The sequence below is a fragment of the Apostichopus japonicus genome, chromosome 19 (assembly GCF_037975245.1).
Source record: "Apostichopus japonicus isolate 1M-3 chromosome 19, ASM3797524v1, whole genome shotgun sequence".
In the NCBI taxonomy this organism is placed as follows: Eukaryota; Metazoa; Echinodermata; class Holothuroidea; order Aspidochirotida; family Stichopodidae; genus Apostichopus; species Apostichopus japonicus.
The window spans coordinates 11,090,400-11,201,677 of NC_092579.1; the positions used below are offsets into that span (position 1 = coordinate 11,090,400).

At 37.5% G+C, this 111,278-nt stretch overlaps 2 protein-coding genes and 1 long non-coding RNA gene across 5 annotated transcripts; 2 read left to right on the top strand and 1 right to left on the bottom strand.

Moving 5' to 3' along the window:
- Positions 1 to 6,941: 6,941 nt before the first annotated feature.
- On the bottom strand, positions 6,942 to 11,051 carry LOC139959676 (uncharacterized). The gene is made up of 2 exons (XR_011790206.1): positions 10,763 to 11,051; positions 6,942 to 10,042 (listed from the first exon to the last, which is right to left on the bottom strand). It is a non-coding gene; the product is annotated as an uncharacterized lncRNA (long non-coding RNA).
- A 1,470-nt stretch (positions 11,052 to 12,521) lies between these two features.
- LOC139959657 (cell adhesion molecule 1-like) lies at positions 12,522 to 41,716 on the top strand. 3 transcript variants are annotated; one of them, XM_071957454.1, is made up of 7 exons: positions 12,597 to 12,639; positions 24,618 to 24,780; positions 29,623 to 29,744; positions 31,281 to 31,586; positions 32,440 to 32,772; positions 35,521 to 35,650; positions 41,373 to 41,716. In XM_071957454.1, the coding sequence occupies exons 3-7, from the start codon at positions 29,687 to 29,689 to the stop codon at positions 41,485 to 41,487; spliced, it is 942 nt and encodes a 313-aa protein (XP_071813555.1). In that variant the 5' UTR covers positions 12,597 to 12,639; positions 24,618 to 24,780; positions 29,623 to 29,686; the 3' UTR covers positions 41,488 to 41,716. The 3 variants fall into 3 exon arrangements, with proteins under 3 accessions (XP_071813553.1, XP_071813555.1, XP_071813554.1); XM_071957452.1 differs by lacking the exon at positions 24,618 to 24,780 and having other exon boundaries at positions 12,522 to 12,639; XM_071957453.1 differs by lacking the exons at positions 12,597 to 12,639; positions 24,618 to 24,780 and adding an exon at positions 19,892 to 20,522.
- A 6,098-nt stretch (positions 41,717 to 47,814) lies between these two features.
- Positions 47,815 to 65,355, top strand: LOC139959664 (thymidine kinase, cytosolic-like). Its single transcript, XM_071957463.1, has 7 exons — positions 47,815 to 48,012; positions 57,378 to 57,409; positions 58,513 to 58,626; positions 59,208 to 59,301; positions 60,002 to 60,091; positions 62,772 to 62,891; positions 63,836 to 65,355. The coding sequence occupies exons 1-7, from the start codon at positions 47,941 to 47,943 to the stop codon at positions 64,037 to 64,039; spliced, it is 726 nt and encodes a 241-aa protein (XP_071813564.1). The 5' UTR covers positions 47,815 to 47,940; the 3' UTR covers positions 64,040 to 65,355.
- Positions 65,356 to 111,278: the final 45,923 nt, after the last annotated feature.

The window sequence follows — 111,278 nt, forward strand, 5'->3', positions numbered from 1 at the left end:
CCCTCATCATGAGTTTCGTTTTCAGATAATTAGGTACAAGTGCGATACAAGCTGTAACATTAACATTAAGTGTTAGGCCTTTGCCTATTTAATTATTAGCCTAGGGCCCAGCCTACTCCAGTCTCACGTCTCTCTCAGTCTCCGTGAGTCAGTGTGTAACTTGAAGTCATATGGACGAATTGTCAAGTAACGCAATAACGTTATTCTGTGAAACTCCGACCACTTTTACTTGGAATTCCTCAGCACAGTCACCGGGCACACTTGCATTGCGTTCATATCAAAAATGGGTACTGAAGGCTTCACTTTGGTTGTTCAGCGTAATAAAGTGACTGTAAGTATAGGCCTTGGTTTTTACATACGTAAGTCCGTGTACACCACTGAGACCGGGGTCGGCATAAGTTTACACAAGGGCGCAGACCTGTTGTCTATCCAGGAAATGCCTGCGATTGGCTGAACCCCTAAATCTTTTCTGAGATCTATTTTGATTTGTGCTAACATTCTGTGACAACTTCGTAGTGTGTATCACTACATCATCATTTTGGTTTGAAATAAAAAGAATAAAATAGAAAAGTCTGAGTCATTGTGATTCAGTTGCTGTAGTTCTCTGGGGCATTATATCCAGAAAGAGGCCTCTTTTGATTCCTTGCCAAAGACTGAAGAAATCAATGCGATGGTGATTGTGTGGGTTAGTGCGTGTGTGTGTGTGCGTGCGTGTGTGTGTGTGTGTATATGAGACACTTTCTTGTAAACACGATATCTCAACAATTGAAGCTTGTATGTAACTCATACTCTTCATATGGGTAACCCATATTAGGAAAAAGACTACTATTGTTTTTGGTGGAGGTCAAAGGTCATTTTAGGTCACCAGAGGTCAAACTAAAAAACCTCTTAAACTGCTTGTAAACACATTATCTTGTAGGAAGGGGTAACTTGGAAGGATTTCATACTTAGTATGTAGATGGCCCATATTGTGTAGGAGATCCCTATTACATTGGACGCGGGTCAACAGTCATGTGAGGTCAGCAGATCTGAGGTGAAAGTCTGAAAATCTTGTAAGAAATTACTCTAAAGGTGAAATTGCGTTAATGTACAAACAAAGCACGTAGATTGCCTTTGGTGAGAACAAAATCGCTGTGGAATTTCATGCGTGTCAAATTTCCTTTGAGGTCAAGAGAAGTAGTTTTCAGAAAACCCAATCTACGGTACCCAACATCGACCATACTGTCATCACATACATGTTTCTGCATTACGATCATGATGCACAAGCCTATATCATTTCGTCGTCCGGATCAGGCATCCGTACAAAACTGTCGCAACGAAACCGGTGTACGAGCTGCATTTCGCGTAAGTTGCTGAGTTCCTGTAGGTTCTCTCTGGCCAGTATCTTTGTAGTAAGCAATAAGATTTTGATATGTACTTGGTATGTCGATGATCCATATCAATTAAATAACCCTATTGTTTTGGTGAAGGTCAATACAGCCCAAACTGTGAATAACCTGCAAACATGGTATATCCAAATCTCTAGTTGAAATCAAAGCCCTAACAAAATTTCTCCTATGGGCCCGGCAAGGAATCACTAAATCTTTGACTTTCTGGTTTCTTATTTGTTCATTACTAGGCTGCTCATTGCCCTTTTGTAAATGATGTTCTTATCCTTTAAGAAAAGTGAATAATAAAGAAAAATACCCCAGCAGCACGGCTAATAAATGAGCAGTGATGTAAGATGTTTGAATAGCTAACCACCGGACCAAAGTTCAGCAGGCTGATTCGAAATATACCAATAACAGATGAGAACAATTTGCGGAAGGAAGGAGTGCTTCTAAATAAACCTTCACATGATCAGCTATACACAATAATGCACATGTTTTGTAGCATATATAGTCCAATACACCTGTTTTCTCAAAGGTATTCCGTAAGAGTTGGGGGGGGGGTCTTTAAAGGGGGTGGGAGTCCGATCTTCTAATTTTATGGCTTAGTGGGTCACTAGTTCCCAAACATATTCGAGACGGATGCTCATACCATTTCTGGTTTAGAAGGTTAAAGGTTAAAGTGCTAAACTGGCCATATTTTCAAACTGAGGCTAAAATTCGAAAGAAACTTGCAGAACTAATAGTTTCTATGGAAAACTTCCCCACCTTCCAAACGAGTGTGATAACGTCACAGAATCACAGGAGAATGGCATGTCCAAAATATTAAAGTCTTAAGAAAGTCAAAATCTTGGTTGGAACTAAAATTTATATGTGCGGCATTCAGTAGAAAGGATTTCGACTTCGAAAAGAATTTTCGAAACAATTATGGCGTTAACCCACACCCTATAGGTTTACCATTAGGATTAGCCTGATTAATTATGGTGTCTAAATGAAGAGGTCTATAGGAAGCTGAACCTCCGAATGCATATTATGGCAGACCGATGCTTTCACGTGATATCCATGTATAAGCTCATTGGAAGTTGCTCTCCATTGGAAAGATCTGTGAACTTGAAACCTATAATTACCTTGAAAGCTAATTGGAAAGGTACGTTTTGTAAATTAAATGCCGATTTTCCCGTCTTTTAACTCCAAGCGGATGTGACGTATTCGTGTACGTCAATAAGTCGGAAATGCAACATGCAATGGCATAATAATTTGTGGCGTATATACAGCATGACATTTTCTCTTACTTCTTAAGTTTCACATCTTTTCTTATACTTGAATAAAAGGCGGCATGTTAAAAAAGACATACAAAAATTTAAAAAATATAATAAAAAAATTACCATAGGTCGGAGGCAATCGATATGACATTGCAAAACTGAGCTTTGTCTTTATTATTTAAATATAGAATTTCAAGCCAGTCGGGCAAAGTTTACATTGGCGCAAAATATATACCGCTCCACAATATAACGTCATAAAAATCGATAAAAATACTGTTTGTGATAGAATTGGACTCGCTGGGTCCATTGATGCAATGATCAGGACGATCAAATGCATTATTGTAGGGATTGAGAGGAGAATGAAAGGGTAGATAATTATGATATCATTCCGAGTCTATACAGCTAGGGGAGGCCAGTGGCGTAGCCAGAGGGAGTCAGTCTTTTTTTCTTCTTCAAATTTGCTTTGTGCTACAGTCTTGCCCCCCCCCCCCCCTCCAAATGAGATCCAGTGATGTATTCAAAATTATACTTCTTTTAACATTTTTCGAGTTCTGATCACAAGTATTCATACCTCAGGGCACATGTTCATACTTCATGTAAGGTCAGAACTTGCTAATCAGACCGAGATATTATACATTTTGGGCCTTCATCGTACCCACATACGGAGACCGTTGATCAATATCGTCCTACAGAATAAGCGCCAATAATTTGGCCAGTTGTATAACCGTTACAAACTAACGCTAGCAACCCATGTTTATTTTCAGCGACCAATGATGCCACTTGTGGAGAATTTTCACTGCACGTATAGGTCCTATAGGCCTAGTGAAACATGTTTCTGTGGGAATCTGGGCATGTTGTGCATTAGAGTAGCTAATTTATTCACTGTATCCTTTTCATATTGTGCGGAATTATGCAGAAACCACGACGACTGTCTCCGCAATAGAGGTAAATTAAGTGAAAGTGTGTCATGTTCCACTGAACCATTAGATGTGTATTTGTGCAGACGAGTTGCCCGTTAATACATATATTTCTTGATAATTCCTACCATCAACCCCTCTTAAGAAAAATCTTGCCCCCCTAACAATTGAATGTTGGCTACGCCACAGTGGGAGGCCACGTTGACTTAGAACTTATGTTGTTGGTACAAGATCACAGATGGGACTCACTATTGTTTATAGTCTTGCCCGATTTAAAATGTCCCGTGATTAAAACGGCATGCAAATGTGGCCAAGGAACAAATAAATATTAGTAGAGGGCGCTCTTGTTAGCCTACATTTAGAGCTAATTTATGTTCTACTTACATTCAGAGCCATGCAGGTGCGTATCCAGGGGGGGCGTTGGGGGCGCGCGCCCCCCGGGTAAGAAAAAGAGGAGAGAAAAAAAAAGAGAAGAAAAAAGGAAAAACGAGGGGAAAAAGAGGAGGAGGAGAGGAAGGAAGGGAAAAGAAAAAGAAGAAAGAGAGAAGAAGGAGAAAAGGAGGGAGTAAAAGAAAAACGCGAAGACACCGGGAAGAGAAAGAGGAACAGTGACATCATTACAGCGCTGAAGGGTAGCCAGTGACGGATCAATGATTTCGTAAAAGTGTGCCTCACCCTACCCCTTACACCGACAACTCCATTTTTTTGACGTTTCCATTTTCCTCTCTCACTAATGATCTATATATATACTATATATGGTCTATCATAACGCGTCTGTAGAATTGTGCTATGAAACTAACTGTGGCTGGTCTTGAACTCGACCGTGTCGTCAGGGTACATGACGCATTTTGGGATGGGGGCGGCCGCCCCCCCCCCCATTCAGCATTTTTTTAAATGATATCGCTAAGTAATTTCAAAATAGAAAGTGCTTAGATGCAACTTACAAGGCCTGGGAAGTGTCATTTCCAGCGATCTGGGAGACATTTTCGGCCAAAATTTGCTTGTACGCTTCGCGCTAACAAATGGTCCTGGGTAGTGCCATTTCCAGCGATCTGGGAGGCATTTTCGGCCAAAATTTTCTTGTACGCTTCGCGCCAACCTATGGTGGCGCTACGCTTAGATAATTTGCCTACAGGCTTCGCTCCTCCCTTGGCAAATTCCTCGCTACGCGCCTGTTCGAATTTGTAACGCAAACAGCAGATATCACATCATATCAGTGAGCATGAAAATGGCGTTCCAGGATGAAAATCCTCAAAACTGTCCGACTTGCCTGAAAAAATAAACAAAAATTTTCGCGCGCAAAGCGCAAGTTCAACGTGTCAATGTCAATATCATATAAGCAAGCATCGGTTATTACATCGCATGCCATCATGTACCGTACGGTCCGTTAAAATTGTGCAGTATACCGCGGGATGCTAATGTAAACAACGACATGTCTCATGTAGATGTATAAAAAGCATGGAGGTCCAATTATGTCAAAAGTTTCTTTTACATTAGTAATGGCGAATTAGGGGCTGCACCCCCGCCGCGCAGTGGGGGAGCGTCCATACGGTCAGGGGGCGGATGCTACCCCTGACGGACTCAAATGGACTGCTGGCGCCTTTTTCAGCTCTTTACCACTTTTTACTTATTCTACATTATTGACTTTTTTATTGCGCTCTCATCTACTTATTGACATTTGTCACATTTTCTTGGTGTCATTTGGCAATGACACCCTATTCTTCGTTTATCTGCAAATTAGCAAGGCCCTGAAAGGGTCATTTCCGGCGATCTAGGGAGTATCTTTGCTCAAAATTTGTCTGTGCGCTACGCGCCAACCAGTGGTGGCGCTCCGCTTAGATAGTGTCGAAAGCGCCCCTACAGACCATTCTTGCTCCCCTGACCAAAACCCCTAGCTCCGCCACTGCCCTTACTACACTCAAAAACGTCTTTGCGAGTACACTACGAGTAATAGCTACTCTCTTAAAACACCATCGAATATACAAATTACAATGTTTTTACAGACTTTTACGTGCAATCTGAGAAATTGCAGGCTTGAGACCCATATTTTAGGGCTAGGTTTTCGCAGCATAAAACACTCGGGAAGTGCCGTTTCCGGCCATCTGGGGGTTTGAAAAAACCCAAAATTTTCTTGTACGCTCCGCGCCAACCGATGGTGGCGCTCCGCTTAGATAGTCTCCACACATTAGCCCCCCCAATATTTTTTTCGTTCCGCCGCGCCTGATTATGGGTATGTTTTGAAGTGAGTTTATTCACGAGAAATGTGAATTTTCAAATTCTGAACAAATTTGGGGCTTAAAACTTTGAAAAGTGGGGCTGACGGGTATTGTGGGCCGCGACGTAGAATCACCTACAAAAGCAAAGACCCACAGGACATGCGATCAGGTCGAAAATGACGTGTGCCGGGTTGACAATCTTCAAAAAGGTTATGGATGGAAAAAAAAAACTACTAGGATATACTTGGTTCTCAGGCCAAAAGTGTACATCTGGTTGGTCATTTGAAGCCCGAGAAGTGCCGTTTCCGGTGATCTGGGGGGTATCAAAACCAGAAATTTTCTTGTACGCTGCGCGCCAACCGATGGTGGCGCTCCGCTTAGATAGTAATTCGCGCCCCCCGGGTTAGAAAATCCTGGAAACGCGCCTGCCATGTATACCTTTTTGTTTATATTGATGTAAGATACATAACCTGTCATATTTCAAAGCTAGAAGCCTTAAAGTGTTGAGATTTTTCATCCTATCAGACCAACCTATGAGAGGTTATTGATCCCCCCCCCCCCTTACTCCCCTTGGCAGTAGTATACTGCATGATGTTGGTGCGAAGAAGAGTTTTGCCTGACCATTGCCTTTTCCAAACTTAAATGGTCGGGCTGTTGTTAGCATTATAAGAATGCTGTTGTAGGTGCAACTTTCCGAGTTTTCCCTGCGAAAACACTTGGGTATGGGGCAAAGTGGAAATGTTATAAATAAATCAGCCTCCCTAGAGAGATAGTCATGTTTTTTGTGGTAACATTAAACATGGACCCTCACACTTGCAAAGTCATTCACATCCAGTGTGGGCCATGACACACAGATAGGTGGGGGGGCCCAGGGGAGACACACCCAAAATGTTCTGCTCAGTATCCCCGGGGGAGATACACCCAAAATGTTCTGCTCAGTATGTGCTGTAGACATGCTGACGGAGTTAGTGTGAAGGCTGGTTGCATGTGAGATAGTTGTCACAACATCAAATGATGTAGCATCACAGGCAATTGGGTTCATCTAATAATTTTCAATTATTTTATGCTAGAGAGCACCTTGACAAGATTTCAGTCCCTTCCGTAATAATAAAAATGTCAAGAATGTGGATTTTTATCCATCTGTCAATAATAGTTAATGAAATAAACAACCAAATACCATTATCAATTGAGACTTGAGTTTATTGAAATCACCAAGTACAGTCCTCTTGTTGCAATGTCACCAGATTAAAGTATTGCCTTTATTCACCACAAATATGCTTTGATATCACTTGAATAACAAAACAAATCACTGCTTTTTTCCAGCAACTAGATCGTAAGTAGAAATAAGCAAGCACAAAGCACACATACTAATTTACATATGAAACACAACCAGCTATGGTATTTCCAAGATACATTTGGCATAGCAAGGTACTGTCAACCAGAATGAAAACATTTCATGGTTCCTGCTGCTGCTCATTGATTAACAGGGAACACTCCAAGTATGTAATGATGAAGCAAGATCAATAATTGCCTTACAAAGCCACACCTCCTCATAAATACACACGTTATCAAATGTAACACACATCACCATGTGTAAGCTACCTATCAATAACACACTCACTTTTGATGGGACTGTGACTTATGGTTGTCTACTGTAGGTTTAACCCTGTGACCTCATTAAATTCATGATATGAGCACCAAAATCAATATTTTTATCAACAAATTATGGACCACCCACCCACCCACCAAATATAGCATTGATCAATCATAGCCCTTGTTGAGTTATCGTGCATAAAAACTTAAGTGTCACACACATCACATATACACACACCCACACCGACCTGATTACAAAGGCTCCTTTGCTTTCAGCAAGGAACCAAAACTACAAAATGCCGTACACAAAATGCACATAAATTTAAGTTAACTGTTGTTTTTGATCCAGGCACAATGCAACATGATATTTCTTGTTAATTAAACAAAGAGGTAATTGCATACTACCTTGACAGCAAGGAAATGTTAATTGACTGAAAAGACTGACTGAAACCACAGAATGCTTAACATACAATGGGTGGGTTCATTTACTGCAATGTTCAGAAAATAACATAATATGAACCCTGCTGAAGGATAACTATTTCATGCCACAAAAAATACCTTTTCACAGTGAAAAGAACCTTTTTAGACTAAATAGATCTGTCAATAAAGGAACAGAACATATATCACCTGTGATTTGCAAAGGGCATATTTCTATAGCGTTTTAATGTTGAGAATTGTTATTTATTTTAACATTGCTTACTAATTATTAGTCACTAGTATAAAATTCTTCTTGATAAACTGTATGATTAGGTGGCAGAAATATGATAATTATGATAGTAACTTGAGCAAATATACCTACAAACCTTTTCTGCCACACCCCCTTTTTTTATCATCACTGAACAACCATTCTAACTGTTATTCTGCTTGCATACAGTGCTTTCTCAATTGACTTGAATTGTGATCAATCATAGTTATTTGGATCATTTGCTTGATCCTATGAAGTTTTACAGTACCTAAATGAGTAAACATCTAAGAATGTCTGCAAAGGTAAAATACTAACTGTATCCAGGGACAGTATTTAACTTATCACAATATGAGGTTCAACTGCATTATACCATACTGCAGCTTTAAACAACTACATACACATAAACCTGCAAATCCAAGAAATATGCCTCCTCCCAACCCATTGCCTTTTCAGGTATGCCTTCATTATTAGCAATCATGGCTGGTGAAAGACATAAAAATTGATAAAACTAGTAGAACATATAATTTTCAGTTATGTCCAGCCAAATCTGTCTCTATGTGATTACTGTCATGTCTTTCTGCTACTTCTGCACTCATGAACCTTCCTCTATGAGGCTTCTTATGCCCTTCAGCACGTCTCTTGACATAAATAGAATGACAAGATCAAAGTTTCAACACATTATGCATGAAAATATGAGTGTGATGTCTGGTGTTTTGTGTAGAGTATTTGCCAGTTTTGCCCACTTTTGGCAAAAGTTTTGCAAACTGCCATAGGTGAAATTATTGAATTTCTTCTCATTCAATGTCTGAAAATTTTGCCAACAGATGATTGAACGAACACCTGCTCAGTGACTAAACTGAGAGGATGAACATTTCTAGTTGCCAGAGGAATGCTTGTGGTTGCAATTTTTGTGACATTGCAGAGGAAATTGCATCCAACTTTCACAAAAATCCATCACAAAATGAGTTTCCAGAGCACTTAAACAACCATAGATAAATGTAATACCACACTCAAGTTGTGAAATTTTAACCCTAAATTTATATAGCTTTCTTAATACTACTGATAAGTTACCAAGTGCTGTAAACTGGTCATATATACCAAAGATTGAGTGATTTGCAAACCCTGAAACTGGCATGTTGTATGATATGCTGCAGATTTCCTGTAAACAAGGCTCTACTTGATTCATAAATAAGTACTCGACCACATCATGTGTCAACCTGAAAGAAATAGACATAATTTTTATAGAATTCCTAAATACAAACTGTAAATGATGACATCCTAGGCTGCTAGCACAGATACATGTATGGTGAACAAAATTACCACCTTAATGGTTATCTATTACATGTTAATACAACTAGGAAGCTAATTGTATTTTGCCAATTTTGAGCTGTCTACATAAACTTAATAGTTCAATCTTTTGTCAAGCAATCCCACTTGCCTCAAACACAAGACTGCACGGTTTAAAGTTGGTAAAGGATGGCTAAGCCAAAGACTGTCATACAGTCCCAGTGCTATGAGGGGCTTTCACACCACCCATTCAGTAGTTACTTCAAAAAGGTACTATAGAAAGATGAATAACAGATGGATAACAGCTAGATAGATTGACAGAGTGAAGATTCTGAGTCACAATAGTTCAAGTGGCATAGCTTGTTCGAGCTAAAAGTAACATTCCAATATGGGGGAGTCTTTCGAATATCCAGTTGCTCAGACTTACACCAGTATTTTACATACACTGTGCTTGATCTCCATTAACCAGGTGCCACTCCATTAAATATGGAATAACAACATTTTGCTCCAGAGTCTCCATTCATACAATACCATGATGGCAACTTCCATAGACCAGTCATGGAACCATGCAAAATATTTTGTGTGTCTTTGAGTGCAGCTTAACTTTCCTTTCCAATGTTTCTGGTTGTGCTTCTATACTGCTAGTACTATCTTTTTTATCAGCATGTTAACGATCATTGACATCTTCTGCCAGGGTGTGTTGTCAGGAAACCATCTTTGGAAAGATTAAGGCCAGACTGTATAGTCATGCTTTTGAATGACATATCAAGTTCTCATGGATCTCATGCTGATCACCTGTCACAATTTTATTAAAATAGCTCAACACCTTGTCCAAACAAGGATCTCAATCACTGCAGTTTACAAAGTCATTACAAACTGAGGGCTTCCAATTTCATCCACGAAATACGTACAGTATAGTCTAGTGCTGAAGAACATGTGGAGTGAGTACTTGGTAATAATATTATATTTTTCAAAATTGCAGGCAATACGCTGCACATTGTTATACAGTGTACAAAGGACAAACAATGGGGCATTAGACATATTGTGATCGCCTTTGGGAAAGCACAACACCCCTCCCCTTGGATCCACCAGGACCAAGCTAAGTATTGATTAAGTATTAAAATACCAGAGTGAATTGTCGTGCATCACACTGGCAGTACAGTTTGCAGGCCTAAGTAAGGCTAACACAGTTACATTCCTAAAATACAGTTACGCCTAGTATAACAACGTGAAAACAGTTTGCAGGAAAGAAAGTTTGGCCGTGTATCGCACTATAACAAAATTCTCCCACCTTATGAAGTATATTTTCAAATGATTTATACCAGAAGATTTAGTTTTGGGATGTTTTAAGTCTTAAGTGTCCGAACTTCGAAGTCACCATGCTAGTAGTAGTACTACCTGTAGTAGTAACTACAGTAGTTAATACTATGCCTACCACTAGTTAGAGGTAGGCTATATCGAAATTCGGACTTCTCCATCACTTCCAAAGCGCCCGAACCGACCGCTCGCCATTTCTCTATTTCTATGCTCTTTCACCTTGACTATACACGCTTGAAGTCGGGCTGGAAGTCGCCATTCTTCTCGTATACGCTTTGCACTTTGTTTACATCTATGGGCGCAGACATCTTGATTTGGGGTGCTTGGCAGCGATTGGCTGAAACCCCAAACCTTCTTTAAGATCTATTTTGATTGGTGCTAACATACTGTGACACCGTCACCCTCGTGTAAATGACATTGAGAGGTAGCCATATTGTAACTCTGTTTGTTGATGATGGCGCTATTTCACAAGTACCATTACAACAGGGCTCTCCATACAAATACTTGTATCTTGGAATTTCAGTAGAAAACTACCAATGATAGATCAAATGTTGCTGTTAATGTCGATCGTTGAGCGTTAGTTGTGTGTATTGTTTAGTTTACATAATCAGTAAAAGTAACTGGACTACCCCAGTTACCTTTGACCTGTACTACGTACACCGCAGTAACTCTGAACTGGCTTCTTAAGTGTGTTTGGTATGGACGCTACCCCTCCCCATTATGTGTTCAGTATAGCCTATGCATAAATATACACTGAAATTTCATACACATATGCTAGCATTTTTGCCAAATGAGCAGCTTTAGTCTTCTCGATAATTAAAACAAAACAGGTTAAATTTTAACTCATGTCAACGGTCGATGTGTACTAAGTGTTTCCTTTTTGTAATAAGGTAGGAAATATTGTCGGTCATTTACCTTTGTTTACACTTTAAGTAAAGGGATTGAGTTGGGTTCGCCAAAATTTCGTGGATTGCAACGGTCTTCGAAAAACCTCCGTCGTCGATCACTTTAGATGCTTCATATCACAGTATCTTGTGCACATAGGTTTTGAAGATTGAAGTTGTGTCACAATCTTCAATTAAGGTTAGTACTGTAGCATAGCTGAGTGAGAACAACTTACTTCTTTTTTTTAAGGAAAAGTCGCCCAGGAAAGACCCTGGGCGAGAAAACCAAACTACCAAACGACTGATCCCGCTTACAAAACTTACTTGATGTAGTCTCTGGTAGTCAATGCAGCTGCTGTAACACATCAGTGTTGTACAAGGAACTTGCACATAGAGTTCCAGGGCTTCTTATTGAGCTTGCTAGCTGAAGCATGCAGTCACTTGAGACTGAGTGAGAGTGCATTCAATGCTGCTTGAGTTAGGGTTATTGAATGTCATGTGAATTTCAATGTCACTACATATAGGTATACCGAAGACTCGCTGAAATTTTCATTTGCATAAATTTCATAATTCCCGCGATATCACCATTCGTTGCTATGTGGCTATAAATATGCAGCAGCCGCGCATGTGCGTGTTTGTGTATAAACTAAATGTAAACAGCTCGTGCGTATGGAAAGCCATTTTAAAATTTAATCGGGATCTTCAGATATCTTAAATTGTTTCCTATTTTAGATATCTAAAATTCTATTTCAGATATCTAAAATTAAATTCGAGATATCTTAAGTTTATTTCGAGATATCTTAAATTTTATTTCAGATATCTGAAATTGAATTCGAGATATATGAAATTGATTTTAAGATATCTGCAATTATTTGTAGATATCTTAAATAAATTTGAGATATCTGTAATTTAATTTGAGATTTCTGAAATTATTTAGAGATATCTGAAATTCCTTATTAAATGTTAAAACGGCTTTCCATACGTGTGGATCACGAGTCACGAACATATACCAGGGAGCTGCTACTCTCCCTGCATATACACAAACAAACGAAAGTGAAAGTGCGATTTGAGATTTGCATACGTCATCGAGCGCTAGTCTGCTTGACTTCAGGTACCTTCTACTTATATAGTATTACTATTAGCCTGCTAGGCTATAGGCTAGTACTTCGATTGTCGACTATAGAATTTGGACTTTGCCCTGTGGTTATCGACAAGTTAGTGTCTAAACTAGTGTTCAGATGGTTATGATTTAACAGAAAATACCGAATATTTTTTTTAATAATCGTGCCGATTCCAATTATTTGAAAAAGAGAAGATATCCCGTTTAAACCAAATTGGCAATAAAGTATGTGATACTGATACAGTAGAAGTAATTATTGTTGAAATGGGCTAAGAATAGTTACTCCAAGTATCCATCTCAAAAAGTACCTCAGACAAACCATCCATCTTCAATCTTTACCAAAGTGTAAATTTTAATTACATATTACTTGCATTCCGAAATTATTTTCAGTATTATTCCGTTTATGAACAAATAGAATTGTTACGAACTTGAAGTTAATTCCACACTCGTTACCATTTAACTCTATACAAGTTCAATTAGAAAACGTAAGCTTAGGCCAATCAAACTGAAGGGCAGGTCCAAGCTATTTGCACTGTGACGTACAGGACATTTCAGAGACTTAAATTTGTCTAAAAGTTATATAAAATCTATTTTCCAGAAACTTTTTCAGGTTTTCATATTTGTTATTGCTGCTACTTTATTACAAACTCATGAAGATTTCCTACACTTTCTTTAATTAGGTCCCATCTTAATTAATGTACAGTGTGACGTACGGGACCAGAGAATTTTGTGTTTTTTTTTACTAAAGAGCAAAGCTGAAACCGCTCTGAAATTAGGAGGGCAGTGATCAAGCTGTTATAACTAGTGAATAGCCTAACCTTTCAAGGGCTAAGCTGTAACATTAGAAAAAAATATGAAGCCATTCCAGTACAGTGGTTACACAAATGAAAATTGTCCTGTGACGTACGGGACATGTGACGTACGTGACAATTTGTCCATACAAATTGACTATGTAAACTGATATTCTTATTCCTGAATATACCATAACAAGCTGATTTCTACATAAAAACATTACTTTGGATATACTGTATGCCAGAACAATGTCATTTGTATATTTGTATATTTATTTGTTTCATCACAATTTACAGTGTGACGGGAAGTCTCCTACAAAGCCTGTAAGGCTTAACAAAGTAGGAGACTCCCCAAAAAGAATTGGTAATTTCATGCCATATTTCCATCTTCTGGGATACGGAAAAGAGCAGTGACTGTACTTGTGAGATCATTCCACATAAAACATGGAATGCATAAAGTATTAATCTACTCTACACATACATCAAGTACTCATAACATCAATTCTAGCTTTTTTAGACCATAAATGATTCAAGATGCAAAGTTTTGGTGCAAAACTGTTTTGGTATGTATACTGTACAACACTGTATCATACTCCCCACTATTGACCCTGAAGTTGAAATATGATCCATCCCATTCAAATATACCAAACTGTCCACAGTAATGCCACGTAATGTCCATCTATGAAACTAGTACAACAAAGAAAACTAATGAACTAATACTGGTCACCAGACCAAATAGTCAGAACATCAATTCTTGCTTTGTTAGACCACAAATGATTCAAGATGCAAAGTTTTGGTGCAAAACTGTTTTGGTATGTATACCGTACAACACTGTACAGTATCATACTCCCCACTATTGACCCTGAAGTTGAAATATGATCCATGCCATTCAAATATACCAAACTGTCCACAGTAATGCCACGTAATGTCCATCTATGAATCTAGAGTACAACAAAGAAAACTCTATAGACCTACTGTAATACTGGTTACCAGACCAAATAGTCAGAACATCAATTATTGCTTTGTTAGACCACAAATGATTCAAGATGCAAAGTTTTGGTGCAAAACTAGTTAAAAATTTGTATATACTGTACAAGTATCATACTCCCCACTAATGACCCTGAAGTTGAAATATGATCCATCCCATTCAAAAATCAAAATACCTGTGTACCAAAATGTCCACAGTAATGCCACGTAATGTCCATCTATGAATCTAGTACAACAAAGAAAACTCTACAGAGCTACAGGTAATACTGGTTATTGAACAAACTCATGAGTGATTGTCCTATGCAAAAATTGGGCGAGCAAAACTACATTTGTAACTAAAAATCTCAATGTCTACCATCTAAGTTCAGGAAACAAGAACATAGTTGCACATTATCATAGTCACACTTCTCAATAGGCCTACGAAATTTTGAAATGCAAACTCAACATTCTTGAAGTCGTCCTCATTCAATGTCAATGTTGAATAGCATTGTAGATGATTCTGTATCCCCCACATTGACTTCCCAATAGTCAAACAACACCGGGCTGTTGGTGGTCATCAGTCAATAGTTTATTTGGTGCCATGATGTGCTCTTCAGGCATGCAGGGATTATAAGTTGCAACTACCAGCTTTCAACAAAATAAACTTGTAAGCATTGGAAGGTTTCCAGTAGAGGTCCCCATTGGAGCCCATGCATGTTTATTTTTCTGTATATATGTATAAATACAGGGTTTCCACCACACTATGTCCCGTACGTCACATTTTGTCCCGTATGTCACATTTTTAAATTTGATAATTAGATTTGCAGTGAATATTATTTCAATTTTTTGGGGATGGATATTGTTGAGCAATGTTCTTAATTAGAACTTTATAGAATATCACCAAAAAAAATTGTTCCTCCATATCAAAACTTGAAAAAAGTGCTGAAAATTGTGACGTACGGGACATCAGTATTTGGACACTAGCTAATTAGCATATTTAATTGATGAACCCCCAAACATAATACTGTATGTCATAATTATTGGAAGGAAGGGTGTATCATGTCCCACATAACTTATATTCAATAAGTTCATATTGCTGGCAGGGAAATAGGATTCCAAATGTCCCGTACGTCACACTGCAATTTGAATTTATGCAAATTAGCTGGCTGTAATTGTTTGAATAGGCAAAAAAAATTATGAAAATCTGAAACTTCAATAATTCAGCTTTTACATGACACCACATTTAGGGTGTTTCAGTAAAGTTTGAAATTTGGCTCCTAGGGATACAATAGCTTGGACCTGCCCTGAACAGCAAACGGTACCATCGTAACTTGTTAATAAATACTGTAGAATTTTACCAGATTGATGTAAATAAATCATAACAACTAGAAAATACTCCAATATTGCAAAAAAAAATTGCATTCACTTGTGCATACTTGATTTGAGCAAAATTTTAGACTGTATTTCTAGACCTTTTTACAATGTAACAATTAGTGTTTGCACGGGTTATCCGGGTACCCGGGTACCCGCCCGACGCAATACTACCCGGTTCCTAATTTATTACCCGAATCCTACGCAAAGTGTGATTTAAAAAAAAAAAAAAAAAAAAAAAAATTGCAAACCTACGGTTAGGCAGATTTCCCATTGACTTAGTGTGGTGTTAGGCTAACATATGTGGTCGAAGATAACAGCAATAACGAAACTATTCCATGGATATCTTATAACTGCGTCACAATTTCAGCTAATAAACAAATGGCTATGCTAGATTACCCCATTGACTTAGTGTGGTGTTAGGCAACCACGTGGTCGAACGTAACCGCAATAATGAATGTGTTCCATGGATATCTTATAACTGCGTCACAATTTCAGCGAATAAACAGATGGTTAGGCTTAGCTAGATTTCTCATGCATTGACTTAGTGTGGTGTTAGGCTACCATGTGGAAGAAATGATTATTTATTCATTCGTTTATTTCATAGAAGGAAAGGCTGACAAGGAATTTTACGACTTGTTTATGGATTATAGACGGGATAACTAAAAAATAATAATCGCAAGTGGCTTTTTACAAATCGTGTATTCCAAATGCGATCAAATTGCGCGAATCGCGTAATCTCGCGGCTAATGCGAACCCTGGGCCTGCATAATAGATAGTAGTAGCCTAGTAAAAACTGTTTAGGAGCTAACTTGGATATTTTTATGGTGTGATCCAATAGACGTGGAGAGCCAGCATTAGCAGCGGCGGCAGTGCGATGTTAACAACATTACTTCTAATTAGTAGTAATGTTAATAATATTAAGTAATTAACAAGTTTATGACAGAAAAAAAGCAAATAGAAATTATTGAGGAAGGTTTTATACCTTACCTTACACATACGTTTTTGAACATGAAAACATTGTCAGTAGAGAATATTCTTCATTTATAATAGCATCCAATATGTAATTTATTGAAAATCGTGAAACACGAGTGTAAACAATTTTTCCCAGGTACCCGGATACCCGACGGGTAACGGCTCTCGGGTACCCGGTTCCCGATTTTTGGACCCGTGTAAACACTAGTAACAATCTAGTGTTAGGCTTAAACTTTAAAGACCAACTATGGAGACTTCGATGAACATAAAATTCCACCACTTTGCATGTATGTAATCCTTAACTCACGCCAATTCATTGCTGTAATTAACTTTACCAATTTCGGGCGTTAGATACGTGAAAAATGGGAAGAAAAGTCAGCTTTTTATGAAACCTATTTCAGAAATTCCAGAAACATTCCGAAGACATCAGGTGACCATGTGACGTCACTGTTTGTATACCTCACTCACAACGGAAGCAGGACACTTCGCCCAACAACCATTTCGCCCAACTGCCATTTCGCCCAACCTTACCATTTCGCCCAACCAGCCTGGTCATTTCGCCCAACCAGCCTGGTCATTTCGCCTAACCAGCCTGGTCATTTCGCCCAACCAGCCTGGTCATTTCGCCCAACCAGTCTGGTCATTTCGCCCAACCTTGATTAAATATGATATTTCAAAAGGAAACGTTCGGGAATTGTTAACGTTACAGGATACGAACAGAATATTAAGGAAACTTGAGGATTGATCAGTGTGTTAGGGGTTAGGTTTGATAGTAAACGTTCGAATATTAAGGAATATTAAGGAAACTTGAAGTCCTTTACTTTGTATAACTTTAGTAAGGAAACGTTCGGGAATTTTTAACGTTACAGGATACAAACCGATTATTAAGGAATCTTGAGGATGGATCAGTGTTTTAGGGGTTAGGTTTGATATAGTAAACGTTCGGGAATTGTTAACGTTACGGGATATGAACCGAGTATTAAGGAAACTTGAAGTCGTGGTTAAATTGATTACATATGTGATTACATATGTGGTTACATTGATAAAGGAAACGTTCGGGAATTGTTAGTCAGTAGGATGGATCAGTGTTTTAGGGGTTAGGTTTGATAGGTTTTTATGAAGACCGATTCCCCTGTGTTTGTATAATAATATAACTTCCATTGTATGCGTAAACGCCTAAAGTAGTGTAATCCTCCCATTATACCCGAAATAACTGCTCAGACTCCGATCGATATCGAGCGGACCTCACTTGTTTATTTACCTATTACGAAGTAACCTAACCCAAAATAAATCAAATTGAACTAGTGGAATAGAAAAAGTAATGTTATTCTGACTGAATATTAGTAAAAATAAGGTTGGGCGAAATGACCAACACGGTTGGGCGATATGACCATGCTGGTTGGGCGAAATGACTATGATGGTTGGGCGAAATGACCATGCTGGTTGGGCGAAATGACCAGGCTGGTTGGGCGAAATGACCAGGCTGGTTGGGCGAAATGGCAGTTGGGCGAAATGGTTGTTGGGCGAAGTGACTAGAAAGCACTCACAACAATACTTTTAGTTTGTAAAGTTGTATACTGGAGCTGCCAAAAACATCAACGTTATTACTCCTTTCCCCCCAAAATGCCACAATTCTGTGTTGTTGGAGGTTGCAGTCAGTGGCGTAGCCAGGAATTTTTCAGTGGGGGGCGCTGGGGGGGCTTGAACATTTCCTGGGGGGGCTTGACCATGTTCTTGTTACTATCTAAGTGAAGCGCCACCGTGGGTTGGGGCGCAGCGTACCGAAAATTTTTAGCTAAAAAGGCCTAGATCGTTGGAAATGACACTTCCGAGGCCTTCTAAGCTGCTCTTAAGTTTTTTCAACATCCTTTATTTTGAGATCCCATGTTTTGAAATGGTCATCAAATAGTTTAGTGAAATAGAAAAGAATTAACCAATCTGGTAAGTTACTTTGAAATATCATGACATATCTTTTGTGAGTTTGACACAGGCATTGACATTTTTCGACAAATCTGCAAATTGCGCGGAAAAGAAAGATTGACTGGGCTTTCAGCCAAGGAACATACTGAAATGACCGAACTATATATATGTCAAACTGACATCAAAGATTGCGTCTGAAATATTATTAGGGTGAAAGACTGATTGGCAGGCAGTGGTTGAGCTAGGGGTATTGGTCAGGGGGGGGCGAGAATGGCCTGTAGGGGTGGTTTTACACTATCTAAGCGGCGCGCCACCACAGGTTGGCGCGGAGCGTACAGAATTTTTTTGAGTCTAGATATTCCCTAGATCGCAGGAAATGACCCTTTCCGGGCCTTGCTAATTTGCAGATAAACGAAGAATTTGTCATTGCCATTTGTGACAAGTCTGAAGTTTATATGGGTGTTGAAAGTACATGCGCTTCATCACAATCCCTGTGGTATCTTTGTGAGTGCTCGTGTTTCCAAAAAATAGATCGAAAACCCCGTAAAGTTCTTGGAAAAAGTTTCGTACAACAGAATTAAGTGCCGATAATTTAAATACCGCCGTATGTTAGAGCATTTTGTTAGTAAGTTACACCAACAAAATGTGACAAATGTCAATAGGTAGATGAGAGTGCAATAAAAAAGTCAATAATCGCGAATAAGTAAAAAGTGCTAAAAAGCTGAAAAGGGTGCCAGCAGTCCATTTGAGTCCGTCGGGAAGGGGGGGGGGCATCCGCCCCCTGACTGTTTGGACTCTCTGCCACTGTTGGCCGGTAGTTCTCAGCCTAGCGATAGTGTTGTCTCCTTACTTGAGAATTTGATTTTTAGCGGTTTTAAGAGCATCAGGGTACGTCCCAGAAGTGAAAACCCGATTGAAAATGTTACAGGGTATCGAGGCAATGACGCAAGCAATGATATGAGAAATGTGTATGATATCAGCATTTTTAACCTTTTAACATCTTTGGCATTCAAGGACCTGGAAACCACCTTTCTATAAGAGTATAGTATTGCTCACTATCTTGTTTGATCAGTTAACCCCTATTTCGTGAGTGGGTCGATATCGACCCAAATAATCATTGAGTTTAAAAAAAAATAGTACTCAGCCACCTTACATCCTACAACATTCATTAAGGTATTGAAATGTAGCTAAGACCATACGTTTGTGTATAAAACAAATAAAAAGGGGGTAACAGTGATTTTTTTTTTAGTGGGTGGGGCTCAAAGGTCAATCTGAAAATGACGTAATTTGGCTAAAAATCGATGTTTGCTTCATAAAAATTGTGACAGAAAATAAGAGTTGAACAAACCCCCATTATATTTGGTATAAACCCTAACATGTTTTGAACATATTCTGAGCATTTCAGGAATATATCTATAGCGAGTTCTGAGAAAAATGCAAATGTCCTTGAAATTTCCTGTAATTTGACACCAAAATCGTCCAAATCCGTTCATTTTTGAGAAAATTCTCATTCCTGAACGCTTCAACCTGCGTACGTGTTTTTTTTTTCTTATTTTAGATATTTAGGCCACTGCAACATTTGTAATTGATAGTTATGGCATAGCGCCCTCGCATTCCTCTGTAAGTCGATAGCAACCGCCGTTCTTGCGCAATACTGTTTCATTGAATGTTTAGTGTACAGTCTCAATGGACTGTTACGTACGGGTACACTTTCAAATAGGCCGTGGCCAAAATTTACGGCCCAATAGGCCCTAAAGATGTGGGACGATTGGTCAGATACCATGATGAGGTCCAGGACCTTCTGGTCGAACCAGTTTATCAAGGTTCGGTCCTTTTGAGGATCCAGAAATCGTAAGTCAATAGCGTTGTTTACAAAAAAAGGCTAGGCTAGGCCTAACGTTATGCCAACGTTAGGCTGTAATTTTCGAAAGTAAACAAAGTAAACAACTTTTGTACTAAATGAAATCAGTCATAACTCTGTCAATCCTCAACAGATTTCAGAAAATAAGGTATCATCTGAAAGAGCAACTCCAGAAGAACCTTTATCATACAATTTGAAGTCAATTTTGAAGTAATTAGTTATTTTATTGTATTTTGGTGTTTTCCAATTAAAACAAAAGTACATCCTAATTTGCATATTATAATTTGCATATAATTTGCAATTTTTATAAAATCATCAATTCCAAATTTTGTTCTCTATTGATCTAAATCAACTTCCTAATAGAGAAGTTGTCCCTAACCTTTATAAGCCAGCCCTAACAAGATAAGTTCCCCAAATCCTAATTGTGTGCCCAACCCCCCATGCGCACTGGTTACAAGATACTGATTGGCAAGTTTGTATTAGTGTATATTTTTATGTAGAAGGATAATAGATATTTTAAAAAAGAGTGACAAAGGCAAAGTTTGCCCGAACAGTCGAACCCACAGATTCAGTAGTAAACATGATGTGTGTTGTAGTCTTGTAGAGCAGGAATGATATTATTCGATGGTCGTTAACATGCGTTTTCTGTACAGTGCAATTACTGTAGACTTGTCGGCCTATATGCGCTATGTCAAGTCAGGTTTTTCAGCAACTATAGCCTACTGCCGGTCCGGGGTCAAAGGGTCATTCATGAGTGGTCATCGTGGAGATTCGAGACCATTCAGACCAATGATATATTTTTTCGACACCCAAAATCCCAGTGGGGGGAAGCTTTCATGGGGGGCGGTTGCCCCCCACACCCCCGTAGCTACACCACTGGTTTCAGTTATACCTCACCCAACAAAAGCATCAGCTTTTTTAGATTTTTAGAATGTTCTGAATCTGAGAGGTGAAGGCCCAGTTCCTCAGAATCGGAAGATTCGAGAAAAAACTTTCAGTTGATGAGGAGAGTGTGTTGTAGTTACCTGTACATAGTAAATTGTATGACGCCGTAACAGTAAAAATCGGGGAGTAGGCTTTGGCTGAAACTGTCCCTTTACTGACGTCATATGAACTGCGGTGGGAAGCTCTGAGTTTTCTCACAAGAGTCTGCTTGGGAGGTCTCTAGGGAATACTTTGACAGCGAATTTCTGGCTTTTGCAGCTGCATTTACGTGAAGTAGTGAATGGGGTGGTGTTGTAGTATTGTAGATAAACCATTTTACGACATGAAAACCCACCATTTCATCCCCTCTTTATTGCAATGGCTATGGGTTAGAGACATCAGCATTTCTGCTGAAATTAAATTACTTTTGAGGGCATTGCGTCAAACATCGAAAGGTTAAAAACAAAAGGGAGATAAGAGGGCCATTGATAAAAGGGAGGTGATGGGCAGGGAAGCATGACCCGTTGCAAATTTTGAGAAAAAGAAACATCGAATTGCATCAAATACCGCACTATGGAGCATTTCATGCCTAAACATAGCCTATACTCAGCTAGTCAACATAGGCCTTATATATCCAGCACATTCATTAATTCGCAAAATTGGTGTTGTTACCATGCTTACTCTGCCGACAATCATTGAAGTCACTAACCATGCACAAGGGAAGCAAAATTGGCCACCCTGGCAGCCTAATTTGATGGAATTACAATGTGAAAGACGTATAGAGGGCGTCTTCATTTTAATGTTTCGTAGTAAATGAACAAACCTAATACATTGATCAGTTGATATTATCACCTTCCATATGATTTTGAATAATGATATTTTCACCTTCCATTGAATAATCGGTATGACATTACTGGTATTCCACATAATTTTTACCAATTCCGATTATGTTCTGAAATCTTATGCAAAACCGGGCCCATTCCAATTCAGTTAATCGTTTGAACCCTAGTCTAAACCAGAAAATTTGATATACAATTAAACCATGATTAATGAGCGTTAAGAATGTGACAAAATTGGGTAATATCTTGTGATAATTTCTGGGGTCTTATGATAAGCATAGACCCAGTCCCATGTCTAGTGTAGATGTGTTTATAGTATATATATTAGAAGCCAAAAATGGCTGCAGAAATGATTTTGAAAATTTGGGGTCATGTCCCTGTTTTCACGGAATCGCCCACGTGCAAAATTGAAAATTGTATGTACAGTATGATTTAATATCTGTCATGATTTGTAATGGGTTGTGGCTGTTTCTTATTGTTGAGAAAATGTGATCATACATTTATAGTAAATGAAAAATTTTTCAGTCAAGGTTTACCAGTACACAGTACTGTTGTTTTTATACACATATGTTACAAACTTCAAGTGTTGTTTCACCATATTAAACATTATGTGTGAATATTTCTAGATTGATATAAACACATCATTTCTTTGATTATTTATATCACTCATTTATGGAATGTAATTTTCATAAATTGCATGTTCCTAAAGAATAGATTTAATTGACTTTTTGACATTTTTTTTCTTAAGGTCTCTAGTTTTCTACAAATTTAACACTCATTCCCATTATATTACTTCCAAGAGTCTGCAAATCAAAACCAAATTGTTTTATGTAGCCTGTTAAAGGTACAGTATGCTGTATTGGCCAACAATTTTCCAGATACATATGCAAATATGGTCATTGGCTACCTAGATGCACAGGCCTAAAATAACAGTTAGTTTTCTGCAGCTTAGTATAGGCTAGGTTTATACTCCTCATGTTCACTAGGACTGCAACTCAGGACTGGGTACTGGTATAAGATATACATTTGACATTTAACCATGTGACTGTTGACCTCAGTTCCCATGGCAACCACATATTTCAATAGTGCAGTACTTCACTTTGCCATGATACCTGTGAAGGTTCCATGTCAATTCAATGTTTCCCCTTGGAGTTATGTACATAGCAAAAACTCAATTCGCATTCGGGGGCCTGCGAGTCACAAGGGTTTACTTCCACGAGGGTTACCTTCCTACCAAGTTTGAAGAAAATCGTTCCCGTTGTTTAAGAAAAGATTGTCACACCAACTTGGGCTAAAAATCTACATTTGACCTAAGTTACCCATGGCAATCACCTATTTTGATACTACTGGGCATTTCCATTATACCTGTGAAGGTACTTCCATGTCAATTCCATGTTCCAAAGCATTGAAATTCTAACAAATTCAGCTGCAGGGCATTTTATGATCAAAACTTAGCAGTCATTTGTAAGACTCAGTTGTACAGTACTAATTTTCAGTGCTAAAACTAGGCCATGCTTCCCAGTACAGACCTGTACATCATCCCATATCAATTTTCTCAATAACAGAGACAATTCAGCTTTCATATTCAATGGGCATACCTGCATGCAAAGAGACCTGCTTTTTGCCTACCATGAATTTAATTTGATTCTTTTCATATTTAGTGCTGAATAATGCATAAAACAAACAGTACTTACTGTAGCTCTTTAATCAACAGATTTCTTAACCATTGTAAAAATAGAATACCAAGAAAGCGCATGCAGAAACACTCGGAAGTGCTAGGATCACTACAGTAGCACTTCCTGTTCCTGTTACGTTCATGTTATTGTGACAAATTTAGTATTCCTCTACGTTGCGTCCTTTGGGAAGCGGAAGAAACTATACTTCTCATCACTCGTATTTCATGAAATTAGAATAAATAGTTGCTCTGTTCACAGATATTTACTTACAAATATTAGCATTGTTAACGTGAATATGTGATGCTATCCCAGTGTCGTTGCACTTTGCAAAAAACATTTTTATCAGAAATGAATTTTCCTGAGAGAGTTTGATGGAGAGAGCCTAGAAGTGTGATTTCTTTTCTTTCATATCAGCCTCAAAAAATCTCATGTGTTTGATAGGTTTGAGTTGAGGTAAAGCTAATGAATACAAAGCAAAGCAATCCATCTTGAAAAAATGCTATGAAAGTGTTTATTGTCACTTGTCGCAATTCTTCCTGTGTTTTTCATAAGGTTTACATATATGGGCCTTTACACAGTAAACCAACATGAAAATCAACACATGGAGTTTTCAGTATTGAAATTGGTATTTTCTTTGTTCTATAAGCGAGTTCAGAGTTACGAGTGCGCATGCCCGATTCTCAATTGGGGTCAGGTCAACGGAGAATGGAATCCTTGGAAAACGTAAACAATGACAGCTTTTCATAACGATAATCGCACGAAGAATGGGTTACTGCGACATTCAAAATTTATTTCAAGTGCATATTTCGGTGAGTTTACGATTTAAAAACGTGTAGAAATTGACTGGAACTACTTCATAATAATATTGAATATAAGGGAACACAGATCTGTATCGCACGTGAAATAGTTAGTATAGTCTGATATACGAACGGAAAAAAAGAGAACTGTGTGACTGTATCCTTCGTGTGGGTTACGCGACCTTTCGTGGTTTCGGGTGTCTTAATGCTTCGCGTAAGTTCTAACTGATAATTGTCGGAAATGAATATGAAATGAATTAAAAATATAGCATGATGTATCTAAATAGGCCTACATAACCTATCCTCATGTATACTCGTTGCTTTTATGTCCATCAACGAACACTGCATAGTAGAGGCATTGATATCTCGTAGTTGGCTTTTCATGTTAAGAAATATAAGTTCTCTTCATTTTTATGCGTGATTTAAAATAAGCTTAGTCTTATTCTTGGCATATTCCTACTATATAGGGTGGGTTCAATTTGTTCAAACAGAAAAAAAAGAAGATATTTTTTTATATTTGGGGAAGAACATTATAAAAAAATAATAGTGGATGGGGGAATTTCCAGGGGTTATTCCAAGGAAATTATTAATACGCTGCGATGGTGTACAGGTACACTCTGCCTTTAGAAAGCACAACCTTGACTTGGCAGAAATGGCATTTAGAAAAATTTCCCTGAGCCACCCAGACTCTAAATAGCTGAAGGCTTTACCATCTTTATAGTCCATCATCAGTCTTTGCTTCAGTTCAATGTTATCAATACTGGTAAAATATGCGCAATATCAATGTACAAGCAAGGCAGCCATTTTTTTCATTGCAAGTTCGCCTTCCCATGTAAGTTGTCATTTTTCCAAAGTTTAAACTCTTCCAAACTTGAGGAATATTCATCCCAAAGCGAAAAAACAGAGTAAATTTAGACGTAAATTATGCGATTTCTAATGTTTACTGTCGGTGCTTATTAAGTTAGCATGGTTACACGAACAGACAACTCTCGTCTCAACGAGAGTATTCTTATTTGACCTCTTGACCTCCATTGCGCAATGCAAATAAATTGTTCTCTGAACTCGCTTATTAGGATGATCGATGTGTTAATTATTTGAAGCAAAGAGATAGAATAGAAAGTTTCAACATTCTAAGTCTTGAATTTTGAAATTTTGGTCCATTGGAATCTTATGGGAATAAATAACGGGTGCACATTGACATACAGTACACCAGAAATATAAAACGGTTGTACTGTAACACATTGACATACATCACATGGCAGACAATTTTTCATAAAGTTTAAAACATTAATAGTCTTGGACATTTTCCTATGATGGCATATAGTCATACCTGCCACACAACCAAACGAGAGAGAATGGGTGATGCATATCAGGCTTAGTAGCGCATCATGCACATGAAATAGGTAACAGTTGAACAGTGTGTCAAAAATGTTCGACCGTTATAAATATACCACAAAAAATTGCAAAACTCAAAAAGTATACATAGCATGTACAGTAGTCCCTTTTGTGTATACAGATTCCTACCATGAAATAGTTTATAAAAACCATGGAAACTTCATTTTGATGATGCACATGGGGTGGTATAGTGGTACGTTTGAAAAAGATTGACATACACATGAATCACATTTTTGTATGTCAAACTTCTTAAAATTTGCCACCTGTGCCCCATGTGCACCAATAAAATGATGTTTTCAGTGTTTATATAAACCACTACAGGCTATTAGTGCAGTAACATGGATCATATACATTTTAAATCTTTTGAGTTATGCCATATTTGAACGTAAATTTATAACGGTCGAACATTTTTAGCTCATACCAGCATGCTGGTGTGAGCTAGTCTTACTGTACAGTGCGGCGTCTATCACTCTATCCGTCAACAATTGGTAAAACCGCTCCCACTCACACAGTGTTTAATGGAAGTTCATGAAACTTGGGCACAAGGACCATTGGGTATAGGGCCATCAGAGATGGTCCGAAATTTGGGGTCAAAGGTCACCTGTGGGCCGTAATGGGCCATTTTGTGGAAATACGCAAAATGCTTCTTCTCCTACAGATTCCATGGTACAATGTTGAGGGTTTGTCACGATTGTACTATGGAAGTTTTAGCTTCAGGATGTTCATGAATTTGAGATCAAAGATCAACTAGGGGTCTTTTGTGGCCCGGGCGGCGGCCCTATATTTTCAAATTGCTTCCGTTCGTACAGTGTATGGCCAGTTATAATGAAACTTGGTCACAAAACCTCAGGATGAGGGTTACAAGGGGTATTCAGAAAATTGAGGTCATATGTCATTTAGGGGGTCATTGGGGGTCATTCCTTGTAATATTTTCAAATATCTCAATCTCCTCAAGATTTTGATGGATCACATTCAAAGTTAAACTGATGATTGTTGGATTGTGTATGAATAAGGTGATGCCTAATAATTTTTGGTCAAAAGTTAATTAATTACAATTAATCCCCATTGTTTATAAAAATCTGAGCCTTCACCTTCTTGCCAAAGCTCCTTTAATTTGTCTCCCAGTCTGCAGTGTTTGTTTGCATTTGTGGTTAAGCTCTGCAGAGGCTTTTAGTGGAATTAAAGCAGAACTGGGAGTTGTTATTAACTGTTGAACTGTAAGCATGAGAGCCCTATAGCCAATCAGCACTTGCCGATTCTTAGAAGTCTTTGAGCCTGAGGTATTTAGGCAGCCAGCCAAAATTTTGGCAAGGAGTGCTTCAGGTCTGCTTAGGTAGAGGGGAGAAAGTTTAATAGGGTAGGTCAGTGGTATTGTTTGAGAGAGTGGGTAAAATAGGATTTAAAGGAGGAAAATAGGAATAATAGCAAGTGGTGTGGCCAGGATTCTGCTAACAGAGAGGGGGGGGGGGGGGGCTATCGCCGTTTGAGCTAGGGGTGTAAATTTGTCTTTGAACCTAAAATGTTTGGCCTCACGGGCCCAAAATTGGTGGAATCTGAAAAATGGCCTGAAATTTGGTGGGCCGTAAAGTTTTGTGGGCCCTACATTTTTGAGCTCGAAAAGGTATGAGCTCTGCACCGTTGGTGCTCTAGTTGACATGTTCGCCTGATATCTTTTTCATGCATATACTGTATACTGTACATACATCATATATTATTCTAATTTGGTGGTGAGTTAGACATGACTGTATGCCATCATAGGAAAAGCTCAAAGACTAAGTGTAAGAGTTGCGGGATACAGGGTTCTTGACAGCAGTTAGCTGTCCAATAGGATTATTGGGAATCCCCTAGTGGTCACGATGTGTGGGGACAACTGACCACTGTATAACAAATACAACAGGCTAAAAACAAGAATAAGACTGGCTGTTAGGTATAGAAAATAGTTATATTGCTCGGTCACACATGAAAGTGTGCAGCATAAAGAATCTTGGTGAAGTACTCTTTACTGTTACACAATTACACTTGTATCAACAATGAAAACTAGAGATATTGAATATAAACAACTATGGGTGTCAAGTGGCCACAAGACTAATACATGTATGTGCACATTAATAAAAAAAAAGAGATAGAGCTTATCTGGCGGGCGGGTCTGTATATAGTCCAACAGCACGGCACAGCAATGTAGTTGACTGGTAGGCACGGTGAAGACAGGTTTAATGATAAATGTCCGATAACAGGAAGTTACGAAATAGAAGGTGAGTAGTAAGAGTTCCGTGAATATTCTTGGACAGTGAAAATAGATATGAGTGAGAGTTCCAGGAATACTCCAATAAATAATATATATGTTCAAAGAAATGTCCTTCCCAAGGAGAGTAGGTATAAAGTCCAGGTACAAGATACAGTAGGTAGAAGACTAGGTGACGTCCCAGTAAAAGATATGTAAATACAAAATGGCAACTAGCAGGACACAGCTCTCAGTTCCATATAATCCATTAAAATGATGAAATAACGTTCACAAATGTATAACAAATCAATTATACACAATTAATTCCTTGGACAGCAAAAGTCATATGAATGTAGATAAAATTCTTTTAGCACAAGATCCTGTAGACAACTTATTAATAATATATATACTGTAGTGTACAGACTACATTATGTGAAGAGAGGCTAATATATACACATGCCCTGTTGACTGGCTGACAACCAAACTGCCTCTCTCTCCTAAGACACCTTGGAGGAAGCTCCTAAACCACAGGGTAACAACATGTGACCCTCTTAACACCTCTGATTGGCTATACACACCCTAGATACCAAGAGTAACACTCAGAACCAATCAGAGCTAATTACACAGGCTAATCTGCATACAAATGTATCTATCCTATAACAGAAACAACTAAGACAAGGCATCCCTTATCTAAGAAAAGAAAGTAAGAAGAGAAGATGTTTACTGCAACCAGCAACTTTGGCAGAACAAAGAAAGTACTGTTGCCACTGGCTCACTACTAATTATACAGGGGAAAAAGAGCACAGGTTGTGGAAGAGTATAGGCACCTATTACATAACCACTAGGAAGGGGAGAACAAGAAACAGAAATAGAGCTATTTACATAAGTATGTTTAAAACTTTATGAAAAATTGCCAGCTATGTGATGTATATACTGTATGTCAATGTTTTGCAACCGTTGTATTTTCTTGCCGGATGTCGATGTTCAATGTTATTTTCCTATAGGATTCTAATGGGCCATTTTTTCAAAATTCAAGTAGGAAGTTGAAACTTTTTACTCTAGAGCTCTTTGCTTCAAATGAGTAATATTGAACATTACAGAACCTTGGAAATATCAATTTTAGGGGTGAAAAACCTCTATGTGATCATTTCGTGTTGGTTTACTGTGTATTTGCCCATATATGGATCTAATAATATATATGTGTAAGGTGTAAACCTTTGCTATTTTTTCTCTCTTAGGTACCAATGTAAAGAAATTACACCGACAGAATAACACAATGCATCAATTTCGGCATCAACTGAAATGAAACTGATGGATATTATTCTGTGCATTCTTTGTATGTTGTCTAGCTTGCTTCCAGGTGAGTCAGGCTCTTTAACTATATAATGTGTGACTGCATACTCACAAATAAACATAATTATTGGTGGAAATTGTCCTTGTGGGTGGGTTTGTGTGTACACTTATTTTGTATTTTGACTGAGGACTTGAACAGAGGAATTCCAAGTCCCCAGACATCATTTCAAAAGAATCCCCACCCCGTCAGACGAATTTTGTTGTTCATATACGTGTATTGTTAAAGTACATGGATTGGAACAATTGGAAACACAATGGGGTCCTCAATCGGGTCAGTCTAAATGTAAAACACACCTGTGTGCGTGTATGTGTGTGTGTGTATGAGACACTTGCTGTTTACAAACATGGTAACTCAAAAAGTTCAAGATGAATTAACTTCATACACGGTATATGTGGATCGATCTTATTGTGTACAAGAACTATATTTTCTTCTGTGATGGTCAAAGGTCATTTGAGATCAAGTCTGAAAACTTGTAAACATGATAACTCACAAAGTACATCTTTGTTAAACTTCATACTTACTGTAGTATGTACATGATCCAACTTGGTGAATGCATGAACCCTATTGAATTGGTATAGGTCAAAGGTCACTTCATGTCAACAGATTTCAAAGTCTGCAAACCTTGTAAAACATAACTCCAAAATTAAAGCTACAATTAGTCTGCAAGTTCTCTGATGTTATGATTTTCGATGGTCAATTTCAGTTCAGTTCAGTTTTTTGAAAAGGCTCTATAGGTACTGTACTCAACATAATAGTCATCCAAGAAATGAAATCTGCTTCAAAGAGTTGGTTTTCGTGCTGTTTGCTTGTTTTAAACACACTCAAGTGCCCCTCATCAGTTTTCACCCTCATGAGCTTCAAGGGTTCAACACTACTGTATCTCAAATGGTGTAAACATTGGGTAAATCTCCAACATTTGGCATCAAAATTTACCATATTCTCTGTGATTTAGACTACAGTAATTGATGTTGGCATAAGTAAAATGTGAAAATATTTCACAGTGACAGTGTATAAACAATATCATGTAACTCTTATTCAATAATAACAAATTTAAAGAGGTGGTGACAGCTGATTTTCTAGCTCAAATTTGGTAAAATGAAAATGTCCATTTGCTCATGCATCTGTTTGTCTATATTTCACATTGAAAGCTGTTCTTTCTGGATGAAACATTTTGAATGAAACTTCTATTCTTTTAAATCCTTACCAGTTAATTAATTGGTTGATACCGACCCAGAAGTGCTACAAATAAGAGCTGAGCATCTCTGATCTTTTCTGGCTCTGACTTAATTCTTGGACAACTTAAACTCACTTTGCGCTACATTTAGTCAGACAGTTATTGGAATTTCAGCAAACTGTATGGCAAGGAATCACAAAGAGTTGGCTCTCAGACTCTGGTTACAAGTTATGTACGTTTTCTGCAATCCCAGCGCTTAGCAGTTTGACCATTTGATACACACATATAAAGTAAATGAATAGTAACTACTGTAAGTTATATATATTTGTATGACATTTTTTTCAATTTCCCTTCTCATGTCCTGCTAGTTGTGGAAGCAGAACCTTTGAAACCTTCAGTACTAGCACTGGAAGGAGATGCAGCGGAAATAGTTTGCCCGACAATAGAGAGTTATGACTCATATTTCTGGAGAAAAGGAGACTCTATTTACGACAGCACAGCAGTTGCTTCTTTTGTTGATGGTGTACCTAGAGCAGACGCTAAGAACTATGTGGTTACAGCAAATGGAACATTTTTCATTAAAAATGTTACTATAAGAGACGAAGGAAAGTATTTCTGTCGAGGAGTGTCAGTTTTATCTTCATCCACGGTAGAAATAATAATACATTTACAAGGTTAGTTACAGTAATAGCTCATGCTTCAATAAAATTTATGAAGGTTTTACCAATATACCTATACAAACAGAGATTTTGATTAATGCTTGCAATAATATGACTTTTTAAGACACCAAATAGACTGTAACTTCTGTTCATATTTCCCGATATTGAAATCCCAATACTGCAAAGTATTTCAGGGTATCTATACTTTCAAGTTACTTCTTCATCATTTTCTGCCCGCCTTGAAAATACAGTTTTTTGCTGGAAATGTAAAATCCTGATAGTTTTATTGACAGACAGTAAGACTAACAATTAGGGATGCACCAGATATCCGTTCCGGCCAGACTATCCGGCCGGATAGTGAGCAATTATCCGGTTCCGGCCGGATATTTGTCAAAGTCCGGCCGGATCTTTTTCAAAATCTGGCCTGAATTATTCCTTAAAAAGGTGTTGGTATTAACTTAACACAATGTAAACTATTTCCAAAAATTAATAAAAACATTCAAAGTAAGGAAAAATTAGGTTTAACATGTTTAATTTGACCTTCTTTATAATATGCGTATACCTCACCTAAGATTTGCTCCTTGTTTCATACTTCTACTAATTGTTAATGATTTTCTTTTGTGTAATGAAAAAATCTGGTTCCGACCGGATTTTATATGGCCGGATTTCATGTATATACTATCCGGCAAAATCCGTTTTCTGCCGGATCCAAAAATTTGAATCCGGTGCATCCCTACTAACAATGACTATGATTACTATGCATGTTTATTAAAGAAGAACTATTTTACTTTTTATGATAACTCTTGTTGTGAGTTGACAAATGTCAGACACATTCACAAAAGGAAATAATTAATTTTGGTTTTCTCAGCTTCTCTTCAGAATTTTGATTTGAGCATTGATCTCTGCAGTACTGAAAGCAGTTGCTTGAGATACATCAATCTTTCTGAACCAATCGAGTTGATATGCAGAGCGAAAAATGCATCTCCATCAGTGACGTTAAAATGGTTTAATGGATCCAGAGAGATAGAAAGCAATATAACTGTAGTTAAATACAATCAGAAGGATGTGCCATCATCTTCAATGATCATAAGTACGTTAAAAGCTGTTTACAGAACCCCAGTAACACTGACTTGTCAAGCAGTAGATACAAAGTGCAGAACAGATGGTGGTAAATTTGTGAACATTCGACTTGAGCAGCAAGGTGAGGAGAAACTAAACTGTTCTATTGAAGAATAGTAGTCATTTGAAGTTTATTCTCCCAATTAAGCCAGTGATATTTATATTTCTTTTCCAAGGCAAACGTAGTATTTATGATAGAGTGCGTGGGTGTGTGTGTTAAGCTTTCAACCACGATATATCAGGAACCATACTGTACATTCAACATTCGATTCATGTCATACATGGTAGCCCTACACTAATAGCCCATGAGCTGTACAATGATTTTAGATGTAACGTCTTTAATATTAATGAGTTGTTCGAACATAATGTAGAAATATTGAAATGATTATATGTTGAAACTAATTAGACTGTTTCCTTTGATATTGGGCGTGTTGATGTTGTTAGCAAGTGTGTTAATGTTCTTGTTATTAACAGTTGAAGTTAATTAACAGGTGAACAGGACTTGCATGTCAAATGGGGTACCCATATAGCCTGCCGGACGTATATGTGGCACTCTATTGTTTATGGAAATGAAGTCATTCACCTTAAAGGGGAAGTTCACGATAAGACCAGACGTATATGATAGGCACGGCCTATTCCAAGCTAATATACCTGTATTGTATTTTACCAAAAGAGTCCAACATATTTCAAGTGAATTAAACACTCGTCACCACCAATTTGAAGAGCGGCCATTTTCTCATATTTTCTATGACATGTAATCCCCAGAAACAGCTGTTTGGCGTGAGGTGGAACATGATACCATCCTATAAACCTTGCAATTAACATTAAACACGTGTAAGCTCAACTACAAGTTCCTCTGCAATCAGACTAATTTCCTTATGCTTTCTCCCAAATAAATATATGTACTGTTTACTCGACACCTCGGAGTCTTCATATTTTCTGTTGTGCCACATCATCATACTTTATCACAGAGAAATTGTTCTAACTACTGTACGTAACTGAGCATAGATATTGATTTCCCCATATTCTTTGAATAGGAAACAACTTTGGTTTCTTCCTTTGAAGTCTTCCTGAAATATCAGATTTTCTCATTTTCTGAGTGTTTCAAACCTAATTGAACAATCAGAACATCTGACAGCGCATATAGGATTCTAGTGTGTAAAATCTCTCACATGCCTAAATAATAACCAATGGCATCTCTGTATTGAAATCTTGTGTATTGTTTGATACAATCTAATATGAACTTTTTTTGCACAACAATTAGTAGCACTGTAATACAAATCAAGTCGTTTCCAATATCAGGCCCCGCAATTGTTTATACCAATGCGATCAGTGTTCTTGTACAACTATTGTGGAGACTGCAGTACAAAGTAACTTTAAAATGCATAGCTGGAGGCGGGGGGAAAATCTTTTTTTTTGGGGGCTCATACTGAAGTATTTTAGCACACAACCAATACCGTGGTTCCTGCTTAATTGAAAGAGACAGTAATATAGAAAATTTGATGTCAAAGTTTAGCAGATTCTCACTGACCAGAAACATTTATGCGTAAAAGCTCATGAACGCACAGGTCACTGTGTGACGTCATTCTGCGGAGTGTACCGCAAATGCGAAGAGCTAATGAGTTTAGACATACATCAAAATTAGGGAGACTTTTCTTTTAGAGGGCCTCTGCATAGGCAATACTGCCTATCGTGTTTGTGTCGAAGTGCACTGAACATACTGTATATTTGCCTGCAGACGGTGGGAAACCCTGGGAGTGAGAAAGTCTTTGCAGTAGCTGTACTTACAATAAAAAATTAATCCAAAGCCTGAGAAGTTTTTTGTCAGTTTGATGACTGGGAAACGAAAAGAAACTTAAATTTCGGTTTTCAGAAGAGTTTTTGAAACCTTCTACTACACAATCCGTTGGCATTTTGATTTCAACAGTATGACAGAGTGTCGTATCGGCGTAGTGTTAGTGATGCAGTGAATAGCTTGATCGAAAATTTTCCTCATCCGACCTGCAGTCACACGAGCGCTTAGGAATTTTTTGCGAAGAGAGTAAATTCCATGTCCAAAAGTGCTAGGTTTGATCAAGTTTTACCGAGTCCCAAAAGAAATTATTACAATGTGCCATACAGCAATGTAAAGGTACAAGTGTAAATATTCAATATAACATAAATGTGAACAGTTTAGAGGATGTCGAAATACCACCAGCTATGCCTTTTAATATACTTTTGAGGTCAAGTGGATATTTTGAAAAATTCAGACGACAAAATCAAAAGGGCGTTACGGCATATTTGGCTGCCAGTCTGTCGGATGGATATATATTGTGGGCATCTCAGCAAAATGCTATCCTTATACTTACAGGGCTAACGAATACAGTAAGTGACAGCTGATTGCATGCATACTGTACATGTATTGTTTCAGTTAACTGCAACGGTATAGTGACTATAGTATGACATATGTGCCACCTCACACCAAACAGTTGTTTCGGGATGATACTGTACATCATACAATAAGACACTAAGATGCGAGGTTTGCTGGTTTACAGGATTGCATGAGAAAACATGATAAAAACACAATATGTCAGGAGTTGTACATTAGATACCTTGTAGAAGTACTACAAAAGCAATGTGCTTCTATAGTGCCCTGTTAATTGCTTAAGAAGTATTGTTCTGCAGTATTAATGAGTTAACGAAATTGTTGAAACTAACTACGGTACTATTAAAGCAATTTGACTTCGTCGCTTTTTCAACTCAATTTTCGATTATCTCAATCTTAATTCGTACCTTGAGCAAGCATAGGAACCTTATAAGTCTTTTGGTTTTCTGACTTTTCTGTTCACAGTTCCCATCACTAATGAAAAGCCACCAGCCCCAGATCCAGACCTTGTCAGAGTATGGATGATTATAGCACTATCCTCCATGGGCATGCTCATGCTCATGTTCATGCTCATGCTCATGCTCATGCATAGAAGGTATGGATAAATCACTCCATTCAAAGTATTTTGGGGTCATGGTTACATTAGCCCATGAACATGCTTACAGAAGATTTTCTTGTTAATTTCACCTGTTTTTTTTTATAATGTTTATGGTAATTACGGTCTGAAATTAAGCTGTATTTTGCCTTGGGTTGCAATTTTTTGTCACTTTCAACAAACATGTAATATTTACACCTCAATACAGAGATTGTCAATTGGTCACTCTCAGGATTGACCGATTTCAATCACGCCAATTTAATCACAGAGTGAGAATTTAATCAAACACGTCACAATGCGCTTTACAATGAAAGTAAGACAGAGAGAAACAAACCCATATAAACATTAATACATACAATTATAAAGCAAAAGCAACTCTGAAAAGATGTCTTTGCAATAGATTTTTGAAATGAGTAACAGATGCGTCGATGGGCAAAGCATTCCAAAACGTTGGGGCCATTATGGTGAAGGTTCTTTGACCACTGGTTTTTGGTCCATGAAACGGGAACTTCGAGAAGATTTTGGAACTGGATCTCAAAGACTTGGTTGGAGCTTATTTTTGGATTTCAGTAGTTCAGATAAATATGTTGGAGCCAGGTAAGGAGTTCAGCTCTTTGAATCCAATACGTTGAATGATTGGCAGCCAGTGAAGATTATGAAGTACCGGGTGATGTGGTCACATTTCTTTGAAAGGCTGACCAGACGGGCGGTGTAATTCTGAATACATTGAAGCATAAGAAGATCTTTACATGAAGACAGCTGAGGATGCTGTAGCAATTGTTCCATTGAGAAGTAACAAAGCGTGGACGAGTTTCTAAGGGGTTTGCTTGTTTTGAAATCTGCGTATGCTCCTGATTTTCATAATAGCAAACGAAGCACTGCGGCATATATTTAGACTTCATTGACATGTGTGAATCTAGAACAACTCCAAGATCAAGGGCAGTAGAAACAACATTTACCTGAGCATCCCCTGCAGTAATGTAAGAGATACGGTTTCCTTTTTCAAAACGGGATCTACAGTGCAAAACTTCAGTTTTGTTATAATGAAGCATTAGGTAGTTCTTAGTCATTAACCTTTTAACATCCTGGATGCAATGTTCAATCTTGTCAATGTGTAATTGACCTCTCTCCTGGTTTGTTTGTGATAAACCGCTGGGTGTCTTCGACATATTTGATACTAGATAGATCATGAACACAAAAAATATCTTCTCGGGGAGCTGTATAGCTGACGAACAAAATGGGGACGCAATGGATCCTTGTTGGATTCCCCAGTCCATGACAAGTGGGTTGGAGGTGGCAGAGGTGTTAGCAATAGACTGTTCTCTCCCATGCAGGGGTGCAAACCATTCAAGTTCTTTCCCACCAATATCAAACTGACTATATTGAGGCGTTCTAATTAGCAGCGAGTGGTCAATTGTGTCAAAGGCCGCTGTTCAATCCAGCAGCACTAGGGTTGTCTAGCGATCTGAGAATGTCATTACATACTCGCAACAATGCTGTTTCTGGTGATGGTATTGATGGTAGGCAGATTGTGAAATTGCAAAGAGGTTGTTAACAGCAGCGTGTTCAGTCAGTTTGCCCGATTAAGCCATATTGAAGATTGGATGAAAGTTCTTTAGTACCTCAGGGTCAATGCTAGGTTTTTGAAGCAATGGCATTACCCTGGCATCTTCAGTTAGCTTTAATGTAGGCCTACAGGAAAGCTTTTATATTTTGAGAAAGAATTTAGCCTGCATACTTGTCCAAGCAGTATACATATGTTGGACTGAAAGAAAACTGTTTTAAAACAAGCTGTTTTAGAAATGATAATCACAGGAATGCTTCAACTCTTAGCCAATATATTTGAACAATTAGTTGATAGTAATGTACCATACTCTCTGATATGGAGAATCCTTAAAAACATCAAACCCCATACTCTACATCAAGTAAAAGGTGCAGTTGTTGTCTTACCACAAAACACTTAATTATCCACAATCCTCAAATATCTACCTTGAATAATAGAAATAAACTTGCCAGTGGTTGTACTCACAAGAAAACACTTATTAAGTAACTGAGATAAACTCAACTCATTAATATTTTATAAACTGTATACATTGCGTTTTGAATTAGTAGTTTTAGCTTCCATGTGCAGTTTGTGAATCTTGTAACCTTGCATAATTGCTTATTCAAATGTTTGAATTGCGTTTTAGCCAACAGGTAGCAACAGCAGCCTTTTCAGGTGACAACGTGTGAATTTTGTGTTATGTTATGATATTCTCATCATTGTATATTTTGAGACTGAGAATTGTGGGTGTGTATATCTATATATATATATCTATATATATATATATATATAGACATATATATATATATATATATATATATATACATAATTGAAATCGTAGTGATCGAGTTGGAAAATCCAGAACAGTGAAAAAACTTCCAGCCTCCACCGGGATTGGAACCCGAGCCTCCCGCTTTATATGCGGACACCTTATAACCACTAGGCTATGGACGCTGCATGTATAATTGAAATCATAGTGAGTTGGAAAGTCCAGAACAGTGAAAAAACTTCTAGCCTCCACCGGGATTCGAACCCGGCCTCCCGCTTTATATGCAGACAACCACTAGGATATTTTAAGTTGATTGTATGTCCAGAAACCGGCTAGGAAGGTCGTAATTCCACTTTAGGCATATAAATATATATATGTGGAGGCTGGAAGTTTATTCACTGTTCTGGATTTCCAACTAATTACAATGTTTAGATTTCAGATGTCATGTTGTGCGCAGTGACCTGGGGAAGGGGAAAGAAGGATGTTCAATTAAATGGAGCTACATATTATGGAAACAGTGAATGAATTTTAGAAACTGCAACCATACATGATTATTATAGAATATGGTGGCAGGGATGTTATTACTCGGGATATGCTACAGTCAACAATACGTATCTATCAACAATACCATCAGCAAGACAGTGAACAATATAGTGTCCCATAATACCTAAATAATAATAATAATAATAATACCAAATAGTACCTAAATACCATTAGTAGTTACACAAAAACCTACACACACTGGGTCAGAAACTGTCTTAAAATTATCTGACATATGCTCAATAATTTTACTTGCTGGTCAACACAGAAAGCATAACAGTATCAGACGTACAAATGATCGCCTATGATAAGCTCAGATGCAATTAAGCATTACTGTATACAATAGAAAATAGTCTGTTACGTTTACTAGCAATCGATGGCGCAGCCATCTTGAATACAGCCATTTTGGATACAACCATTATGGAATGAGGTAACTATTCATTATTAAACATGTATCACCCAGACACTACAGCTCTCATTGTTATTAGGTATGCATACATATAGAATACTCAATATTATACTATCCAATGCATTCCTAACGTAACACATATTCACATGCAACTGAAAGTGGGGTGGACATTCATTTATTGGGGGACGTAAATGACTGAACATGGATAAAACTGAAGAAGTGTGTGTGTATACCACACACTGCAAGCACCTTGACACAAAGACTTTATTGGGCAGGGTCCAAGGGCCTGCCCTAGGGCTCTATCCAGGGACGAAGTTTTAGTTTGATGTCTGTACGCTTTTGTATGCAAAAATAATTTGAATAAATTGTTAAATTTGATAAAAAATGGCTGTTAATATCAAGCCTATTTTAGAAATTGTAACTAGATAACTTTTAAACTTTCTGCAGGCTTGATTAGTTAAATACTTGTATTTGACAAATATATGAACAAACTTTAAGTTTGCCCTGCATCCCACTTCAGTGTCCACCAACAGTAATTAACGCTTCCTCAAAATGTCATGCTGTTACCCACAAAATATATTTAAATTTTTTGAGAAATATACAAATACTGTAGGACTGAATTCATACTTGTAATGCAAATCATACTCCCTCAACCCTTTAACATACATACACCAATGGAAAGAAAAATTGTATTTAAGTAATTATACCAATTAAAATTTTCATGTGACAAAACACAAATATTTTAAATATTTGAGAAATAAGAAATAGGAATGAATTAATACTTGTTATGCAAATTATATTCCCACAGGCCTATAACTTCCTTGCACAAATTTATATTTATGAATTATTTACCAATTAAAATTGAGTCTTGCTGTTTTTTCTGTGACAGCATGACCTGCATTGAACAATACCCGTGCCCGTGGCACCTCTTTTTATTTTGCTTACCTTCTGCAAGAACGTCATAAATAGTGCATGTTAGTAGCGCATTGTCTAACCCCTCATTCAAAGAACCATATATAGTTAGGAAATGCCATCCCTAGCTATGCACTGTATTGGAGAACTACTTACCACTTGACAACTCCAATTCCAGAAACCAAACTACCTGTAACTACAGTACCATACACTGTACCTGTAGTAATATGTGCAGTGTAAATTATAATGTATTACTACAGTAGTTTGCTGCATGGCTAGATCATAAAGGTAATTTTGTTGGTTTGTTGTATGTTTATACACAGTGGCGGAGCGTCAATACAGTCTGGGGCGGTTGCCCCCCCCCCCCCCGACGGACTCAAATGGACTACTGGCGCCCTTTTCAGCTTTTAATCACTTTTTCTTATTTGCGATAATTGACTTTTTATTGCGCTCTCATCTACCTATTAACATTTGTCACATTTTGTTGGCGGTAACACCTATTTATTCTTCGTTTATCTGCAAATTAGCAAGGCCAGGAAAGGGTCATTTCCGGCGATCTAGGGAGTATCTTTACTCAAAAATTTTGTGTACGCTTCGTGCCAACCTGTGGCGGCGCTCCGCTTAGATAGTGTCGATTGCGCCCCTACAGACCATTCTCTCCCCCCTTGACCAATACCCCTAGCTCCACCACTGTTTATACACTTCTGATTTCTTGAAGTCTGTATCACTTTTGTTGTTTGTTACCCACAGTGATCAATGATGTAACATTTGTTTCTCTGTATAGATATTGTACATGAGCTTCTTAACTTTACATACCCATTTCATGTAATAAACTTTTGGGCATGGTGTTACCATCAAGCTGTTACCACGCATTTACTTGTTTATGATACATTTATCATTAATCATGATTTTTCATTCCTTGTCTGAGGCAAAAGGAATCTATGTGATGGCATGTATGTGTATGTATGCGACACCAGCTTGTAAACTTGGTAACTCAAAAATTTCAATGCGGATTAACTTTGTACGTGGATTCGTCTTAATGAGTTTTGGAACCCTAACCTATTGCAGTGAAGGTCAAAGGTCATTTGAGATCAACTGAAGGCAAAGTCTGTAAACTAACCAATTGTAACCTTATTTCTTGTTTTCGAACACTCCCCCATAGGGACCAGGCCCTATGATAAAAACACTTGCTTAAAGACAAGCCCATTTTCTCAATAGCATAAGACACGTCACGAACCATTCCATTTCATGCAGGGGTCACATTGGTGTGTGAGGCTATAGTTTGTGTTAAGTCAACACATTCATGCATTTGTGATACGTGCATGCACTTGTAAACAAATCCTGCATGAAGTGTACATGGAACATGCGAAATGATTATTTCATTGGAACTGCAATATTAATATCATTTGGTTTTACATTTTTGTTTTGATTAAAATAGGCCTATTATTGTCTTTTCTGGTGCAAATTTTCAGAATGACTTAAGAATTTAACAATGTACACCAAGGAAAATATTTCTTTTCTTTTTTTTCACTATAACTTGGCAATGCAGGGAAAGATATTTGCAAAATGGACGACCATCAGTTCGAAAAAACGGTTCGGTTCCAACCACTTCGGTTCCTATCAGTTCCAACCTACGACTTTCCATGATGTCCGAAGGGGAATAGGTTTGGTTTGCTTATATATATCATAAACTACAGGTGTTACTATCAGGTTCCAAATGTCAGATCTATACTTTGTTGTGAAGTTTGTCAAGGCTGATGGATGTCATTCTTTACTCTTACAGTACATTAAATTAGATGATGTGAATGACACTTGCAAAACTAGTTGAAGTAAGTCACGGTCCATTAAACCGAGGCTTGTTGATTTCTTTTCAAAACAGACATTTCTTATAAACCACCATTTTAGTTTAGGTATTTTGCAGGAAGAAATCCAACTCACATATTTGTAGAAGATCAATCTTGGACATAATAATAATATAATAATCAGCACTTATTTTTACGACGCTTAAGTGACCACAAATGTGGGAGAAACCTGCAAGGGCTTATGGATTACAACTTACGCGTCGGGCGGCTTCCAATTCAACATTTTACTCAAATTTGGAATCTTGAATTATCTTTGCTGTTTTTTCTTCGATTATTTGCATCCATCAGTGGAACCTATGCAGTATGTCAGTCAAGTTGGCATATGCATGTATGTACATATGTTAGCTTGTAAACATGGTATCTTGTTTGTTTGTTTTACGGTTTAATATGTATTTTAGACATAAATATTTGCATCATGAAGTTTTAGCCTTACTAATCTTCCTACACCTCTTGCGATGCTGGTACAAACTTTTGTTATATTGTCATTCCATGAAAGTTTGCTATCAATATTAATCCCTAGAAATTTAGTAGAACTTTGATACTTGCTTAATTATTTTACAATCCATTAATATCATGATACCAATTAAGTGCCATTAAATTCTATATGGTTTTGTCTGCATTAAATGATGACTTATTAGCCACAAACCAGTCAGAAAATTTATTCAAGTCAGTAGAACAGTATTATGTATTATATGTGCGTTGTCAAACTCGAAGACAATATAGGTAGCATCGGCAAACAAAATAGTAGTACAAATTTTTGGCAACTTAGCAAATATCATTGATATATATAATTAATAGCAGTGGTCCTAATATTGAGCCCTGTGAAACACCACAACGGTTTCAGCGTGTTCAGATTTGGAGTTTTTATATGATGTTTATTGATATCTATTGGATATATAGCTGCTTAACCAGCCAAGGGTTGTTACCCTTACACCATAAAAAGAATATTTACTTTGCAAATGGTATGGTCAATAGTATCAAATGCTTTAGAGAGATCAAGGAACACTCCAATACATATTATGTTATAATCATGTCTAGTAAATAGTTTTTCAACAGCATTTGCCAAAGCCAGCTGTCCAGAATACGGTTCGAAAATTAAAAATGCAATTGTAGATAAATCTTTCAATAATCTTTGAAAAAACATGATACAAAGAAATAAGACGGTAATTTTCATATACAAATTGCCAGGAGAGGGCCGAAGGAGAGAGAGAGGGGGGAGAGGGAGAGAGAGAAAGAGTAACCCTAACGGTCCCGGCGACGTCCGGATTTTAGGCTCAAGGCCAATAAAAAGCCCATTAGAAATCCCAAACGGAACGGACTGAATGTCCGGGAGAGTGGTACCCGGCGTGGAACGCACACAGAAATGGGCTCTGCAATAACCAAACATTGGCTGTTTTACTTCCAATCACTTACTTAATTTAATTATTGTATCTCACTCGAGGTCCAGCCTTTCTCTAAATGCAGCATAGTTGTTTAACAGTTCTTCCGTTATTCCTTTATATATATTTATATATATTATATTTACATATATAGTTGTATATTTATCTACATTAAATTATATTTAAAGGAATTCATTCTTATGATGGGTTCATAGTTTACCATCCATCAGGGCTTTGTGTGTTTACATTTCTTTCTTATGTTTTCTATTTACTGTTGTTTTATTCTTCCACTTCTCTCACTCTCTGTATTTATGACTGCTCTGACTGACGTAACTCTAATAGCAGGTATTGAAATTGTATAAATTTGTATAAAGTTTAGTTAACAGAACAAATTCTCCTTTCTCGTCTCTTATTTTATGTTCGTGCCTGTTGGTTAGTCTTGAGTGGTTGAATCCCTCTTGAGCAATTGTTTTGTATTTTCTTATGATAACGCTAGTAATTTCAAAATAGAAAATGCTTAGATGCTACTTACAAGGCCTGCATGGGAAGGGCCATTTCCAGCGATTTGGGAGGCATTTTCGGCCAAACATGGTGGCGCTACGCTTAGATAGTTCACAGACGATAGAGGACAGAATAAGATTAAAGAAGAAACCCAAATAATTTCAAGACTGCAAGCGTAAACAATAAATTATATATATATATATTTATATATATATATGAAAATCGTAATGAGTTGGAAAATCAAGAACAGTGAAAAAAACTTCCAGCCTCCACCGGGATTCGTACCTGGGCCTCCCGCTTTGTACACGGACACCCTAACCAACTAGGCCATCGAGGCTGATTGTATGTCCAGAGGTTCTAAACCGGTTAGGAAGGACGTAATTCCACTGTAGGGGTTTGTAACCGGTATCGACATGGGCGGAGAAACATGGGGGGTTTTAACCCCCCACTTTTTGAAGAGGGGGGTTGGCCCACACAATCAACCCCCCCCCCCTAGTTTTTGCCAGTAATGTTCTGTTATAGCCTATGTTATGCGCTCCAAATGGCATAATAAATCAAATTTGAAATTGTTAAAGTCATTTCAACCTTTTACCTGGTAGGCTACATCAACAATTAACGACCGAAAACCGAGTTAGAATTGACCCACACATTATTTCTAGCCCCTTTCCCCCACCTTGCGCATTGGAACTTGTAGCTCATAGCGCTAACTTCACCCCACAACAGACATACACAAAATAACGTTTAATTGCTGTTGAATAGCTTTGGAACTGTATACACTTGCCAACTTCAACGAGGTGAAGGAAGGAAAAGAAAAAGAAGAAAGAGACGAGAAAAGGATGGAGTAGAAAATACGGGAAGAGAAAGAGGAACAGTGACAAAATTATTCGAATTTGTAAAGCAAACGGCAGATATCACATCATATCAGTGAGCATGAAAATGGCGTTCCACGATTAACAGCCTCCAAACCATGGGCGCAGATCCTGGTGAGGACCAACTTTTTCAGTAGTGGGGACATGATATACCGTGTCCCCACCAATTAGTCTTGACCAATAGCTGCATTTCAAGTTCCCCTGTATTGAACTTTGGCGCAGTTTGATCCGGCATTGTGCAAATGACATGCAGCATTTCTCATTTTATTGTATTTTATCCACAGTTGTTAAATATAGGACGGAAATCGCATTTGCGGCAGTCTATATTTGTTTTCTGGGAGAGGACCCCAGACCCATCGTATATACAAAAGTCTACTTGGATTATTTGTCCCCTGATTTTCTTTCTGCAGACGCCCATGTATTTCTCCAAACTAAATTTCTAAGCCATGAGATCTAAAACTTAAGGAGGTTTAGGAGCATCATAGGTCTGGGAAGTGTTATTTCCGGCGATCTGGGAGGTATATTTGCCCAAAAAAATCGTACGCTACGCGCGAACCCATCGTCGCGCTCCGCTTAGAGAGTGTCATAGAACAGACACGCGTCTCCACCATTATCCAAGACTGATCTGCGCCCATGCTCAAAACTGTCGATGTGTGTATAGTGTTCGGTTTCGGAAATATCTGGTATATTTTTATTTCCTTCAACGAAAGTTTTTAGTAGCCGTCTGAATTTTCGAAAATTCCCTAACCAACATTCTTCATCATACTTCATCATACTCGTGCAATTTTGACCCGTCTGTTAGGGTTTGAAGGAGGCTTTTCTATATCGGTTGTCCATAGATGATATTTTGTGCAACATTATGGGTATGTTTTGAAGTTAATTTATTCACGAGAATTGTGAATTTTCAAATTCTGAACAGTGGGGCTGACGGATATTGTGGGTCGCGATGAAGAATCACCTACAAAAGCAATGATCTACATGATATGTGATGAAGTCGAACATGATGTGTGACTGGTGACAATCTTCAAAAAGCCTGGTTATAGATGAGAAAAAAAGTATTTGGAAAAAACTTGGTTCTCAGGCAAAAGTGTACATATGGTTGGTCAGTTTCAAGCCCGAGAAGTGCCATTTCCGGCGATCTGGGGGTACCAAAACCAGAAATTTGCTTGTACGCTGCGCGCCAACCAATGGTGGCGCTCCGCTTAGATAGTAATGCGCGCCCCCGGGTTAGAAAATCCTGCATACGCCCCTGGTTAAATGCAGCTTTCCAAGGCCTGGGCAGTGCCATTTACTGCAATCTGGGAGGCAATATTTGCCAAAAAATTCTTGAGCACTTCGCGCCAACTTATGGTGACGCTCCACTTAGATAGTGAGCCAGCAGTAATGACTTTTTATTTCATCAATGGCCTGCAACCCCCCCCCCCCCCCACTTCTGACAAGAAATCTCCGCCACTGGGTATCGAACAATACTAGTTATGTTTTTGGTGACACATTTTGCCTTACTCTAGAGTTCATGAACATATGATGCTAACCAACTCGAAAATCATTTGTGATTCCTAAAGCCGGATCTCGAAAGAGATACTTTGAACAGACTTTATGTTAATAAAATATATGATAATGATATATATATATATATATATATAACACTCTTAGAATGAATGACACAACATAAATCGGCGATCAAAACTAAGAAGATCAACCAACCTGTTGCAAATCACTTCAATCTCCAAAATCATTAAATTGAGAATTTGCAAGTTATTGCCATTGACCAAAACGATTCTTGGACAGATAAATCTAGGAAAAGAAATATATATATATATATATATATATATATATATATATAGGAATAACGGAAAAACTGTTAAACAACTATGCTGCATTTAGAGAAAGGCTGGATCTCGAGTGAGATACAATAATTGAATTAGGTAAGTGATTGGAAGTAAAACAGCCAATGTTTGGTTTTTGCAGAGCTTTCGAGCAAAACTAGCTCTTCTTCAGTGCATGATCACCGAAAGTGACAAGGAGTAGCAGGAATTGAAACTCTTTTATAGAGGAGATGTCGGCATGGTTGTAAGGGCAAAGCGACTTACTGATTTCTGCTGAATTGAGCAGAAGTTTTGGAAATTCGGATTATTTTAATCCGCGTCGGATTATTTTAATCCGATTCCGTCGTAATTGTAAAGGAATTGTTTTGGTTTATCTGGGACGGCAAATCGTTTCTGATGTTTAAACCGAATGGTGCCGTGGTCTTTAGGTTTAGTTCCCAGAAATTTTCTTTCGCTTTCCTAGATTTATCTGTCCAAGAATCGTTCTGGTCAATGGCAATAACACGCAAATTCTCAATTGAATGATTTTGGAGATTGAAGTGATTTGCAACAGTTTGGTAGATCTTTTTTGTTTTGATCGCCGATCTATGTTGTGTCATTCTCATTCTAAGAGTGTTTTTTGACTCTCCAATGTATTGTAAGTTACAAATATTGCAGTAGATGAGGTAAATGACATTTTTGGATAGGCAGTTAATTTTGTGCCGAATTTGGAATGTGCGTTTGGTTTGGTTGCTCTGAAAGGCCCCGGTCGAATCGACAAGTAAGCACGTTTTGCAATTTTGTGTACAGGGCGATGATCCTGTAGTTTCTGTTATGCTTTCCCCTAATGGGGTGTCATCCCGAAAGGATGCCCGAACTAAGATATCCCGTGGGTTGCTGGGTCTTTTAAAAGCGATGACAGGTAATTCTGGGAATACTGATTTCAGGCGTTCGGTGCCTTGAAGTAGGTGAAAATTCTTCTGAATGATATTAGCCAGTGGTGGGAGACCAGGGTGGAATTCAGTAACCAATGGTACCCTTTTGGAACTGGTTTGACGAGTTTTGTACGTCAATGTTTCAGTACGGGGTTTGCTTTTAGCCTTTTTGATGGCATTATATTATATATATATATATATATATATATATATATATATATATATATATATATATATTAATATATATATATATACTGTATATATATATATATATATATATACTGTGTATATATATATACATATATATATATATACTGTATATATATACTGTATATATATATATACTGTATATATATACAAAATATCAAGAAGCGCGCGAACAATTTTGGGGATGAAAGTTGATATGCGCCTGCACCCAAGCAAATGTCCCCCCAATATTTGGAACAAATCGCCGCCCCTGTTTCCTACTGGAGCGAAACTTTATATTAATTATATTATTATACTGCTGATACAAATATACGGCTGATTAGGTGAGGGTAGCATCGTCAACTGATGTTCAGAGCCGTATATTTAAATATACGGCTCTGCTGATGTTATTTTGGCGTTCAATGGTGCGCATGCGTTAATAGCATTCGGTAGAGATCGCGGGAGTTTAGAAATGCCACGAAATACAACTATGCTAGTAGTAGTATATTGAATTAAGTGCATTTAGAAAGCACTGTGAATCCACCATATTTTTTTCAAGATAAAAATAAGAAACGTTATCATGGCCGCAAACTTCTCTGGCATGGCTGGGTTTTCTCCGAGTCCAAGAAAACGAACAAGGGGACAAGTACAGGTACTCTATCATCGGGAATCTAAGCCTAGGGAATAGGGGCCTAGCAAACAAAACATAACATCTGTAGTGCAAACTTAATTCTTGCCTTCTATTAAGTATTATTAAGTTCCAGTCCTTAGTCTTAGTTACTCTAGTCTAGGCTAGTCTAAGTTCTAACTCTTAGTCTACTCAGTCCAAATTGCATGACCTATTTAGGCCTATGTCCATGACTCACCAATTTTGGCTAGGCCTAGGCTGGTTACTGTAGTGTTAGCTTCTATAGAAAAACGGTAGATTCCACCATAGTATAATGTGTGACACAATGTATAAACTACCATTTTGTTGGATAGGCTTAGGCCTGTGTAATATGTTTTGTGTTATGCTTAGGCCTATACAGCATAAGCCTACAACAAGCCTAGTATGTGATGTAATAAGCATACACTCAGAAGTCAGAACGGAATTTAAAGGCACTGAAGACTTGCCCAAAACCGTGTGGGGCCATTTGAAAAAGTTAACTTTCTGTTGCTAACAAGTGACGTTTTGTTGGTGTCGCTACAAAATGCAGACAGTAATGAAACGTGATACCTTGTTTAGTTTAGTTGAAAAAAGGGATCAGGGGGGACACTCAAGTCCCCATCAAGGACCCTACAGGAGAGAGAAAAAAAAAACTGTAATACACAAACACTCCGAGTCAGACCCATTACAATGCTTAAAGTGCTTGTCCAAAGCATTCTTAAGCCCATTGACACTACTTGCAAGTACAACTTTCTCAGGCAAACCGTTCCACTCATTCACAACCCTATTAGAAAAAAGTTATGCCGAACGGCGAATATTCCTACTACTGTAGGCCTATGTGACTTTTGGAGTTTAAGACAATGACCTCTGGTACAACGGGTACCGTTATTTTCCGCACACGTTACTTTCCGCTGAAAAGAAACGGTGTTTTCCGCAAACAAATTTGTCAGCGGAAAACAATGTTTTTTTCAGTGGAAAGTACCGTTTTTTTTGGGAGGAACAGAATAACTTACTGTAATGATTAGGCACATGGAAGGATTTAGGAAGATGGAGAAGATAGGATTTGACTGTAACAGGATAATGTAGCTTCAAGACTAGATTATTAATATCATTAGGATAGCTAAGGTTGTAGCTTAGGCATGATTATAGATGTAACTCGTAAGAAAGGTGTTGAAAAACGCGTGTTCGGGTATTAAAACAGCCCTTACTTAATATACAGCCATTTCCAACGAAAATTAAAAAATACCGCCTTTTACAACTTTTTTTTTAAACCATCATTACGCGGACCGTAGTTTTAATACTTTATTAGTTACTCACTCCTTCATAACGCGGGCGTCCCTTTGCCCTTTTATCCGCCGACCGCCTCATACCTCTTTAATAATCCCTAGGCCTAATTACAAACACCCCAAGCCTCCTCTAAATTATAAGCAGCTTAACTTTTCTGACATGAACTCAGTCTAACCATCCTTTATCGACGTTCTTTGATACTTTCTCATGTTATTTCAATCATCCTGCCTGAATTTGGAATCCTAAAATTGTGGAAAAATATAGTGTACAGGTAAGTGAAAAAAAAGGTGTTTTCCGCAGAAGAATTTTTTCAGCGGAAAGTAACGTATGCGGAAAACAACTGAAACCTGGTACAACTACTATTAGCAAACATGAAAAAGTTTGTAATGGGATAAATTGTCAAAACCATTCATGAATCAAGTCCCCACGTACAGTAACCTCCTAAGCTCCAGTGTGGTGAGATTCAACAGTTGTAACCGCCTATGACAAGGAACACTCTTAAAGGAACTACTGTAATCATCCTCCTAGTAGCCCTCCTCTGGACCTTTTCAAGTACTTCCTTATCCTTAGCAAAATATGGGTTCCAAGCCTGCACATCATACTCCAGATGAGGCCTCACCAACTGCTTATAAAGCCTACTGTAACTACTATGTCCTCTTTCAGAAAACTGAAGTTCCTCTAAATCATACCTAAAACCCTATTACCTCTTTTAGCAGCTTCAAGACAATGTTTAGAAGATCGCAGAGATGAGTCAATGTAGATACCTAGGTCTCTTTCAACAAAGACCTCCTGTAACTCCACACCATTAAGATTGTAGGTATACTTTTGGACTACTTCCAATATGCATTACGTTGCATTTATCAATATTAAAAAGCATTTGCCATCCCTGAGACCAGGTAAAAACCTTATCCAAATCCGTTTCAAACTTCTCAGAATCGCTTTTGGAAGATACGTACCTCAGAATACAATTTGGTGTCATCAGCAAACTTCTTAGAGTGCACAAAATATCTCCGTCGATGTCATTCAGGCAACAAACAACAAGGGACCCAAAACAGACCCTTGTGGAACCCCACTAGTAACGTCCTGCCAAGAAGCACAGCCTTTACTTACCACCCTCTGTTTCCTATTACTAAGCCAATTCTCAATACAAGACAGTAAATTCCCATTGACACCCATACTCTTCAGCCTAAGTAAAAGACGCTGGTGCGGAACTTTATCAAAGGCCTTCTGGAAATCCAGGAACACAACATCTACAGACTTCTGCCTATTTAGTTAGCTTGTTACATCTTCCATAAACTCAAGGATATTAGTAAAACAAGACCTTGAAATGTTATCTTTAGCTGGACCTGAGATGTCCATCGCTGTATCGTTTCTACACTGTGCTGTTGGTATTGACCGCAGCTGTATGTACTGACTGTACACTAGTGTCTAATTACCGACGGTAACAAGCTGTGTGTGTATTTTCTGGAATTGATGGTGGTGTCTACCACTTCTGTTACACCTCATTTAAAACTAGGTCAGATTACCCGCATTAGACCTTTCTTTTTGCACGAGTCTTCACACCCTTTGTGGTTGACCCTGGTGGAAATTCCAGTTGAACTTTTGAACTGGGTTCAACTGGAATTTTCTATACGGAAATTGGCTCAAATTTGAACTAGGTTGAAATGGGTGAACAGGGGTTCCCAACTGGTTCAACTATGTTTTACTGGGTCCAACTGGTTCAACTATGTTTTACTGGGTCCAACTGGTTCAACTAAGTTTACTGGGTCCAACTGATTCAACTATGTTTTACTGGGTCCAACTATATATGTTTTACTGGGTCCAACTGGTTCAACTATGTTTTACTGGGTCCAACTGGTTCAACTATGTTTAACTGGGTCAACTATGTTTTACTGGGTTCAACTGGTTCAACTATGTTTTACTGGGTCAACTATGTTTTACTGGGTTCAACTGGTTCAACTATGTTTTACTGGGTCAACTATGTTTTACTGGGTTCAACTGGGTCAACTATGTTTTGCTGGGTTAAACTGGATGAACTATGTTTTACTGCTTATATAATTAGTTTGAACTGGGATTCTCAACTGGTGTTATCTACACAATATAACACCACACTATAAGAAGTTTTCATTTTTTTACAGTTCTTAGATCTATACTGTATGGAAGGGTGTTAGCCACTGAAAATAAATGTTTGTTCTTGATCAGATAACTCTGGGTTTGGTGTGATGACCAAACACAGAGCAAGCAAGACACATAAAAAAAAATGGAGAACTCAACTGGATTGGATCAAAAGAAATTATAATTGTGAATAACAAACAATGTACAGCTGATCTGGGCCCAGTCAAAGAATTAAATGAAACAACTTACAGTCGTGAGGTGCGCACCCAAAATATAAAAAAATACACGTAATTTAAAAGTCCGTTCTGGTGAGTTGGCCTGCTGGTGACATCAAGTATTCTACGACCTCAGATCTTCCATGACATCAGATATTCTACGACATCAGTATAGTTGAACCCAATAAATGGTATTATGAATGTCTGATCCCAACAAAATAATATCCTTTAATTTATATGAAATAGTGTTCCAGGGTATCCTTTCAGTAAAATAATGTCAATATCCTTTGTAGTAAAATAATGTCCTTCATAAGTGATGGTGTCCTGGAATATCCATATTGTAAAATAATATCCTTTATAGTAAATAGTATCCTTTATAATAAATAGTGTCCCAGACTGTCAGTTGAATATCACAACTTCTATAAAATAATAAGGTCTACAGTAACTTGAACTATGTAAATTCTGGATCAGTTCAAACCTAGTTCAAACTCAGTTGGGCCTGAACAAACCCAGTTGAACATTGTGTAAACCCAGTTGAACCTAGCACATGTACAGCATAGCCCAGTTGGAACCCAGAAAGACCCAGTTAAACACAGTTAAAAACCAGTTAAACATAGTATGCCCTAGTAGAACCTAGTTGATTTTTTAACTAGGTTCTACTGGAATTTCTACCAGGGGATCGAGGAAGGAAGGCTCACATTTTTTTGTTTTTTCTTAATAATAGTGATAGTCAGTCCTACATAAGTTAATCCTAAACGTTGTTTATGCATGAATATAATAATGGTATACTAAAGCCGGTTACTAAATAATAGCCTATTATTATGAACCAACAACGGGTGTAAGCCTGTAGACTTATCATTCAAGCAAATATTTCTTGCTTTCAGTAATACACACCCAGAATTTAGCAGTCAGGCCTAGGCCCTACAGTAGCTTTCATTAGTCCAGTGACTTGCTATTAATATACAACAATTAGGATGAACTTTGATACACCCTCATCAAAGATCTGATAAAACTTTCCAACTTACTGGGACAATTCGGTTGACATTGCATTTCCATGAAAGTTCAAGATATCAGAGTTAGTGTGAAAATTATTTCCCAAAAAGGTAAAACTAAAAAATTTACTTTCCGCCATAAAAAATATGTTTCCCTCTTCACCAAAGGCATGATTTTTGTGGTGGGCACTACAGTAAATCCCCCACGCTAGGCAAATGCCTAATATATCCAGAATTAACACTCATATAGGCCAAGCTATCCTAGGTCATGGAAGCTTGTGTGGGCTGTAGGCCTGTGTAGCCCCAACATACAGTACCTGTATGAGTGGTTGTTTCCTCACTTTTGGGAAGGCCCGTTGTACATAGTACAGCATATTTATCTACACTGATATATGTACTACTTTGGAAATTGAAAGCCAATTTGTCATCACTTCTTTGAATGCAATTTCCATGTACACAAACACAATAAAATGACACCAAGTGATTTCTTCAATCAAGGTATCTCATTTTGATTTGGTCCATATGGCATGTTCATGTACAGTTGTACATAATTACACTACAGGGTGATGTATAGTCATATACAAGTGGAAGTAACCAAATGTGTTTGTCCTTGGATGATCAGCGACATCAGCATGTTTTGTAATTGAAATGGATTGGTTAGGCCACATGCAAAGCTTTCTTATTGTACAGTTTATTGAGGACACTAGAGTACTCGGGTAGGCTGTGTAGACTTTAAACAAAGTAGTATTTGTGTACCTGAATATCAAGTAACTTAGTTTGCCTTCAGGAGACAAGTACTTCAACTAAGAAAAGTCACTGATTAAGAATCTGGGCTAGAAAACCAGATGTGAAAGCATGTTGCTAACTGATCATGAACGGTAGTCCCTGTAACTATACACACAAGCTGTGGGGTTACTGTTAGTTGTGTGCTCCCAAGCCACATGTTTTTGTCACACTAGTAAAGTTAACGTACGGGTCAATCCATGCCAAATCAACAGTGGCCTCCACGTCGACCCTCTCAGAATCGCCTGAAATTGATATGGTGTCTTGCCACATGTCTCAAAGGATGAAATTGGGCAAAAAAAATTTTTTTAAATTTTCGTTGCTAGGATACGGCCCCGCCTAGCAACCAAATCCAGATTGCATTTTAAGAGCCCTTAATTTGTGTCAAGTTTGGAGGCATTTTTGGCATAAATGTTAAGTATTTTATGTCTGATATTGCAGATATTGTGGAAGACATGTGGCCAGTCTTCGAGTTTAGCTAATTTTGAGGAAAATTTACGGTCTCAATTTTTCGTAACAAGTAATTAAAATGGCAGAAAATGAGATAGAGGTCTTTTCTGGCCCTACTTTGAGTGTGCTCTATATTCACAAGCAGAGGCATGTTTGAGTTTTAATTTCCATAGGATCCTTGTCCAGTGGTAGTTGTATGGGAAAAGTGCAAAAAAAAAGTCAAGCGGGTCGTTTAATTTCCATAGGATCCTTGTCCAGTGGTAGTTGTATGGGAAAAGTGCAAAAAAAAAGTCAAGCGGGTCGTACGTTTCACGAACAGCGCCCTCAAACTTAAGAAATCTCACTTCTGGCCCTAATTGGGGGTCCATTTTGGGCCTGTGGGTATTTTTTTTTTTTTTTAAATAGCATTTATCAGGAGCGTATTGACCCTATTTTTAAAAACTCAAGTCAAAAAGTTGTGTATTTTGTGTTATCTTCTCAAATTTACGACTCGAAAATTGCGAAAATCACTTCATATGTATGAAAATGCTTGCACAAGCGGAATTGAGTAATTCAAATGACAACAACTTCTTAGCATTAGCATACAGGTGCTTAACAATTAGGAGGGTGGTCCACTAGCATAAGGACTACAAATAAACTGCATTTTCAGGGTCATATGCCCAACGATGTCTGTGAACAGCGCCCTCAAACATCACATTTTACCAATATTTTGGGCTATTTTGGGCATTTCAAGGTCAAATTTGGTCACAATTAAAAGTTTTATTTTCGGTTTTTAATACAAAATTAGTAAGATATGTATAGTTACGATGCACAGAATGAGCTAAAACATCTTTTATATTAGTTATTAATGCTCTGTTGAGTAGCTTAAAGTGGCGTATATGAGAGTTACATCAGCTCTACAGAAACATGCTTGCGAGGGCAAACAGTGGTAACATTGTATCTTCATTCAAAGAGATGTTAAACAATATTAGTAATTATTGAAATGTATTTATTAAAAGTGTTCTGTCTAATACTCTTTGACTCCCTCTCACCCCCACCCCCACCCCCACCCCCCCAGCACCCTCCCCATAGTGCACTATGCAGATTTGTATATACATACAGTATGTGACTGACTTTTACTGCATAGAGACTGCATAAACATGCATATACTGAATGTTTTGGTATAGTAATCTTCTGCTTAAAATTGTCTGTATGCATGTTACCCACCCCTTCCACCCACATCCTCTACCCAACCCTATATCAGAATAGAAAATGAATGTGAACCAGTGCGTACAGTGTGCACTATATATGTGTGTACATGTTCTGTTCAGTGTTATTTTACACCAAGTACTACAGTATTTAAATACACACTGTCCAAAATCATGTACAGTATGCACACTGTACATGTATGTACTGGTTAAAAATTCCTTTTAAAATATTAAAAGTCTTTTAATTTAGTGAATTAGCAAATGCATACACTTCATTGCAAATATTTAAAAAGACATTGAAATATGCACTATGCAGTGTGCACTATATATGTGTGTACATGTTCAGTACAGTGTTATTTTTCACCAAGCACTTTTAAATAAACACTGTCCAAAATCATGTACAGTATACACACTGCACATTTATGTACTGGTTAAACATTCCTTATAAATTATTGAAAGTCTTTTAATTTATTGAATTAGCAAAAGCATGTATGATATACACTACATTTCCCAAATATTTAAAATGACATTGATATATGCACAGTATTGAATGGAATGACCAGTGCACAGTGCACAGTGTGAACTGTACATGATTGTGGACAGTGTGTATTTATTTGCTTGGTGTAAAATAACACTGTACTGAACATGTACACATATATATGGTGCACACTGTACACACTGGTTCACATTCATTTTCTATTCTGATATAGGGTTGGGTTGAGGATGTGGGTGGGAGGGGGTGGGGGTGGGTTACATGCATACAGACAATTTGAAGCAGAAGCTTACCATACCAAATAATTCAGTCACATACTGTGTGTATACAAATCTGCATAGTGCACTATTGGGAGGGTGTTGGGGGGAGGTGGGTGAGAGGGAGTCAAAGAGTATTAGACAGAACACTTTTAATAAATACATTTCCATAATTTCTAATGTTGTTTTACTTGTTTAACATCTCCTTGAATGAAGATACAATGTTACCACTGTTTGCCCTCGCAAGCATGTTTCTGTAGAGCTGATGTAACTCTCATATACGCCACTTTAAGCTGCTCATCAGAGCATTAATAACTAATATAAAAGATGTTTTAGCTCATTCTTTGCATCATAACTATACATATCTTACTAGTTTTGTATTAAAAACCGAAAATAAAACTTTTAATTGTGACCAAATTTGACCTTGAAATGCCCAAAATAGCCCAAAATATTGGTAAAATGTGATGTTTGAGGGCGCTGTTCACAGGCATCGTTGGGCATATGACCCTGAAAATGCAGTTTATTTGTAGTCCTTGTGCTAGTGGACCACCCTCCTAATTGTTTAGCACCTGTATGCTAATGCTAAGAAGTTGTTGTCATTTGAATTACTCAATTCGGCCTGTGCAAGCATTTTCATACATATGAACGAAGTGATTTTCGCAATTTGAGTCGTAAATTTGAGTAGATAACACAAAATACACAACTTTTTGACTTGAGTTTTTAAAAATAGGGTCAATACGCTCCTGAAAAATGCTATTTAAAAAAAAAAAAAATACCCACAGGCCCAAAATGGACCCCCAATTACGGCCAGAAGTGAGATTTCTTAAGTTTGAGGGCGCTGTTCATAAAACGTACGACCCGCTTGACTTTTTTTTTGCACTTTTCCCGTACAACTACCACTGGACAAGGATCCTATGGAAATTAAAACTCAAACATGCCTCTGCTTGTGAATATAGAGCACACTCAAAGTACAGTAGGGCCAGAAAAGACCCCTATCTCATTTTCTGCCATTCTAATTACTTGTTACAAAAAATTGAGACCGTAAATTTTCCTCAAAATTAGCTAAATTCGAAGACTGACCACATGTCTTCCACAATATCTGCAATATCAGACATAAAATACTTAACATTTATGCCAAAAATGCCTCCAAACTTGACACAAATTAAGTGCTCTTAAAATGCAATCTGGATTTGGTTGCTAGGCGGGGCCGTATCCTAGCAATTTCATCCCTTTGAGACATGTGGCAAGACACCATATCAATTTCAGGCGATTCTGAGAGGGTCGACGTGGAATCGACCCAAAAATCTGTTGATTTGGCATGGACTGACCCGTATACACAACTTCCGTAGTTGATTTCCTCGGAGAAAAGGAAGTTAAGTCTTTTCTGTGTCACTTCTAAATCTACTAAAATCGCCACACTTTTGATGTAATGATGGCAGATCCAACAGTTATAAACTTGAATATCATTATGTACAATATGTTTGTACAGTATGTACCATTTTGTGACTTCAGATATTATGATCCAGATTGCAATAAATGTTGCCCTGCAGACTTACCAGTTTCATCTTTGACCTCTATTTTCCTATTCACAGGTTATATTTGGACCTATGTTCTCTGGTAAAACGTGAGTATAATTCTTCCAGTTTGATCATTTTACAAATTACCTTGCGCATGAAGCAGTAGTATAGTAGCAGTAGTATTAGTATAGTATAGAAGCAGTAGTAGCATGGACACTTCGAAGTTAGGACACCTAAGCCTTAAAACACCCTAAAACTATATCTTCTGGTATAAATCACCTGAAAATATACTTGATATGGTTGGAGAAGTGTGTTATATTACGATACACGGCCAATCTTTCCTTCTGCAAACTGTTTTCACGTTGTATTCCAAGAAGATTCTTCGTGATTGTGGAACTGGTATTTCTTTGCTAGAGTATTGCGAAGTTAGGACACACGGTCCCACAGTGTGGCGCTGGTGATAAAATTGGTGGCGCAGTTGCTCTTTCAGTAATTATAACAGACTTCATAGATCTCCGTCATTTTATTGACAAATATGTCAGTATTTACTTGCACACGGGTCATTTTGGAGAGAAAATTACTGTAGCTTCGTACTTTTTGGTGAAATTTGGCTCTTCCTGTAGGTTGTCATGGTGAAATTGTGTATTTCTTAGGGGTGTTCGAACTTCACAGTGTTCCGAACTTCGCAATACTGACTATATAACTAGTATAGTACTCTAAATGGCTTTACATGAAAGGAGATACAATTTGTGGCAATCACAAGTCATTTTCTTCTTCTTTTACCTCAGATATGCTCTCTGTCTATTAGTTTATTTAAAACTTACAAGAATTTAATGTCTGCTATCTACTATACTGTAAAAAGTAGTTACAATCACAATGCTTTAAATACAGTATGTGTGATTAATTGGGCTGCCTCTACTGTAGACATATCTCCTTAGTTCCCAGTTGACATATAGGTGGGGGAGGTGGGGGGTCAGAGATTTTGAGCAAAAAGACACTCATTTGAGGACATATCACATTTTATGTTTGAAAAATTGATGGTCAGAGCCTGGGCATGAAAGCCAAACTGATTCACTGTACTAATACCCTGTAAGCCGGGTTCGGTACCCTGGCATTGGGATGTATCCATTGCAATACTGTACAGCATCACTCTTTCATGGAGAATATAATCATAATCTGTAGAGAGGCTTACAACTTTGCAACTTTTCAGAACTGAATTAGTAAGAAGGATAAAGAGGTATCAAATAGCAAATTACAGATGTCTCCTCATCAAGTATGCAAATGATGTCAGGTACGACCAAGCAGCCGTGGCGACTCATGACAGGTGAGTTATATTTATAGAATTTGGTAAATGGAGGCTTCAGTGCAAATGTTGAGTTTTAAGAGCCTACTTGGCTAAGATGGTTAGTACCCAAGTAATCTCAGAATTTGTTGACGTTCACTGCATCTCTAGTGCGAAGCCCGTCATTTCATTGACCAGATCCAATTTGCGACATTGTTGGTGTCACTGTTACGCACCGAATCAGCTACAATGTTTGACGCAAATGCCTTTAAAAGAGTAGACATTTCAAAATGGCATCTGTTCCAAGATGTGTGAGAAGTGCTGAAACCCATTTGCTATATATTATATTCCTTTCTTATAAGGTACCACATGTAAAAATATATTACACAGTCGGAACCCATTACATATGATGTACTGTAAGCCCAGGACACAGTACCTTCCCTGTCATTCTGCATTTTGTGCTTGTGAGCAAAGAAGTGCCATAACTTCCTTATAGTGTGAGGTAAGTTTTAAAGAGAGTGTGGTTGGCTAATACCATTGTCACACTTCATTCATTTCTTTGAAATACATTCTTTGAAGCGAATTATTTGCTATCACTTTTATTGATGCATCTCTTTGCTCAGACAAACATGCAACGCTGCTTCAGCAATGAGGTTACACGACTTAGCAGAGAGAGCGATGGGCAACGAAGTAATTGGCATCGATGAGGGACAATTTGTAAGTGGGAGGGACTTACATATTAAACACTTGTAACCTAGCAACCAGAAGTTAAGTCTTCTACTTCAGCAGGGGTGTCATCAGAAACCCATGATAATTTATGACAAAACTGAAACGTTAATAATTGCTAACAAGATTTTACTAAATTGGTGCTTGGGTACATCAGAGTTTCTTTACTCAATCGCGCAAAAGTATTGTCAAAGTAATCCTCGTTTCAACATTAAAGATAACTTTTGTTTTTAAAATGAGATTGGAACAAATGATAATTTCTGAGAAAACTGCAATTTTTCCCTTCTCAACATGTGTCAGCATCCTGGTTACCTTTCCCTTATACCTGTTAATTTATAATCATCACATCTCTTCTTTTAATCATATTCTAAAGGACTACTGGTTCAATCCACAGAGAAAGGGGTGTCATCTTTGGTCATAGGCATGGTGCAACAGCTACTTGTTCTGATTAGCACTTCCAGCAAATGAATCATAAAAGAAGGATTGATTCCATACGTATGTCTGGAAATCTCAGATGGTTAAAAGAAAATGACTTTAATAACTATTTGGGTCATTTGTCCAAATCCTATAAATTTCTTTTTCAGCTGTTGTTTACAATCCCCTACTCAGTTTTCCAGTGCATATTTATCCGAGATAGCAAGAGTGTAATTAGTAAATAATTTTTTGTGCATTTCTTGCATCTGATATCCAGTTTCCTGATTGTGTTGACTTTGCGGAGGAGTTAGCCGACCAAGGCAAGATTGTGATTGTAGCTGCACTGGACGGTACATTCCAAAGAGTTGTGAGTCGTTTTTAAAGTTTTCAGTTTTTAAAGTTTTTAGTTTTTAAAGTTTTAGTTTTTTAAAAAACGAAGGATTTCAAAAGATTTTTAAGGTTCACCATAGTATATAGCAGAAATACACTCAACAACTTTATGCCCAAAGCATTACTCTCACCTGATAAATAGGTTGGGAAAAAAGTGACATTTGTAAATTAACCCCCTCCCAAAAGACAGTATGAACATGTTTGTGATGTCAAAGATTACCTTATTTACATGATGTCGTACCAAATAAATAACTAGAATTGTAACTTATAAATAGAGCATTAGAGATTGATTAATGAAGAATTTTATGAAGAGAATTATTGCAAGTGAATAACCTTTACTATGATTGAGAAACTTAATCAGATTACTGGTCTGATCTGAAGAAGAACAAAAACACTTTCTGCATAAACAATGGACCGAAACAATCAGCCTAAGAAGTTAGAATATGAAAAGTAGTTTTGGAGGCTTTTGAAGGTTTATATTATCGCCTGCAAGTTAACCACATAGACATCTGGTTGTAGAGTGTTCTAGAGGGTATATGTCAACACTTAGTTTTGATACATGGAGGTGAATCTGTGACATCTCAACCATGGTTGTACTGTGTAAAAGTTTGGAAGTTGGAGTAATTTTCAGTTTTATGTCCCGCTTACCCCTTTAAAAACAATGTGCTGACATATAATAGATAATTAAGCAGGACATTTATTAAGTGTTGGCTAAGTGTTTCAAAAGTGTTTTAACACTCAAAACAGGTTTTATATACCTAGAGCTAGTAGCTATCCAATTTATTAGTCATTGCAATTGCATACCTAGCCTAGCTATTATGCACTAGTTAGATCACTTTGTATTCAGTTGTGTTCGAATACTAAGGGGGGTGAAAATAAGTGCTTGGTCTTTTTTTGTAAGATAACCTAGTGACCAATGGTTGCTTGAGCACACTTGGTTTAGTGGTCACTTTCAACGGTCAGTTTCAGCGTTCAATCATATCTGCTAAAACATATCTGCATCATATCATTATGATGCTATGAAGCAGATGTTATGTTTCTTTGCTCTTTCGATCGCTTCTAAATTCCCAGTCAGTTTTCCGATGTTTGGTTTTTCATTTTTAATGATAATGAAGCCAATGCCATCGTTAGGTCATGTAAATGAGCTTCAATGTCATAACGCATCATAACATCATATCTGCACTTTTCTGCAGTAAGATGCTCTCTTTGCAGTCATATCTTTGATCAATGACAGTTCTGACTGTTAAGGTAGCAAACGCCCACTAAAAGCCCCAATGACTTACACACTAAATCACGAAAGTAATGTGGTCTCTAAGTCTAGATAGAAGTGCTCACTAGCTAAACGCTACCCATCACCGGATAGCTGACAAATTGGCCTTTCATGGCACTATCAATTTTCCGTATCATGACCATGTAGATTATTTGCTGTCCGAGCCGGAAGTTTTCGTCACTTGTAAACAAACCTCTTCACTCAGTGGTAAACAAATTTCATACGCTGCTCCTGGGAGACCTAAAGGGGTCTAAAATTGCCTCAATTGACCCAATTTTCTCACCACATGTACTTCCATTCCTGCTTTTCAACATGCAAGTCACAAAAACTAGATTATGATTGATAACAGGTCAAAAAAGATGTTCTCCTGCTGCTTTTTGGTTCTTTTCCTGAAGGAGAACAATCAAGCGGATGGATATAAACTCTAATAGGAGTATGCCACCATAAGAGTGGTCAATCCAGGATCCTCAGGCCATACTCTGTCTGCCGCTACACCCTTTGTGGTGTAAAAGGCTTTTAATTTAAAAAAATATATATAATATATTACTTTTTGATTCTCCTGAAGCTTTAACTTTATGAATTGGTTAAAATTGGTAATATTTCCACTTTTTGAGAACCAAATGAGTGATTAATGTCTATGCAAAGTGATCATACTGCTAAACAACTTACACAAAGTTACATAACTGTTTCAGAGTATTTTAGAATTATAAATTTTCAGCATTTTTTTACCAATGATGTAGATAGATGAACCTCAATGTAAGTCTAGAATGTCAAGAGATTCACACTAACTTATTCCCTGGAATTTGGGACATGTTTGGGCTCGTCTCACTCTATGTGTACCATGTTTACCATTTTCATGTTTGAAGGACCCCAAACAAGCCAACACTGCTGACTTATTTGCTTGTTGATTGGTTGATTACTTGCATGGTCCAATATTAAACATTTTTCATTTGAAACATACGACTTTACCAATCCTGCCATTTCTATTTGATATTTTTACAACACCATTTTCATGTTTGAAGGACCCCAAACAAGCCAACACTGCTGACTTATTTGCTTGTTGATTGGTTGATTACTTGCATGGTCCAATATTAAACATTTTTCATTTGAAACATACGACTTTACCAATCCTGCCATTTCTATTTTTTACAAATAGCATTCTGACTAATTTGTTCCTTATTTGTTTAGACTGTTTTGTTTTTTCTCTAACCAACCTTCCTTATGAAAAGTTTCTTAAACGTAAGAGTATAAGTTTCATATTTTTGAAACTTAACGTAATACTGGTTATATTTGGAACTTTCCATCCCATGACATACAATTACATGAAAAATTTGATATTTAATTTAATAATGTCTTACTTTTGCCTTGGTTTCATTCTGTTTTACAGGGATTTGGTAACATTCTCAACCTGGTGCCACTGGCAGAGAGTGTGGTGAAGCTGAATGCTGTGTGTATGACTTGCTATGGTGAGGCATCCTACACGAAGAGACTTGGTTATGAAAAAGAGGTGAGTGAAACTGTCACAATATAAAAATCATTGACCAGCCATTCAGGCTATTTTAATAAGTTACTTCAAGAAAAGGACAAATGTTAAGAAGAACCCAGAGTTTTGAAAGTGATCTCTTTCCCTTAGTCTGGATGGCAAAGTATTATGAAAATATTAAAGATCAAAGATCAGAAAAATGAAAGATTATGATTTTGCCTTCTGGCAACAACGACTTTTATTGTGACTGTAAGAGCACTTGCATAGTAACCACTAAAAGGTTTTTGTAACCACCACAATAATTTTATTAAACATTTTCATTTAATTTTTTTGAAAAGTTAAGTAATGTACACACACTGAAAATTTGGTGTTCACTTAAGTCATCTCTGAAGGATGAAATTAAAAATTATCCACCATTTTTTTTAAAGTATGAGAAATGTTAATATGCTTTTTACTTAAATAAACAAGGTTGATGGACCACATCCTGTGGTTCAAGTTCAAATCCATTTGCACAGTTTTATATTTCTAGTTGTAAGTGAAATTTGTATTAAGACCTTTGATTATCTACAAATGGCTGAAAGGCTGGTCTCAGACAGCCGCTTAAGTTATTTATAAACTATGGAATGGGTTGGTATATATATCTTCTTTTTTTTTTGGGGGGGGTAGGGGGTAAATGTAGTATGGCTTTTTTCCTAAATGAACTTTCTATTTTACAATTGAAAGGTTATTTTCAATTAAATTAGAGCATTATTATCCCAATCTGATATTGATGAAAATATATATTTCATTCAAAGCTTTAAAGCGATAGTTATTTCCAAAATTCACTTGTGACAAGATTTCAATGTTTTTGTCCCTCTTTGAGTTTTCCATCCAACACTTTACTTCACAATACACAAAAAGGTTATGAAATTTACAACAACAACAAAAAAATAATTTTTTGTGTTTTTATCATTTATTAATTTGTTTAGCTGGAAGTGATTGGTGGAGCAGACAAATACATGGCAGCTTGCAGGAAGTGTTACAAACTCAGCCCATCGAAGATCATGGCAGTATTAGAGACACCAATAACCGAGGAAACCCAGATCAAAGCTAAGGGTGTAGGGAGGAAGCTATTTACAAATAGTCAAAGTAGCTGCGGAGAGGATGAAATGATGTCTGAACAATCTCAGTGAGGTAGTCCATGTTATACTTATCCGAGCCCCCCACCCCCTTACTGCCACCCCCCCTCTGTACCTCATGTTTTGCCACATAAAGGTAGAATCAAAAATGCCAAAAACAAGACCATGTTTTAGTAAGGATTTACATGATGGAAAGGTATTCTCTGTACTTAGATAACGTGCATGGCTCCATGAAGGTAGTACAGTACCAAGAGTTCTGACCATTGTACATTTAAAGCTCTATCTATATTGCTCAGAATCAGAACACTTTGCTATGCTTCACACTGATGTCCAGATGAGATCTATGCCAGTGGAAAGATGGGACTCATTCAGTCATAATTTGAGACTCGCTCATTTTCATATCATTTTACCAATCAGTCTAGAAATGAGATTATTCAGTTTCAATTTGAAACTCACTCATTGTCATTGTGAGACTCATTTCAGTCTGTGACGATTATGCCACTTTGCAATGAGACTCATTAAGTCTTGAAATGAGATCAGCCAGTCTAATATGTGAGACTTGTTCATTCTCGTTGATAGTCATTGTGAGATTTTTTCATTTCTCTGGGGTTCATTCCATGTTGCCATGAGACTTTCAGACTTAAGACTCAAGATTCATTCACTATCAGTTTGAGACCCAGTCATTCTGAACAAGCGACTCGTTCAATTTCTGATACTCATCAGTCATACAGTCTCAGCAAGAGACCCACTAGTTTCATTGTGAGACTCATTTAGTCTCTGAGGTTTGCTCCATATTACTATGAGACTCAAGTCTTAAACTGAGACCTAACATGAGATTTGATTCAGTCTCAATGTGAGAGTTGCTCATTGCTTATCACTGTGAGACTGGTTCATTCTCTGGGTTTCATTCCATTTTACCGTGTGACTAATTTTGACTTAAAATAAGTCTTCATTTGAAATCCACTAATTGCAGTTATTCCCTGAGGTTCATTCCACTTAGTTGTGAGACTCTGTCAGTCTCAACCTGAGACTCGGTCAGTCTAAAACTGAGACTCGGTCAGTCTCAACAATGACTCGGTCTGTCTCAAACTGAGACTCGGTCAGTCTCAAACTGAGACTCAGTCAGTCTATAACTGAGACTAGATCAGTCTATAACTGAGACTCGATCAGTCTTTAACTGAGACTCGATCAGTCAATAACTGAGACTCGATCAGTCTATAACTGAGACTCGGTCAGTCTATAACTGAGACTCTGTCAGTCTCAAACTAAAACTCGGTCAATCTCAAACCTAACCTCGGTCAGTGTCAAACTGAGGCTCGGTCAGTTTCAACCTGAGACACGGTCAGTCTAAAACTGAGACTCGGTCAGTCTAAGTCTCAGTTTTAGACTGACCGTGTCTCAGGTTGAAACTGACCGAGCCTCAGTTTGACACTGAGCAAAGTTAGGTTTGAGACTGACCGAATTTTAGTTTATAGACTGCAATCTATAAATGAGATTGGTCAGTCTATAACTGAGGCTCGGTCAGTCTCAGACTTAAACTCGGTCAGTCTAAAAATGAGACTCGGTCAGTCAATGACTGAGAATAGATCAGTCTATAACTGAGACTTGGTCAGTCTATAACTGAGACTCTGTCAGTCTCAAACTAAAACTTGGTCAGTCTCAAACCTTACCTCGGTCAGTGTCAAACTGAGGCTCGGTCAGTTTCAACCTGAGACACGGTCAGTCTAAAACTGAGACTCGGTCAGTCTCAAACTGAGACTCCGTCAGTCTCAAACTGACACTTAGTCGTGACTAAGTCTCAGTTTTAGACTGACCGTGTCTCAGGTTGAAACTGACCGAGCCTCAGTTTGACACTGACCGAAGTTAGGTTTGAGACTGACCGAGTTTTAGTTTATAGACTGCAGTCTATAAATGAGATCGGTCAGTCTATAACTGAGGCTCGGTCAGTCTCAGACTTAAACTCGGTCAGTCTAAAAATGAGACTCGGTCAGTCAATGACTGAGACTAGATCAGTCTATAACTGAGACTCGATCAGTCTATAACTGAGACTCGGTCAGTCTATAACTGAGACTCTGTCAGTCTCAAACTAAAACTCGGTCAATATCAAACCTAACCTCGGTCAGTGTCAAACTGAGGCTCGGTCAGTCTCAAACTGAGACTCGGATTATATAGCAAGAATAATACAGGGTATCCCTCTCTCTCATACTTTTTCTTCTAGAACAATGGTATGTGATATTTTAACTACATTAAAGATTGTATAGCAGTTAAAAATTTCTCATTTTGCGTTAATGAAGTGAATTTCAATTTACAACATAGTGTGTTCTTTGTCTGCATTCTGTCATATGTACGGAATATATTATTTGTATTTTTGTCAGAGATTCAAAGTTTTGACTTCTTCATATACTTTGTATTAGTCCACAAACATAGCTGATGTCAGCAGTGCAACATACATCAATATTGTATCAACCATTCCTCCTAGGGATTTGTTATCTAGATATTGCAAAATTTGTTTTGGTGCTTACCGCTAACCAATTTTTTATTGAAATTTTTATATATGACATATATAAAAATTTATTTGATTAATGACAATCTGAATAATCTGGTTAACCAATTTTCTTTTTGTTATTTTTTTTATGTCCAGTGTGACATGTAAGCTCCATGTACAAGCCATGCGGTCCGATACTGGGTTGCTTGTTGCTGTTTTAAACAAATCTGAATATGACATCATAATTACTTTATGCATTTAATATTGGATTTCTGTGAAGTGACCATAACTCATGTGTAGAATTAGTCTGAACAGGGGTACTTTGGCAAGGTATCCAAATATCCTGGTTCTGGTAGACCCGATGCCGTGTGGCAATGTTCACCTGATGCAACAGGCCGCATCATTTACCTGATGCACTAGGCACTGAACACCTGCTGCTCCAGGCATTGTGGTTATGATGATACTGATACTACTGTCTAAGATACTGCACTTCTGATGCGTTAGGTGATAAGCACATCACGCCTCACCTCTGGGCCCATAATCTACCCGGATGCCCTGGTACTGTACACACCTCATGTCCCAAGTACTTACATCAATTTACTTTGATCCTCACTTACCTGTCTCCTCACAACCTTAGCACCTGTTCTACTGTGCCTATAATGTCCTTGACTCCTTGGTAACCCTTTATCACTGTGCCCCCTTCATGACCGGCTCTCCAGAAATTGCCCTTCTCATTCTACCATTCTAAGTGCCTGCATGCATTTTTTTGATCGGATTAATTCCTTCGGCTTTCGTCCTTACGGTAGCGGAAGTTTCAAGATTTCTTTCTTCCATCCGATTATTTATATCTTAGACGTCCTTTCCAGCCTGATATGTCTTAGATACTGTGCACCTGATATCTCAGTACTGCACACCTAATGCCCCAAGTACTACTGGACACTTCATTTGCTTGGTACTATGGTACACCGCATGTCCCAGTTACTGGACACCACTAGTCCCATAATGAGTGACTTGACTCCCTGATGACATATTGTTACTTTTCATATTAATTTTCTATATATGTCCTTCATTTTGTGGGTATCGCTAGCCATTAATCGTCAGTGAATTTGTATTATAAAAAAGTCACTTCTTTTGCTAATGGTTGTTTTATTTTTTCTTATTTTCAATTTAGAACAGGAACCAAATAATTATTTGCCTTTCAAGGCTTGCTTTGTCCAACCAAATTATGTGTTGTTTTTTTGAGAAGCATATATATGGAATATTGAAAACTTATATTGGCATTAAATCCCTTGCTAAGGAAAATATTACTTTTTACAATATTTTTACAATATATTACAATTTGTTTGGTTATTGTGGTGCATAGTTAACTTTATAATGCACAAAATCTTCAAAAAGGAAGTTTCCGCCTAGGCCTATTCCTTTTTTCTTGCTTTTCATGTCATAAACATTATGTATTTAGTCTAACCAATGTTATGAATTCTAATTTCTACTTGTTAAGATTTCACTATTGACTTATAGTTAGTTTTTTTCTCATAGGCGAAGCTAGTCATAGCAAAGTTATTGTGGAGGGTCGTTTATCCTCAGAACATTTCTGTTAATAATTTTAGCAAATATTTACAGCTTCCATATTCATGGTCTGCATATTCAAGTTACATGATGGTGTTCATCCATGTTTGCTAACTAGCAAAAAAATAGTATTTTAAATGAGCTACCAAACTGCACTCTGGGAAAAAATTCTCAATTAATGTCAGCATTATTTTGTCACTTTTGAAGAGTTGTTATTTGGTCTTGAAGTCAGGAATGTGAATAACCTGAAATATGAAATAATTTGAAGGATTTTAATGAACCTTTTACAGTATTCTTAAGATTTTGAAAATGTTAAGAATGATAGAAAGTTCTCAAATATTTGAATAAACATAATTGTGGATATTTTATATAATAAAAAAGTTGACTTCCATATACTACCTATTCTATTGAACTGGCATCAATGTTGTATTTCCAAAAGAAATTAAAATTATCACGTATATGAAGTATGAGTGTATGACAACATTCCATATTGACTAACACTTTAAATCTTAAAATGACTGTTATACTCAGGAATGTGTTACCTACTTTTTATCAATTTTTTTCTTTTTCAATTCTCGTGTCTTTAACTATAAACATTTTTTTTTTTATCCTTATAACATTGACACATTTTTTAGTACAAATTATTCAATAGATTTGTTCTTTATAGAAAATTTCTTGCTGTTTTGTTTCCTCTTTCTCTATCTTTATTATCCTCTTTCTCTCCGTTGTGACAGACAAGATAAAAATCATCAATTCATTCATATTTCTCAGGATAACTCGTTACTCACCTTGTGGTTAAAATTCGTTGATTTTGGTTCATAACAAATTACAAATTAATTTGATCAGGTTATCCAAAATACTACAGCAATATCTGTTCAAAGTCTGTGACACAACCTTTATTGGAGCTGGCTTCAACAACACCAGGGCCAAGCACCCTTCTTTAAAATTTCTGTATCCACCTCTACCCTTCCATGGGTTAACCCTGCAAACTGTATGATTGTATTTTCCGTCCATTTAATTAACTGCTAGGAAGCAGTACATTTTAAGAAAAGTCACAAAAGAGTCTGCCAAGAAAACAACCAAATAACTTAGCTGATCTACTCTCAGCACCAGTCCCCGTACATCAAGACTGACCGTCTGATCCAGTGGTGTAGGAAGGTATTTTTGAGTGGATGGGGGGGGGGGGGCTGGAGACTGATGGCCGGTCTGGGGGAGGGGTCTAAGGGGAGGGAGTCCCCCTCCCCTTTGGAAATTGTTTGCATTTTCACCTGGCCTTAGACGCAATTTGGTGCTCCAAATGAGATTTTTTTTCTCATTTGGAAAAAGAAAAAGGGGTTTTCTGACATGCTAAGCTGGGGTGCGGAATGATACTTCCGCCCCCATATTTTCACTGGGGGCTGGCGCCCCCAGCCCCCTGGTTCCTACTCCCTTGGTCTGATCATGAAGATGTTACGCCAAATGTTAGATCAGCCTTGTCATAATCTGGCAAACACACGCTTAAAAATTCAATGGGTTGTTTTGTTGGATTTGGTTAATTGTGCGTCAGCGCCATCACTTTTAAATGCGAATCGGTCTTGTGCTTTTTCGGTGGAAGAAGTGGTACATGTGACTTGAAATGTAAAATTTTTTCTACAATACTTCGTCCACATTTGGCGAAGTCGCCCAAATACCCTGCATATATTAAATAGATGGAATGGGCTGGGAAGGAGGTGGAACCAAGGGCAACAGGCAGCATGAGTATTTCAAAGAAACTTTGTCGTAAAATGACACTTATAACTATACCCTTAGGGCAAGGGCGGCGGAACCGGGGGGGGGGGGGCACAGGGGGCACGTGCCCCCCCACTTTTCCTCAGGTTAAAAATGTGCCCTTTTTACTACATGAATATTGTACTCTTGATCACCTTATTAGTCAGCGATATTTCAGTAATCCTAATTTAGAAGTATTAATAAATTTCTGTTGGTGATACCCAAATGTTTACTACCACAAGGTTTCTAACATTCTGGTGAGTGCCATTCATAGGCGTAGGAGCCCAGTTTGATTTGGGGGGGCTTGCCGGGAAAATATAACCAAAATTTTTCGCGCGCTTCGCGCGCGTTCAACAAGTTAATGTGAATATCATATAGGCATGCATCGGTTATTACATCGCATGCCAATAACATACAATCGTTTGACGTGTTATTACCCTTCCATATTGGTTAGAATTTTGGGGGAAGTCTTTACAATAATAATGATAATAATAATATCAGGTTAACCATTGAAAAACACATTGCAAATTATTTTTCTTTCAGTAGCTGCCCGAAAAATTCTCAGCATATATTGCCCGAATTTTCACAAACATTTTTGGTTGGGTGCTGCAGCCCCCAGCACCCCCCCCCCTCCGCCTCCAACGCCTATGGTACCATTATGCATATTCATTTGCCAATTTGCCAAAAAAATCCTAATGCATTTCAAAAAATGCATTGCTATATTACATTGTGACTTTGTAATAAGCAGAAGCCATTTATAGCCTACTATGAATAATGAGTGTAGTTTTAATATCCCATAACCTACCCCATCCTTTCGTATTTTGACATAGTTCATGCATGTATCGATCGCGTGTGCAGGGACTTGGACTTTATAATGATTTCACCTCATTTTGTCTCGAAAGAAAACTTGTTCCTTCTTTCCCAATTTGCACATATTGCAGTGCTAGTATGCATTTTTTCCTTGAAGGGGGGGGGCGATGATGGAATGATGTGTATACGCAAATAAGATAATACAATAAGAGTTATAAATGATACTAAACATCAGGCTGCAATCAGTCCAATCGAATTTCTGCAAAGTGCCCTTCGACGTCGGTGCCCCCCAGATTAAAAGTTCTTCCGCCGCCCTTGCCTTAGGGACCCCAGAGAAGTGGAAGCCGACCGCTCATAAGGGGTCTGGGCTCTTCCAGCAACAACAACAGCAAAACTTCAGACGCCGAATGGTGTTTTCCGAGGCATATTTAGAAAACAAATGGGGTTAATGCTTATTCTAAATGCAAGGTTTTGCTAATAACTATATTTTCAAGAGTTCTGGAGTAATGCGACTCTGGATAGAGTACCGGTATAGCGCCATCCCTATATGTGCCCATATAGTCCCAAGTGCTTTACTGTTGTTATATACTAACACATATTGACTATGAGTTGGCATTCACAATGCGTCGTTATAACGCCGAGAGTAAAATGGACTTTGAAGAAAACTGAAATAGTCGGCCATTCAAAACAACTGATATAGAATTCGATGACGTTAATATAGTAACTACTAAAAGACATGTTTTCTTAAAAGAAATCATTTGATCTCCTTTTTATTGTTTCGTATAATGTACACGTTTATTAATTAATAAGTAATTATGCGGTCCATATTTCAATCATAATTATTGACAACTGAATGATATTTCAAAATCAGCCCTGAAAACAACAAACAAGTATCACATTAGTCAGATATGTTACCCAATAAAAATGAACCTTTCGGAGAAATCCGCCGTATATGTATATACTGAAAAACAGGAGCACTCACATGTGACAGGTCTATACCAGAGCCATGAAAGGTCGAAACGTTAACAAATCTATAAAAGAAAAAACATCGAGCCAGAGAATCTTACGTACACAAACTGTTGATATTGAAGAAACGTCCCAACTAATGAGGAAATGTCTTTAACTATTGATACGCAGTTCTTATAGATCATTAAACGTCTTGTTTTAACCTATACACTACCATGTCCCTTGATGTTCATAGAGTAATTTGTAATAAAGGTAATTCTCTCTAACTCTCTCTCTCTCTATCTATATATAAAGGTAGCCTGAATCGTTTATAAACCAATTTGGCAACTTTTTACAGAAAATTACCTCCCTGCTGATTTTTCTGTCATGAAGTTGAATCCAGATTTAATTTATGTTTAGAAAATTCTTTTCACTAATATCCAAGACACATCAGATGGATTACTACTTTGTAATGGGTAATAAAATACAATACAGCCATAGGCCAACTTAAAACTGACATAAACAAGTATACACACCACAGACTTACAGCGAAATGCCCAAACAGCAATCAAGGCAATATGTTTTACAAGTCATTGACATTTTAAATCTAACTCAGTTTTGCTTTTAGGTTATCTAACTTACTTCACAATGGCATTAACGAAGACGAGTACAGCGTCTCTACGTATAGATAAGTTTTTTTTTCAAGAACTCGCCATGATATGTACACATATTAAAGACTGTTGTACAGATATATCACAGATAGACTCTGAAGCGTCATAAACAGGACTCGCTATTTCATGGGCGCAGCTCAGTCTTGGATAATGGTGGGGACGCGTGTCTGTTCTCTGATACTATATCTAGGCGGAGCGCGACGATGGGTTCGCCGTATCGTAGAAGATTTTTTTGGCAAATATACCTCCCAGATCGCAGAAAATAAGACTTCGCAGACCCAATGATGCTCCCAAACCTCCTTAAGTTTCATATCTCATGGCTTAGAAAGTTAGTTTGGGGAAATACATGTGCGTCTGCAGAAAAAATCAGGGGACAAATAATCCAATTAGACTTTTGTATACGATGGGTCTGTGGTCCTTCCCCCAAAAAACAATTATAGACTGCCGCAAATGCGATTTCCGTCCTGAGGATAAATATAATAAAATGAGAACTGCTGCATGTCATTTGCACAATGCTGGATCAAAATGCGCCAAAGTTCAATACAGGCGAATTTGAAATGCAGCGTTTGGTCAAGAAAATTTAGTGGCGACACGGTATATCATGTCCCCACCAATAAAAATGTGGTGGGACGCGTCCCGCTGTCCCACCAGGATCTGCGCCCATGCGCTATTTGATACGAGAAGCTATATCTACCATGTTATATATATTAAGAAAAAATTATATCTATCGAGGGTTGATCTCTCTCATTGGTACGGGAAACTGCTTAGTTCAAATATCAGATTGGTATCGCTTCCTCATTTACCTGTCTCTTCACAACACTATCGCTCTACCCTTTTAGTACCGTCCTCTACAGTTTTAGCACATTACAGTCTACCACCCTCCTTATCATTCTACTATTCAGTGTCTGACTAGTAGGTTTTTTATCTTTTGGAAAAGTTGTTTTCGGACTCCATTGGCAAGGATCAAAGAAAAGCCCCATTCCTGAGGATTGAGACGTGCCTTAGTACATGAATACATAAATACTTATATTACCTATAATTATGTTTGCTTCGTTATAAGATCCAAGAATATTGTGTACCCGTAACACTGTGACCTTTTACCCAAATGGAACTGAAGTAGTGAAGGTATATATCTTCCCTGTTGTCGAGGTACATGTAACTCGAGCACAAAAATGACAGGTTCAGCTTTGAGTGGATTAGAACTACCTATATTACCATATATTACATTCCTTTAATGGAAATACAATGCTACACACCTAACCATTCCAATCTCATGCTTCGTAAAATGGTTCTTCCTCCTAACGCCACCCGCCCCCGCCACCCAACCTCACGCCCCCACAATCTCATCGGAGGAGAGTAACGTTTCACACTTAAGAGCCTACAGATAAATGACATAGTGGAGGGTTTGTTTTGTCGTGTTTTTACCCGAGAGGGGCCAGGAGAGTTAATTTCCTTAGTATTGTATCATTCAGTACTAGACGTATGCCCGGTGAGCCACTTGAGTTGGATTTCATTCTTTGAAGAAATAGCTCCAGGCATCCCTGTTTTCAATATTCACATCTTACCAAGTTTTATATTTCTTTTGCTTTCCAAGAAAATTCGTATGCTTGCCAAAAGGTTATTTGTCGAAGTTTGAATACCTCTAGGGAATTATAAATATAAATATTAATTTTAAGTATAAGCATAATAAAACTGAACCAATGTCACAGATTTAAGGAGTTCCTTAGAACATAGACACCGTTACCATAATCTTTCTTACATTACATTTATTTACTGTTTTGTCGCATTAGATTTGATGTCACAGTTTTCATATACTTGACTTGACTTCGTTGTTGAAACCTAAATACTTAAGCTCCCAACATGACCTAATGACGTCATTGGTTTCAGTGTCAACACTCTTAACATTCTATACCTTGAATATATGTAAACAGCAACGAAACGAAGGTAAAGGTTTCAGATCCTATCGTGACAATTTGACAACACAGATTTACCAAATGACAGTTCCCAGACATGACTTTTAAGAATAGGATATCTCTATAAACGGAAACAGAGTTTACTTTATTTTAGGCGGGGTGGGTGTGTGTGTGTGGGGGGGGGGTGCTCAATTTCACAAAGATCTCTGTCATATAAGCAATAAAGATGCTGATTGGGTTTGTCTTCCCTTCAGTATGTCTTTGGCAGGGGTATATCTGTACGGCTTAAAACCAGGCGCGGCGGAACGGAAAAATTATTGGGGGGGCTAATGTGTGGAGACTATCTAAGCGGAGCGCCACCATCGGTTGGCGCGGAGCGTACAAGAAAATTTTGGGTTTTTTCAAACCCCCAGATGGCCGGAAACGGCACTTTCCGAGTGTTTTATGCTGCGAATACCTAGCCCTAAAATATGGGTCTCAAGCCTGCAATTTCTCAGATTGCACGTAAAAGTCTGTAAAACATTGTAATTTGTATATTCGATGGTTTATTAAGAGAGTAGCTATTACTCGTAGTGTACTCGCAAAGATGTTTTTGAGTGTAGTAAGGGCAGTGGCGGAGCTAGAGTATTGGTCAGGGAGGGCAAGAATGGTCTGTAGGGGCGCTTTCGACACTATCTAAGCGGAGCGCCACCACAGGTTGGCGCGGAGCGTACAGAAAATTTTTGAGTAAAGATACTCCCTAGATTGCAGGAAATGACCCTTTCTGGGGCCTTGCTAATTAGCAGATAAACGGAGAATAAATAGGTGTCGTCGCCATTTTGTCGGAAAATTACACCAACAGAATATGACAAATGTCAATAGGTATATGAGAGCGCAATAAAATAGTCAAAAATCGCGAATAAGTAAAAAGTAGTGAAAAGCTGAAAAGGGCGCCAGCAGTCCATTTGAGTCCGTCAGGGGGGGGGGGCATCCGCCCCCTGACTGTATATATGGACGCTCCGCCACTAAGTAAGGGGATGTTGGAGAACTGGCTGAAATGAGGCAAGTCATTGGCCTAAGACGAAGTTGTGTTACGCTTACCGGTACTCACACTCACTGCTTCCACTTTTCACGGGGCGTGAAGATGCGGTTGGGGTGACAATGTGGTCTATAGCCAGGGGACGGGCCGACGGTCCCCCAGCAATTACTAAAATTATTACACCTACAGAGTATACGTGTGCATCGGACAGATCGACAAGTATGCATTGAAAAATGGGCAGATGCACGTTTCGGAGCCTTGGTAAATATTGGGGGGGCTTATCATGCATTTGCCCCCTCGACTTTTTTATTGGGGGGGCTGAGCCCCCCCAAGCCCCCCTGGTTCCGCCGCCACTGCTTAAAACCGGCAGCGAACTTCAACTTGAATTGGTCTTTCATGTTTCGTTTGAAAACAAGTAGGTCAATCTTGGAAGATACCTGTAATCGTATTAAACTCATCATCTTTCACGTCCTGTTGATGAATGTATTCAGACAAGACTAGTGTGATACCAGACGAGTTGCATAATACCGTGTGATCATATATCCATAGTTATTTACTGGGAATTGAGCAGAAGCGGGTTAAAATGGACAGGGGCAGGGGTGCAAACTTCAGGCGACCACTATAAGTACACCTCAAAATTGCACAGAAAGTGGGTCTAATCTGTGCATTCCATATCACAAATTTCAGTAATAGAATGTTGGTGGGTTTCAATAAAAGTGCACTTTTGATGGACCGGTATATCATTTCTGAAGTTTTGAACGAGGAGCCACTTTCAATTGGCAAAAAGGGCTGTTATAATTTGTTGTTTCACCAAAAAGTTTTTCTGGTTTCCTTTTGTAGAATTATGGGGGATGGTGGAGGTTCTCTCAGCAGGGAGCTGCCAACTGCAGCTTGATATTCCTTGTTCAATTTTGGTGAATAATAAAACAATATAACATGTTTTAAGAATCCTTATCTTTGTCTCAAGCGCGATAAAGGTTTGGTGCTATCGCATTATCTCTGAATTCAGCGTTAAATTAATTTTAAAATTAGAAATTACCTCATCTCATAGCAAACTAACTTGACCAACTGGTGAAAATGTAATTAATGCGTTCGGCTTGGGTATATTTATTTTGACCATATGTTCGCACGACAGAAAATCATGTGTCATGCGCACCAATGGCTGATTGATAAATAAACAGAAATGATTAATATAAAAGTCGAACAAAGAACTTGAAACAGTGCCGACTTTACTGGTATATGGCGGTGCTTTGAAGATTGTTATTAAATGTTTGCTTACCTTATTACCTTATTCATGCATGTACAATAAACACATCAATATAATCAGTAGAATTATACTATAATAAATAAAAGTATTCTAAGCACAAGGTATTAAATCACTTGATTATGTATTCTTCACTTGACGTAACAAGTCTTTGGATGTTTAGAATGATAAATCAAAATTTGGCAATTTATCCATTTCCTTGTGGATCTTCTTTTCATTCCGCTTGGTAGCATTCTCACTCAGATATTATTCAGTTAATTTATGGAAGCGTTAGAATGCTTAAGAATAATCCCTCAAGGGTTACTTTAAATGTTTAAATTAGAGCTTGTAAACACTTAATACGATTGTCTATAATATCAAACTGCATGATCGATCAGAACATAAATATCGGGCGCTTCCAGCTTATCGGGGTATTGGCTGAAGTAGATTGTTTACACAAAGTTGTGAGGAAGTTTCTGTCTGTTCAAAAGTTCAAAGTTCAAAACCACATTCTTATACTTATAGTTTCTTGTTCGTTTGGTTTTTCTCAATTTGGTGATATGTTGTGGACCCACAAGGCAAATGTTCAACATTCAACGTATTCATGTTGCACAGACATGAAATTCATGCATATGAATTCACAACTTGGAATATCCAAGGTTAAAAATTTTAAAAAAAAGCAGAAGAAATCAGTATATGGAAGGAAAGGAGAGAAGCTATGTTTCCTTCGATGGTAGATTTGCTTTTTATGGATAATTTACTAATATATATTGACAAACATGATATTTGTGATATAACCAAAGGCGTATGCAGTCAATAGGTGCATATATAGGTAATGAAGGGAGGATATTTAAAATGGAAATTAAAGGTGAGCGTAAAACAGAACAAAATGTAAAAATGAATCGAAATAGATAAGATAAGTAAAATCGAAGTTTTGAAAATTTACAGATGATCCAGATTTGATCTACATGATCCAGATTCATTCTTGTGATCCCGATTTATAAAATTCTTCAAGTCGAACATCAAATACAATATGATTACCAAATACAGTTAAAACTTAAGACGGAGGAAACTTGCAATATCTCGTTTGTAGAAAAATTATCAAAATGTTAATTAATCAATATTTTAGTTTGTTTCAAAAGGGATTGTCAGTTCGTGATAAGAAAAAAGATATCTAACTCATGCATGCTTCTGTTTATTAATAGTTCTTTGCAAACTTAAAATTCCATACATCTGAAAGCCTAGGATTAAACGTCATAAAATTAAAGGTCGATTCTATTTGAAATAAAAGCTTATGCAGATGACTTTTGATTTCCTTTACTATATACTTTCCATGCAAATTTTCATACGATAAACATCTTTAGGTGCAATATTTATAACTTTTTAGAAGGCTCAATTGGGGCGCTGTACAGAATTGCCTTTTACAATATCGGAGGTGTCTTGATGATAGTGAGGCGAGTTTACTTGTTATATGAATTTTCTGAGGGATTTTCTACGGTTTGTATGTAAATTATGTGATGTAAGTCCTCTCGAGAATGTCAAAAGATGAAAAAGGTTCTCATCTTTCCCTCAAGTCATTTTTTGGAATAATACACATATTTTCCACTCATTCATCCTTTTTCTTACTTGAGGGGGTTGTTGTGTTTGCATATAACGTCTTCTGCTATATATGCAAATGTATACTTGTGGTGAAAGTATACCGCGTAATGTAACTTTATTGTATTTTAAGGTGCAATAAAAGTCCGAGATTGATAACCTGTAAAATAGCTTGTAAAAGGACGCTCTTGTTTTCTAATCTTATTCAGTTTTATGGATTTTTCTCAATTATTTGTTGGTGAATAAAATGTTGCAGGTTAGTTTTATTGTCACTTTATTGAAATACGCGAATTGCGCAATGAGCTGCGATGCTATGGTGGCGCATCTATAACAGATCACCCAAGGGCGTAGGAACCGGGGGCTGGGGGGCTGGGGGGCGCCAGCCCCCCAGTGAAAAATATGGTGGGGCGGAAGTATCATTCCGCCCCTCCGCTCCGCAGGTCAGAAAACCTCTTTTTCATTTCCAAATGAGAAAAAAAATCTCATTTGGAGCACCAAATTGCATCTAAGGCCAGGTGAAAATGCAAAATTATTAACAAAATGGAGTGGGTGTTGAAGTGTGCTATATTGCACCAAATTGCATCTGAGGCCACCTGGAAATGCAAAAAAATTCCAAAGGGGAGAGGCACACCCCTCCCCTTAGACCCTTCCCCCAGGCCGGCCATCAGTCTTCAGCCCCCCCCCCCCACTCAAAAGTACCTTCCTACGCCACTGAGATCACCATTTATAGGGATCGACATATACCATTTTAAATCGACATCTATCGATTTATTTTCAATTAGGGTCATTTTAAATTGACATCTACCCGTTTCTAAGTTGCGTACAGCATATTAAATCCAAAGATGTGGGTGTTAACAACCTTCGAGTCCTTTTCAGCTCCGTACAAATATTAAAGGTATGTCTTAGCACAACCTTGTTTATTGACAAAGTTATAGACATTGGGCTTCAGAATGCACAATTTCACATATAAAGTATCATTATTTTCGGAGGGAGGATCCACAGATCCCGACCAGCTAATTTGTGAACAAAATACAATAACGTACCAATGCATATGTCACGTGAAAATAGATTAGTGATTCGTTCACACGATGTTGTTTGACTATACCGCAGTGTACGTATAAGACTATATAACATCGTGTTCTCTTTCAGCCTACCGTGCCGTTCTTCTGCGTGCGTATTCAGCCTAACCATGCACTGATGACACTTTTAGTTTTACACATACATTGACTGATATTGATGAAGGAAACGAAGAACATGCGTGGTGGGTTATATTTGCCTTAAATCTGTCTTCGATGATAACAAGTGTAGAATATTACTATAGTCGTTACGAATGTACATTATCCCTAGAGACGTTTTCTTTCCCCCTCTTCTTAGAGAGATATATTCATGAGAGAGATCATCTCTAGGTGTAGCATCAAGATTAAACCCATGGGCACAACGCATCACAGCCACGAGTACAACATATCTAATAATAAGCAGAGCGGAATTCTAAAGGGAAATTACTTTACCAAGCCACAGGTCACGCATGATGAAAGTAATATATTAACTTCTGTGGCAATAATGTTTCTCCAATGGGACATATTTTAGCTATGCAGGGCGTTAGAGAGATAATATTTACTGCACGAATATAGACAATATCACATATTTGTTGGAGTGAATTTACTATAGTTAGAATAAGACAATAATAAAACTACCCCCCCTCCAAACTAAAAAAAAATGAAGAAAAACAAAGAGCAAAACGTCAAAAGAAAATTTTGTGAAAAGTAAGTGAAATATTGAACGATATCAGCTCTATACACTATAGTAATTATTTTAATGCAGTCATTCAATTTTTATTTAATACACCATGTCTACGCTGGTGGGAGCACACACAAAATAACATTTTAGTGTTATACGTTTAGGGAGCTATCAAACCGTGAGGGAGCAGTTAACCAGTCCGCCGGTGGATCTGGAGTCTTTATATACCACAAGGGAAAAAAAATACTTTTGAATATGCTACGTTGACCCAGATGAGACATTGAAAATGTCGACTATACCACTTCCAAAACTTCTAGTTTTCCACACTGTAAGAATCTCAGCTATTCGTCAAAATTTGAGGTAAAGAGTAGACATTTTGAGACGAAAATTAAGATGAAACTAACAGGTATTTAGACATTAAGTTGAAAGGATTTGTTCAGGTTTCTAACATGTCTATCTTGTATGAAAGAGCTCAAAAAGGCAAACAGAACAGTGAAGAAACTACCATGATAGCATGCTCTGTTTAGGAGATATCACGCTTTGAAAATATACAAATTTCTTTGAAAATGACTGGTGTAGAAAAACTAACTGTGAGGGTGTGATGTCACTCCTCACTTTCTTAACATGTGTGAATATATTTCAATAAAAATTAATTACATTTTTTTCAAAAATCTAAAAAAAATATAATAAAAAATTCTTCAGATGTTAAATCTCTGATACTTCCCTTGACAAATATGAGATCCACATGACATAGCTTTTGGTTGAAAGTCATAAAATCTCACAAAACATTTTAATAAAATAACAAAGACTTATCAGAAATGTGAGGATGTGACATCACAGCTAGTCTGATTTCAGCAGTTTCTACACAATCAGATAGAACTTTAAACTTGAATATCTCCATAACGGAATTAGATATTTGAACAGTTTCTTCATCATTGTGTTTCTTTTATTGTCTTCTTTTATATAACATAAACATGTATGACACCTTTAAGATACGAAACTTGATTGCTTTGCATTCACTTTGGATGACTTTTGGATGCCTGGAGTGCATCCCTAAATTGGAAAGTGAAGTCACAGAAAATATTTTTCCAAGTACAAGTGACGAGAGGGAGGGAGGGGGGGGGGCGCACTCCCCTCCTCTGCCCACAGTTCATACGCTTATATGACATTGTTTAAATTTTTCGAATGCTATTGAAAGGTTCATTGGGTGAGTGATATCGATCTTATACATTTACAAATGCCTATCGTTTATTTCATTTCTCAACCGCATGACTTGTATTGTTTAATTTCTTTTAATGATTTATTGTCTACGTGGGTCGTTAACGTTGACCCAAACATAATTATCATTCAGTCGACAGATGACTTTTTGAAACTCCTCAGAGAGACCGTTGATTTATTCATCATACCAAGAAAAGAGGTTTTGTTTTACTGTAAACTTGCTGAACCTGTCGTAACAAACACGCACGTAATATATAAACATTTCAAAATTTAGTGTTTGTTAATATATATTCCAGTTTAATGTTAGACTAAACAATATTCATGCATGATCTTTGTAAACAAACGGTAGAATCCCCCTCCATCTATGGAATCCTTAAGGCACCATGAATGTATCGTAAAATGTTCAAGTAATACATTGAGAAAATGACACGTTAATGTGTTCACAATTTCTGGAACATTGACGACGAAAGGTTGCTACGTAGGAAATCAATTAATAATCTATAATATTTCAATATGATTATCTATCAATGTTTTCGATTCAATATTTTGCATACGACAACCATCCAACGTAAGATAAATGATTCAATAATTCTATAACATTTTTTGAACGATCATAATTGCCCCTTCAGAATCCCGCAAATCCCAACTTAGGATTAAAAGACTTAATTATGCCCGGGGCATACCTGGAGAGAGGGGTATCATATGTGTTAGAGCACTGTGTCGCGCTGGCAATGTGGGGTCGAGGAAAATATGGGATATATATAGGATAGAGTATTCTATTTTTCATAATTCTTAAGGAAAAAAAGTACAAAAAGGAGTGCCAACTGCCTCCAGGGACAGGTCTGACTTGTTAACAAAAGGTAACTATTGGTCAAATTTTAATATTAATCACCGGTCAGTTTTCTGCAAAGAGCTTAGTTGATTACGTCATGAGTATAGCATCGTCATTGCGAACCATCTTACAGAACATCATTGCATTGCAACGGATAAACTGGAATAAAGGGTCTTCATTTATTTTTATTTATTTTTGTTCTTTTAATTTTCGAGATCAAAAGTGTGTTTAGTTCAGTTTATTGACGAAGTAAAAGTAAGTTTCTTAGTTAAATAATCATCATAAATGTTTACAAACATATATATTTAAGTGAAGATATATATGTAAAAATTCGTTGGTACATTCAGCGTTTCCGTATCATACTGATGAATCTCAAATTATTTCGACATCCTACACGCTGGTTATTGATGACTTGATAAGCGGCTGTTGGAACTACCGTTGAGAATCTACCGATAGGTGATGTTCTTGAGAAACATATTAAAATGTTCAGATGCCCTTCTAACGAGATTCAAAGTATCACAAAATATTTAGATATACGATCTGTTCGGAGTATCGCTTAAGGCATAGTTTTGAGCAGACTGAGATCCATTTCCCGATTGTATTTGATACCGAAATTCCTTCACACTACAGTTTCAGTTAGACTGACTAATCACGTTGACTTAAAATACGAAAAAAAAAAAGACACAAAAAACAGGTTATTAGTGAAAAATTCTCATTTATTTTACTTTTTGCAACTTGTGATGATATATTCTTATGAATTGAAATGAATCAGTGATTGATCGATTAATAACATTCGTTTTGATGGAATGTTTATTATGCATGTGTTACCCTTTTCAACAATTTACATGGCTGCATCCGATTTTGCGCGATGCACAGTAGTTATGGTAAAGATGTTGCACAAAACTCACATTGTATTATATATGATTATATATTTGTGCTTCGGATCCTCATGCAGGAACTTGTTATTGTTGTTTATTCGTAAAGGGTGAATATCAACAGCGATTTCCACCTTCCTGGTAAGGAAGCACGCTGCCATCATCATTGCTGTTTGATATTAATACACTAATTATAGTTGAGTGAAAATGATGTGTTTATCAATGAAGTTATGTTTCGTCATGTTTTGTAGTTAAATGCATTCTTATGTTCTAATTAAAAGTGTATTATATAAGGGAGTTGAAATATCGCAATACTTCTTGTCATGTTATCTAACAGGATGTGAAAACGAAATATTAAAAAGAGGTCACAAAATGATTAATCTCCGTAGACAATGACTTTCGTGGACATGATGCAGCAACTTGAAAACCATGACTGAAAGACCGATCAAGGGGGGGGGGGTGGAGGGGGGGGTACATTACATTACCAGTATATACCGCAACACGCAACCAATTAAAAGAAACTTCTAAAATTGGTGTTGTGGGACAGGTTCCAGAGGTGTCAAATAGAGGGCAAACCCTTTCAGGACCGAGAATAATTTTTTTCTCTCGAAGGAACTTTCAAGCACAAAAATACATTAAACAAGGAAACATTTACCCGCGTTATTCTGTCTTGTTGACTCTTAGTAAATTATTGCCGGGAAAAGGGAGGTAGGTGGGAGGGGGGGGCGGGAGTATGGTGGCTCATTGCTCCTATATGCGAGCAAAGGTTACGCTCCTGGGATTTCAGTTTAGCAAAATCGAATTCTTCTCGTATTTCAAGTTGGACTTTTGTCGGAAGATAGTATAAGTACCGACACTTAGACTGTATTCAAAAATGTTTATTCCAGTCACGTATTCAATTAGCTTCCGTTGTATTCGTCCTAGTTACATATATAGATGTCAAATAAAATGCGAAGAAGCGCTAATGTAATTAGTAGGACGGGGTAGTCCAACTTCATGAGTTTTTAATACGTTTTAATGACACTTCTCTGCACACATGCCATGAGGCGATAACAGACTTCATTGCAAGAGAAATATCTGAAGTGTTCATTGAAAGAGAAAAGCGGCTAGTAGAAGTACTTCGGGACATTTGCTGAAATGTTCATAAACTTTGTGAAGTATTTGGCAATCCATCAAACTAATTATTTTGGAGTAACGTGTTCGTCTGCAATAATAGCTTCAAGTGGATTGATAAAACAGTAATGGAAGAATAAAGGCCGTTTCTATTCCACCTGTATACGTGATTTTACTGAATACATTTAAAACCAAAAGTCAATCTTTGGAGGAAATGATTTCATTTCCGTTTAAACTTTAGCTTGAACAAAACCTCATTTTCCTATCGTGTATTCATATGCCACAACAGTACGTTCAACTCTTAATGGAGAACTGTTACTTTTCAAAAGACGCATAGAAGTATATATGTATGTTTGATTGTACCAGTCTGTCGGTTCATGTTTGAAGATGTTTCAGTTACTTTGAATCAAAATTTATACTAATTGTCAGCTATTGTCGTCTCTTTTTATTAAAAGAAAGACGTCATGTATAGACGAGTTGTATTAGTAATCCCAGGGAATACACACACACACACATACACACACACACACACACACATATATATATTTATATATTTATATATATATATATATAAATATATATATATATATATATATATATATAATTTATATAAATATGGTCTATTTCTGAAAAGAAAGAAAGAAAAAAAAACAGTTACTACGTTTGAAATCATATTTAATGATCAACATTACTGTTTTCTATTCATGACTCTTTGTTTATGCACTAACCAGTAGCATTAGTCACTATTCGATCAAATTTGCTTCTTTACACCTTCGTCAATATCCAACCTCCCAATCCCAATATGCTATTTACCGCATCCTGAATATTACCTTAGGGTATCAATATTATACAAACAATATTAAGTTTTCTATTTGTCTTTAAAGTTATCCATCTCTCTAAGTTAAGTGGAACAACCTTCAATGGCCTTAACAATTCAAAGTCAATGCTCAGCATTCTTTCAAAATGTAGTCTTAATTTGAGGCCAGTTGTAATTCCACGAGAGCGTATAATGGCTGCATAACTCATAGCTATGAGCAAAAGGTATGTTACTCTGTAATCCATCCGGGAGTAACAGCCACAAGAGTAAACAAACACATTTCATCTTTCCAGGGAAGTTATGACATGCGCAAACCTTGACTGTGACAAATCATTTCACAAGATCACTGAATGTATGTATAAGCGTTTATAGCAGGTACACGCTTTGGGCTATGATCACGTTTAGTAGGCTAACATTATGTGATTGCATGCGGGTATAGACATATCGCCCACCAACCTTTAACCTAATCATGTATAGTATCTATACCCCTTTCAGCGTGAATCGTGCTACTTTAAACTTAAAGACATTGGAAATTCTTAACATGCATAGATGTACACTAGTAGCTGCTTAGCGTTGTCAAAAATGTGTCCCAGACTGATTGTATGAAACATTGTGATGACGTAAGCGGTTACATTATCGCTGTAAGAGGGACTGAGGAAGAGAATGGATCAACTTGTTGTTTGGTTTTTGCGCCCAGGCTCTATATTGGGTGACACATCTTACAAACAAAAGTATAATGTGTAGTATAAACTATCTGTTCTTTTCAGCTCAGATACACAATATGCCTGTATACAATAAACATCGCTCACCGACCTTTTACCTGGTCATTTGCAGTATCTTTTCTCTTCCAAAAGGACTCGTGATGCCTCAATTGACGTAACTCTGTCGTGATCGTTAGCTTACAGTCTCGATACAACGAAATTGGGTTTGAGAGCGAATTAAGTTCTTTAGTTTTCCTGCTATGATTCTAAACAAGATTCATTTCTTATTCGGAAGGGATTCTCACCCAATTTTCTGAGAAGGCCATGATAGGTTGGAGCGAAGGGCCAGAGGGAACCCAACATTTCACTATGCCAGTAAATAAAGAATCATGATGCCGACGGGGTGCTCAAATCTATAGAGGCACTGGGGCCCTCGGACAATATTTGTGCAAGGTTATGGTACAATTGTTTGTTTGTTTTTCTTTTTGCGGAGAAAGACTGATTTTTTTGTGTGGACCGTATGTATGTGGCCCTCGGATAAGGGTCAGATGCTGCGGTAACATATGTTCAGTCAGATGGGAACAGTAATTGGAGGTTTCTCGACCAGTGCGTGCATGTATTATATGACAGTTGTGTATGTATACACCTGTTGTGAACCGGTTGTAAACATGAAACTTTATTGTATAAGTTATGTATAGACAATATAATATATGCAAATATGTTTGCGTAGATACAATAACTATTACGATCCCCCCCCCCACCCCACCCACCCCCTTTGTCATGAGGGTAGCCCACATAATACATGAAGGCGTATATAGGCTTTACATGAAGCACAAGTGTGTCTTACCGCGTTTCCAACTAACTCAAGTGTCTGGTTATATTTATGCAACGTGTATAAAACGATACACACTTGCTTCGTGACGTAAATGAATGTCAGTACTCGTGAATTTACATCAATTATAAGTTGAGTTGAGTTGAAGGGATACCTGGCCCCTTATACCTGGCCCCTTATACCTGGCCCCTTATAGCTGGCCCCTTATAGCTGGCCCCTTATAGCGCTCGATCTCAGTATCGTCTGACCAGGACAAGAAAATCGTGGACACGAATCTTGAGTCTTTAAGATCTTGTTTGTCCAAATGAGGATTGAGAGGAACGAAGTGACGAAATATTGTTACTCGATTTGAAAAGTTGACAAAGATGCGAGTCAATAGAATTCGATGAACGTATAAATTATAATCTAACCTATTCAAAGCATGCAATAACCTATAGTCGATAAAGGGCAACACAAAATCACGGGGCTGACGTAGACGCTAGGCTTAGTTCAGAACATGTTATCTGTCAATGTGTGCTCGGTCCCATTGTCGGAGCTGTAATTTTGTGTATACTCTTCGTTTGACAAACTAAAGCAGCTTACACTGCTTACACGGTCAAATATATGCATACGCGGTACTTCGTCGATTCTCAATACCTTTCTTAAACAAGCTCAACACGACATGGTAGCAAAATAAAGTCAAAACATTTCATTCCTTCTTGTTTTTTACCTCTTTTGATTCAAGGTTTGTGTAAAAAACTTGAAATCTCTTACTTAAATCACAACTGAAAATATCAACCACGTAATCTGCCATCTTTGTACCATATCAGCAAGGAATTTAAGAAAAGACAAATTGGTCATTTGAGCAGAGTTGATTGAAAAAAGTAAAGCGCGTAGCTAGGGGGGGGGGGGGCGACGAGGGGGGTCGCCAAAAAAAAAGAGAAAAGAGAGAGAGAGAGAGGTGGAGAGAGAGGTGGATGCAGAGAAACGGGGACCATGAGAGGGGAGAATTTGAAGAACAACGTAGAGAGATCTCACACAAAGCTTCAGAAGTGTGGTATTTGGAATATGTCATTCCCATATATGACTAAAACTATATTTCATAGGCAAAGCGGTATATCTGAGCCTTTTTCCCCCACACGTTTGAAAAACTATGTACGTCGGTAGCCTACATAGAATTACGGAGAGTCATAGAATCAAAAAAGAATGCAACCCACCAATATTGGTACAAACATGTGTTTGGCCTTTATTCACTCGATTTGGCCGGTAAATTCTCTAAATTTGACCAGTTTTGTTACAGCAAACCTGACAACCCTGCTGCAGGCTGAAAACTAAGTAAAACTTTCGTCATATTGTTTGTTTTGTATTACTGGCTACTGCCAGAGTGCCATGGACTTGACTAGGTGAGTAATTACCTACTTGAATAATTTATACCCAATGAATCAATACTATAGGCTACTCATGTCCAGTATTTTAGACATTTTAATATAAATTTTATACGTCGCTAAAATCTCGGCCGATTGGATAAACAATCGAAAGCTCTGAAGTCTCTCAAGTCCACCATATCGTAGAGCTTCTATTATGGCGGGCCCCTTGGACCCCATGCACGCAGATAGATCAAGCATTCTCGTTGACAATTCCTCCCCCTCCCCCTCACTGACCCTAAGGTGAAATCCTGGCTACGCGCTTGAAAGTGGTGTAACACTTAGCGACTTTGCTGCATGATTGAGGAGGTTTCCTACATTAGCTGTTGTTTGGTGTCAATTTGCAAAAATTGATGATTAAGTTTGTACCGACGTCGACGAATATAAATATAACAGATACGACTGATATGAAGCATACACTACTTTCCATTTTCTTCAGCGATTTGAGAGCCCGAGAGCGGGGGGAGTTGAGGGGGGTAGTTTAAACTTGCATGTAAAGGGGTTTTTTTTAAAGAAAATCAGATATATGAAACAACCTTCATTGGGTACACGCGATTATTGTGAACTCATTAAGCAATCCCTTCGACTAATTTCAAAATATTAACAAAACCATATCTAGTAGGAGAAACAGGAGGGTAGAGGGTGTAGGGGGGGCAGGGCTACTTGTATATATTCTCCTTCATTCATTGTCTTAATGAGAAAAACCTAACCCTAAAGCTAACTATGTTTGCCGGTTTGTATACACATTTGCGAAAGGCATGCAGAATGGGATCCAGCATTTTTTTTTTAGACTTTTTGAGTCCTTGAGCCCCTATCGCGACACAAAACGTGCATAATTACGAGAGGACCAAACAATGTTACGAGGGTCTTATTATTCTTTGTATGATCTTCTTATTTCTGTCTCAATCGGACAGTCTGGGGAGGTCAATCTGGCGTGCGATGCTTAACATCAAGTGGCAAGACCATGTTTCAAACGAAAGGCTGCATGAGATGATAGGCGGTCGGTGGTACTTCTCATCCAACGACATCATTCGTAGGAAAACCATGTGGCTTGGACATGCGGCAAGACAGACTTTGCACGTGCTGCGATTGGTGGTCTTCCTGCCGGTACTCTTGGGGCCCTGGCAGACCTCGTCGTCTTCGATGGGTCGACAATATTATTTCAGGGTCAGGACTGTCATCTGCCGAATTCGTCGATGCTGCCATACGACATGTTAAAATCAAATCAATGACAATTGTAATATAACTTGCGTAGTAGAGGGCTTCGACGGGTTCTATCCTATGAAGGAACATGATGGACCATTAAGATAAATGTATTACAAAATATGTTTAATTATGTTTATGGCAATTTGTGTATCAACTTGAAACATGAAGTATATAAAAGGAAACATCATATAATAACGAAATTTACATCACGCTGTACCAACCTTGCATGAGAGCGATAATTCTACTCTATAAACTATAAACAGAATACTGCAACGTAACTTTCCTATGCAGATGTGTTAACGATAAGAAGTCGATGCTTTCCGGGCATTGTAAATTACTACATTTGCTTCATATTCAGTTACTATATACACGGCCATATTACTCATACTGTGTCGCTCTAATGACTTCTAATTGAATTTTCTCTTTCCAAGAAAGTGCATTCAATTCTTTTTTTTTAGAGAGAAGGGTATATATCCAAGCGCTTATACAAACATTTAAAATGTATTCCATCTGTTTGTTACTTTGTCGACCGAAATACCAAGACGTATCTTTCCTCGCTTGCTCATAGCGTTGTAATCTACACTTGTACATCCATTCCCTACAAAAACTATAAAACTTAAAAGAAGATAAAACCACCCAAGATAATTCCCCAAGAGGACATTTATGGAGAAAACATCTCTTATTTGGTCGGTGGTGGGTTATAGCTTTATACACTCATTAAGATAATGAAAACACCATCAGCTATAAAATAAGATACTTTCGTACAGTTTTATTTGAAGGTGGGTGATTCATGTCGCCAGAGTTTGCAGCTAATGCATGAGTAACTTAGAATATCAGTTAAATTTGTTAGCTTTCATGGTGCCTGCTTTAGGATGGAGGGATAAAAAGTATTTATAATGCCCAGCGTCTGACTATGTCAATTCCACATAGGATCCAACTGTGGATCCGAGAGAATTATACCATATTAAGTCTGTTATAAACCACCTGGCATTTATTTCTACCAAGGCACTCAATCATGTGCATGTTTGTAGACTTTCTTTTCTGTCAATTGGAGCGCATTACGCACGTGTTACGATTTTACAGAGTGCACTCCTGGTGCTAATTTGAATGTACAAAGGATCACCAATTTTTGCCGTAATTATGAAATGAACGTGTAGCAAGTGGTAAGACAGATATATTATCAATTATTTAAGGACAACACACCAGCAAAAATTCCACTTCACGACCGGTATCGTCCTTTCGAACCCCGGACATTCGTATCCATAAATAAGATATTTGGACACGTCATCCTTCTAAATATACATGTTATGTTGTCAACCAACGGAAATATTGCATTCAAGGGGCATTTCATGCAGTTTTTGACAACTAGTTAGTATAGATCTCAGCATATGTTTATATAATAGATGTCGTTACAGCTATGCAAGCTGCTATCAAGCTTTTACTATATACTATGTTAGACTGTGCAACATTGAGAGTTAGCCAAGAGAATTTATTTTGCATGGTACATAATATGAGCTTCACACAAGCACAAAAGAAAAAGAACAGCCATAAACGATTTTCACACTTCCTATAAATATTTTGCTACTGAAATAACAGTCGTTTTGAAGTTTATTGTCTTTTTGTTTTGTTTATACACCCATGAAGGATTGCACCAATTTGTTTATCCTTCATCGAATAAACATACTGATCTTTTATGATCAGTTTTCTTAAAAGTTTTTGAAAAATGTACGAATTTAGTATCAACAAACATTAACTTTAGATATACCAAATCTAAACAGATTTTAATAAAGTACAATAATTTGTTAGTTATTGTTATTTCTGTTATATATGGCCTTGGAATCTCTCAGTGGAAATGAAAAGTATTATATCATTAATGTAAAGAAATGTTAAAAGGAAACCAGAGTATGTTGTGTTGACAATCAATCAGAAAACTCGGCTCATATCATGATATATACATAGACAAGCAAACTACTCCCGATGCAATTAACAAGTGAAAAACATATCATATATTGCAATTTGAATATTATGGGACAAATTTAGTTGTGACGTTGGCTTTAGCAAAGCCCATTACGTAAACCAACTTTCATTACGAAATTATTCTTTTATATGAAACCGAGATCCTGCTGTATGTATACAGGTGCGTATCCAGGGGGGGGCGTTGGGGGCGCGCGCCCCCCGGGTAAGAAAAAGAGGAGAGAAAAAAAAGAGAAGAAAAAAGGAAAAAAGAGGGGAAAAAGAGGAGGAGAGGAAGGAAGGGAAAAGAAAAAGAAGAAAGAGAGAAGAAGGAGAAAAGGAGGGAGTAAAAGAAAAACGCGAAGACACCGGGAAGAGAAAGAGGAACAGTGACATCATTACAGCGCTGAAGGGTAGCCAGTGACGGATCAATGATTTCGTAAAAGTGTGCCTCACCCTACCCCTTACACCGACAACTCCAGTTTTTTGACGTTTCCATTTTCCTCTCTCACTAACGATCTATATATATACTATATATGGTCTATCATAACGCGTGTGTAGAATTGTGCTATGAAACCAACTGTGGCTGGTCTCGAACTCTACCGTGTCGTCGGGGAACATGACGCATTTTGGGATGGGGGCGACCGCCCCCCCATTCCGCTTTTTTTTAAATGATATCGCTAAGTAATTTCAAAATAGAAAGTGCTTAGATGCAACTTACAAGGCCTGGGAAGTGTCATTTCCGGCGATCTGGGAGACATTTTCGGCCAAAATTTGCTTGTACGCTTCGCGTTAACAAATGGTCCTGGGTAGTGCCATTTCCAGCGATCTGGGAGGCATTTTCGGCCAAAATTTTCTTGTACGCTTCGCGCCAACCTATGGTGGCGCTACGCTTAGATAATTTGCCTACAGGCTTCGCCCCTCCCTTGGTAAATTCCTCGCTACGCGCCTGTTCGAATTTGTAACGCAAACAGCAGATATCACATCATATCAGTGAGCATTAAAATGGCGTTCCAGGATGAAAATCCTCAAAACTGTCCGACTTGCCTGAAAAAATAACCAAAAATTTTCGCGCGCGAAGCGCGCGTTCAACGTTTCGATGTCAATATCATATAAGCAAGCATCGGTTATTATATCGCATGCCATCATGTACCGTGCGGTCCGTTCAAATTGCGCAGTATACCGCGGGATGCTAATGTAAACAACGACATGTCTCATGTAGATGTATAAAAAGCATGGAGGTCCAATTATTTGTCAAAAGTTTCTTTTACATTAGTAATGGCGAATTAGGGGCTGCACCCCCGCCGAGCAATGGCGGAGCGTCCATACGGTCAGGGGGGCGGATGCCCCCCTGACGGACTCAAATGGACTGCTGGCGCCTTTTTCAGCTCTTTACCACTTTTTACTTATTAGCGATTATTGACTTTTTTATTGCGCTCTCATCTACTTATTGACATTTCTCACATTTTCTTGGTGTAATTTCGCGATGACACCCTATTCTTCGTTTATCTGCAAATTAGCCAGGCCCTGAAAGGGTCATTTCCGGCGATCTAGGGAGTATCTTTACTCAAAAATTTTCTGTGCGCTACGCGCCAACCAGTGGTGGCGCTCCGCTTAGATAGTGTCGAAAGCGCCCCTACAGACCATTCTCGCCCCTCCTGACCAATACCCCTAGCTCCGCCACTGCCGCCGCGCCTCTTACGCCTGTGTGTGTAGTGTTCGGTTTCGGGAATATCTGCTATTTTTTCATTTCCTTCAACCAAGTTTTATAATAGCCGTTAAAAGAGGTTTAATATTTCTACACCAATAAATTAACTGTGTCGGAAGTTTCGAAAATTTCTGACCAACATTCTGCATCACACTTCCCTCTACTCGTGCAATTTTGACCGGTCTGTTAGGGGTTCAAGGAAGTTTTTCTATATTGGTTGTCCATAGATGAAATTTTGTACAACATTATGAGTATGTTTTCAAGTGAGTTTATTCACGAGAAATGGGAATTTTCAAATTCGGAACAAATTTGGGGCTTAAAACCTTGAAAAGTGGGGCTGACGGGTATTGTGGGCCGCGACGTAGAATCACCTACAAAAGCAAAGACCCACAGGAGATGCGATCAGGTCGAACATGACGTGTGCCGGGTTGACAATCTTCAAAAAGGTTATGGATGGAAAAAAAACTATTAGGAAATACTTGGTTCTCAGGCCAAAAGTGTACATCTGGTTGGTCATTTCAAGCCCGAGAAGTGCCGTTTCCGGTGATCTGGGGGGTATCAAAACCAGAAATTTTCTTGTACGCTGCGCGCCAACCGATGGTGGCGCTCCGCTTAGATAGTAATTCGCGCCCCCCGGGTTAGAAAATCCTGGATACGCGCCTGGTATATGGGTGTTTATATGCAGTTACGGTATACCAGCCCAGCCACACTTGTTTCGCTGGTTTAATTGCATTATGATGGTATATGTCTACCTGTACTTTACGGTATAAAAGCCCAACCACACTTGTTTCGCTGTGGTTTTAACCAATGAAGCAGTGTGATGGTTTATGTCTACCTGAACTTTACGGTATACATGCCCAACCACACTTTCGCTGGTTTAATGAATGAAGCAGTAAGATGGTATATGTCTACCTGAACTTTCGTCGCGATGGTAAGAGTGAGAATGTTCTTTTGAATGTTAATGGAAATGACGGTCTCTCTGATTTTGCTATGTGGTTATTATTATTATTATTATTATTGTTATTATTATTGTTATTATTATTATTATTATTAGTAGTAGTAGTAGTAGTAATAGTATTATTATTATTATTATTATTATTAGTAGTAGTAGTAGTAGTATTATTAGTATTATTATTATTATTATTATTATTATTATTATTATTATTATTATTATTATTATTATTATTATCATCATCATCATCAAAGCGAACAATCTTGTTGAGAAAAACCTAAAAACGAAGGCTCAAAATGCGATCTTATAACAACTATCTATAACCAATTCCTCTTAATCTTGCCAGGAACCCCCTCCCCCCCCCCCCCTCCGCTCACCCTTCCTCTCTTTGCAGCCTCTCTACACACTGTCGTATACATGTACGTGATTAAATGCAGGTGTAGTTATATGTGTACGCCTATATATTGCGTTTGCAAGTGTAGTGTAAAAGGTCATATGAATGTAGAATATACCTTATGTAAGTTTCAAAAGTGCACTTATAGTCTAAGACTACCTTAGCATTCAAGATATGCTCCGATATTTGAGATCTCTTTAATTCACAGGTGTGATATAAATCATTTCTGACTGGTATCCCTTGTTTCATATAGTACGTACTCTCATTATCATCATCAGTTATATCACACATTCGAGATTAGAATACACGATATTTCTTCTCATTTACTATTTCTATACTAGTATAGGCCTAATATCATCGTTTCCTTTGAGGCTTATATATATAACTTGCGTTGTTCTATTAGCCCCTAATGAACTAAAGAACACATCCAGAAATATCAAATTACTGAAACAGCTCCGTGATATAATGCAGGTGTTGGTTCCAAATGACTGCAGCTTTAGGAAATGAACTTGTTATTTCTGAAAGACTGAAACAACGTAAGGTTATTCACCTGCACGTCTTCGTGAATTGATGTCACTTATAGGCGCTTCCGTCTACATGTTAATGAGTTACCAATCTACACGTATATATGATATCGTATACTTACATGGTTTACTTGAGCAACGATCACCAACGTGTTGTTCAAATGAATAATAATGAGGAAACAAATGATTGGATAAGTTGTTTCACTGAACGATCGTTTAGCAAACAGGAAGTAAGAAACAAAGAAAAATTGAACCGAGTAAACAATTTTATGTTATTTAGGTGACCTCACTACTCGAACGTTATATATCTGTAGGAAAACAAGAAGTAACAAAGGATGTTTACTCCGTGATAGGTTTATACTTCCTTGGTAGAGTCCTCCATCTTTATAGTCAGGCAGATATAAGTAGAACACTATTATTTTTTCAAGTGATAGCCCCTAAGAACTTGTGCTGTATATATACATATACATATTTACATATAAATATACACACACACACACACATATATATATATATATATATATATATTTACATATATATATATATCTTTATATATATATATATATATATATATATATATATATATATATATACATACATACATAATTTCACCCTACTTGGGGTTATTAAGCATCTGCTTAAATAGTGGGTGTATTGATGTTTATACCTATATGTGCTTCACTGTAAACCATCATTACGTTGCTGTTAAGTCCCGCCTCACCGCGATAGAGCATGAACGTAAATTATAATATCTTCAAATATACATATTTCTTTATGCTCTTGTGCCTTACATATTTTGAAAGTATTCTCCATTCTGTTTATTTATTTTAACCCATAAATAATACAACGGCGAATGAACTTGTCACCACCATATTCATGGAGCATATATATAAAGGCTGAAGTTGCAATAAAATTCATAAATTATAACAGTTGACGCCGTTGTGGCTGTATAACGAAAAGTGATCTTGTTTACATATTTAATACTTTACACATGAGTGAATCACACGTTGACACTGTCAAGTAACAACATAGTAGCGATGCACAATATCGTATGATAAAACAAGGATCATGTTGTAAATTAAGGACCTTTCACAATTTGATTCCAATTATAGCCTAAGCTTTCGTACAGTCAACATTATCTGTTCAAAGGTATCTCGTTAAATACTTGATGTCAAATTAGTACCAAAGCGAAATACAAGTAGATAATTACCTGAAAGCAGAGACCTTAAACTTGTCATTATAACATATGTTAGGTGTACTTGAAAAGTGAACATTATCACACCTTTAAAGTCCCTCAGCACTTAACTCTCCAAAATTGTTCTATGGAATGCCATTCTAAAACTCCCGTCGCAAATATAGTATTAATGTTGATGATCTGCATAAATAGCGCTTAATCATCAGTAGTATACTCATTTGCCATCTTAACCGACTGATTTAGTTTTCGAGGAAAGTCGTTGCATGTAGCTTATTCAGGACATGAAGAGGCTAAAAGTATACAATGTATGTATGTTATCGGCGAAACGAACATGAAACGAAGCGACACTGATTTATAACTTATTAATCGCTGAGTTACTTGACGTATAACTAAGAGTATAGTGAAAAATTACATATTATATCCCTTACGTATAGAGTAAAGAGTGTCCGCAATAACGAGTATTATATATATATATAATATATATATATAATATATATATATATATATATATATTAAACATCAGATAAACCAAAACAATTCCTTTGCAATTACGACGGATTCGGATTAAAATAATCCGACGCGGATTAAAATAATCCGAATTTCTAAAACTTCTGCTCAATTCAGCAGAAATCAGTAAGTCGCTCTGACTTTACAACCATGCCGACAATCTCCTCGATAAAATAGTTTCAATTCCTGCTACTCCTTGTCACTTTCGGTGATCATGCACTGAAGAATCAGTTTCCATAGCCTAGCCGATACGGTGTTGGTTACATAAAGCGGGTCACATAAAGCGGGTCACATAAAGCGGGGAATGGGGGGGGGGGGTGGGTTGCACTTTCGAATCCTGGTGGTAGCTGGAAGTAAATTTGTCACTGACAAAATCCTGTATTGTTAATATTATAATGACTAAATAATCACCACTTTCTTCCATGCAGCGCATCAGTGGCGTCACCAGACTTTTCAGTCTGGGGGGGCACAGGGGGGGCACCAGCATTTGATGGGGGGCACTTAGGTGGATACGGATCACCGTCCTGGGGGTCTAAGGGGAGGGGGTTCCCTTCCAGGCGCGGCGGAACGGGAAAATTATTGGGGGGGGGGGCTAATGTGTAGAGACTATCTAAGCGGAGCGCCACCATCGGTTGGCGCGGAGCGTACAAGAAAATTTTGGGTTTTTCAAACCCCCAGATGGCTGGAACGGCACTTTCCGAGTGTTTTATGCTGCGAATACCTAGCCCTAAAATATGGGTCTCAAGCCTGCAATTTCTCAGATTGCACGTAAAAGTCTGTAAAAACATTGTAATTTGTATATTCGATGGTGTTTTAAGAGAGTAGCTATTACTCGTAGTGTACTCGCAAAGACGTTTTTGAGTGTAGTAAGGGGATGTTGGAGAACTGGCTGAAATGAAGCAAGTCATTGGCCTAAGACGAAGTTGTGTTGCGCTTTCCGGTACTCACACTCATTGCTTCCACTTTTCACGGGGCGTGAAGACGCGGTTGGGGTGACAATGTGGTCTATAGCCAGGGGACGGGCCGAGGGTCCCCAGCAATTACTAAAATTATTACACCTATATAGTATACGTGTGCATCGGACAGATCGACAAGTATGCATTGAAAAATGGGCAGATGCACGTTTCGGAGCCTTGGTAAATATTGAGGGGCTTATCATGCATTTGCCCCCTCAACTTTTTCATTGAGGGGGGGCTGAGCCCCCAAGCCCCCTTATCCGCCGCCACTGCCCCCCTCCCCTTTGGAAAATTTACGCATACGGAGGATGGGCTGGATGCAAAATGCTGCCACATTTGATGCTAAATTCGATCTGAAGATATCTCCAGAAATTGCTATTTTTGAGGTAATGATTTTAACAAGGCGCAGAATTTTGCAGAGGATATGAACCACATGCTGTCGATATTATGCCTAACCCTATCAATAGAACCTACATTTGTTGAATTAATGTGTGCATGACCCCCGACTCCTTTCTTGTCCTTCTCGTTTTCGCCCATTATCTATTAAGATGTAACAGGTTCCAGCATCGTTATTGGCTCCTATCAGGGATCTCACCATGCAATCCAAAGTTTGATCACACATCGAGTATGGCTCAGTATGCAGGTGTGAACATTCGCCATTTGTTCCTACAAGCATCTGACCTCAAATGACCTCTGCAGCCCCTACACAACAGGGTTAATATATGGGTCCACAAATATAGGCAAGTATGGTGCCTGCGGACCCTCACATTCTCACATTTTGTCAGCTCCTAACCTGTCAACCTCAGACCAAGGCAACATATTACATTACCCTCCCTTTTCACAGTCATGTAAGTCGCGAAGCGGACGTGTATATCCGCTGGTATGGCGTGAGCACTGACACATTCAATGTAAATATCGACACCTGTTGTGATGGCGCGGGTTACGACTTCGATACCCGACGTTCAAGGAAAAACTTTTTCATATTTTCGCAGCTCATTTGAAGAAAATACGAATTTCTGTGCTTCTTTGTCCTTATGAAAAACCAACTCAGATGATGGGAGTTGAATATAACAAAATATATATATATATTTTTACCAACCCAAATCTCAGATGGGGGGCACTCGGGGGGCACTAGGTTTTCCAGGGGGGCACGTGCCCCCCCTGGCCCCCCCTTGGCGACGCCACTGCAGCGCGTTCATGAGCATTTCGTGACTAACCGTACATTTTAATTTGACAGATATATTGGTCACCGTAGTATATAACACACTGCTGGTACACACCGTGACGACTTCACCATATGGAATGCAGAAGATAGCGATAGGCTATTCAGGTACAGTAGGCTGATCATAAACATGAAATAAAGCTATCCGGTCAATATTCCCGTGGTATTACGAGTCATCGCTATTTATAAGAAGTTAAAAGATGGGAAACGAAAATATATGTTTCTTAAAATGGCGAAAGACCGCGTATCATAGCTTTTTTGTCAGTACTTTGGTGTTTTCCGTAAATCCATTAACAGGCCATCTGTTTTGAAAGTCTCGTATTTCTTTGATCTTATAAATACCAGGTTGGTTTAATGAACGAGTTCAGTAACCTCGCATTAAGAATATGATAGCAAGAGATGCTTCTTCACAAGGATATCATGAAGTGCATAGAAGGTTGGATCATGATCATTGTCTAATGTTTAAAGACTCATGAATATTAGCTCATGAGTGTTAGCTCAGTGGTTAACGCCGGTGCCTTTCAATCATAAGGTCCCGAGTTCGAGTCACTCCAAGATTAATGTCCTCCAGTAACAGAGTTGTTGACAATTGAAAATTCATAATCATGGACGTTAAATATCAATCTAAGAGACTGACTTCGGTCAGCTTGCGGCTTTGATAAGCCAATGATGGCTTCTTCGCGAGTTCCTGCTTGCAGGAGGATCTAAATAAAATACAATATTAAAATAAACACAAAACTATGGTATTTGTCTAATTAAACATTACTAACTGCTATTTGTCTGTGCAGGTTGTCGATTTGATCTTATATACCGGTATAGTACGATATATATATAGATGAAGCATACAGTTTAGAATATCAAAATTGTGTCCACTTGCTAAACTATGCAAGAGCTGAATATCTACTGGCTAAAATCAAGTTCTCAAGAGGCATTTTGTTGATCGACAACACACCAGTTACTGCATAGAGTTAATATGAGGGCAGTCTATAATACTTGCTGATAAAAAGTAATAATAAGAGCTGATATTAGGAAACCATGCCGACTCGTTGACTGACGGTTATTACCTTATACTTATCTGTTAATGTATACTAAATGTCTACTGGCGAAACAAAAATCATCTCCCTTTTTGTTTTCTACGGACAAACCGTGCATTTAGCCGGTAAAATAGCCCGAATTTCGAGGCCTATAGTTATATATCACTGCTATCGTATTTAGCAGGAAACCTTTCAACGTTATTTCTTTTCGATAACTCGATTTAATGAGACTTAAAACAGTCAAATGACGTACACTCCTGGACGATCGTGTCTTTGCGAGATATGTTTACCGAGGCTTCGGATGGGTTATACTATTTGAGTGATTTTGTTTTTGTTGTTGCGCTAAATCGTAGAAACTAGAAAAGGATGATGCCACATCGCCGGGCATTCGGAAGAAAGTATATGAATAAGAGGACATTACAATAAGGAAAGGGAATGTTCAGGGCTAAATCTGGAGATATTTTAGGATTAGTTAATGCAATATATAACTATCACATTACATAAACAAGATAATATAAAGGCTCTCTCAAGATACGTTTGATAGGTGAAGTTTTGAACGAGAGGAATTAAAAAAAATGTTACTGCTGTAATCTTCGTTCTTGCTTTGATTGTTTATTTTTTGTTACATCATAACACGACATTAACATAAAACACAGAACTAATGAGTTCGACAATTACGGTTACAATTATTAATGAAGCAAGAATTTCAAAGTAGCGCCATATTTTAGAGCACTTTCTAACAATACAGAAACAATGAATTCCATGACTCATTACTCCTTAACGGTTGCATGCAGTGGTGCATCATTTTAATGGAAGTTCCATAACATGTTATAGAAGTAAAATATATGTTAATAATTGATTTAATTTGTTAACAAGGCAAAGAGTACTGTCAACCATCAATGCTTAACGCGACAGACCAACATTAATTTAGTCGAGAGATATACTGAAAATTTGAAATGTGAAAGATAAAATTGATCATAAAATATCGGTTGTCTTTGATCTTTACCAACTGTAGAAGTTAGTTATCTAACTTTAACCTTTTATTTAACTTTAACTCTGTAATAACATTTCCTCGTCTCATGGATATTTTAAAGATATAAGTAATAGAACACGAGTACATGACAAATAGTGACGGATAAGTTATAGAACTTTATCAAATGGTTACTATGACACTGTATAGTAAAGGAGAAACAAAAAGAGGATAGTCTGTAGTCTAGTAGAACATCAAACGACTAAGAAGAACCTTATTATATGTCGAGATGAATTTGGAAATCTTTGAGTTCACGTTTGTTGTCAAAAGGGCGATTATGCCTCACGTTAAAGTCTTTGGCCATAAGATACCAAATTTTGACGATCGTGTTGATAACATTGATTTCTACTTAAAACGTTTCGAGCGGTATGTCACCGCCATAGGTCACCCTAAGCAGGAATGGACGTTGCTACTTAGTACGTTGATTACGGGTAAAGCATTAGAAGTGTACACAAGGATGTGAGATAAGATGCTGGGCACCCATTGTCAGGTTAGGGAAAGTTGACCGACCTATGAAGTAAGATGGTCAAGTTTGCAATATCTGTCACATTTGACGATTAACACAGGATACATACACAAGATATGTATTACAGCAATATCAGTTTGCAGGCTTATTATCGTTATAATGAGACAATTTGGCGTAAACGTGCAAGTTCTAAGACGATTCCACTTCACAGCGGATCAACAGAACAACATCACCGTTGCTATATGTGTGGTCATGTTGTAAGGTGTTCGTACATTGCAACAGTCGGGTTCAGAGTTATATATGTCTATTTGATTGCTTGCTTGTTTTTTGTTGTTGTGGAAATGCAGTATGAAGAGTTTGCATTTGTCGTAGCTCCTTGTGTTTGTTGTTGGCAAGCAAGGTAGCAATGCAAACAAAAATTATGTTTTTGTTTTCCTGCATAAATAATTCCTATATCGTAGTACGGTAGTATTGCATTGGATCTGTAGTAATACTTATCCATTTACTCATGTACATAAGCAAGTGTAACATCATGTTTAAGTGACAAATTCAATACTAACATGGTCATGCCATGCAGGTACATCATCTTTCTACACCTTTCAAACCTCTTACAACGGTTTCACCGTATGAAAAAGTGTGCTGCAAATGTGTGCAAGAACACTGCATGGGTATACGATTACAAGTAGAATTCTCCTTCATATGTGTACCGGTATGAGTACAAGGGTTTATGTACGAATCTGTGTACATAATAACTTAAGTACCTGCACTATACTGCACTACCTCCGAGTACAAACCATGTGGGCGGACGGACGGGTATATAAGTACAAATAATGCAGATACGAGTACAAGCAAAATATATATGCTATAATAGGGGTATACCGGTGCGGACTCACTACAAGTGGACACAGCACTGAGGATAAGTTTTTCGAGGTATCTATGTTACTGCAATGAAGTTAACTTTGAATTTGTACCCTTAGACTAGTAAATTAGAATTAGAATTATTTCATAAATTTTGAAGCGTTATCAAGTTTGTATAAGGAAGTACCTTGTCACGTCTATATACATGAAACAAGAACCTTACTCTCGTCTGCACAATTTCATTTCACACTCAAAAACCCCCATTTCATTAACTACATTTATCTTCTTAAAGTTGACTTATTATAGTCTTACACGCACAGTTGTCGTCTGTTACTCGCAGCTGTCTTGTATACGTGTTACGTGTTACTTTTTACGAGGCCGTCAAAAGATCATGGATGGATTGTTTCTTCACTGTTCTGTTTCTTGCTCATCTTCTCCCATATCTTAAAATGTACATCTCTTCATATTTTTTTGACGAGTGGCGCTCTAGAATCATATATGTCTGTTTCATTTATAGAAGAAGACGACTCCGCAATTATCTTCTCTGCTTTTGAAGAACCAGTATACTTAATGTGTTTCAGTTCTCAAAACATGGCAGTATCAGACAATATACTTTCTATGTTTACTTCCGCTTCGACGAAGACGTATAGAATCGCAATTGGTATCGTACGAAGATGAATGACTGTATTTGTTATAGATAACACGGGAGATGCTGCTAATGGCAAAGCCTGGTATAGACGATTATGTTTTGATTCTCTTGTAACGTGAAGGATACTTGAAATTTAGGATTTTTCTGTCTGACGCAATGAAGTTGTAAATGTGCATTTTTGTCGTTTAAAGTAGCTTTTTTTTTCAAATTCTCTGACGAAAGTATTTACATAAAATAAAAAGCCTGCCATTGATCAAAACTCATTAAATAAGCTTCTTGATGTATTGTTTACATCGCGTGAACGATAAATAGCAATTCTTAATGAATAATATATAACTTTGACCAGACAATGTATCATAAAACATATATTGGATCAAACACCAAATCTGAATTTTTTAAAAGTGTTCACATTTGCTTTACTATTAAATTATAATTTAATTGTTTAACGTATTTGTACAATTACATGTATTGCGTAAGAGCTTAAGTACCTAATTGTATACGTTTTCGTTTCTTTCCCCATTGATATCGTTATGATAACATATATTGTGTAATTCCTTCACGTTTGTATTTTTTTTTTTTTTTTTTTAAATATTGACTATAAGGCTATGTGGTAATTTAAGCAAAACGACCATAAACGGCATTTTCAATAAATAAGGTTAGACCGAATTTCAGTCTTGATATGTCATATTTCAAGGGTGAAAGGAAAACAAATTAAGAGTGTAAATAATATTGTTTGTAGCTATTCCGTTTCTCAAGGAATTTAGGTTTAAAATGCATATATTTCTCTGGAATGCTCCTTTAAGGTGACGATGACGTCATTCCTTAATGCAGACGTTAAAATATGTTATTGTATAATCCGTCATGTTATAAAGTCTATATTAAGTCAACGAAATGATCCAGTTTGACTTTGCACATATAATTAATACTGAATGTAATCTTTTCGGGTCGACAAAAATGTTGAGATTCGTATTAAAATTCATGAATTACTCCCTCAATAAATATCTTTGAGTAATTTTCATATGACTGTTATATTGGCAATCAAGTGCAAAAAGCTGATAACATGTTTTCTTCATTAGGCTTCTGTCGCAAATGAGGAACTGATTAAATGGTATGTGTGTTTTAGACTAATTAGAACAGCCATTTTTATTGGTGAACCTCAGGTGACCAATGGGCCCTTTCTCAAAACTTAAATGGGAGTAATTGACGCACCGTTTTGCATTTGATTGTCCATATAACGCAGCCATATGAGTATAACTCAAAGAAAGTCAGCGAGGGAAACCTTAATGGACTTAACTCTTTGTCTGTCGGAAAAGTTTCCATTAGTATTAATTACATGCAAAATAGCAAAGTGGATAACTAAACAAAAGATAATTACTTTTCCTGTATTCTGAAATGAAGCTATAAGTTAACGACCGACAACATGACTGGATACTATAGGCCGAGTAGCATCGAACAATGTTTAAAACATTAACTCAAAAAGCTGCTTTATTGATATATGTGTCAAACTAATTAGCCACTTTAATTGTTTAACACTTGATGGTTATTTCTCAAGAAACAAGCAAATAAAAGTGGTATAGAAATATAGCTGAATGGAATGATGTCAATTTTACGGTCTGTAAATAATTAATAATATGATAGTGCCTAACTGCAACTTTGAAAATGTTCGACATGTTTTGTTGATTGGCATTTATATTGTTCCATTTATAGAAATCCGCGTTTAATCTCAACACCGCAAAATACCACAATAGGATTACATAATAAATTAAACGTCTTGCGATCATTTTAAAACAATAAACATATAAACCATCAACTATAATTTTAGTGGATTATACTTTAACGTCAAGTATAATAATGGATATAAAGTAACAAGTTTTTTTGTTTTCACTTTGTGAATTTTTTCATGCGCCTTTTCATTTTTGAATGATTGACAGTTGAAGGAAGAACATTTTGTAGACACAATAAAAAAAAATCCCATTAAAAATGCAAATTAATTCATTTGCAAAATCTGGGGATAGTTGTAGAAGTATTGAGACGTGTCTGATAATACAATACTTGCATTAATTTAAATTTTAATGATGAAGAATTGACGCACTGAACCCTCTGCAACACGTGCTGATTAGCTTGCATGAATGAAAACGATTCGTGACAAGTTAATAAAAAGAATAAAAGAACGAATATAGCATAAATATCTTTAATTGAAAATAGACGACAGAATTTATCGTAAAGGCCTCCGTAAGTTTGCCAAAATGCCAGGATTTCATAAGCCTATATTATAATGCCTTTTATGTAAGAGTATATACATATACGTTTTTTTTCTCACTTTTTTGTTGTTCATACAAGTGCCATTTTGCTGTGTTTGTGTAATCGAAAGTGCCCTTTTGTTGAATAATTTTGCTTCATGTACCCTAAAAATTGCCGTTCTGTTCTGTCGAGAAAACATTAATTTAAGAAACGTTTTAAGGTAGTTTTATGGTTTGCCCTCGAAAGTAAAGAAGATACCATACTAAAGCATGCATCAGAACATTGTAAGAGATGTCTTGTTAAAAGCACGTAGAAGTATAGTTTCACGACAACGAAAGTTAATATCAAATTCAAGTAAGGTACGCTATGGATGAATGAAGACAATCTGAAAGAATTTAATCAGAAATGAGAATTTCCTGGCTTAGCATGAAGACAGCTGACTTTGATGGTGATATTGGCATATCTCGTTACCACGTTACATTAATGAAATCTGTCCTGTCACGAGACCATGTGACGTGTAATATGAACATAATCTAGCTGTGTCGATATCACAGCTGCAAAACTTCTTCTCTAGTATCATACGAAGTTATAAAAAAAATCTCCATCTTGCAGTCCTTTGAGGCGTAGATTCTTTCAAATCTATATAGAAGGCATGCCCATATCTCATAACAGACAAAGATATATATTTATAACAGAATACGAATGGACGTATTTCGCATGATAGAAATACACGCAAGAACAAATTTCAGTGCATATATTTATATCGCAACGGTCGATTGAACTAAAGTATATTAAGAGACAATGATTCTAAGAGAGTTATGCAGGCCATGATTAATTTTAGTATAGAGTATTGCGGTCCGTGCATGCAAGATTATAAAGGGAAATCACCCGACCGATTTTAAGTGTTTTAGAAAAGAAGTTTTATCCTCCCCCTTTTTCAATCCCCTAGCTCACCCTACCCATCGATCCCCTCGCCCTACCAATCCCCTCACCCTAACTATCCCCTCACCCTACCTATCCCCTCACTCTACCCATCCTCCCTGAAATGAATGATTTAATTGAGGAATTAAAGTGACCAACTAATAGGCTATATAAGCTATGTCGTCACCGTCACCGTCATCATTATTGTCATCGATATATCGTACTCGTCATTGTCATAGTCACAAACATCCTCCTCGTCGCCGTAATCATCATCATCGTGACGTCAGCATTATCATAATCGTCGCCATCGCCATTGTCATGAGGCTGATTTACTTAAAATTGTTACTTACAACATTTCCGAATTATTACAAAACAACTGCATTTCATATTTTAGGTATGCGGTAAGTCTAGTATACGGTTTAACGCTTGAGACGTACCATGTTAAATGATCCCAAACCAAAACCAGTATATACACTTGATCATAAAACGGTTACGTCATCAGCAGACTTAACGTATAGTAACTCTCTTTAGGGGGTATTTTATACTTCATCTATGTCAACTTTGTGAATATTTCGGATCATTTTCTTTATATTTTTCTGCAACTCCATAACGCGGCCAGTTCGCTGCAGTTGATCATGGCGCCTCATCTCTGGTACTGTACGTATTTTAATCCGTTTGGGGAATTATAAATTAAATGTGTTGACTGCTTCAAAGCCAATGTTATAACAACCTTGATTGATAGCCTAAAGAGTATAGCTTAATTTAAAACGTGACAAAACGTTTTTAAATGAATCTTTTATCACATGATTTATCAAACATGGTAAACATTCATTGCAATAATTCATAATTTTACAGAGAAAAAAAAATCCATATTCCGTTTTAAGATGTTGAAAGATGTGCTCGCGAAATTCGCGAATTAAATGGTTACCATGGAAATGGGTTAAAAGCCTCACAAATTATTCCATTCCACGTGGTTAACAATCCGTATAACAATATCCAGATACCCTAAGTATTTGTTAGGAATGATCTATTCATCAATAATTTCCACTTATTCTTCTTCTTTTTCTTCTTCTTCTCCTCCTCCTCTTTTAAAGAGGAATGGCGTAGATCCATACTCACTGAAAGGGTATTATTTACTATACATTAACATTAGTTCTCTGCTTCATTCGTTTCACTGCCCTATTTGTAGCAAACTTGAGTCAAACTAACGGTTCTGCTCTGAATAAAGTTGGATGGGTGGTGGTGAAGAGGCACTATTATACATAGGTTACTAACCTCAGATGAATTTCAAAACGGTCGATTTTATATTCCGTAGTAAGATCCGATGTAACAACCAATCAATGTATAGATTTTCAGTATGATTCAAAGCAGCTTTCTGCATTTGCTCAACATTTACTCTAATTTTGTATGAAACCTAGATAAAATAAATACTACAGTATTATTCGAAAAGAAGTAGAAGAAGATAGCTAGGTTACGATTGGTCCATCTCAGACAGTATTGTTAACATTTCTTCACCAAATATGCATCGAGTACCACATAGGTATAAACATTTCGTTCGATTCAAAACAAATGTTAATGTTACCCAGACACGTTTTCATGTCATTATAAATGATGAAGTTTCAAACTTTACATTCTTTGGTGTGAAACCTGATCGTTCGTACTAGTGCGCTGCCAATTGTTATTGGTACTGCAATTGCAAAACCAACTGTTTAACGAAAAATATTAATTTAGTTAACGCAAGAACATCAGAAACAGACGGATAATCTATAACGCGCCTCTTACAATATATTATGCCGTTCAGCTTAATTTTTGTTATAGATATGTTACAAAATAACTGAACAGATGTAGCTACACGTGACAGCATGCGTCGTTACTTCACGACGACGTCGTAAAAACGTTGGCTCAGTTTATCTCAAGATACACTTTACTTCCAACCTGGAAGGTATCGTGAACCATTCACAGAGAGAGGGACACACATACTTTAGGAGATCAACTGTCTTCTATAGACAATACAACAACTTCACCACATCTTAAAAAGTGCACAATCGCACGAAATGTCAATAACCAATGTCGGAAAAGTGTCTAAAAGTGACAGAACATCTTTCAAATAAGGCTATCACAATTCGTTTGCTTTTATACCTATTTGTTCAAAAAAATATCAATCGTAGTCCAGATGGTTTGAAAATAAAGATGCTGGAAGATAAGATAGTTGGATGTATTTTAGAAGTTCTATGGTTAAATGTGATGATTAAACCAAGGGGATCATTTTTGAGTTCAGTATGCTAAACATGAGCCTATCAACGTTAAAATCTAAACAGCCATATACAGCATGGACATTTGTACCTGTGCCATGATAGGTAAAGCCACCAGTTATCATGTGACGGGGTGAGGGTGGGGAGGATTTGCCAATTGAAAAATTCTAACTTGAACAGTGAAGAATTTATAGCGCATACATCTATCAAATAAAATATATGGGACTCATCAGACGAAGGTATAGGAATCGAACCTCGGATCTTGTGTCACAGACCGAAGTCCGTACCACTCGACCACAGTGATTCAATCTAATATAGTGTGTGAATGCGTATAAACTGTCTTCTTATAACTGCCAATACAAACTGTCAGCAAGTTCTGTCCTCAGTCTCTCCAAATGTCTTAGCAAGCTCCATGAATAAAGGTAACAAGGCCGTTTGTGAGATATGTTGACGAAACACAAGAACCTCCAGACACGATTCTGGAACATTTTCCATTTCAAGTAGATGGCTGCCGTCATTTTGCCGGAAGGATATGCGTCCTGAGGGACTGTTTTTGAGCACAGAGTGATGTCAACGTTTAAATGATACGGAGTTTTCATGTCACTTGAATACAATATGTCGCTACTTGATATTTTGGCTGACAGCTGAAACGTTATTTTCAAGAGATTGGTTGATCTGACAGGTCAGGATTTTTAGGTCATTACTTTGATGGTTCCTTCAATTTAATTAATGTTACAACCTGAAGTACATGTTAATATTGGCCTTCGCTTGATAAGAACATATTTGCAATTCAAACTTATACATACTTCTACTCACACACACACAAAGGTATATTTACATATAAATTCGTTAACTATAAAGAATATAAATTCTACGACTGCTAGTTCCATTCTCTTTCGCATTGATTAAAAATAATTTCTCTTATGCGTAAATGCAAAAAGAAAACACTGAAATAGTATTCAATAAATACTTGTTTTAATAATTGTTGGTATCATTGTCCGAATGCAAACTGAAAGGAAAACACACGAAGAAGAAAAAAATGCCAAAGGCTTATTGTATAGATTAGCTGTCAAAGCAATGGCTCTTAACCATAAAATTGTGCGTCATGTTTTCTTATTTCACCTCTAAAATGCCCCCTGAAATCAGCTTAATCTCCAGAATGAGGCATGTCAAGCGATCGACTGATGTAAACTTGACAAAATGACAGAGGTTCAATGAATCAATTACATACAAGGAGAATGTAAATATATATATATATATATATATATATATATATATATATATATATATATATATATATATATTTATATATATATTTATATATATTATTTATATATATATATATATATATATATATATATATATACATATATATATATATATATATATATATATATATATATATATATATATATATATATATATATATATAAATATATATGAACATCTGTCATCAACATGTCTCTTTATACGGTTATGATTATACGGCGACTGGGAAACATAACATCGACATATCTTAAGAGTCCGTACCGTAAAGTTACGGAACTAAATTATTAATTATTCAGCCTGTGTTTAGTTATCACAATGCCATGAAACCAGTCGATCCTCTATATACATTATCAATACCATTGGAATGGAAACTCGTGTATACGGTATATGTATAACTAAAATGGTGCAATGATCACCCATGACTCCTGTTCAGTTGAGGAGAACTCGGCTCAGGACTGATGACGAAAACATGGGTCACCCAAGTAATAGGAAGCCTGACATGCCAAATCACAGTGTTCATTAAAAAAAACATGATAAATGTAATCGTATTGAACAAATTTAATCGAGAATGGTACAGTTGATTAATTCGTTCGAACCAATGCAACTTTGCGATGATTAAACTTGTTTATTTTTACATCATGTTAATGATGATCCGTGACAGTAAATTTCACACCCGAACATCCCAACCCCCCCCCCATCCCAAACGTACACTTTTTATACTGCTCAGGGAAAAATTGGAAATGTCATGGTTATTACTGCGAGACATATATTCTATAATAATGACGTCAGTAATGCGTAAACCTGTCAAACTGTCCGTGTCAGATTTGTCAAGGGACAGGATCAACCTTCCGGGTGATTGATTCCAAGTAGGTCTAATGGTATAAACAGTGGAACAGTGTTTATGGTATGATCTGAACTCTCAGTGTTGGGGTGATGTAAGTTAGTATAAAGGAGACATCAGAATTGAATGGCGCCTCCTCATTTGAGTAGAAATTGGTATGAGTACGTGTACGTCGATAATTTTTCATTTAGTTTGTGATATATATATATATGCTGTGATGACGAATTCTCTGATTTTGCTCAATGGATTAGAGGCTATTCTTCAACTTTGTGTTGTCATCGATGGTTGGACCAGATTCCGCCAGAAAATAGAAAGAATTGTACTTGTACATGTCGGGAATCAAGCTGCTTAAAAGGGAAAGTTTCCCTAACTTCGCGAATGCGTTGAAATTTGATGTTAGAATTCCGCTAAATGTGTGAAATATCTCAAAATACAAATATTGAAGTTTTGTTATTTCACTGTGGCAATTTTGCCTCTTTCCGTTAATGCTTTGTAGATTAAAATTGCGATTTGATAAAGGTGGTTTCAATTTGACTTACGAGCCCACCAACTACAGCGTCTCAGTGCAGATACTTATGTAACACAGTACGGAATTATGGGGACACGCGAAATTACCGTACATTACAAATACACACGGTCAGTACCATGCAGCCACATAATTATGTAAGACAGTGCGGAATTAGGGGGACACGCAAAATTACCGTACATCACAAACACACACGGTCAGTGCATGCAGCTACATAATTATGTAAGACAGTACGGAATTAGGGGGACACGCAAAATTACCGTACACTACAAATACACACGGCCAGTATCAGTACAGCTACATATGTAACACAGTACGGCGTTTAGGGGGACACGCGAAATTACCGTACACAGGCGCGTATCCAGGATTTTCTAACCCGGGGGCGCGAATTACTATCTAAGCGGAGCGCCACCATCGGTTGGCGCGGAGCGTACAAGAACATTTCTGGTTTTGATACCCCCCAGATCACCGGAAATGGCACTTCTCGGGCTTGAAAATGAGCAACCAGATGTACACTTTTGCCTGAGAACCAAGTATTTCCCAGTATTTTTTCCCTTCCATCCATAACCTTTTTGAAGATTGTCACCAGTCACACATCATGTTCGACCTCATTGCATGTCCTATGGATCATTGCTTTTGTAGGTGATTCTACGTCACGGCCCACAATATCCGAAAGCCCGACTTTTCAAGGTTTTAAGCCGATTATTTGTTGAGAATTTGAAAATTCCCATTTCTCGTGAATAAAATCACTTTAAAACATACCCATAATGTTGCAGAAAATTCAATCTATGGACAACCAATATAGAAAAACCTCCTTGAACCCCTAACAGACAGGTCAAAATTGCACGAGTAGAGGAAAGTATGATGAAGAATGTTGGTGAGGAAAATTCCGACACAGTTAATTTCTTGGTGTATAAATATTGCAACCTCTTATAATGGCTTTCATAAAACTTGGTTGAAGGAAATGAAAAATAGCAGATATTTCCGAAACCGAACACTACACACATAGGCGTAGGTCCCGCAGGAGGCGGGGGCTGCAGCCCCCCTCCCCCCCCCCCCCGAAACCAA

Bases quoted from the DNA above. Each gene is read 5' to 3' on its own strand.
- LOC139959657 (XM_071957452.1), top strand. From the start codon at position 29,687: ATGAAACTGATGGATATTATTCTGTGCATTCTTTGTATGTTGTCTAGC. The intron at 29,745-31,280 runs GTGAGTCAGGCT...ATGTCCTGCTAG, and splicing joins GTTGTCTAGCTTGCTTCCAG to TTGTGGAAGCAGAACCTTTG. The intron at 31,587-32,439 runs GTTAGTTACAGT...TGGTTTTCTCAG, and splicing joins AATAATAATACATTTACAAG to CTTCTCTTCAGAATTTTGAT.
- LOC139959664 (XM_071957463.1), top strand. From the start codon at position 47,941: ATGGCCGCAAACTTCTCTGGCATGGCTGGGTTTTCTCCGAGTCCAAGA. The intron at 48,013-57,377 runs GTACTCTATCAT...TCCTATTCACAG, and splicing joins GAACAAGGGGACAAGTACAG to GTTATATTTGGACCTATGTT. The intron at 60,092-62,771 runs GTGAGTCGTTTT...TCTGTTTTACAG, and splicing joins ACGGTACATTCCAAAGAGTT to GGATTTGGTAACATTCTCAA.